Source organism: Scyliorhinus torazame, chromosome 2 (genome assembly GCF_047496885.1).
Source record: "Scyliorhinus torazame isolate Kashiwa2021f chromosome 2, sScyTor2.1, whole genome shotgun sequence".
Taxonomy (NCBI): domain Eukaryota; kingdom Metazoa; phylum Chordata; class Chondrichthyes; order Carcharhiniformes; family Scyliorhinidae; genus Scyliorhinus; species Scyliorhinus torazame.
This window is the reverse complement of record NC_092708.1, coordinates 218,115,349-218,236,450: the sequence shown is the minus strand read 5'-3', so window position 1 is coordinate 218,236,450 and position 121,102 is coordinate 218,115,349. Positions and strand designations below refer to the sequence as shown.

General features: G+C 49.0%; 1 protein-coding gene across 2 annotated transcripts; it reads left to right on the top strand.

Moving 5' to 3' along the window:
* The first annotated feature begins 4,190 nt into the window (after positions 1-4,190).
* LOC140395811 (caspase-8-like) lies at positions 4,191-99,328 on the top strand. Of its 2 annotated transcripts, none has more exons than XM_072483937.1 (11): positions 4,191-4,277; positions 15,923-16,225; positions 32,176-32,275; positions 33,523-33,664; positions 36,782-36,933; positions 48,074-48,137; positions 54,553-54,615; positions 56,040-56,137; positions 76,701-76,815; positions 91,575-92,061; positions 98,106-99,328. In XM_072483937.1, exons 2-11 carry the CDS (start codon positions 15,939-15,941, stop codon positions 98,251-98,253), a joined length of 1,656 nt encoding a protein of 551 aa, XP_072340038.1. In that variant the 5' UTR covers positions 4,191-4,277; positions 15,923-15,938; the 3' UTR covers positions 98,254-99,328. The 2 variants fall into 2 exon arrangements, with proteins under 2 accessions (XP_072340038.1, XP_072340037.1); XM_072483936.1 differs by having other exon boundaries at positions 56,037-56,137.
* Positions 99,329-121,102: the final 21,774 nt, after the last annotated feature.

Sequence of the window (121,102 nt, the reverse complement as noted above, 5' to 3'; positions counted from 1 at the left end):
TGCACACCTTATCAAATGCTTTTTTGAAATCCAAGTATATTACATCTATTAGCTCCCTTTATCTATCCTGCTTGTTACTACCTCAAAAAATTGTAATAAATTTGACAGGTGTGATTTCTTCTTCATGAAGTCAGTTTTCCAATCTTCTGGACTTTTACAGAATTTAAGGATTCTTGGAAGATTACGACCAGTGTATCCACTATTTCTGTAGCTACTTCCTTCAATTACAAAGATGCAACTCATCAGATCCAGGCGAATTAACGACTTTTAGCCCTATTAGTTTCCCAGAGTACTCTTTCCCTCGCAATAGTTATTGTATTTATTTCCTTCCCCCTTTTTGTCCCTTGATTATTTAGTATTTTTGGAATGTTATTAGTCTTTTCCACCATGAAGACTGACATAAAGTATTTATTTCATTCTTCTGTCATTTCCTGGTTCCCCATTATTATTTCCCAGTCTCGTTCTCTGAGTGGGGGTGGGGGTTGGGGTCTATGTTCACCTTGATCTCTGTCTTCTTTTTAATATATTTATAAAGATCTTACTGTCCATTTTCATATTACTTGTCAATTCATCCTTAGAGTTTATCTACTCCCTCTTCATTTTTTTTGGACAACTTTTGTTGGTTTTTAAAACTTTCTCGATCTTCTGGCTCACCACTAATCTTTGCCATGTTTGTATGTTTCAGTTTATACTATCCTTAACTTCCTTGGTTAATCTGTCCTCTTTGAATTCACTCTTTGAATTCTTCCTCATGGCTATCTCAGTCAATTTGTTTTTACCTATCCACATGAAGATTAAGGTTACCCATGATGCCCTTTTAACATGCCATCAATATCTCCTGTCTTATTCTCCGGCCTACAGTATGGTTACTGTTAGGCGGCCTATAGACTACTCCCACCAGTGTTTTCTTCCCTTTGTTATTTCTTACCTCAACCTACATTGGTTCTACATCTTCTGATTCAAGATGATTTCTTGCTACTATGCTTATTCCGTCTCCTAACAATACTACCTCACCACCCGTTCCTTCATGCCTGGCCTTACAAAAAGTCACATACCCATGAATATTTAGTTCCCAACTTTGATCTCCTTGTAACCATGTCCCTGTAATCGCAATACGATCATACCCATTAAATTGGGTGACATGGTGGCACAGTGATTAGCAGCGCTGTCTTACAGCACCAGGAGCCTGGGTTCGATTCCGGCCTTGGGTGACTGACTGTGTGGAGTTTGCACGTTTTCCCCATGTCTGCGTGGGTTTCCTCCCACAGTCCAAAGATGTACAGGTTAGGTGGATTGACCATGATCAATGTAAGGGGAACATGTTTATCGGTAGATATCTGGGAATTGGGGATGGAAGATAGTAAGAGCAGGAACTCTGGAGTATTTTGCCATTTATCTGAGTGTTTATCTGAAATTACTGATGTGCAACAATTGTTTTGTAGTCTGATCACGTGTTTTATCATATACCTCAGGTGACTCAGTATACAGTAAAAAAAGGTCTAATTTAGATGAGTCATTTGTGATCACGGTAGTTACATACTTGGTACAATTCTGAAGTTGATGCGCAAAATTTTACAGTTGCTTTCAGTCTGCAGATCATGAGTTTTTTTGTTTTTAAAATTTTTTTTAAATTTAAAACAGATTTGTAAAATTTACAGAGAAAAAAAAGGCCATATACAAAAGCCTTAACATATTGAAAACGAACAGTGTGAGAGAATAAACATATTAATAAAGCACTTCCCCAACCAGCTCTATTTACCCATGCCCCACGTGTTCAACTAACCTAATGTGGCTCTAACCCCCCCCCCCCCCCACTTCCCCTCCCCCCGGGTGCTGCTGCTGTCGGTTTCCTATGCTATTCCCTGCAAGCGACTATCTCCCCCGGGGATTTCTGATCCCCCCCCCCCCCCTTACCCTCTTAAATCTTCTCTGCTCTCCCTCCCGGCTGCCCCCCCCCCAACCCCCCCCCCCGAGGCCTGCCCTGCCACTTCCGCCCCGCGCTTGGCCCTAGCCCGCCCTTTCTCCTACTCTCCCTGGTGCCCCCCGACCTACGCTAACTACGTTGACCCCTGCCCTTAGTGCCTGGCTGTCTCCCGCCCGAATGCTCGGGCCCTCCCCCCACACCCCAAAGACCCATTAACTTGATTGTATCTCCCTGTGCCTTTTCAAGTCCCTTACCCAGCCCCTAGCCCATCCCCCTATCAGAGGCCCCGGTCTCCCGCCAAAAGGTACCAAGCGCGGGACCCCCTTTGCAGGCCCCCCCACCCCCGTTGCAAGCTCCCAAACTCGCCCTAAGCAGTGCGCCCTCCAGTCCCCCTTCTCTGTCCAGGCTGAATACAATCTTAAATAAAACATTACAGTGCAGGATAATTTAACGGACCGCCGCCACACAACAGCTCTGTGAGCCCAGAGTCCTTTCGTTCAAGTCCAGCTTCTTCTTTTAATAACAGTCCATTTCTAGTCAAAACAAGTTAGGTTAACAGACCGCCGCCACTGTAGAGCATTGAAAAACAAACCAAATGTCCGTTAGTTCAAGTCCAGCTTCCTCTCTTTAATAAAGGCCTAAACCTGTTCTGGTGTCTCAAAGTAGTAATGAAGTTCCTCAAACGTCACCCAAAGCTTCGCAGGACATAGCATTCCAAATCTCACCTGCTTTTTGAAGAGGGCTGCCTTTACCTTGATGAATCCTGCGCGCCTCTTGGCCAGCTCCGCTCCCAAGTCCTGGTAGATACGCACCTCACAATTCTCCCATCTGCTGCTCCTCTCCGCCTTGGCCCATCGCAGCACACGGTCCCTGTCAGCAAGCCGGTGAAAGCGGACCACCAAGGCCCTCGGTCGGTCGCCCGTCCTGGGCTTCCTTGCGGGGGCTCTATGCGCCCCATCCAACTCCAGGGGTCGAGGGAAGGCCTCTGGTCCCATCAGCGCCTCGAGCAAACCCATCACGTATGCGTCCGCATCCGATCCCTCACAGCCCTCGGGGAGGCCCACGATCCTCAGGTTCTGCCTCCTGGCTCTATTCCCCAGCTCTTCAAGCTGCTCCTGCATCCTCCCCTGGCGGGTATTCAGCTCCTCCACCTCGTGCTCCAGCTCCGTTACCGTGTCCGCCTGGGTGGAGAGCTTCACCTCGACCTCCCTGAGCGCCTTCTCTTGGACCGCCTGCGCCTCGACCATTCGATCCATCACCGCCCTCATCGGGTCCAACGTGTCCCTCTTCAAGTCAGCGAAGCAGCTCCGGAAAAACTCCATCTGCTGCTCCCTTGGCCAGTGAGCCTCCGCTCCCTGTTCCCTGCTGGCCGCCATGCTTCGCCGCCCGGTCAGAGATCCCCGCTACTCCTGCTTCGAACTTCGCCGCTCCACTCGACCACTTCTGGTCCGACTGTCCATACCCCGGGAGGAAAACCTCTTCTTTTCGTCTCCTCCGCCGATTCAGGCCGCCAGGTCCCGAAGAAATCCTGCAAAACAGGTCCGTTTGCCCATCGCGGGCGGGAGCAATCCGACCTGCGACCTGCTTCCTCGAGGGCGCCACCGCCGGCCCAGATCATGAGTTTTATCATACAACCTGTGACTCAGTCACCAAAAAAGGTCTACTTTGGATGAGTCATTTGTTGTCAAAGTGGTGACACGGTGACTCTGTGGAGTCTACACATTCTTCTTGTGTCTACGTGGGTTTCCACCAGGTGCTCCGGTTTCCTCCCACAGTCCAAAGATATGCGGGTTAGGTGGATTGGCCATGCTAAATAGCCTGTTACTGTCCAGGGTTGTGCAGGTTAGGTAAGGTGGGGTTACGGGGATAGGGCAGGAGCCTGGATATGGCTCTTTCATAGGGTCAGTGCAGCATTGATGGGCAGAAAGGCCTCCTTCTGCTCTGTAGGGATTCAATTCAATGGGAAGTGTTTTCATTATATTAAATAATGTTGATTTAAGGTTTTGAGATCCCATATGGGCTAGGGAGGGAACAATGTTGTGTCCTGGGCCAGTGGCTGTACTCTCTTTCACAAAGCTCAATGTTCACAGGCCATGCTCAGACCCTTCCTGACAGTGTGGGAGGGGATGGAGAATCAGTACCGTTCCACCCTCCCGGGCCAAACTTCACAGAGTTACCATGAACTGCTGTCCTCTCTGCGAGGTTGGCCCGGCAAGTCCAGCCCACAGTTTCAGAGCTGGGCGTGGCCACACTGTCAGTCTGGCGCTCAGTCGGGCTGTGTGAAGGAGGGAGTTCGCCTCGGGAGTCTCGGTCCAAAGAGGTCCAAATTGTTGCTGTTGAGTACTGTATATAAGTAAGTTTAATCGGAAATGAATTATTGTTGAATGTCAATGCTTCCAGTGTGCAATCAGTGATTTAAGGGAAGAGAAAGTGAAACTGTACAATTGTTAAGTCGGGAATTTTGAGGGAATTAAAAAGAGCTCCATCGAGCAAATGGAAAATACCCCTGAAAGAGAAATGTTGGGAAAGTTCCGCTGCTGAACCTCTTCCATCAAGGAAGACATCGACAGTAAGTCAAGTTTACTCATGTACGGCAGTAGTTTCCGATCTGTCCCTTGCTCCTGTTTTTTATTGGCGTTGGTAGTTGCCAGAAGACGGCGCTGAAAGTCAACAGGTCTGGTTTCAAAGTCTCCCGCCGTGGGTTAACTGGGAAGGTGTATGCCGGCTGACATTGCCAATGTGCCCCGGTCTGAATGGGGTAAATGAGACTCTTCAGCCTGTCCAGCAGCTCAGCTAGGCTGGCCGACACGGTGGCACAGTGGGCAGCACTGCTGCCTCACAACTCCTGGGTCCTGGGTTCAATTCTGGCCTCGGGTGATTATCTGTGTGGAGTTTGCATTTTCTCCCCGTGTCTGCGTGGGTTTCCTCCGGGTGCTCCGGTTTCTTCCCACAGTCCAAAGATGTGCAGGTTAGGTGGATTGGCCAGGCTAAATTGCCCCTTAGTGTCCAAAAGGTTAGGTAGGGTTACTGGGTTATGGGGATAGGGTGGAGGGAGGTGCAGATTCGATGGACTGAATGGCTTCCTTCTGCACTGTAAATTCAATGAGGAGCAACTCCAAAATCAAACCTGCGTCCTTTCCGCTGCCCTGCTCAATGTACATATTGCACCAAAGGAGTATTAGCTGCTTTGGACCAGGCTGTACACAAATGCCACCTACTTGAGTGCAGTGTTTGACTTAACCTTCACAAAACACGGTCTTCCAGCAATCAGACAAACTGAAAACATTATGGTTGCATGCCAGATCCAAATGCTGGACCATGTTATTGAATGACGGAGATCTCAAGAATGTGTGCATTACCTGGTCCCTTAGAGATGCTGAATACTGGTCTGACCATCGGTTTGTAGGGAGTATAGTGTCTTTGGAGATAAAATTTAAGTTGTTTCAGCACAGAGTCGTCACAAAGAAATTTGATGAACTGGAGCACAAACTAGGCAAGAATTGCTGATGCCGTGGAGGCAATATTGCATTGCCGTTGAACATTCGTGGAAAATGTAAGAGCATGGCATTTGAGGTTCTAGGATTCGTTAACCAGAAGCACCGAAACTGGTTAGACAGCAAAGACCAAGACAAAGGCCAGCTTCTGGACAAAATGCCCAATGCTCACAGGCCTTACATATCTGGCAAGAAATCACCAGCAAGGAATGCCAGATACCATCACGCAAAACACATTATGCTGGCCAAACTAAGATGAAGAATCGATCCTGGGGGAATGAGGCTGATAAGCTTCAAACAGCGGCTGTTAAAAACACCCTGAAGATTCTACATGGAGGTCCTGATATACCTTCAATTCACCAAGAGGCTTTGAGAGCGAGTTGTTGCTAATTGTGTTTCTCTTTATTTGGTTCTGAATATGGTGGCCAATATGGTCGCCTTCTTTAGTTCTAATTACGTTTTGCTCTAGAGTCGCCACAAGATTCAAACCGAATACTGATCAAAGACTCGATACACCAGTTAGTTAGTTCAAAGTCAAATGCTTATTTATTTACACACACAGTTAAATATAATCTGGCACGCAACTCTACAGACTAAACTATCACTACTGCTTAAGCCGATACTTAGCTTCGGGCACCCACTCAGTCAGAGGAACAATGGCCGTTGTTCGGTTCTGAGACTGCTGGGGTGGAACTGGTACGGGATAACAGCTAGGAGCGTCTGTCTGGTAGCGTGCGTTGACCTTGGACTTACTTGTTCTGGTGCAGCTTTTGGGCAGGTCTCTCCTCGGTGAAAGCCAGAGCCAAGAGAGCGACTCTCTCTTGGAGGATCCTTCTTATACCCAAAAGGGGCTTCGCTTTTGGGCGGACCTTGAACTTGGCCCCAATTAATTGGGCCATTTCTCAATCATTCCTATCGATTTCCTCCAATAAAGGGATGGGTGCCCTGATGGCTGGGCGTGTCCTAGGTGGCCGTTGGCCTGCTTTTTCTGGTCTCCTCTGGCGCCGGGGTGTCTGCCTTAGTATCGTTTACTTAAATGTTACTCTTTTGTTCCCGGAGATGGGCCATTAGTATGGTAATGGGTTTGCAGTTTTGGTCTTGTCTGGGAGCTGCGGCTCTAATCAACAGACAAACCCTGAACCTGCTTGTTTTCTCAGTATTGTCCATTTTCCCTGCAATCTTTGCAAAGTGTCCATTTTGTAATCGGGAAGTGGCTTCCCAGATGGCTACAGAGTGAACATGAGGTTTTATTAGTCGTGAACTTGCCTACCAGAGACGGTTGTGTAGATGAGTGCGACCCGCAGGTGGCCAGGTTATATATGGCCCCAGTGAGGGCGGAGCCAGAGGCAGAGCCCACCGGGGTTACAGTACAGTACCTGGAAGCAGCTCGTATCACCACTTCCAGGTCAAAGGTTACATTAGGTGGATACAATGGTTACAGTGTCATGCATTATGGTGAATACATTCACCACATTCACCCCCTGTTTAAAAAATCAAGTCCAGCGGGGGTGACGTGGGGTCATTACATCTTCAGTCTCTCTGGAGGCCGGATCGTTCTCTTCGACCTCCTCAGCTCTGACGGTGCGGCGGGCACGGTTGTTGCAGGAGGTGACTCCAGGGGCGTTGTGTCTGGAGCTGGAGCCTTAGTCCGGCGAGTCGGAGAGGGTTGGGGTGTGGGGGTATACAGGGGGGTGGTGGGCGGCGGCAGTGTTGGCGTGGGACAGTACAGGAGGCCCAGGGGGGCTTACGGGGCGCTGGGGGTGGGGGCGGGTAGCGGGGGGGGCGCGTTGGCAGGGGCACCAGCTGATGCCAGGTCACGAAGGGAGACCGTATCTTGCTGTCTGTCCTGGCGCGCGATGTAGGCATTCTGGGGGTTGGCGTGGAGCAGCTGGACCCTCTCGACCAGCAGGTCGGTCTTATGGCTCCTCATGTGCCTCCGGAGAAGGACAGATCCCAGAGTTGACAGCCAAGGTGGAAGCGAAACCCTGGAGATGGACTTCCTGGGAAAAATAAACAAACGATTGTGAGGGGTCTCGTTCGTGGCAGTGCAGAGGAGTGATCTGATAGAGTGGAGGGGGTCGGGGAGGACCTCCTGCCAGCGGGGGTTTGGGCGACTTCTAGACCTGAGGGTCAGAAGGACGGCCTTCCATACTGTTGCGTTCTCCCTCTCCACCTGCCCGTTTCCCTGCGGGTTATAGCTCGTAGTCCTGCTCGAGGCGATGCCTTTGCTGAGCTGATACTGGCGTAGCTCATCGCTCATGAACGATGTACTTTTCTACCTGGAAGGGGACGGACTCATCCACCGCGTGCATTGCGGCCTTGGTGATGTCGGCCTTGATGCAGCTGAAGCTTGATGCATCCGTCAGGGGGAAACTGGTGGTTTGAATAAGTGTGCGGGCTTTGTCCGCGTAGTTGGGGACCCACTGGGCGTAGTAGGAGAACAGCCCCAGGCATCGTTTTAGGGGCTTAAGGCTGTGGGGAGGGGGGAGTTCTGTGAGGGGGCGCATACGGTCGGGGTCGAGCCCTAGGACTCCGTTCTCCACGACGTAGCCGAGGATGGCCAGTCGGGTAGTACGGAAGACACACTTTTCTTTGTTGTATGTAAGATTGAAGGATTGGGCGGCCTGGAGGAAACTCTGAAGGTTGACGTCATGGTCCTGCTGATCATGGCCGCAGATGGTCACGTTGTCCAGGTACGGGTATGTCGACGGCAAACCGTACTGGTCCACCATTCGGTCCATCATTCTCTGAAAGACCGAGACCCCATTAGTGATGCCGAAGGGAACTCTGAGGAACTGGAAGAGTCGGCCAGCTGCTTCAAAGGCAGTGTAGTGGCACTCTTCCGAGCGGATTGGGAGCTGGTGGTAGGCCGACCTCAGATCGACCGTGGAGAACACACGGTACTGCGTGATCTGGTTGACCATCTCCGCTATACGGGGGAGGGGGTACGCATCCAGTTGCGTGAACCGGTTAATTGTCTGGCTGTAGTCCACCACCATCCGGTTATTTTCCCCGGTCCAGACGACAACCACTTGAGCTCTCCAGGGGCTGTTGCTGGCCTCTATGATCCCTTCACTCAACAGTCGTTGGCCCTCCGACTTGATAAATACCATGTCTAGCGATCTGTACCGCCTGCTCCTGGTGGCGATGGGCTTACAGTCAGGAGTGGGATTCGCAAAGAGTGAAGGGGGAGACCTTGAGGGTCGCGAGGCTGCATACTGTGAGGGGGGGGGGGCAAGGGTCCGCCGAACTGTAGGGTCAGGCTTCAGTGATTATACTGAAAATCCAATCCGAGCAGTATGGGGGCGCAGAGGTGGGGGAGGACGTAGAGCTTAAAGCGGGTATACTCCGTGCCCTGCATCGCGAGATTGGCGATACAGTACCCCCGGATCTGGACCGAATGAGACCCGGAGGCAAGGGAGATTGTTGGTGAGGCGGGGTAGGTGTGGAGGGAGCAGCGCCGTACCATGTCGGGGTGGACAAAGCTCTCCATGCTCCCGGAGTCGAAGAGGCAGGGGGTCTTGTGCCCGTTGACCCGGACGACCATCATGGAGTTCTTTAGCGATTTCGGTTGCGAGTGGTCGAGGGTCACCGCGCCCAGCTGCGGGTATCCTGCGTGGTTGGTGGAGTCACAAGATGGCGGCCCCCATGTGTCGCACGAGTCGGACGGGATCAAAGATGGTGACCAAGATGGCCGCCCCCATCGGTCGCACGTGTCGGCCGATGCCGGGGCCGGCGGCCAAGATGGCGGCCCCCACGATTCGCACGATGCCGATGACGCATCTGGAGGCGGCGTTCCGGGCAGGCACACAGCCATATTGCGGGGTCTGTGGGGCTGCGAGTCCATAGGTCGGGCCTGGTGCTTTTTTTCAATTTCTGGGCCTTTGGTCGGCCCAGACAGACTCTCGCGTAGTGCCCCTTTTTCCCGCAGTCGCTGCACGTTGCTGTGCGGGCTGGGCAACGCTGCCGGGGGTGTTGGCCCTGGCCGCAGAAGTAGCATTGCGGTTCTCTGGGCTGGGCTGGCAGACCCGCGTCGCAGGCCTGCGATGTAGGCGTTTCCGACGGGAGCCGCGACGATAGTGTCTACGAGGGGTTCGTTGGGCCCGCGGGGAACGCGCTAATGTTCTGGTAGGTCACCTCTAGCGAGATAGCTAGCTTTACGGTGTCCAGCAGGTCGGAGGTCCCGTTTTCCAGCAGACTATGCCTGATATAGTTCGAGCGGAACCCCCCGCCACGTGGATGTCCGGATCTGTGAGTTCATATGTTCCTCCGCCGTCACATCTCGATAGCTGCAGTTCCTCGAGAGTAGAGTCAGGGTTTCCAGATACTCGTCCAGCGATTCTCCGGCGCGTTGACGGCAAGTAGTGAGGAGGTGTCTAACGAACACCTCGTTTACGGGCTTCACGAAGTGTGCCTTGAGGGTTGCGACCGCCTCCTCGTACGTGGCCGCTTTCTCAATCATTACCGAGATTCGATGGCTCACCCGAGCGTGGAAGAGTCGCAGTTTTAGGGTCTCCGAGGGAGCCGTTGTGGAGGACTCGAGGTGGGTCTCGAAGCATCAAAGCCAATGTTCAAATATTTCCTTGGCTTTGGACGCGCGGGCGTCGAGTTCGAGCCTGTCTGGCTTTAGAGCGGCCTCCATGGTGCTGTCGACGACTAATAAATTGATATACCTTCAATTCACCAAGAGGCCGAGAGAGCGAGTGAACATTAGGCTTTATTAATCGTGAACTTGCCTAGCCAGAGTCGGTTGTGCAGATGAGTGCCATCCGCAGGTGGCCAGGTTATATATAGCCCCGGCACCGGGGTTACAGTACAGTACCTGAAAGCAGCTCGTATCACCACTTCCAGGTCAAAGGTTACATTAGGTGGATACAATGATTACAGTGTCATGCATTCTGGTGAATACATTCACCATAGGTCCACAATCAATCTGGCCCCAACACTGTGACACTCATCCTCTCCGCAAATAGCAATCAGCTCCAAACAAAAGATTCTCTTTTGTTGGGCAGAGCATTCCAATGTTCACCTCAACTAACAATCCACAGCGTGCAGTGATACCATCCAGTCACCACCATAGCACTGCATCCTAGTTAAACAAGTCATGTGACATCTTAGTGGGCTATGGATGATTTCATTAATGCTCTGTCAGCAGTTTTGAAGTTTGCCATAAGGTTTAAGTCTGACAAGGCAGAAGGATTTTACGTTGAACAACAGTTTTGCAAAATGCTGCTAGGTTGAGTAGAAGTGTACTGGATCTGCTCTTGAAAGGAACTCTCTTCAAAGGCCTACACAACTGAGCAAGTAATTTGTTTGTTAACTTCATTTATAAGTGGCATTTGAATTGTAGTGGGTTGTTTAATTGGAGTTGGGAGCAAGTATAGATAGTAAGTTTAAGTTTTTCTTGTGTTAAAGAACTATTTAACTGATACTTGCTGGTTTTTAAAACTTTCCCAATTCACGTTCTTACTACTAATCTTTTCCACTTTCTTTTTCTTTCGATTTAATACTATCCTTGACTGGCTTGGTTAACCATTATTAGTCATATCCCATCCCTAGAATCCTTCTTCTTCACTGGGATATATCTTTGTTGTGAGCCATGACTATTTTCATAAATGTCTGCCATTGGGCGGCTCAGTAGCACAGTGGTTAGCACTGCCGCTTCACAGCACGAGGGTCCTAGGTTCGATTCCCGGTTTGGGTCACTGTCTGTGCGGAGTTTGCAGGTTCTCCCTGTGTCTGCGTTGGTTTCCTCCGGGTGCCCCAGTTTCCTCCCACAAGTCCCAAAAGACTTGCTGTTCGGTAATTTGGATATTCTGAATTCTCCCTCCGTGTACACGAAAAGGCGCTGGAATGTGGCGACTCGGGGCTTTTCACAGTAACTTCATTACAGTGTTAATGTAAGCCTACTTGTGACAATGAAGATTATTATTACATTGCTGATCAGCAGTGTTTTCTGCAAAACTTCTTTCTGGGTTAATTCAAGCCAACTCTGCCCTCATTCCTTTGTAATTAAGTTTAGCATAGTTGTTTCTCGGGAGGACGGTACGGGAATGGAACCAGCGCTGCTGGCATCGTTCTGCATTACAAGCCAGCTGTTTAGCCCACTGTGCTAAACCAGCCCCTGTGCTGTTAATTTGTGCTGTTAATTCATTTATTTTGTGCCGTATACTACGTGCATTTAAGTAAAGAGCCATTAATTTTGCTTTTTTGCCTCCTTTGATCCTATTTGCTGCTCTTTTTTTGTTTGTACACTCTGTCCCTTCCTGTCACACTTTGGGTATCATTGCCTAAATTGCCTCCTTGCAATACTGCCACAAACCTACATATTCCCTCTCCAGAATCATCCCCCCCCCCCCTCTATTTAGTCTAAAGCCCCCTCTACTTCCCTAGTTATGTGGTTTGCAAGAACACTGGCCCCAGCAATGTTCAGATGTAGGCCGTCCTAATGGTACAGCCCTCACATTCCCCAGATGGCACTGCTCCACAAACTGAAACCCACAAAAGTCTTTGAGTCATGTATTCATCACTCTAATTTTTTTACCCTATACCAGAGATTAATTAATCCACAGATTTTAACCTTGGAGGTTCTGTTGTTTAATTTAGTGTCTAGCTCCTCAAACTCTCCATGCAGAACCTCTTTCCTCGTCCTACCTATGTCATTAGTACCTCCATGGACCACGACAACTGGATCCTCACCCTCCCACTGCAAGTTCCCCTCCAGCCTGGAGCCTGAACCTGGGATTGGGCAGGCAACACAGCCGTCTGGACTCTGGCTTTTTGCAGCAGAGAACTGTGTCAATTGCCCTGACTATACCCTCCCTACAACCACAACATAGAACATAGAACATAGAAAATACAGCACAGAACAGGCCCTTCGGCCCACGATGTTGTGCCGAACCTTTGTCCTAGATTATTCATAGATTATCATTGAATTTACAGTGCAGAAGGAGGCCATTCGGCCATTTGAGTCTGCACCAGCTCTTGGAAAGAGCACCCTACCCAAACTCAACACCTCCACCCAACACCAAGGGCAATTTGGACATTAAAGGCAATTTATCATTGGCCAATTCACCTAACCCACACATCTTTGGACTGTGGGAGGAAACCGGAGCACCCGGAGGAAACCCACGCAGACACGGGGAGGACGTGCAGACTCCGCACAGACAATGACCCAAGCCGGAATCGAACCTGGGACCATGGAGCTGTGAAGCAATTGCGCTATCCACAATGCTACCGTGCTGCCCTTAAGAACAAATAAATCTACACTATATCATTTTACCGTCATCCATGTACCTATCCAATAGCTGCTTGAAGGTCCCTAATGTTTCCGACTCAACTACTTCCACAGGCAGTGCATTCCATGCCCCCACTACTCTCTGGGTAAAGAACCTACCTCTGATATCCCTCCTATATCTTCCACCTTTCACCTTAAATTCATGTCCCCTTGTAATGGTGTGTTCCACCCGGGGAAAAAGTCTCTGACTGTCTACTCTATCTATTCCCCTGATCATCTTATAAACCTCTATCAAGTCGCCCCTCATCCTTCTCCGCTCTAATGGGAAAAGGCCTAGCACCCTCAACCTTTCCTCGTAAGACCTACTCTCCATTCCAGGCAACATCCTGGTAAATCTTCTTTGCACCTTTTCCAGAGCTTCCACATCCTTCCTAAAATGAGGCGACCAGAACTGTACACAATACTCCAAATGTGGCCTTACCAAAGTTTTGTACAGCTGCATCATCACCTCACGGCTCTTAAATTCAATCCCTCTGTTAATGAACAACATTCTTACAATCCTGGTTCCCGCAGCCCGGGCTAGGGGGTTTGCAGGTGTGCACCTCCAATTCCAGCTTCGTCCATTTGAATGTCTTCCTGGAGCACGGTGCCATGACCAGTTAGCTCATTCACCCTGCAGTCCCTACTCTCAGCCAAGCTAGCTGAGAGAACCTCAAACCTGTTGGACAATTTAGGAAGCTGACACTCCTGCGCTCTTGCCCTCCGGGTCCCTTTACCTGCCTCAGCTGCAGTCATACCCTCCGTCCCTGACCACTTTCCAAACTAGACGATCGTATCCTAAAGGGTGTGACTGCCTGGTGTGTCGCAGTGTCTGCAGCTCAGCCTCCAGATCAATGACTCTGCGCTAAAGTTCCTCAAGCTGCAGACATTTACTGAAGACGTGCTTTCCCTGAATCAAAATATTGTCCAGAAGTGCCTACATGTTGCAGCCTTGTTACACCTGGTCCTGCAATCCTTGATGTATTTTAAATAATTACTTAATTAAATTGATTACATATTTATGGTGTTTTATATATATGTTTTTAAAAGTTCCTATATTATTTGAAACCATCAGAATGGAATAAACTGTAAACACTTGCTAGATACATGCCAGATATGCACCAACCAGTCACTCTTGCAGCAGGCATATTCTGAAGAATGAAAAAGTTAGGAAGCGAAAGAGCACCTCTTTCCCCTCTGCACCAAATGTCCAATTTGATCAAAATCCCCCAATATACTCACTCAGACTTTGTCTCATTTCTCTTGAGCCCCATACTCTGACATATTCTTAAAGAATGTGGCTTTAAAACACCAAAGTCTTAATCCTTACAACGATTTATTAGATTGGGAAGCCGAAAGAGGTTGCAGCCCAGGTGAAGGAGGGCAAAATGGGGAGAATGAGGGATCGAGGAGAAGGGGCTGAGGGAGGGGGAATGGGGGTGGGGGGTTGGGAGTGTGAGGTAGTGAGGGCAAGGCCAGGGGGGATGGGGTCTGAGGGAGGCGGGATGGGAGTGAGGGAGGGGGAGTGAATTAGTGTGTTGGGGAAGAGGTGAGGGAGCAGGAGTGGGGTCAGGGAGGAAGGATTAGGTGGTGTGTTGAAGGGGAAGTGGAGTGAGGAAGGAGGAGAAACGGGAAGAGAATGTTAAACAGGTGCAATTCTGCTTCCCACTGCCCAGGATTGGGATGTTTGGGTGCGCGCCGCGAATTCTAGCCCCGCCCACGTAACAGCCATTGGGGCTTGCTCTTTTTCAAAGTCAAACTCTGGGATACTGTCCGCCAACTGCTTCTGTGCACATCAAAACTACAACTCGCATCAGGCACCGTGGGCAGCAACTGATTCCATCCTGCTGCTCCTCACCGCATAGGCGCGCCATGACACAAGCCACATGGATATTGTGGTTCCGACTGGTGATTGTGCCAGGAAAGAGGCTGCCCCTTCCTCTGTGATTGGCTCAGCAGAGCGATTGATTTGCAAATTCTGGAAGGGATTTCAAAGTAGTTCTGTCCCTGATTGGCTGAGAAACTTGCTCATCATTCTGGGCCCCCTATCGTTCGGGGTTGCTGTGCCTAGATATGGTGTGCTTCATTGTAAATCCACCCCTGTTTATGGGTGTGAGACTGAGATCGGTATCACATAAAGCAACTAGAAGCATTCCATCTGAGCTGTCTGAGATCACATGTAAAATCCCTAACACCAGGTCCTTAAGAAGTGCTGCATTCCTGATACTGAGAGCACGCTCGTCATAGCTCAGCTTCGCCGACACTTGAAGATACTGTAGCACAATCAATCACTCACGAGACGAGATGAGAAGGAGTCGAACGGCGGCTTTATTACGCAGACTTGTTCCCCAGCAGCACAGTTACAGAATGCGGCTGCTGGGAGAACCCGGGCTCTTATACTCCGCCTTAATGGGTGGAGCCAGCAGGCGGCTGATCCAATCGGGACCCAGCGTCTATCCACCAATAGCCTCTCGGCATCACAGGGTACCTTAATACCCCTAATACATACCACCACAGATACTCTATGCTCTTCTTCCGATAGTTCCATGGAATCTTTTACACCATCTAATGAGCATGCCTTGGCCTTGATTTAATGTTTAATCTGATGCACATTGCTTATTTTAGAGAAAGGATTATAACTCCTCGTATTCAGGTAAAGAAGGTGATATCTGTGTTCCCTCTGTTTGGCCATTTGGCCCATTGCGTCTGCACCGTCCCTCTGAAAAAGCACCGTACCTAGGCCCATTCCCCCACTCTATCCTTGTAACCCCACCTAACCTGCACATCCTTGGACACTGAAGGGCAATCTAGCATGGCTAATCCACCTAACCTGTACATCTTTGGACTGTAGGAGGAAACCGGAGCACCCGGAGGAAACCAACACAGACATGGGGAAAAAGTGCAAACTCCACACAGTCACCCGAGGCTGGAGTTGAACCCGGGTCCCTGGCGCTGTGAGACAGCAGTGCTAACCACCGTGCTGCCCCTCAGAGCAACACGGAATGTGCAGAAAATACAAAAACAGAAAATGCTGGACAATCTCAGCAGTCTGACAGCATCTGTGGTGAGAGAACAGAGTTAACGTTTCGAGTCTGGATGGCACTTTGTCAAACCTCGGGAGAACTCTGCAATAAATAGCTCTGTCGCCAGGAACAGCCACAGTAACAGAAAATTGTAACAATTTAAGCCAAAAATTATTTCTGAATCCAAAATTTGCTTTTCTTCTAGGAGACTGAAGGGGAAGATGGATACTCCTTTGGACATACAAATATTATATAAAATAAGTGAAGAATTGGATGAAGAGGAGGTGAGGGACTTGAGGTTCCTGTGCAGTGATTTCATTCCAGCCGGCAAAACCATAGCCACCATGCTGGACTTATTCACAGAACTGCAGCAGCAAGAATTGAATATTATTCCAGAACTCCTGTATCAAATTCAGCGTTTTAAATTGCTCTCCACTCTAGGAATACAGAAGGCCGACGTGGAACAGTTTTTGCAACAAGAAGGAAATTCCCAGATCTCAAATTACAGGTTTTTCAAAAATATATTATTAATTTAATTAGTGATTTTTTTTTTTTTTTCCAAGGATCTGACCGTGAAGGTGCTGTCTGCCCTCTCCCTGGGTAAGGGTCCATGCCTGGCGTTCACTCTGGAGTGCTGCTCAGCTGTTTGAGAATTGATACATTACAGTCTTCATCGTTTCCCAATTCCTCCTCCATGTTTGCCGCACTGCCACCATCGAAACGTCCTCCCTCCTGGCCAACTCAGTATATATATTAGAGATCTTACCCTCTCTAATATCATCATGTGAGAGGAGCTTGTCCTGTAGACCCAAGGGTGGCAAAATTGGGGACGAACCCACCTCTTTATTCAAAAAGGCCCTCATCTGGAGGTACCTAAACTCATTACCACTGGGCATTTGATGGGCCTCCATCAGCTCAGCTGTTTGAGAATTGATACATTACAGTCTTCATCGTTTCTTTACACACATTTTTCAGTATGTTTCATGAGAAAGACTGATAGACTTGCATTTATATAGCACCTATTACAACTTCAGGACACGACAAAGTGCTTCACAGCCAATAAGAGACTTCTGAAGGGAAATCACTGCTGAACCCGAGAGAGAGTGATAAAGAGCAGATAGCTTGTCTGATTATTCTCCTTTCTAGCTTAGGGATTCGGATGGAAATTTTAGTTCTGAGCTCTTGCATTGGCCTAGACAGTTAATTCAGCAGACACTGGGGATGAGACCTCAGACCTCCTGACAGTCAGGCTTTAAATTAAAGTGAAACTACATAAACTTATTTCCGTGTTACAGTATAAACAAACTCAACCTTGCACCTCACACTCAGCTTATTGTTATTTAGTAGGATGTGCAGCACAGGAGGCCATTCAGCTCATCTGGTCTGCAGTGTCTTTCTCTAAGATCATTCCAGCTATTCCCACTCCTTTATTCTTTCCCCATATTGCTACATTTTGTTTCTCCTCCAAGTATTCATCCAGTTATCTTTTGAAGGCTTCTATTGAATCTGTACTCAATAAGAGACATTGCATCCCAAATACTTTTAAAGAAAAAAATATTTATTAATTTTTCCAATTAAGGGGCAATTTAACATGGCCAATCCATCTACCCTGCACATCTCTGGGTTGTGGGAGTGAAACCCATGCAGACACGGGGAGAATGTGTAAACTCCACACGGACAGTGACCCGGAGCCAGGATCGAACCTGGGTCCTCGGTGTTGTGAGGCAGCAGTGCTAACCACTGCGTTACTGTGCCGCCCAGCACATCCCAAATCCTAACCATTCACTGCACAAAAGGTTTCTCCTCCTGTTGTCTCCTTTTGTCGATTGCCTTAAATCTGTATCCTCTTGGCGATCAGTGCTTCAGCCATTGCAAGCAGGTTTTATTAACACTACCGCAACCCTGCATGTTTTTTTTTCCTTTATTTTATTTTATAAACAAAAAATGTATTTAAACAAAAGAAAAGAAAACACGATTTAACTTTCAGACTTCACAGTTCTGACACTAACAGATTACGTACAGTTTAACTTGAATTCCCATTAAACAACACTTGGACTTATGAAGCTCTTGTTCCACTTGAACCTGGAGCTTCTGGCTCAGAGGCAGGGGCGTTACCCACTTTGCTACAAGAAGTCACAAATCATTAATCTGCAATGGTCCTCACACTAAACCTCCTTCCAGTTCACAAAAAAAGCTATTCACCATAACTTTGTTTTCCATCCCATGGCCAATTTTGTATGTATGCTGCATCTGAATTTATCCTGTAGGCTTCAATTCTGCCATCAAAGTTACTTTAATCAAACACCTTTTTGAAAGTCTCAACACTTGAGTATTAACTGTCCAGAACATTACGGCCACAGTATCTTCATCTAACGCCGCAGGCGGCATGGAGAAGTGCTGTTAGGTCATTTGGACATTCTAAATTCTCCATCAGTGAACCCGAACAGGTGCCGTAGTGTGGTGACTAGGGGCTTTTCACAGTAACTTCATTGCAGTGTTAATGTAAGCTTACTTGTGACAATAATAAAAAAAATTTAAAATGTTGAGTCACACACTTCCATAAGTGTCAATAAAATGTGACAACAAGAACCCTGGCTCCTTTCTGTTTAACACGGCGTGTTTATTCCTTCCCGGAAGCCTGGCGCTATATGATTTCCTGGCTTCCCAGCTGCCCAACGTGATATGCTAAGCAGTTGACCCAGGTAAATGCCTAGATGCTGAATCATTGACAGCAATTTAATCTGTTTGTTCAGAGGGTGGAGTAGATTTGTGAACCAGATCAGCAGTTTTCCATGATGATGATCAATAAACATCCCATGATTCTTTATCAACCGCTGTAATTACCTGTTACACCAATTCATATGGACATGTAATATCTTCCTAGCTTTTGGTACCTGGGCCAACAGCCCCTCTTCAATACAAATAGAGCATTCGCACAGAGAATGGATAACAAGAATTGGCAGTCAGAGAACAAGTCCATAGAGGCCAAAGCGCTTGATAACACATGGCACAGTTCATAGACTTGGTGACACCATGGGCAGGATTCTCCAAGCCCTGCGTGCCAAAATCACGCTCGCCACGGGGGCGGAGAATGGGGTCTCAGACCCGCGATCAGCGCCGACGCCGGGACGCGATTCTCCACGGACCGGAGAATTGTCACCAGCCGTGTGTGTGTGATCGACGCGGCGCCGGTCGGGGGCCGTCGAAAGAGGCCCCCGCGGCGATTCTCCGCAGTCGATCGTCCGGGTTCTGCCGGCGTGGTTCCAACCTGGTTCCACCCGGCAGGAGCTCGGACTCGCGGCCGCCCTGGTCGTCCTGGTGGGGGCGCGGGGGGATCAGACTCCGGGGGGGGCCTCCATGACGGCGAGGCCCACGATCAGGGGCTACCGATTGGCGGGTGCGTGCAATCCGGGAGGGGGGACACCTATCTTGTTCCGCGCTGGCCCGCTGTGTGGCTCCGGCATGTTGCGTGGGAGCAGCGCGAAAACGGCCGGCGCACACATGCGCGGACCCGTGGCCGGAAGTGCAGGGCTCCGTATCAGCAGCAGGAGCTCTTGAAATCGGAGAATCACTCCGGACTTTTTGATAAAAGTCTGGAGTAATTCGCAACCGTTTTCCGGCGGCCGTGGGGACATAGCCCCATTTTCGGAGAATCCCGGCCATGTTCTTTGCATTGTGATCACTCTTAATATGATGAGGAATGGAAGTGTGAATACTCCATGTTTGTCCAGTCGTCTTTGACAAAGTACCACATAAAAGACTGACTGACAACCGGGCTGGGGGCTCGCAATATTTGGGGTGGCAGAGGAGCCGGGAGTGCAGGAGGCGAAAGAGGCCGGAATTCTGGCCTTTGCGTCCCTGGTAGCCCGGCGAAGGATTCTCCTTCAGTGGAAAGATACGAGGCCCCCAAGCGTGGAATCCTGGATCAGCGATTATGGCAGGGTTCATTAAATTGGAGAGGGTGAAATTCGCCTCAAGAGGGTCGGTACAAGGGTTCTTTAGGCGGTGGCAACCGTTCTTAGACTTTCTGGCAGAACGATAGACATTGGTCAATGGCAGCAGCAGCTCGGGGGCGGGGGGGGTTTTCTTTATTTTTGTTAATGTTATTTACACTGGAAGGGTCTGAGGGGGTGTATACACCTGTTGTCTTAAGTCGGGGTGTTAATGTTAATTTATTATTTAGGTACGGGGGGAGGGGTTTGGGGGGTTGCTGTTTTAGATTGTGTTTTGTACTTAACCCTGTTCGGTTCTTTTTTCTTATTTTGTTATTGATATTTTTTGAAAACCTTCAATAATAATTATTTTTAAAAAAAAAGACTGACTGACAAAATTGAAGCTCATGGAATAGGAGAATCAGTGTCAGCTGGGATAGAATATTGGCTTCAGGACAGAAAAAAGCAGTAGGTGGATTCTCCAGTTCCCCAGCCGTGTGTTTCTCACTGTTCGCTGGTGGCGAGGTTCTGTCTCCCAGTCGCTTGTCAATGGGATTTCGCATTGATACCACCCCACACCGTGGGGAAACCCGCAGGTGGGGGGGGGGCACTGCCGACAGTAAAAGTGAATCGCAATGGTTGGAGAATTCCAGCCAGTGAGTCAAGGTGGATGATTCTTTTTCATGCTGGAAGTGTGACAGTGGAGTTTCCCAAAGGTGAATGCTTGGACCACTGCCTGAAAAAATGGCTTTGATATTGGAATACAGAGTCACATTTTAAAATTTGCCAATTACACCAAACTTGGAGATGAGATGTGGCAAGCAGTGAGGATGATGCCAATTAACAGCAACAGGACATAGACAGGCTAGTAAAATGGGTAGACAAGTGTCAGGTAGAATTTATAGAGAAGTGTGAGGTGATGCATTCTCGCAGAAGGGATTGGGAGAGGAAATATAAATTAATAGCACAGTTCTAAAGAGCGTGGAGGGATGTGGAGGTTCATGTGCCTAAAGCTTTAAGGTGGCAGGAGATATTGAGAGACTGTTTAGCAACACATATGGCATCTCCGAATAGAATGGTTACAGGGCATCAGGCAGGTACGAGTATGAAAGCACAAAAATGATGCTTTAACTTTCATAAAGCTCTGGGTCGGCCACAACTAGAATATTGCACCTGGTTCTGGTCATCACACTTTAGGAGGAGTGTGAAGTTCCTTGAGGAGATGCAGAGGCAATACCAGAATATTTCCAGGGAGGAAGGCATTAGCTACAAAGGTTATGTTGATGAAGCTGAGGTTGCCTTCCTTTCAGAAGCGATTTGATAAATATACAAGACTATGATAGATTTAGATAAGGTAAACAAAGAAAGGCTGTTTGCATCAGCTGATGCTACAAGGATTAGGAGACACAGCTTCAAGTTTCTGGGCATGAGCTACAAGGTTGGGGGTTAGTGGAGGCAGTGTGTAAGGAAGAACCTTTTTACACGGTGAGTGACAATGACTTGGAACTTGCCAAGTACAATGGCGGTGGAAGTGGATATGATCGGTGTTTCTGAAAGAAAATTGGACATGCACTTGGGGGAAATGAAATCAATGGGTTGGGGGTGGTGGGATTCACTGGATGACTCTACAGAAAGGGTGTGTACTTGATCGGCTGAATGGCCTCCTTCTGTGCCGTAATTATGCTATAACTTAACAACCACTCTCCTAACAGTGGCCAAGATTTAAAGGAACCCACAGGATTGGGCTGGGTGTAGGGCAGGCCCACGTTGTCATGGGTGAGGCCGTGCATCCCATTCCCACCGGTGGGAAAGCTGATCCCTATTCTGTCAGTGGGGGTGGGAATGGGCTGTTGCAGTGAATACACTTGCTGGTTAATTGGATTCATTATTGAGCCACTTAAAGTTAACCCAGTGGGATTTAGTAATAGCTCAGGGATTCTCCCAGACTCTCATGGAGAATGAGCTCCCCCGCTAACTACGGGGCTGATAACCATGTTGCATAAAAGGTCGGTCAGACAGGAACAGACTGACACAGAGAGGTGACCCGGTGAGGTACCCGGGCCTCCTTATAAATAGTTGTTCTTATAAATAAACATCTTCTTTTGTTTACTCGGCGCACTCCCCATGCCTTTATTAAAGCCGCCAGCTCTCAGAAGCGCTAAATCCCAGGAAGAGCCCAGCACTAGCCAGTTAAGAGCCTGACAGGTACTTAATTTGGTTGGTCCTCTCCCCAGCAAAGCGACGTGGGTTTTCCACTGGTGGGACCTGCATCGGGAACAGTAAAAGCAGCACACAACCTGTTCCTACACCTCGACATCTTGTTGAAGTTCGTCCCACAAAATCTTTCTCATAATCTTTGATTTTGCCTTTGCTTGGAAGTAAAGAAAATATTAAAACATAATTAAATATTGCTACTGTGTCACGGGCTAGAATCTCTGAAGAACTTATAGCAATGAATTCCTGTGATTGTTAGTGTGAAGGCTGTCTGTAACTAGCAAAGGAACAGCCAGCATCAGCATTAATGTTATGCTAGTTGACAAACGGTTCCCTCTCAGGTACTGTCCCCTATTCCTTTTCTAATCTTCTGTCGTCACGCCTCTCCTTAAAGAAAATACATACTTGACCCCTCCATCCTTGCAAACTAATGGCCCATCTCCACCCTCCCTTACTTCCCCAAAGTTCTTGAACTTGTTGGCACCTTTCAAGTCAATGCAAATCTTTCCTGCAACTGTGTGCTTGAACCCCTCCAATCAGGTTTCTGCCCCTGCCCCAGCACGGAAACACCTTTGTTAAAGTCACAAATGGCATTCTCTGTGACTGTGGCAGAAGAAAATTATCCTTCCCTCCCTCTTGACTTACCTATAGCATTTAACACTGTTGGCAAACCCATCTTCCTCCAACAGTACTCTTTTGTCGTTCAGCTTGGTGGAACTTCCCTCGCCTAGATCTATTCTTATCTGTTGAATTCTAGCCAGATAATCGTCTGAAACGTGTTCCCTTCATGCTTCCGCACCTTTATCTCCAGAGTTCTCCAAGGATCTATCCTCGTGACCCCCCCCCCACGCGCGTGCAACCCGTTTCACTCCTATATGCTGCTACTTGGCGACAAAGGACATGACGTCAAGTTCTACACTTTGTGTTGATGGCACTCAGCTCTACCTCACCATCACCACCAACTGACTCAACCTCTACTACCTCTGATTTTTTCTCATTGCTCATCTAACTTCCAGTACTGGATGGAGCAGAAATTCCTCTAAACATTGGGAAGACAGAATCCATTCATTTGCCCCCTTCCCCCATTTTCAGAAACTTCGGTCCAACCTATCTGAGATTGAACCACATTGTCCATTATCTCCTCTCAGGATCCTACTTGACTGGGCTTCAGATACTCGATCCGTTTCATCAGAAATAAACACATTTCCATTCCAAAACCTCAACCATCTGCTGAGACCTTCATCCACAGTTTTTAAAATTCCAGACTCGAGTATTCTCATGTTCTCCCAGCTGGCATCTTATTTTCCACTCTCCAGGAACATAAGTTCCTCCAACGTTCTGCTGCCTATATCCTCACCGGCTCCAAGCTCCTCTGTTCACTGATTTCCATTGGTTTCAGGTCCACTAATGCCTCAAATTTAAAATTTTCATCCTCATGTTCAAATTCCTCCAAGGCCTCACGACTTTGGAACTCTATAAATTTCCTCAGCTCTACAATCCTCTGGGATCTCAGTGTCACCTTAATTCTGGCCTTTTATGTAATTCCCATTCCCTCCATCTCATAATTAGCGGCTGTGCCTCAGTCATTTAGGTTTTTTGTTGTGACAATCCTACTCCAAATCCCTCGTTCCTCGTGTAAAACCCGCCTCAACTTTTCTTTCATCCCTCCTAACCATCTTTGGTGAGGATCAATTTCCATCTGATTATGCTGTTGTGAATCGCCTTAAGACTGTTATCTATGTTAATAGCACTTGTTATGGGCCAGTGTTTAAAAAACTCCAAAGTATATTATGAAGTTCACCTGACCTATAACGTTTTGTTGAATTTGGCTGGGATGAGCACAAGAGCCTTCACTTCAGGTGTGATTCATCAGTCTTCCTAGACACTTTAATCAAAATAAGCTTTATTCTAAGAACTCAGTTGACATATATATATCTATATATAACCAAACAGCAAGAATTTTTATCAACTACAAACATAAAGACCCCACACAGCTACAGTAATCTATGTATAACCCTTAATGAGTTCCCCCTTAACTGTTCCAATTCAAAAACAAAATCCCATAAACCAAACAAAACTTTTTCAGGGCATGGCCCTGCACACTGTATTCTCACTTGAATCAGACTGGCTTTTCCTGAGACTCTGACCCCCATCTCATCAGCAGTTGGAACAACTCTTTAAAATGAAAGGGATGGGCCAAAACACTCTTGTTCTCTGTCTGAGTCCACAGCAGCCAAATGTGAAAGCCAAACCAAAAACAGCTCACAGAGCCACAGCCCAGCTCCCCACACACAATGTCATCACTGAAGCCATGTGATAAGACAAAAACCTTTCTGAAAGGGAACCTCACGTGACACACTGTAATTGTTGTATAACCACTTAATGCAAGGTCTGATATATATTGGGTGCACAATAAGCACACTCTAGTCCCATTGCTGTTAATGGGATCTTTCTATGTGTCAAAAACTACTACGTTTGTATACATAAAACACTGGATTCCAAAGCAATTTGTTATTGGTGAATCTGCTAGAGATAGTGAGAAATATGAGAAGATATATAAATGAAAGTTCTTCCTTTGTGTTGACAGGTCATGTCCAGCACAGGTTAGATGAAAGAAAAGCTCTAATTACTACCCACTTAGAGACAGCACAGTGGTTAGCACTGCTGCCTTACAGTGCCAGGGACCCGGGTTCAATTCTGACTTCGGGTAACTGTGGAGTTTGCACATTCTCTTCTTTTTTTGAAAGATGATTTATTGAAGGTGTACCCAGAGATTACAAAAAGTATAAAAACAGGAACAGTCCATAACACAAAACAATATCGAACACTATAACATAATATCAATGCATATAACACTATAGCAATATAACATAGCAGGAACTCCTATATGTACAAGTACATCGACTACACCCACAAAGAAATGTTTTAAAACGCAGCAGTCCCACACCCATGACCTAGTACTTGGTGGATCCGAGGACCGCCAGTTAAGCAAAATTCTCCTTCAAGCTAACAGGGAGGCAAAAGCCACAGCACCGGCCTCCTTTCCCACCAAGACAACTGAATCCTCAGACATTCCAAAAATAGCTCCCCATGGAGAAGGCGTGACTGCCATTCCCACCACTTGAGACAGTACATCCGTAACACCCTCCCAGAGCCCCACCAATTTCGGACAAGACCAGAATACATGGTCATGGTTCGCAGGGGACCCGGCACATCGTGCATACTGATCAGCCACTTCTGGGAAGAACTAGCTCGGCCGTGCCAGCGTATTATGTGCTCTATGCACAACTTTAAGCTGAATAAGACTAGTTTCTAATACACAATGAGAATGCATTAACCTACGCAGTGCTTTCTCCCAAATCCAGTGCCGCACCGTGCCTCCCAATTCCTCCTCAATGTTTGCCGCACTGCCACCATCGAAACTTCCTCCCTCCTGGCCAACCCAGTATATATATTAGAGACCTTACCCTCTCTAATATCATTATGTGAGAGGAGCTTGTCCTGTAGACCCAAGGGTGGCAAAATTGGGGAGGAACCCACCTCTTTATTCAAAAAGGCCCTCATCTGGAGGTACCTAAACTCATTACCACTGGGCATTTGATGGGCCTCCATCAGCTCAGTTAGGTCCGCAAACCTCCCACCCAAAAACAGGTCCTCAAAGCATTTGATCCCCAGACGGTCCCATTCCTTAAATCAGGCATCCAGTTTCGCTGGGATGAATCTACGGTTACCACTAATCAGGGTCTTTCTGATGCCCTCCAGGCCAAAATGTAACCAGCACCGGTTCCAAACCCTCAGAGTGGAAACTACCACTGGGTTTGATGAGTACCTACTCTGCGAAATGGAAGGGGAGCTGAGGCCAATGCCCTTAAGGAACTCTCTCTACACGAGGCCTCCTCCACCCTGCATCATACCGACTCTTGATCCAACATTCATATTTGGACCATGACAATATTAGCAGCCCAATAGTAACTTTGAAAATTGGGGAGGGCCAGGCCACCCCCTTGTCTACTCCTCTTCAGACAAACACTTTTAACTTGGGGAACCCTCCCTACCCACACAAAGCTGAGGACAAGCCTATTAATCTTTCTGAAAAGAAGATTTGGGCAGAAAGATTGGGAAATTCTGGGATACAAAATGGAACCTCGGCAGGATCACCATCTTTATTGTCTGCACTCACCCGGACAAAGATAGCAGCAATCTGTCCCACCTTTTACCTCCACTTTCATCCCCTCCACTAAGCTTGTCAGATTGAGCTTGTGAAGCTGGGCCCAATCCCGCACCACCTGAATCCCTAAATAGCGAAAGCTCTTTCTAACCAGGCAAAATGGGAGCCCACACAAACACCCCTCCTGCCCTCCGGAGCCAATCAGAAACATTTTGCTCTTTGCCGTATTCAGTTTGTATCCGGAGAAGGAGCTTAACATGCTCAAAATCCCCAGAATCTTATTAAATGACTCCACGGGGTTGGAAACATACAGTAGGAGGTTATCTGCAGACAAAGAGAGCCGGTGCTCTGCTCCACTCCCCAGATGCCTAAAGAGCCATTGTGAATGGCTCAATCGCGAGGGCGAATAGCAGAAGAGAGAGTGGGCACCCCTGCCTTGTCCCACGCTGCAGAGTGAAATACTCAGAACTAACCCCATTAATGGAGATGCTTGCCTTTGGGGCTGTATACAACAGTTTAACCCAGTCCACAAATCCCTGTCCAAACTCAAATAGCTCCAAATGTCAAATAGGTACGCCCATTCCACTCATTAGATGCCTTCTCATTATCCATTGACAGCACAACCTCCACCTAATTTCCTCCAGCGGGCAACGACCCCTATATATTGGTCGCTAACAATCTGCCTTTTTACTCTCCTCTCCCACAAGCTCTTTTTCACCTGCCTGGCCCACCTCAGGATATTTTTCTTCCAGAAAACAATGCAGTCGCACCACAATCACCCTTGGCTGCTCACCTGCCTTTGGCTTTCTTCTGAACGTCCTAGGTGTGTGGTCAATCTCGGAGGGTGACAAGGTTCGGAAAGAGTTCCAAAAAGTTACCGAGGTACACCCTGCTGGAGCTTCTGTTGCTTCTGGATACAGAAGGGGAGGGCAGGATCGGAGACATATACAGGTGGCTGGGAGAACAGGGAGGTGAACGGGTGTTGAAGATTAAGGAGAAGCGGGAAGGGGAGCTGGGAGGGGAGATAAACTGGAAGTATGGAGTGAGACGCTACGAAAGGTAAATGCGACCTCCACGTGTGCAAGGATGAGACTGGTACAGTTCAAGGCCGTACACAGGGTACATACGACGCGGGCAAGAATGAGCGGTTTCCTTCAGAGGGTGGCAGACGAGTGAGAAGTACGGGTAGGGAACAGCGAACCACGCACATATGTTCTGGGGCTGTGAAAAGTTGGAGAGATTCTGGGTGGGAGAGTTCGCGGCGCCATCAAGGATAATGGGGGAGGAGGTTGAGCCAAGCACTTTGGTGGCGATATTTGGGATCTCGGAGAAGCCGGAGCTAATGGAGGGGAGGAAGACCGATGTCGTGGCCTCCGTCTCTCTGATTGCCCGGTGACTAATTTTATTGGAGTGCGGTCAGCAACGCCACTGGGGGCAGCAGCCTGGCTGGGTGACTTTCTTCGGCTGGAAAAGATCAAATATGAGTTCAGGTTTTCAGCGGAGGGTTTCGAGGCAAGGTGGGGGTGACCATGTTTGAGGAGTTGTTCGTTGCAAAGGGGTGGGGGAGGGGGAGGGGCGGGGTGGGGGTGGGGGGGCAAAAAAGGAGATAAATTTGTACAAACTGTATAGTTGCGTGTTGGGAAGTTTGTTTCCCGAATTGTTTGTATGTTGTAACTTTTCATATATATTTGGAATAAAATACATTTTTAAAAAGATCTCGGGGGGTGGGGGGGTGGGGGGTGTGTGACTATAAACCTTCTCGCCCACCAGCTTCTGCAGCATCTGTGCCACATACTCCGAAGGTTGCAAGCTCTCCAACCCCTCAGGGAGACCCACTGTCCGGACATTCTGCTGCCGCTCTCGATTCTCCAGCTCGTCTAATCTATCCCGTGCCTTTTTGAAGCAGCCGTCAATCAAGGAAAGCTCTGCTTCCATCGCGGCCAGCCGGTCCTTGTGGTCAGCGACAGACTCCTGCAGTTTTTGGAGCGAGGTGCCCTGGGCCTCGACGGTGCTCAACCCTCTCCACTGCCGCCTTAATCGGGTCAATGGCCCTTATAAGATCTTCAGAGGTTTCCATCCTCTGCTTCTGGAACTGAGCAGTTACAAAGACTACTAACTGAGCAGGAGACCATTGGACCACCATCGCACCTTCAACCGCGCTCTCCAGTGCCTTGCGGTCTGTCTGCAGCCGCTTTTTTCTTTTTACCCCCGTTGCTCTTCGTCGGAATTCTGGACCCTGCTCCGCCATCCATCACTATCATTGCTGATCATCCAACTCAATAGCCCAATCCTGCTTTCGCCCCATAGCCTTTGATCCTATTCTCCTCAAGTGCTATATCCAGCCACCTCTTGAATATATTCAAAGTTTTAGCATCAGCTACTTCCTGTAGTAATGAATTCCACAGGCTCACCACTCTTTGGGTGAAGAAATGTCTCCTTACCTCTGTCCAAAATGGTTTACCCTGAATCCTCAGGCTGTGACCCCTGGTTCTGGACACACCCATCATTGGTACCATCTTCCCTGCACCTTCCCTGTCTAGTCCTGTTAGAATTTTAGAAGTCTCTATGAGATTCCCCCCTCATTCTTCTGAACTTCAGCGAGAACAATCCCAACCTAGTCAATCTCTCCTCATATGACAGTCCCGCCATCCCTGGAATCAGTCTGGTAAACCTTCGCTGCACTCCCTCGAGAGCAAGAACATCTTTCCTCAGAGAAGGAGACCAAAACTGCACACAATACTCCAAGTGTGGCCTCACCAAGGCCCTGTACAATTGCAGCAACACATCCCTGCTTCTATACTCAACCTCTTGCAATGAAGGCCAACATACCATTAGCCTTCTTTACTGCCTGCTGCACCTGCATGCTTACCTTCAGCGAATAGTGCAAAAGGACACCCAGGTCCCGCTGCACACTCCCCTCTCCCAATTTACAACCATTCAGGTAGTAATCTGCTTCCTGTTTTTTCTTCCAAAGTGAATAACCTCACACTTATCCAAATTATACTGCATCTGCCATTGATTTGCCCACTCGCCCAACCTATCCAGATCTTGCTGTAGGATCCCTGCATTCTCGTCACAGTTCACCCTCCCACCCAACTTGGTATCATCTGTAAACTTTGAGCTGTTACATTTTGTTCCCTCGTCCAAATAATTAATATATATATATATATATATATATTGTGAATAGCTGGGGTCCCAGCACCAATCCCTGTGGTACCCCACTGGTTACTGCCTGCCAATTTGAAAAGGAGCCATTAATCCCTATTCTTTGTTTCCTCTCTGCCAACCAGTTTTCTATCCACCTCAATACATTTCCCCCAATCCCATGCACTTTAATTTTGCATGGACTGGCTCCCCCTTGTTAACTGTACTGGTTACCTCTTCAAAGAATTCGAACAGATTTGTCAAGCATGATTTTCCCTTCATAAATCCATGCTGACTCGGACTGATCCTGCCTCCGCTTTCTAAATCTTCCGCTATAAAGTCCTTGGTAATGGATTCAAGCATTTTCCCCACTACCGATGTGAGGCTTACTAGTCTATAATTCCCTGCTTTCTCTCTACCTCCCTTTTTGAATATCGGAGTGACGTGAGCTACCCTCCAATCTGCAGGGACAGTTGCAGAGTCTATAGAATCCCGGAAGATGACCACCAATACATCCACTATTTCCAGAGCCACCTCCTTAAGCATTCTGGGATGGAGATTCTCAGGCCCTGGGGATTTATCCATCTTTAATCCCATCAATTTTCACAGCACTATTTCTCTACTAATATTGATCTCCCTCAGTTCTTCCTTCTCACTAAACCTTTCATTTCTGAGATCTGATTTGTGCCCTCATTTGTGAATCTCCTCATCACATCAGGAACTGTGCCTTAAAAGTTGTAAGTCCGTAGGTACAACATTTCTAGTTTGGTGGGGAGGGTGAAAGCTGATCTGGCAAGGTGGGATGGTCTCCCTCTGTCACTGGTGGGTCGGGTACAGGCGGTTAAAATGAACGTGTTGCTGCTATTTCTGTTTACTTTCCAATGCCTGCCAATTTTCCTGTTAAAATCATTTTTTAGGGAGATTGAAGGAATGATTACCTCTTTCTTATGGGGAGGGAAGGTGGCCAGAATTAGAAAGGTGCTGCTACAGAGAGGAAGGCAGGCAGGGGGTTTGGGTCTTCCGAAATGTGGAGAAGGTACGGAACTGGGTCAGAAGGGTTGATTCCCAGTGGATTAGAATGGAAGAGAGTTTGTGTAGAGGGTCGGGATTGAAGGCACTAGCAACAGCACCACTCCTGATGGCCCCGGGGAAATACTCAGGGAGTCCGGTCGTAATAGCTTCATTGAGAATTTGGAGGCAGTTTCGCCAGCACTTCGGGTTAGGGGCAGAGTCAAGGGAAATGCCGATTCAGGAAACCATAGATTGAAGCCAGGGCAGTAGGATGGAAATTTTAGGAGATGGGAGGAGAAAGGAATTAGAACACTAAAAGATTTGTTTCTTGGGGGTCGGTTTGCAGGATTGAAGGAGCTAGGAGCGAAGTATGGGCTGGAGTAGGGGGAAATGTTTAGATACATGCAGGTTTGAGACTTTGCCAGAAGGGGGATACAGAGCTTCCCAATAGAACCGGCTTCCATATTGCTGGAGGAGATGCTGACGACAGGGGGACTGGAGAAGGGGGTGGTTTACGGGGCTATTTTGGAAGAGGAGAAGGCACCACTGGAAGGGATCACGGCAAAGTGGGAGGAACAGTTGGGAGAGGATACGGAGGCGAGGTTCTGCTGTGAGGTGCTCCTGAGAGTGAACGCCTCCATCTCGTGCGCGAGATGGGGCTGATAAACTGAAGGTGGTAGAGAGAGCACACCTCACAAGGGTGAGGATGAGCCGGCTCTTTTAGTGTGTAGAAGATGTGTGTGAACGTTTCGGGGGGGGCAAACCTACGTTCATATGTTTTGGTCCTGTCCAAAATTGGAGGATTATTGAAAGGAGGTTTTTAGGGTAATCGCTAAAGTGGTGCACGTGAAACAGGACCCCCTCCGGAGGCCATATTCGGGGTGTCGGACCAGTCGGGGTTGGAAACGGGTGCGGAGGCAGATGTTGTAGCCTTCGCCTCGTTGATCGCCCGAAGGCGGATCCTGTTGGGATAGAGATCCACCTCTCCACCCTGTGCCCTGACGTGGCGGGGGGACCTGCTGGAATTCTTAACTCTTGAGAAGGTCAAGTTTGAACTGAGGGGAAGGATGGAGGGGTTCTACAATTCATGGGCGTTATTCATTATGCACTTTCGAGAATTGGATTACATCGAACATTAGGGGGGAGGATATGGGGGGGGGAGGGAGGAGCGAGGATTGGAAGGGTGGGGGGAGGGGGACTGTATGTGTTAATGGTGACTATGGGTGTTTCCTGATTCCTTTTCGTTATTTGTTTATGTTAACATGCGGGCAATTGTTTGGAGGGTTTGGTGGGAGGATGGGATTGTTGTTGTTGATTTGAGGATTGACATTGTATTCGTTACTGATTATTGTTGGTGGGTGCAAATTTGGGAGAAAATGTGAAAAGGAGGAGAATAAAAATATTTTTTTAAATATAAATTAAAAGATGTGAACAATGCACTCGGCATAAGATGGCGATTTCCCGTTCTCAGAACATTGCTTTAGAATTTCTTGCGGAAACCAGACTGATTCTTGGGATGGCAGGATTGGTGTATGAGGGGAGATTGGGTCAACTGGGCTTGTGTTCATTGGAATTGAGAAGAATGCGAGGGACGATATCATTTAAATGTATAAAATTCAGGCAGGGCTGGACAGACTGGATGCAGGAATATTGTTTCCTGTTGCTGAGGGGTCTAGGAAAAAGGGGTCACTGTCTTGGGATACAGGTAGGCCATTTAGGACTGAGATGAGGAGAAACCTCTTCACTCAGCGGGTGGTGGATCAGTGGAATTCTCCACCACAGAAGGCTGTGGAGGCCAAGTCACTGAATATATTGAAGGAAATAGTGAGATTTCTAGATTCAAAAGGCATCAAAGGATATGGGGACAGTGTGGGAGTATGATGTTGAGGATCAGCCACGATAATACTGAATGGGGGAGGCTCAAAGGGTTGAATAGCCAACTCCTGCTCCTATTTTCTTGTTTATAAAACATTGTTCATTTCTGTCTAGAGTGCTGCTCTATACACTTTCCAAAGAGATTGATGATGGAGAGCTCAATAGCATTAAATTTATACTACAAGAAGGCAAGAGGAAATGTCGGGACATTCAGGTAAGCTGGAGTGTATATCAGCCTGCTCCATTCGCCTGTGTATTTTTAAGTTTGATTCATTGGGGGCGATTCTCCAATATGGAGCCCAAGTGTTCGCGCCATCGCGAACGCTGTCACGGCGGCGCAAACCGTGCCCGGGTACTACCGATTCTGGCCCCCACAGGGGGCCAGCACGACGCTGGAGCGGTTCACGCCGCTCCAGCCTCCTTTCGCGGCACCAAATGGGCACCGTGCCAACCCGCGCATGCGCAGTTGGGCCGTGCCATCCTGCGCATGCGCAGTTGGGTCGTACCATCCTGCGCATGCGCGGGGGACTTCTTTAGCGCGCTGGCCCCGACTCAAGATGGCGTCAGTGTTCAGGGGCCGGTCGCGCCAGAAACTAGGCCCGGGGGGGGAGAGGCCGGCCCGCCGATCGATGGGCCCCGATCGCGGGCCAGACCCCATCGGAGGCCCCCCTAGTGAAGGAGCCCCCACCCCCCACAGGCCGCCCCCGACCGTTCACGTAGAGTTCCCGTCGGGAACGACCAGGGGTGAACGCCGCCGGCGGGACTCTGTCGTATTGGCGCGGCGGCTCAGCCTGTCCGGGCCGGAGAATCGGCGGCCCCGCCGATTCCAGTGGCCCGCAGCTGGTCCCGCGCCAAACGCGCCGGCGCAAATGCCGCCGATTCTCCGCACCTCAGAGAATCGCGCGCCGGCATTGGGGCATCGTGGCACGGTTGCGCCGATTCTCCGGCCCAGCGCGGGGCTCGGAGAATCGCCCCCATTAAATTTACTAATCCCCGTACTCATTACCATGGAAGTTGGTTTTGTGCTAAAATGTTGAGCTTAGACATGACTTCCTGGTAGGTGCCTTGGTAAAGGTAATGTGTAACTGACTCATACCCAGCAATAAGACTCAAAGTACAATGTCCAGTCTCCACAAATGTATCTGGCAGGCGTGATGCAATTGGTATCATTGGTCTTGCGCTGGCAAAGATTTTGTAAGTGCCTCCACTCCTGATTGGAGAGCAATTGTGTGAATTTTGCACAGGACAGGAATAGACTCAGTTGTGATGTCTTCACTTGGTAACATAGCCAGGCGAGACGCACAGTCTGCAATGACATATAAGAATAGGCTTTTTGAAGTCCTTGTGAGCTGTGGACCCATGACCTATGAAAGATCAGGATAGAATGGGAGTAATGTTTCAAAGAAACCTCACTTAACTAATGGGTAATGAAAGCTGCGTTTGTGATTTACCTTCCTTTAGAATTTTATGGATCTCTGCATTGATCTGGAAAAAAAGGAACAACTAGAACCAAATAATCTACAGATTCTGCTGAAGGCCATGAAGGAAATCAAAAGAGTTGATCTAAAGAGCAAACTGGAAACCTACCAGAAGACTCCTAGTGGTACGCAAGGTCTCATTCTGCAGTTTGTAGAACTAGGAGCTACGTTTGATGAGTGAACATTTGTTATGTTGACAAGGGCTTTTTTTGGAAGGTCATTGGCTAATGTGGTTGAAAATGGGAGCTTATTGATGTGAAGGCATGCTGTGAAAAATCAATCAACTGTTTAATCCAAAGCCAACATTTTCCCCATTAACTACAAAAAATCAAAGTTCTAAACGCCACCAAAAAGAGTTAACCGTACAACCCTTCAGTTGTCAAAGAACAAAGAAAAGTACAGCACAGGAACAGGCCCTTCGGCCCTCCAAACCTGTGCCGAACATGCTGCCCGTCTAAACTAAAACCTTTCCCACTTCCGGGGTCCGTATCCCTCTATTCCCATCCTATTCATGTATTTGTCAAGATGCTCCTTAAACGTCACTATCGTCCCTGCTTCCACCACCTCCTCCGGCAGCGAGTCCCAGGCACCCACCACCCTCTGTGTAAAAAAACATACCTCACACAGCTCCTCTAAATTTTGCCCCTCGCACCTTAAACCTATGTCCCCGAGTAATTGACCCTTTCACTCTGAGAAAAAGCTTCTGACTATCCACTATGTCCATGCCTCTCATAATCTTGTAGACTTCTATCAGGTCGCCCCAGTGAGAACAAACTGAGTTTATCCAACCTCTCTTCATAGCTGATGCCCTCCAGACCAGGAAACAACCTGGTAAACCTCCTCTGCACCCTCTCCATAGCCTCCACATTCTTCTGGTAGTGAGGCGACCAGAATTGAACACTATATTCCAAGTGTAGCCTAACTAAGGTTCTATACAGCAGCAGCATGATTTTCCAATGTTTATACTGAATGCCCTCATTGATGAAGGCAAGCATGCTGTATGCCTTCTTGACTACCTTCTCCACGTGCGTTCCCACTTTCAGTGACCAGTGGACCTGTACACCTGTCAATACTCTGAAGGGTTCTACCATTCACTATATATTTTCCACCTGTATTAGACCTTCCAAAATGCATTACCTCACATTTGGCCGGATTAAACTCTATCTGCCACCTCTCTGCCCAAGTCTCCAACCAATCTATATCCTGCTGTACCTTCTGACAGTCCTCATCACTATCCGCAGTTCCACCAACCTTTGTGTCATCTGCAAAATACTATCAGACCAGTTACATTTTCCTCCAAATCATTTATATATACTACAAACAGCAAAGGTCCCAGCACTGATCCCTGCGGAATTCCGCTAGTTACAGCCCTCCATTCAGAAAAGCACCCTTCCACTGCTACTCTCTGTCTTCAATGACCGAGCCAGTTCTGTATCCATCTTGCCAGCTCATCTCTGATCCCATGTGACTTCACCTTTTGTACCACTGTGCCATGAGGGACATTGTCAAAGGCCTTACTGAAGTCCAGGTAGACAACATCCACTGCCTTACCTTCATCAATCATCTTTGTCACTTCCTCGAAAAACTCGATCAGGTTAATGAGACACAACTTCTCCTTCACAAAACTATGCTGCCTCTTGCTAATACATCCACTCGCTTCCAAATAGGAGTAACTCCTGTCAGTCACTCTTTGTCAAACTTGGCGTCTTGTACCTTCAGTCAATCCTCCTTCTCTGATCCAATAGTACAGTAACTAGCCTTCCTGAGAGAACATCTGACCCTATTCGTCAGCTCTTACCCTGATGAAACCCATCGATCAAGATCACTGCCATTGATCCACTTTGTTCAATCCACTTTGTTCAATTGTTAAGGACAAGATCAGATTTTGTATCTGTCATGTGTGTTAGATTCTGTCATCTTTGGATGTCACCAAGAGTTCACACCTTTATCCCTTCATGAGGCACAACAGCGAAATCATTACATCTTTACCTCTACAATGCCTGTTGATCGGCCAAAGACAAGTTTATTGCTTCCTTCGTATTACAAATAATAGGCTGGAATTCTTCGGCCATTCACAGTAGCATGATTTTCTGATCCCGCCGGCAGTGCACGCCCTCCTGCGGGTTTCCGAGTGGCTTCAATGGGAATTCCTATTGACAGCTGCGAGCGCAAACAATCCCGCCTCTGAGAAACCTGCCACGGGGAGGCTGGAGGATTCCGACCCTAGTCTCTTCATATCTCTAAAGTATAAGCAATGGCTTCGATCCTTTATCTCTTTTGATTCCAGTCTTAATCCTTCTCCGCCCTTTTGAACTTTATTGGTTTCACCGTTTCCTATGACTTCAAAAACTTGAGGATGTTTTCTAAAAAGTTAATTTTCTTTGTTTCTGCTAAAACATATTTTCCTGTCAACAACTATCAACTTATCCATGAAGCATGTGTCCATCAGAGGCTTGAATACAGCTCCCAGATCCAGAGAAAGTCTTTGCACATCTTGTAATCATTGCTTTCTGGTGGTCAATACCTCTCAAGCTTTGCCTTATTTACAAAGTAAAACGAGGGCCGTGGTTCCACGTCATCGTTTAGTAAAGATTCATCATTTTGCTCTACTCTAACCATTTCGTTTCCTGAGACCCAAGACTGGCTTGCCTTCTGAATTTTCCCCATTCTCTTACAACTGAAAGGCTTTGAAAATTCTAAACTTGGCATCAACTTGTCGCCATTTATTGATTTGCCTTCTCTTCTGTTGTACTTTTTTCTTCAACTTCATGCTGTTCTGTTTTATAGGTCTTGGTCCACCACTGTGGTTACTTCATAGGGTTGCCAACTCTGGATAGTGCCATTCTTGTTTTATTCTGTGACATCTGACCACATGGCACATAAGCAAGCCATGTCTGACCACAAGATATGAAGGTGTGACATTTGATCAAGCAAGATCTGTTCGCATGATTGATATAAATGTTATTGCATTTACCTTCGAAAGTTTGGAACCATGAGTTGAGTATTTTTGCTTGAGGTTTTGCACCTGCAACAAGAAGCACAACAGCCCCAAGAACCAAAAGGGGAAGAGGGCAGGAAAGAGGGAAAACATGAGAGCAGGAAAGAGGGGAAATCTAAGGAATCCCCTGAAATGCTCCCGACCACGTGGTTACAGTAATTTACTGGGATGTGCACCATCTTTTTCTTCATTTAAAAGAAAACTGAGACCAAACCACTAATGAAACTCTTTTTTTTGCTTCAAGTTACAATTCCACAACAAGAAAGCAGAAGGGAATCAAAAGAGCCTAACCAACGGATGCTCTCTGCAGTCTCGTGCACTGCTCAGGCCGATGCCAAATTAATTGCTTCAACAGGAACCGAGAGTCACCAAGAACCTCAGCAAGTGCCATCCACTGTAGGATTATAAAGACTTATTGTATCTGTACCAGTGTGCTGGCGGGATTCTCCGTTGCACCGGCAGCGCACCCACACCCCGGGATTTCCTGACGGCGTGGGGCTACCCACAATGGGAAACCATTGTGGGTAGCCCCATTGAACGGCTGGCCGGCGGGGGCGCGCCACACCAGAAAACTGGTGCAGTGGGACGGAGAATCCCACCCAGAAAGTCTTTCTATGGCAATGTCTTTTTACTTACTCTAAGTCCGCGACCTTGATTCCCCTGATGCACTGGGCTGCAGATTCCCGACCGCTATTGGTGATGGGCTGAAGGGTCACTCATGATTCTCAGAGCACAGTTATGACTTGCAGGGATCGACACAGTTGCACCAATCTATTGTGGCTATAGAGATAGGTGACCACTTGTGTAGTTGAGTTAAAACAATTTAGTTTTGGAAATTACCGTACAATATTCTTTTCAAATACTGGATTTAAGACCATAAGACATAGGAGCAGAATTAGGCCCATCGAGTCTGCTCCGCCATTCAATCATGGCTTATATTTTCTCACCCCCATTCTCCAGCCTCCTCCCCATAACCCCTGATCCCATTATTAATCAAGAACCTATCTATCTCAGTCTTAAAGACACTCGGTGATTTGACCTTGTGCGGCAAAGAGTTCCACAGATTCACCACCCTCTGGCTGAAGAAATTCCTCTTCATCTCTGTTTTAAAGGATCGTCCCTTTAGTCTGAGGTTGTGTCCTCTGATTCTAGTTTTCCTACAAGTGGAAACATCCTCTTCACGTCCACTCTATCCAGGCCTTGCAGTATCCTGTAAGTTTCAATAGGATCCCCCCTCATCCTTCTAAACTCCAACGAGTACTGACCCAGAGTCCTCAATCGTTACTCATACGACAAGTTGTTCATTCCAGGGATCATTCTTGTGAACCTCCTCTGGACCCTTTCCAAGGCCAGCACAGCCTTCCTTAGATACGGGGCCCAAAACTGCTCACAATACTCCAAATGGGTCTGACCAGAGCTTGTACAGCCTCAGAAGTACATCCCTGGTCTTGTGTTCTAGCCCTCTTGACATGAATGCTAACATTGCATTTGCTTCTTAACTGCCGACTGAACCTGCACGTTAACCTTAAGAGAATCGTGAACAAGGACTCCCAAGTCCCTTTGTGCTTCTGATTTCCTGAGCAATTCCCCATTTAGAAAATAGTCTATGCCTAAATTCCTCCTTCCAAAGTGCATAACCTCACACTTTTCCACATTGTATTTAATTTGCCACTTCATTGTCCACTCTCCTAGCTTGTCCAAATCCTTCTGCAGCCCTCTTCCTCAATTCTGTCACTCTACAGATCTTTCTATATCTGCAAACGTAGCAACAATGCCTTCAGTTCCTTCTTCCAGATCATTAATGTATATTGTGAAAAGTTGTGGTCCCAGCACAGACCCCTGAGGCACATCACTCGTCACCGGCTGCCATCCTGAAAAGGCCCCTTTATCCCCACTCTCTGCCTTCTGCCAGTCAGCCAATTCTCTATCCATGCCAGGATCTTACCCTTAACACCATGGGCTCTTAACTTATTTAACAGTCTCCTATGCGGCATCTTGTCAAAGGCCTTCTGGAAATTGAAATAAATCACATCCACTGGTTCTCCTTTGTCTAACTTCCTTGTTACCTCCTCAAAAAACTCTAACAGATTTGTCAGACATGACCTCCCTTTGACAAAGCCGTGCTGACTCAGCCCTATTTTACCATGCACTTACAAGTATTCGCAATCTCATCTTAAAACAGACTCTAAAATCTTACCAATGACCGAGTCAGGCAAACCGGCTTATAATTCTGCCTCCCTCCCTTCTTCAACAGCGGTGTTACACGAGCCACTTTCCAGTCCTCTGGGACCCTTCCTGCCTCCAGTGATTCCTTAAAGATCATCACCAATGCCTCCACAATTTCCTCAGCTATCTCTTTTAGGACCCTGGGGTGTAGACCATCTGGTTCAGGTGACTTATCCACCTTCAGACCTTTCAGTTTCCCCAGAACCTTCTCCTTAATGATGGCCACTGCACTCACCTCTACCCCCTAATTCTCCTGGAGCTCTGGCATCCCACTGGTGTCTTCCACCGTGAAGATTGATGCAAAGTAACGATTCAGTTTGTCTGCCATTTCTTTGTTTCCTATTATTACTTCTCCAACCATGTTTTCCAATGGTCCAATGTCTATTTTTGTCTCCCCCTTACCTTTTTCATTTAAAAAAAATATTTTTATTCTCCACCTTTTTCACATTTTCTCCCAAATTTACACCCACCAACAATAAACAATAATCAGTAACAAATATGTCAATCCCCATATCAATAACAACGATCCCATCCTCCCACCAAACCCCAAACATTAGCCTGCATGTTCACATAAACAAATGACAAAAAGGAATCAGGAATCACCCATAGTCACCATTAACACACACAATCCCCCCCCGCCCAAACTAATGTTCGATGTTATCCAGTTCTTGAAAGCATAATGAATAATGCCCATGAATTGTAGAACCCCTCCATCCTTCCCCTCAGTTCAAACTTAATCTTCTCAAGAGTCAAGAATTCCAACAGGGGATAGGGTGGAGGTTGCTCGCCAACCCATCAGGATCCGCCTTCAAGCGTTCAAAGAGGCGAAGGCTACAACATCTGCCTCCGCACCCGGTTCCAACCCCGGCTGGCCCGACCCCCCCGAATATGGCCTCCCGGGGGCCTGGGTCCAGTTTCACGTGCACCACTTTAGAGATTATCCGAAAAGCCTCCTTCCAATAATCCTCCAGTTTTGGACAGGACCAAAATATATGAACGTGATTAGCGGGGGCCCCCCCGTAACGTTCACACACATCTTCTACTCCTTCAAAGAATCGGTTCATCCTTGCCCTCGTGAGGTGTGCTTGATATACCACCTTCAGCTGTATCAGCCCCAACATCGCGCACGAGGTGGAGGCGTTCACTCTCCGGAGCACCTCACAGCAGAACCCCTCCTCCATATCCTCTCCCAACTCTTCCTCCCACTTTGCTTTGATCCCTTCCAGTGGTGCCTTCTCCTCTTCCAAAATAGCTCAGTAAACCGCCGACACAACCCCTTCTCCAGTCCCCTTGTCGTCAGCACCTCCCCCAGCAATGTGGATGCTGGCTCCACCGGGAAGCTCTGTATCTCCTTTCTGGCAAAATCTCGAACCTGCATGTAGCTAAACATTTCCCCCTGCTCCAGCCCATACTTCCCTTCCAGCTCCTTCAATCCTGCAAACCGACCCCAAAGAAACAAATCTTTTAGTGTCTTGATCCCCTTCTCCTCCCATTTCCAAAAATTTCCATTCCACTTCCCTGGCTCAAATCTGTGGTATCCCCGAATTGGCATTTCCCTTGACCCTGCCCCCAATCTGAAGTGTTAGTGAAACTGCCTCCAAATTCTCAATGATGCTATTATTACCGGACTCCCTGAATGTTTCCCTGGGGCCATCGGGCTCCCTTACCTTTTATATATTGAAAGAAACTCTTCCTATCTTCTTTTATATTATTAGCTAGTTTGCACTCATATTTCATCTTCTCTCCCCTTATTGCTTTTTTAGTTGTCCTTTGCTCGCTTTTAAATGATTCCCAATCCCCTGGCTTTCCACTAGTACTTGCCACTTTGTGTGCTTTTTCTTTAGCTTTTATGCTGTCCTTGACTTCCCTTGTCAGCCATGGATGCCTTGTCCTGCCCTGAGCATGTTTCCTCCTCCTTGGGATGAATTTCTGCTGTACCTCCTGAATAACCCCCCAAACTCCGGCCATTGCTGTTCCACTGTCTTCCTGCTAGGCTCCTTTTCCAATCAACTCTGGTAGTTACCCTTATTTAATTGTAATACCATTACATCTGACTCCAGCTTCTCCCTCTCAAACTGCAGGGTAAATTCTATCATATTGTTGTCACTGCTCCCTAAGTGTTCCTTCACCTTAAGATCCCTAATCAAGTCTGCCTCATTACACATCACCAAATCCTGAATTGCCTGTTCCCTAGTGGGCTCTACCACAAGCTGCTCCCAAAAAGCATCTCTTAAACATTCCACAAATTCCTTTTCTTGGGATCCACTACCAATCTGATTTTCCCAGTCCACTTGCATATTGAAGTCGCCCATGATGATTGTGATATTGTCTTTTTTACATGCTTTCTCTATCTCCTGATTTATTTTCTGCCCTACATCCTGACTACAGCTAGGGGGCCTGCACATAACACCCATCAGGGTCTTTTTACCTTTGTGATTACTCAACTCTACCCACAGAGATTCTATGCCTTCTTTTTTTAAAATAAATATTTTATTGAAAATTTTTGGTCAACCAACACAGTACATTGTGCATCCTTTACACAATATTATAACAACACAAATAACAATGACCTATTTTATAAACAAAAAATGAATAAATAATAAATAACAAAAATGAAAACTAACCCTAATTGGCAACTGCCTTATCACAAGTAACACTCTCCAAAAATATAATTTAACAGTCCAATATATAATTATCTGTCGCAACGACCTATACATATTATACAGTATATATTAACAACCCTGAGAGTCCTTCTGGTTCCTCCTCCCCCCCCCCCCCCCCCCCCGATCCTGGGCTGCTGCTGCTGCCTTCTTTTTTCCATTCCATCTATCTTTCTGCGAGGTATTCGACGAACGGTTGCCACCGCCTGGTGAACCCTTGAGCCGACCCCCTTAGAACGAACTTAATCCGCTCTAGCTTTATAAACCCTGCCATGTCATTTATCCAGGTCTCCACCCCCGGGGGCTTGGCTTCTTTCCACATTAACAATATCCTGCGCCGGGCTACTAGGGACGCAAAGGCCAAAACATCGGCCTCTCTCGCCTCCTGCACTCCCGGCTCTTGTGCAACCCCAAATATAGCCAACCCCCAGCTTGGTTCGACCCGGACCCCCACTACTTTTGAAAGCACCTTTGTCACCCCCATCCAAAACCCCTGTAGTGCCGGGCATGACCAAAACATATGGGTATGATTCGCTGGGCTTCTCGAGCACCTCGCACACCTATCCTCCACCCCAAAAAATTTACTGAGCCGTGCTCCAGTCATATGCGCCCTGTGTAATACCTTAAACTGAATCAGGCTTAGCCTGGCACACGAGGACGATGAGTTTACCCTGCTTATGGCATCTGCCCACAGCCCTTCCTCGATCTCCTCCCCCAGCTCTTCTTCCCATTTCCCTTTTAGTTCATCTACCATAGTCTCCCCTTCGTCCCTCATTTCCCTATATATATCTGACACCTTACCATCCCCCACCCATGTCTTTGAGATCACTCTGTCCTGCACCTCTTGTGTCGGGAGCTGCGGGAATTCCCTCACCTGTTGCCTCGCAAAAGCCCTCAGTTGCATATACCTGAATGCATTCCCTTGGGGCAACCCGTATTTCTCGGTCAGCGCTCCGGGACTCGCAAACTTCCCATCCACAAACAGATCTTTCAGTTGCGTTATTCCTGCTCTTTGCCACATTCCATATCCCCCATCCATTCCCCCCGGGGCAAACCTATGGTTGTTTCTTATCGGGGACCCCCCCAAGGCTCCAGTCTTTCCCCTATGCTGTCTCCACTGTCCCCAAATCTTCAGTGTAGCCACCACCACCGGTCCTGTGGTGTAGTTCCTCGGTGAGAACGGCAATGGGGCTGTCACCATAGCCTGTAGGCTAGTCCCCCTACAGGACGCCCTCTCTAATCTCTTCCACGCCGCTCCCTCCTCCTCTCCCATCCACTTACTCACCATTGAAATATTAGCGGCCCAATAATACTCACTTAGGCTCGGTAGTGCCAGCACCCCCCCTATCCCTGCTACGCTGTAAGAATCCCTTCCTCACTCTCGGGGTCTTCCCGGCCCACACAAAACCCATGATGCTCTTTTCGATCCTTTTTAAAAAAGCCTTCGTGATCACCACCGGGAGGCACTGAAACACAAAGAGGAATCTCGGGAGGACCACCATCTTAACCGCCTGCACCCTCCCTGCCAGTGACAGGGATACCATATCCCATCTCTTGAAATCCTCCTCCATTTGTTCCACCAACCGCGTTAAATTTAACCTATGCAATGTGCCCCAATTCTTGGCTATCTGGATCCCCAGGTAACGAAAGTCCCTTATTACCTTCCTCAACGGTAGGTCCTCTATTTCTCTACTCTGCTCCCCTGGATGCACCACAAACAACTCACTTTTCCCCATGTTCAATTTATACCCTGAAAAATCCCCAAACTCCCCAAGTATCCGCATTATTTCTGGCATCCCCTCCGCCGGGTCTGCCACGTATAGTAGCAAATCGTCCGCATACAAAGATACCCGGTGTTCTTCTCCTCCTCTAAGTACTCCCCTCCACTTCTTGGAACCCCTCAACGCTATCGCCAGGGGCTCAATCGCCAGTGCAAACAATAATGGGGACAGAGGGCATCCCTGCCTTGTCCCTCTATGGAGCCGAAAATAAGCAGATCCCCGTCCATTCGTGACCACGCTCGCCATCGGGGCCCTATACAACAGCTGCACCCATCTAACATACCCCTCTCCAAAACCAAATCTCCTCAACACCTCCCACAAATAATCCCACTCCACTCTATCAAATGCTTTCTCAGCATCCATCGCCACTACTATCTCCGTTTCCCCCTCTGGTGGGGCCATCATCATTACCCCTAACAACCTCCGTATATTCGTGTTCAGCTGTCTCCCCTTCACAAACCCAGTTTGGTCCTCGTGGACCACCCCCGGGACACATTCCTCTATTCTCATTGCCATTACCTTGGCCAGGATCTTGGCATCTACATTTAGGAGGGAAATAGGTCTATAGGACCCGCATTGTAGCGGGTCCTTTTCCTTCTTTAAGAGAAGCGATATCGTTGCTTCAGACATTGTCGGGGGCAGTTGTCCCCTTTCCTTTGCCTCATTAAAGGTCCTCGTCAATACCGGGGTGAGCAAGTCCACATATTTTCTATAGAAATCGACTGGGAATCCATCCGGTCCCGGGGCCTTTCCCGCCTGCATGCTCCTAATTCCTTTCACCACTTCTTCTACCTCGATCTGTGCTCCCAGTCCCACCCTTTCCTGCTCTTCCACCTTGGGAAATTCCAGCCGATCCAAGAAGCCCATCATTCTCTCCCTCCCATCCGGGGGTTGAGCTTCATATAATTTTTTATAAAATGTCTTGAACACTCCATTCACTCTCTCCGCTCCCCGCTCCATCTCTCCTTCCTCATCCCTCACTCCCCCTATTTCCCTCGCTGCTCCCCTTTTCCTCAATTGGTGTGCCAGCAACCTGCTCGCCTTCTCCCCATATTCGTACTGTACACCCTGTGCCTTCCTCCATTGTGCCTCTGCAGTGCCCGTAGTCAGCAAGTCAAATTCTACATGTAGCCTTTGCCTTTCCCTGTACAGTCCCTCCTCCGGTGCTTCCGCATATTGTCTGTCCACCCTCAAAAGTTCTTGCAACAACCGCTCCCGTTCCTTACTCTCCTGCTTCCCTTTATGTGCCCTTATTGATATCAGCTCCCCTCTAACCACCGCCTTCAGCGCCTCCCAGACCACTCCCACCTGGACCTCCCCATTATCATTGAGTTCCAAGTACTTTTCAATGCACCCCCTCACCCTTAGACACACCCCCTCATCTGCCATTAGTCCCATGTCCATTCTCCAGGGTGGGCGCCCTCCTGTTTCCTCCCCTATCTCCAAGTCTACCCAGTGTGGAGCGTGATCCGAAATGGCTATAGCCGTATACTCCGTTCCCCTCACCTTCGGGATCAACGTCCTTCCCAGCACAAAAAAGTCTATTCGCGAGTAGACTTTATGGACATAGGAGAAAAACGAGAACTCCTTACTCCTAGGTCTGCTAAATCTCCATGGGTCTACACCTCCCATCTGCTCCATAAAATTTTTAAGTACCTTGGCTGCTGCCGGCCTCCTTCCAGTCCTGGACTTCGACCTATCCAAAACTGGTTCCAACACCGTATTAAAATCTCCCCCCATTATCAGCTTTCCCATCTCTAGGTCCGGAATGCGTCCTAGCATCCGCCTCATAAAATTGGCATCATCCCAGTTCGGGGCATATACGTTTACCAAAACCACCGTCTCCCCCTGTAGTTTGCCACTCACCATCACGTATCTGCCCCCGTTATCCGCCACTATAGTCTTTGCCTCGAACATTACCCGCTTCCCCACTAATATAGCCACCCCCCTGTTTTTCGCATCTAGCCCCGAATGGAACACCTGCCCCACCCATCCTTTGCGTAGCCTAACCTGGTCTATCAGTTTCAGGTGCGTTTCCTGTAACACAATCACATCTGCCTTAAGTTTCTTAAGGTGTGCGAGTACCCGTGCCCTCTTTATCGGCCCGTTCAGCCCTCTCACGTTCCACGTGATCAGCCGGGTTGGGGGGCTTCCTACCCCCCCCCCCCCCCTTGTCGATTAGCCATCCCCTTTTTCCAGCTCCTCACCCGGTTCCCACGCAGCTGTATCTCCCCCAGGCGGTGCCCCCCCGCCCATCCCCTCCCATACCAGCTCCCCCCTCTCCCCAGCAGCAGCAACCCAGTAATTCCCCCCTCCTACCCCCCCGCTAGCGTAATTACTCCCCCCATGTTGCTCCCAGAAGTCAGCAAACTCTGGCCGACCTCGGCTTCCCCCCGTGACCTCGGCTCATACCGTGCGACGCCCCCTCCTTCCTGCTTCTCTATTCCCGCCATGATTATCATAGCGCGGGAACCAAGCCCGCGCTTCTCCCTTGGCCCCGCCCCCAATGGCCAACGCCCCATCTCCTCCACCTCCCCTCCCCCCCCCATCACCACCTGTGGAAGAGAGAAAAGTTACCACATCGCAGGATTAGTACATAAAACTCCTCTTTCCCACCTTTTTAACCCCCCTCTTCGCCCCCCACATTCGCCCCACCACTTTGTTCAAACGTTCTTTTTAATAACCCGCTCATTCCAGTTTTTCTTCCACAATAAAGGTCCACGCTTCATCCGCCGTCTCAAAGTAGTGGTGCCTCCCTCGATATGTGACCCACAGTCTTGCCGGTTGCAGCATTCCAAATTTTATCTTCTTTTTATGAAGCACCGCCTTGGCCCGATTAAAGCTCGCCCTCCTTCTCGCCACCTCCGCACTCCAGTCTTGATAAACGCGGATCACCGCGTTCTCCCATTTACTGCTCCGAGTTTTCTTTGCCCATCTAAGGACCATTTCTCTATCCTTAAAACGGAGGAATCTCACCACTATGGCTCTGGGAATTTCTCCTGCTCTCGGTCCTCGCGCCATCACTCGGTATGCTCCCTCCACCTCCAACGGACCCGCCGGGGCCTCCGCTCCCATTAACGAGTGCAGCATCGTGCTCACATATGCCCCGACGTCCGCTCCCTCCGCACCTTCAGGAAGACCAAGAATCCTCAGGTTGTTCCTCCTTGCGTTGTTCTCCAGTGCCTCCAACCTTTCCACACATCGTTTCTGATGTGCCTCATGCGTCTCCGTCTTCACCACCAGGCCCTGTATGTCGTCCTCATTCTCGGCTGCCTTTGCCTTCACGACCCGAAGCTCCCGCTCCTGGGTCTTTTGTTAGATTCTATGCCTTCTGATCCGATATCGCTCCTTGCTTTCGATCCCCTTGCAGCCACGTCTCTGTGATGCCCACAACATCGTACCGACCAATTTCAATGTGTGCAACAAGCTCATTTACCTTGTTCCGTATACTGCGCACATTCCAATAATTTATATTTATTTTTTCATAAATTACTAATTTATTTTAAAAATAAAAAGCACAACTGAAGTACAAAAGTGTAATCATTCGTACATATTATCTGAATTCAGTCAACTCGTAGTTTATCTGTACGTAGTCAAGTCATATGACAGTATAACCCCACCACAATCATAGGTTCAGATTGAGTGCAAGGTCCAAGAGATAGTACCTTGAATTTGAGGTCTGTCCACCACAAAATGACTCAGTTGGGTGCCTTTCAAAAGCCTGGTTATTTGTACAATTATGTGAGGATATGATTGCAGCCCAAGAGGAGCACAAACTACTGTAACCATGACTTCCCTAGGGCAGCACAGTGGTGCAGTGGTTAGCACTGCTGCCTCACGGTGCCAAGGTCCCAGGTTCGATCCTGGCTCTGGGTCACTGTCCGTGTGGAGTTTGCACATTCTCCTCGTGTTTGCATGGGTTTCGCCCCAACAACCCAACAGATGTGCAGGGTAGATGGATTGGCCACGCTAAATTGCCCCTTAATTGGAAAAAAAATGAATTGGGTACTCTAAATTTAAAAAAAAAAATTAAATCATGACTCCCAGGTCTTCCTGCATGAATCTCACTTCCATCATCCGGAAATGAGTGGCTCACTAACCTGTGCTCTCAGTCTGCTGATGATAAATGTTACTGAGCAGCTTATTTGTTTCTGTGTGTCCCTCACTCTCATGACTGGGGCTAATTCTACGCTTGAGCTCCAAATCATTGCATGTACTAACCTTCTAGCTGTTCTGCATTGCCACTGTCTTGAAATGAAGACTCACACAAATGTTGCTTCCTCCTCCAACTGTTTCTTTCACTTCATTCTCATTTAGTTATTTGATTGCATTACTTTTTCCTTTTTAATTTGTTCGTGATATTCTGCACTGTAATTCCTGGTCCATCATGCTGGATTCCTAATGAGAAAAAGAGCAATTGTCTGCTGCTGCTGCTGCTGCTGTTGCTCCTGAGAGAAGTGAATGTTGGGGAAGTAGATGAACAATAAACCAAAATTACAATAGTTGACCACTCGTCTAAATCCAAGATGGGGTGGACATTTTGTGAGTTAATTAACTCCAACTCCAAGTGAAAAACAAAACTTATCAAATGAAAGCATAATGTTGCCACTGGTGTTGACAATGCTTTCCAGTTCCTTGGATAAGTACAGATCACAGAAGGCCTCAACTGTACTGGAGGACATAGCTGTGAAAGAGGGAAAGCAGGCAGTCACTATCCAGTGGCCTCATTTTACACAGTCAAAATTCATTTGTTTAACAGAGTTAAAATCTACAGATTGAGTGCCATGTCATCAAGAGAGTGCGAAGGAATGGTCAAAAACGGATGAACAGATATATCCAATTGAAATGTTTCTTTATTGTATCTCTCAGGCGGATGACCCAGCCGTAGAAAGGCCACATCTCCAGCAAGCAGGTCGTTCAACTATAGAGCACAGTAAGTGGAAATGGGTTTATTTTCCGCAGCAGTTTTCTTTCCCTTTCTCTGCCATTGACACTGACTGTTTCACGGGTACGGGTCCATCAGTACCAGTTACACAGTGCTACTTGGCCCCAAGGACCATTCTTCTGCGCGCCTAGAAAATGAGCACCAACAGACGTTTTGTTTATTGTGTGTCTGTGAATTTCTTCTCAGAATCCCCCCAGATGATTGTCATGTGGAAGTTTCCGAACTCCACTTCCAAGACCACTCTTTAAAATCTTTGCTCATATGTATGCTTTCCCTTAGAGGTTTGCATTCCAAAACCCAGACCAGATTTTCCAAATTACACTTTTAAGAAAAGCTTCTGCTCCACTTTTAACAGCGAATCCAGTACATGATTTCACACCAACCCCTTTAGAATTTCTTTGTCTTAACAGCTGTGCAAACTGCCCACAATTGTTTTAACTCTCGATTCTCAGACTGAACTAAAATCGCTTCAGACATCTTTGAAGGCTGCTGTTCAGCTTTAAATCTGGTCACTGAAATTGTTTCTTCAACTCAGAACATTTGTTTACTCTTCCTTGAATTCTTTTGAACAATACCTTGATCTCTGTTCACTTAACTTCAGACTTCTTGAATATTACTCTTCATTTCTCTGTTTTCCTTAACTAGCTGGACTTTAGATTTCCGGCATTTGTATTCTTACCCATTATCAATAGAAGGGCTTTTCTTCAAGCAAAGCTGAGAGCGATTTTCCTCTCTAGCCTTCTACACCAACTGCTTCTAGCAGAGCTTGAGAGCTGCCTTCACTGCTGATCTTTAACTGCAATCAAATTAGCTAAACTAAAACTTAAAGACATCTCTAACTACAAGGCCCCAGTTGTCAAGCAACCACTGCCTGTTTATTTATTCTTCACACTGTAGCCCTCTTTAAACACAATAGAAATGTGTGGCACGGTAGCACGGTGATTCGCACTGTTGCTTCACAGCGCCAGGGTCCCAGATTCGATTCCTGGCTTGGATTACTGTTTGTGTGGAGTCTGCACGTTCTCCCCGTGTCTGTGTGGGTTTCCTCCGGGTGCTCCGGTTTCCTCCCATAAGTCCTGAAAGACATGCTTGTTAAGTGAATTGGACATTCTGAATTCTCCCTCAGTGTACCCGAACAGATGCCGGAATGTGGCGACTAGGGGATTTTCACAATATTCATTGCAGTGTTAATGTAAGCCTACTTGTGACACTAATAAAGATTATTATTAACAGCGCAATTGGAACTTAACCTCCCACTCATACAAACACCTTGGTCCAGCATGAATCTAACTAGGTTTTACCCCTTCCAGGCACAGAAACATTTAATTAACCCCTCTTGAAACTATACCTTATTTCTAATGTTTACCAATACAAATGTAAATTCCTTAAAACTACCGTTATTTTCCTAACAGAAAACAATTCTGCCATTGTAGTGCACCAAATGTGGCGACTAGGGGTTTTTCACAGTAACTTCATTGCAGCATTAATGTAAGCCTACTTGTGACAATAAAGATTATTATTAAAAAATGCAGTTGAGCTTCGTCAACATAAATCTTACATTGAACAGGAACTCTCTGAGCTTCATGCAGCAGTGCCAGAATGATTGATGTAGTTATCAGTCACGAGATGCTCATGTGAAGGTCTTGACTCTGAACTAGCACTGCCTATACCTCTTGCAATCTTTCTTTGTTCAATACTCAGGGCACTTCTGTGTCACTATTTCTGTTTGAATATGATTCATTGAAGGCAGACTGTTGCTGGGTACAGTTCTAAGATGCCAGGTTCCCACAAATACGTCACACAACTGGCCAGGCTTCATTCGTCTTTTTTTGCCCAGTGACACGGAGGTCATTGGATCAGCCCTTACTGAAATGGATTAACACTACACAGAATCACAGAGCTGTTACGGAGCAGAAGGAAACCATCTGGTCCATCGTGTCCGCACCGGGCCTCTAAACAAGCATCATGACTTAGTGCCATTCTCCTGCCTTTTCTCCGTACCCCTGCACATTGTTTCTGTTCAAATAATCATCTAATATTCTCTTGAATGTCTCAAATGAACCTACCTTAATTACACTTCCAGGCAGTGCATTCCAGGCCTGAACCATTCACACAGTGGAAACCCCCTTCAGAGCAAACGTCACCTTTTCCATGGTCAGAAACTCCAGCAGATCCCCCCTCCACGCCAAGGCACAGGGCGGAGAAGCTGGGGCGGAATTCTCCGTCGGCGGGATTCTCCATTTTGCCAGCGCCCGGGGGTTTCCCCGATGGCGTGGGGCTGCCCCTCAATGGGAAACCCCACTGACCGGCCGGCATAACAGAGAATCCAGCCGGCGGGCCGGGGCAGAAATGTGGCACGGCGGGGCGGAGAATCCGGCCCCTGACCTCCACCCCAACAAGACCCGCCTACGAACAATCAGCGAGGCGAAGGCTAGAATATCTGCCCCTACACCCGCCTGTATCTCCGGTCGTTCCAACACCCGAATATGGCTTCTCTGGGACCGGGCTCCATGTCCACAGGTAAAATCCCCGAAATAGTGCTGAACACCGTCCTCCAAAACCTTTCCAGCTTCGGGCAGGACCAAAACATATGAAAATGATTCGCAGGGCCCCTCCCATATCACTCCCAGACATCCTGCGCCGTCTCAAACAGCCGGCTCATCCTAGACTTTATGAGGTGCACCCTGTACACTACCTTCAGCTGTATAAGCCCTAGATACGCACACAAAGCTGGGGCGTTGACCCTCTGCAGCACCTCACACCACAAACCCTCCTCCCACCTCGCCTTAACCCCCTCCAGGGGGGCTGCACGGTGGCGCAATGGGTTAGCCCTGCTGCCTCACGGCGCCGAGATCCCAGGTTCGATCCCGGCTCTAGGTCACTGTCCGTGTGGAGTTTGCACATTCTCCCCATGTTTACGTGGGTTTCGCCCCCACACCCCAAAGATGTGCAGGTTAGGTGGATTGGCCTCGATAAATTGCCCCTCAATTGGAAAAAATGAATTGGATACTCTAAATTTATTTTAAAATAAACATCCCTCCAGGGACACCCCGTCCTCTTCCAAGTTCCTCCCATAAATTGCTAAGACCACCCCCCCTCTCCAAACCCCCATTGACAGCACTACTTCCAACAATGAGGTGGCAGGTGTCATCGGGAAGGTTGGAAAGACCTTCCTCACAAAGTCTCCCACCTGCATATACCTAAAGCTTTCGCCCTGCGCCAACCCAAACTTCTCGCCCAACTCTTCCAAACTCGCAAATCGCCTTCCGAGAAACAAGTCTTTCATTTCCTTAATCCCCCTCTCTTCCCATCCCCGGAACCTTATCCATCCTCCCCACTCGAACCCATGATTCTCCCTGATCAGTATCCCCCCCGACCCAGCTCCCAACCCAAAATGCTGCCTATACTGTCTCCAAATCTTCAACGTGGCCACTACCACTGGAGTCACCGAATACTTCCCTGGCACCATTGGGAACGGCGTCGTTGCCAGCGCCTACAATCCCGAACCCCTGCAGGAGCCCATCTCCATCCTCACCCACAAAGCCCCACCCCTGCTCCAGCCCCACACCTTCTCTGCATTTGCCGCTCAATAATAATACAACAAATTTGGGAGGCCGAACCCCCCACCTGCTGTCCCCTCTGCAGTATTACTTTGCTCATCCTAGCCACCTCCCCCACCTAAACAAATGAGCAGACCAGCCTGTCCACCCACCCTAAAAAACGCCTTGGGCAAAAAGACCGATATTCATTGAAACAAAAACAGGAATCATTTATCTTTACTGCCTGCACACGGCCCGCCAACGACAGAGGGAGATTGTCCCACCTCAGCAAATCCGCCTTCACCCTCCCCACCAAGCAAGTGAAGTTAAATTCTGAAGTCCTACCCTAACCCTGCATCATCCCAATTTGGGGCCATATATGCTTGCCAGCACCACTAACCTCCCCTCCCAACACACTTGTCACTATCACGTACCTGCTCCCCTGGTCAGCCACCATGCTCTCCATCTGAAACCACACCCTCTTGCCCACCAATATCGCTACACCCCGGAGCCCTACTATCAAACCCCAAATGAAACACCTGACTCACCCAACCCTTCCTAAGCCTCACCTGATCCTCTCCCTCATATGGGTCTCCTGCAGCATCACCACATCAGATTTTAAACACTTCAACTGCACGAAAACTCTCGACCTCTTCTCTGGTTCCCCCTAACCCCCTCACGTTCCACTATCCTGACAAGGGGTCTCTCATCTCCCCACCCCTCCTATCCACCATTCCCATTACCCCAGGTCCTGTCCACCCAGCCAGGATCCCCCCCACCAGAATCCTCCCATCCACTTCCTCTTACAAACATCTCACCCAGTATCGATCCCCTCCCCTACCATTCAGGTCCATCGAAACCTGCTCCATCATGTTCCAACGACCACGGCCCCTCCCTCCATCACACTCCCGTTCACTAGCCAACCTTCGTTTGCTAGTGCGATGACCCCTGCAAGAGCCCCCCCCCCCCTCCTCCCCTCCCCCTCCTTAGTAACTGGCCACATACCCCCCAAAGAAACCACCTCCCATATATCAAGAAACAATATAAAACCACACCCATAGAAAAAAAAGAAAAACCAAATACCCCAAACACATGGAAACAACCCCCCCCCCCCCCCATTCAAGAAACAGGGTAACAAAACCACAATCAAACAGAAAACACTCCATAAGAAAAACACCATCCCTGTCCTCACCTACCAAGTCCAAATCCCAACCCTCATCTCAGTCCTAGTCCTTCAGCCTTAGCAAACGCCTCCACCACCTCTCAAAACAAAAATCCCTCAAGTTGTACGTTGCTCTCAACTTTGCAGGGTAGACCCCTCCAAATCTCACTCTGCTGCCATACAATGCCGCCTTCACCCGTCCAAAGGCTGCTCGCCAGCTCTGCCGTCAGGTCTTGGTATATTCGTATACCAATGCCTTTCCACTTCACCTCTTGTCTCTGCTTCGCCCAGCTTAAGGCCTTCTCCTTCACTATAGCCGCCCTTGGGGCTCATTCACTTTAGGCTTCGGCCTGAGCGACGGATGTGCCCTGCCCAACTCATAGTGGGAGGAATCATCCCCCTCCCATCAACTCCGCAAACATCCTTGCGAAGTACTTGGCCAGCCTCGGGCCCTCCACCTCCTCAGGCAGGCCCACGATTCTCAGATTTTGCCTCCTTGACCTCCCTCTTGGATCTGACCCTTTGTTGGCCTCCGCCACCCTCCGCAGCTCCTCGCCCATCGAGGAGAACCAGTTGCTATGTTGCGACAGTGCCTTCTCCATTCCCTTCAACTTCTCTCCTTGCTCCCGCACCTCGACCAACATCTTCATCACTGCCGGCTCTACCGGGAGACTTGCCTCCTGCACCCACTCTTTCATTGCAAGCATCATCTTCATCTGCAGCCCCTCCATATGCTTGGCATACAGCCTCTCAAACTCCCCCGACATCACCTCGGTCAGACTTTCCACCATGAGGGGAGCGGCCCCACCCAATGCTCCAACCCCTGCCATCTTTCTTCCTACAGGACCCACAGCCTTGCTCGATGAAGACTTTCGCTCTCCCCTTCTTTCCAGCATGCCTCTTCTGGGCCTTCGACATTTCACATCTTCCTGAAAACTTCCCACACCAACTCCTTCACAAACTACCCCTGAAACCGTGCATAAAAGTCCAAAAACCAGAGACTCTAGCAGGAGCCACCTAACGTGCAACCTCCACCTACATGTCTCCACCAGAATTCCCTCTTTGTCCCTATTAATAAAGCCCAGAATACTATATGCTTAATTAACTGCTTTCTCCACCTGTGCTGCCACCTTCAATGATTGATGCACATCTACACCCAGGACCCTCTGCTCCTGAACCCCTGTAAGAATTTGACCCCGTATTTTATATTGCCCCTCCATGTTCATCCTACCTTAATGCATCACCTCATTGAACTTCTTCTGCCACCTATCTGCTCACTCCACCAACTTGTCTATGTCCCTTTGAAGTTCTACACGGTCCTCTTCACAGTTTACAATACTTCAAAGTTTTGTGTTATCTGCACACTTTGAAATTGTCCCCTGCACACCAAGATCTAGATGTATGTATATCAGGAAAAGCAAGGGTCCCAATACCGACCCCTGGAGAACACAGACCATCAATCAAACTCATTACCTGGCTGGTCACCTTTAGTATCCATGATCTTGATCGCTGGTGCACCATGGCAGGAGTGTGTGCCATCTACCAGGTACACTGCAGCAGCCCTCCAAACCTGTGATCTCTCCTTCCTAAAAGGATACGGGCTGCAAGTGCATGGGGACTTATCAATAAATGCTGGTGAAGTCCACAACTTGTGAACAAAAAAAAATACTGATTTATCTTTCATTGTTAATCTGTTTTTCAGTTGCAAATGGCATGGCCAATCTGCACAGAGGTATGAAAGCAATGAGTATGGAATCTACATCAGGTAATATTCTATTACTGAGTACTCACTTTCTGAGATTTGGGTTCAGGGTTTTTTTTTCAGAGAAAGTTAAACCTTTGCTCTTGCTTATATTATTTTTATATATATATGACCTGGACTGTGGTGCTCAGGGCATGATTCCAAAATTTGCAGACGATATGTAGGCTGGAAACGTGATGAGGATAGTCTTGAAAATCAAAAGGACATAGACGTGTTGGTGGACTGGGCAGACAAGTGGCAGATGAAGTTCAATGCAAAGAAGTGCGAGGTGATTTATTTTGGCAGGGAGAATATGGAAAGACACTATAAAATAAAGGGAGAAACTCTAAAGGAGGTGTAGGAACAGGGGGACCTTGGTGTAGATGTACATAAGTTATTGAAGGTGGCAGGGCAGATTGAGAGAGCAGTTAATAAAGCACATGGTATCCTAGGTTTTATTAATGGGGGCATTGAGTATAAGAGTAAGGAGGTCATGTTGAACCTGTATAAGACATGGGTTAGGTTTCATCTGGAGTATGGCATCGAGTTCTGGGCACCATACCTGAGGAGGGATGTGAAGGCATTGGAGAGAGTACAGAGGACATTCACAGGAATAATTCCAGGGATAAAGAACTGTAACTAGGAGGATAGATTGGAGAAGTTGGGACTGTTTACCTTGGAGAAAGAAAGGCTGACAGGAAACTTGATAGAGGCATTCAAGACCCTGAGGCGTATGTACAGGGTGAATAGTGAGAAACTGTTCTCACTCAAGAGAGCATCAAGAATTAGAGGGCACAGGTTCAAAAAGTGGGCAAAAGGAGACCAAGTGATGTGACGAAAGAAATTTTCACCCAGAAGGCGATTGGAGGCTGGAACGAACTTCCTGAGAGGGTGGAAGCAGGTTCGATTGAGGTATTCAAAGAATGTGCAAGGTTATGGGGATAAGACAGGAGAGTGGCACAAGGTAGAAAGCTCTTTCAGAGAGCCAGACTTGATGGGCCGAGTGGCCTCCTAAGCACTGTAAAGATTCTGTGATTCTGTTGACGACTGCCTAGTTCACATGGTGTTATGACATAATCTCAACTACCCTACCGATCAAATAACTATTTGAGAGGGAGGTTCTCATTGTGTGCTCTCCAAGATGGACAGAGAAGGCAGAAGCAATAGTTTAACATTTAATCATAATTTATTCACTGTTTAAATAAATTTGCTCTGTGCCTGACCAAAATTCTTACATTAATTTGAAGCATGATAAACAGACTTGCAAATTAACTTCATCTTTCTTGCAATGTGCACAAATGGAGGATTGTACAAACCCTGAGCAAATGTTTCCAAAGCACCTCTCCCTACTTCCCAAACCATTTGAAAATGGCATTCAGGTTGGGTATGTGTGAAATGTCCCGCAGCATCATAATATTATTTTGTTCTTTCTCTAACTGGCTCAGCAGAGACCTCAACAACTTCTTCTTCGGATGCAGCACCTGCCCTTCCTCCATGCCACTCAGCACAGGCAAGTTCAAACTTGGAGGCAAATCAGCACAAGCAGGTTGGTGAGACACAGTGAACAGTGTGAACGTTAACTTTCTGAGCTCTCTCAAAGTCATTGCTGTATATTCTAAGAAAGTAAAGCTCCTCACCACCATCGGTGGTGGAGGTAGTGATTATTTGTGGTCATGAGTTCGATCAATGGTCTCTGCTGAGTTGGTTTATTTCAGTCGTCAGCAGTGATACAATTGACCCTCAGTGAGGGAGGGAGAATGAGAAATGACCAATTGGGTGAAGTATTGTAGGAAGGTTAGAAGGCCTGGAACTGTACCCTGACAACAGTTTTGTGCTTTCAGGAGAGAATGTTAAAACAAAACTGGTGTCGCAGAATGGTGCCATGAGCACTGTAAAATGATTTTATTGTTGTACAGCTCACATGAGTAAGATCTCTTTGGGACTGAACTGGCATCCAAATGAAAACCCTGCAATGAAAGATTGGAGCCAAGACAATGGACTGCATGATGGACTTGGTATTCCAGCACTGCACTGGGATCAGATAGACCTGCAGTGGGCCAGGACATAATTGATGATCAGTCTTTTTCCCTTGGCGGGGGATGGGGGGGAACGGCTCTTCGGACCAGCTGCAGAAACCTTACCTGTGTTTCATGTTAGATAGATTTAGGCAGCTGAACTCCAGAAGCACGACCGTGCTCATCTGAGAGATCCTGTAGCTTGGCTATTCCTGGCCTGTCCCTAAATCGTTTGGGCTGAGGAAAATCACTCATATCCCTATGGGCAGAGTGTGAACTGCATATTTTGCAGAGAGAAACAACACTTGTGTGGGTTGACGTGGAAAGTGGTTAGGGTAGATTTTCCAGGTCTTCACCTCCTACTACTGTTCATTGAACACTCTGTGTATGCTGTCTGATAATTTCCACCCGTTATAGCTTGCCGAGCAACAGCTATACAGGTGTGTGCCCCCCTCTGGTGCCTTGATTCTCATACATGAACTTCCGCAATAAGGCAATCTAATAATGATAACAATAATAATCTTTATTAGTGTCACAAGTAGGCTCACATTAACACTGCAATGAAGTTACTGTGAAAAGCCCCGAGTCGCGACACTCCAGCGTCTGTTCGGGTACACAGGGAGAATTCAGAATGTCCAGTTCACCTAACAAGCATGTCTTTCGGAACTTGTGAGAGGAAACCGGAGCGTCCGGAGGAAACCCACGCAGACGCGGGGAGAACGTGCAGACTCCGCACAGACAGTGACCCAAGCGGGGAATCAAACCTGGGACCCTGGAGCTGTGAAGCCACATGGCGAACCACTGTGCCACCATGTCGCCATATGGCCATTGATGCATTGAGAGCCTGAATTTCCCCTCACTCGGCATCTGCACATATTTTCCAGCTGTGATCATTGAACAGGATATCAAGGAGAAGCCTAGGATAATTTTTACTATCCTCAGCACAAGGGTGCAGAAGCCAGTTGTTCTGCCCTTAGCTATGACTCAAAGGTAGCACTCTTTCCCCTGAGTCAAATCCCATTCCAGGAAGCTGTGCACATAATCTAAGTTGTCACCTCGGTACACAAAGAGAGTGTTGAGCTGGCATCTGTATTCTAAGTAATTACATCTCAGTTAGGTTGTTTTAATCATAGACCTTACAGTGCAGAAGGAGGCCATTCAGCCCATCGAGTCTGCACCGGCTCTTGGAAAGAGCACCCTACCCAAGGTCAACACCTCCACCCTATCCCCATAACCCAGTAACCCCACCCAACACTAAGGGCAATTTATCAGGGCCAATCCACCTAACTTGCACATCTTTGGACTGTGGGAGGAAACCGGAGCACCCGGAGGAAACCCACGCACACACGGGAAGAACGTGCAGACTCCACACAGACAGTGACCCAAGCCGGGAATCGAACCTGAGACCATGGAGCTGTGAAACAATTGTGCTAATCACCATGCTACCGTGCTGCCCCTTAATATTAGTTTTTACGGGATTGGGCTTTACTGGCATTTGTTACCATCCCTAATTGCCCTTCAGAAGGTGGTGCTGAGCTTCCTTCTTGAACCGCTACAGTCCATGTGGTGTAGGTACACCCACTGTGCTGTTAGGGAGGGAGTTCCAGGATTTTGACCCAGCAACAGTAAAGGAACGGCGATATATTTCCAAGTAAGAATAGTGAGTGACTTGGAGGGGAACCGACAGGTGGTGGTGTTCCCAGGTATCTGTTGCTCCTGACCTTCCAGATGGTAGTGGTTGTGGGTTTGGAAGGTGCTGTCTGGATAGCCTTGATGAGTTTGTGCAGTGCATCTTGCAGATGGTACACACTGCTACTCTGCATTGGTGGTGGAGGGAGTGATTATTTGTGGAAAAGATGCCAATCAAGCAGGTTGCTTGGTCCTGGATGGTGTCGAGCTTTTTGAGTGTTGTTGGAGTTGCATTCATCCACAAGAGTATCCATTACACTCCTGACTTGTGCTTTGTAGATGGTGGACAGGTTTTGGGAGTCAGCAGCTGACCTGCTCTTGTGGCCACAATATCAATATGGCTAGTCCAGTTCAGTTTCTGATTAATGGTAACCCCCAGGATGTTGATCGTGGGGGATTCAGTGATGGTAATGCCATTGAATGCCACGGGGCGATTGCCTGGCACTTGTGTGGCACAAATATAACTTGCCACTTGTCAGCCCAAGCCTGGACATTGTCCAGGTCTTGCTGCATTTGCACGTGGATTGCTTTGGTTTCTGAGGAGTCGCAAATGGTGCTGAACATTCTGGGTTCAAACATGAACGTGCAGTCATCCGCAAACATTCTGACCTTATGTTGGAAGGAAGGTCATTGATGAAGCAGCTGAAGATGGTTGGGCCTAGGACACTACCCTGAGGAACTCCTGCAGTGATGTCCTGGAGCTGAGATAATTGACCTCCAAACCACCACAACCATCTTCCTTTGTGTCAGATATGACTCCAACCAGCGGAGAGTTTTCCCCCTAATTCCCATTGACTCCAGTTTGTCCATGTTTGAACCAAAGCTGCAATGAGATGAATAGAAAACTATTGAAGAGGATCAGGCGGGTTCTCCCAGTGTCCTGGGTCGATATTTGTCCTGTAATCAACATCGTCACAAAAGATTATCTGGTCATTTATCTCACTGCTGTTGGTATGATCTTGCTGGATGTAAATTGTTCACCTGCATTTCCTACATTTTAACAGTAATTACATTTAAAAGGTAAATCATTGGCTGTGAAAGAGTAATTGCAAATTCCTCCTTTTTTAAAAAAAATATATTTTATTCAAACTTTTTGGCCAACCATGACAGTACATTGTGTATCCTTTACACAATAATATAACAATATAAATAACAATGGCCAGTTTTAAACAAGAAATAAATAATATATAAACAACATCAAAATTAAAAAACAAAACTAAATGGCAACTGCCTTGTCCCAAATAAATACACTCCAAAAATACAATTCAGCAGTCCAATATACAATTACCTATAACAACAACCTATACATATTATAATTATACACTAACATCCCTGAGAGTCCTTCTGGTCCCCCCCCCCCCCCCCCCCCCCACCCCCGCAGGCTGCTGCTGCTGTCTTCTTCTTTTCCATTCCCTCTATCTTTCTGTGAGGTATTCGACGAACGGTTGCCACCGCCTGGTGAACCCTTGAGCCGATCCCCTTAGGACGAACTTAATCCGTTCCAGCTTTATAAACCCTGCCATGTCATTTATCCAGGTCTCCACACCCGGGGGCTTGGCTTCCTTCCACATCAACAGTATCCTGCGCCGGGCTACTAGGGACGCAAAGGCCAAAACATCAGCCTCTTTGGCCTCCTGCACTCCCGGCTCTTCTGCAACCCCGAATATAGCCAACCCTCAGCTTGGTTCGACCTGGACCCCCACCACCTTCGAAAGCACCTTTGTCACCCCCACCCAAAACCCCTGTAGTGCCGGACATGACCAGAACATATGGGTGTGATTCGCTGGGCTTCTCGAGCATCTCGCACACCTATCCTCTACTCCAAAAAATTTACTGAGCCGTGCTCCAGTCATATGCGCCCTGTGTAACACCTTAAATTGTATCAGGCTTAGCCTGGCACACGAGGACGATGAGTTTACCCTACTTAGGGCATCAGCCCACAGCCCCTCCTCAATCTCCTCCCCCAGCTCCTCTTCCCATTTCCCTTTCAGCTCATCTACCATAATCTCCCCCTCGTCCCTCATTTCCCTATATATGTCTGATACCTTACCGTCCCCCACCCATGTCTTTGAGATCACTCTGTCCTGCACCTCATGCGTCGGGAGCTGCGGGAATTCCCTCACCTGTTGCCTCGCAAAAGCCCTCAGTTGCATATACCGGAATGCATTCCCTTGGGGCAACCCATATTTTTCGGTCAGCGCTCCCAGACTTGCAAACGTCCCATCTACAAACAGATCTCTCAATTGTGTTACTCCTGCTCTTTGCCATGTTCCAAATCCCTCATCCATTCTCCCCGGAGCAAACCTATGGTCATTTCTTATCGGGGACCACACCGAGGCTCCCGTCTTTCCCCTATGCCGTCTCCACTGCCCCAAAATTTTCAGAGTAGCCACCACCACCGGGCTTGTGGTGTATTTCTTCGGTGAGAACGGCAATGGCACCGTCACCATAGCTTGTAGGCTAGTCCCCCTGCAGGACGCCCTCTCCAATCTCTTCCACGCCGCTCCCTCCTCTTCTCCCATCCACTTACATACCATTGAGATATTGGCGGCCCAGTAGTACTCACTTAGGCTCGGTAGTGCCAGCCCCCCCCTATCCCTACTACGCTGCAAAAATCCCTTCCTCACTCTCGGGGTCTTCCCGGCCCACACAAAATTCATGATACTCTTCTCAATCCTTTTGAAAAAAGCCTTCGTGATCACCACCGGGAGGCACTGAAACACAAAGAGGAATCTCGGGAGGACCACCATTTTAACCGCCTGCACCCTCCCTGCCAGTGACAGGGATACCATGTCCCACCTCGTGAAGTCCTCCTCCATCTGTTCCACCAACCGCGTTAAATTTAACCTATGCAATGTACCCCAATTCTTGGCTATCTGGATCCCCAAGTAGCGAAAGTCCCTTGTTACCTTCCTCAGCGGTAAGTCCTCTATTTCTCTGCTCTGCTCCCCTGGATGCACCACAAACAACTCACTTTTCCCCATGTTCAGTTTATATCCTGAAAATTCTCCAAACTCCCCAAGTATCCGCATTATCTCTGGCATCCCCTCCGCCGGGTCCGCCACATACAACAACAAATCGTCCGCATACAGAGATACCCGGTGTTCTTCTCCTCCCCTGAGTACTCCCCTCCACTTCCTGGAACCCCTCAATGCTATTGCCAGGGGCTCAATCGCCAGTGCAAACAATAATGGGGACAGAGGACATCCCTGCCTCGTCCCTCTATGGAGCCGAAAATACGCAGACCCCCGTCCATTCGTGACCACGCTCGCCATCGGGGCCCTATACAGCAGCTGTACCCATCTAATATACTCATCTCCAAAGCCAAATCTCCTCAACACCTCCCACAAATAATCCCACTCCACTCTATCAAATGCTTTCTCGGCATCCATCGTCACCACTATCTCCGCTTCCCCCGCTGGTGGGGGCATCATCATTGCCCCTAGCAGCCTCCGTATATTCGTATTCAGCTGTCTCCCCTTCACAAACCCAGTTTGGTCCTCATGGACCACCCCCGGGACACAATCCTCTATCCTCATTGCCATTACCTTGGCCAGAATCTTAGCGTCTACGTTCAGGAGGGAAATAGGCCTATAGGACCCGCATTGCAGCGGGTCTTTTCCCTTCTTTAAGAGAAGCGATATCGTTGCCTCTGACATAGTCGGGGGCAGCTGTCCCCTTTCCCTCGCCTCATTAAAGGTTCTCATCAGTAGCGGGGCGAGCAAGTCCACATATTTCCTGTAAAATTCAACTGGGAATCCATCCGGACCCGGGGCCTTCCCCGCCTGAATGCTCCTAATTCCTTTCACTACTTCCTCCATTTCGATCTGTGCTCCCAGTCCCACCCTCTCCTGCTCCTCCACCTTCGGAAATTCCAGCTGGTCCAGAAAATACATCATTCTCTCCTTCCCATCCGGGGGCTGAGCTTCATATAATCTTTCATAGAATGCCTTGAACACTCCATTCACTCTCTCCGCTCCCCGCTCCATCTCTCCCTCCTCATCCCTCACTCCCCCTATTTCCCTCGCTGCTCCCCTTTTCCTCAATTGGTGGGCCAGCAACCTGCTCGCCTTCTCCCCATATTCGTACTGTACACCCTGTGCCTTCCTCCACTGTGCCTCTGCAGTACCCGTTGTCAGCAAATCAAATTCTACGTGTAGCCTTTGCCTTTCCCTGTACAGTCCCTCCTCCGGTGCCTCCGCATATTGCCTGTCCACCCTCAGAAGTTCTTGCAGCAACCGCTCCCGTTCCCTACTCTCCTGCTTTCCTTTATGTGCCCTGATTGATATCAGCTCCCCTCTAACCACTGCCTTCAGCGCCTCCCAGACCACTCCCACCTGGACCTCCCCATTATCATTGAGTTCCAAGTACTTTTCAATACACCCACTCACCCTTAGACACACCCCCTCGTCCGCCATTAGTCCCATGTCCATTCTCCAGGGTGGACGCCGTTCTTTTTCCTCCCCTATCTCCAAGTCCACCCAATGTGGAGCGTGATCCGAAATAGCTATAGCCGTATACTCCGTCCCCCTCACCTTCGGGATCAACGCCCTTCCCAAAACAAAAAAGTCTATTCGCGAATAAACTTTGTGGACATAGGAGAAAAACGAAAACTCCTTACTCCTAGGTCTACTAAATCTCCATGGGTCTACTCCTCCCATCTGCTCCATAAAGTCTTTAAGCACCTTGGCTGCTGCCGGCCTCCTTCCAGTCCTGGACCTCGATCTTCCAGTCCTGGACCTCGATCTGTCCAGCCCTGGTTCCAGCACCGTGTTAAAATCTCCACCCATTACCAACTTCCCCACCTCTAGGTCCGGGATACGTCCTAACATGCGCCTCATAAAGTTGGCATCATCCCAGTTCGGGGCATATACATTCACTAAGACCACTGCCTCCCCCTGTAATTTGCCACTCACCATCACGTATCTGCCCCCACTATCCGCCACTATGGTCTTTGCCTCAAACATTACCCGCTTCCCCACTAGTATAGCCACCCCCCTGTTTTTCGCATCTAGCCCCGAATGAAACACCTGCCCCACCCATCCTTTGCGTAGTCTAACCTGGTCTATCAGTTTCAAATGTGTCTCCTGTAACATAACCACATCTGCCTTAAGTTTCTTAAGGTGTGCGAGTACCCGTGCCCTCTTTATCGGCCCGTTTAGCCCTCTCACATTCCACGTGATCAGCCGGGTTGGGGGGCTCTTTACCCCCCCCCCTTGTCGATTAGCCATCCCCTTTTATCCAGCTCCTCACCCGGTTCCCACGCAGCTGTGTCCCCGCCAGGCGGTGCCCCCCCCGCCCACCCCACCCCATACCAGCTCCCCCTTCTCCCCAGCAGCAGCAACCCAGTAAATCCCCCCTCCCACCCCCCCCCCCGCTAGATCCCCCACTAGCGTCGTTACACCCCCCATGTTGCTCCCAGAAGTCAGCAAACTCTGGCCGACCTCTGCTTCCCCCGTGACCTCGGCTCGCACCGTGCGACGCCCCCTCCTTCCTGCTTCCCTATTCCCGCCATAATTATCATAGCGCGGGAACAAAGCCTCACTTTTGGCCCCACCCCCAATGGCCAACGCCCCCAGCTCCTCCACCTCCCTTCCTCCCTCCCCCACAACCTGTGGAAGAGAGAAAAGTTACCGGGTCGCAGGATTAACAACATAATAATCATCTTTTCCCCCTTTTTCCCCCCTCTTCGCCCCACCACTTTGTCTCAAACGTTCTTTTTTAATAACCCACTTATTCCAATTTCTCTTCAACAATAAATGTCCACGCCTCATCCGCCGTTTCAAAGTAGTGGTGCTTCCCTTGATATGTGACCCACAGTCTTGCCGGCTGCAGCATTCCAAATTTAATCTTTTTATGAAGCACCGCCTTGGCCCGATTAAAGCTCGCCCTCCTTCTCGCCACCTCCGCACTCCAGTCTTGATAAACGCGGATCACCGCGTTCTCCCATTTACTGCTCCGAGTTTTCTTTGCCCATCTAAGGACCATTTCTCTATCCTTAAAACGGAGGAATCTCACCACTATGGCTCTGGGAATTTCTCCTGCTCTCGGTCCTCGCGCCATCACTCGGTATGCTCCCTCCACCTCCAACGAACCCGTCGGGGCCTCCGCTCCCATTAACGAGTGCAGCATCGTGCTCAAATATGCCCCGACGTCCGCCCCTTCTGCACCTTCAGGAAGACCAAGAATCCTTAAATTCTTCCTCCTCGCATTATTCTCCAGCACCTCCAGCCTTTCCACACATCGTTTATGGTGTGCCTCGTGCATCTCCGTCTTCACCACCAGGCCCTGTATATCGTCCTCGTTCTAGGCAGCCTTTGCCTTCACGACCCGAAGCTCCCACTCCTGGGTCTTTTGCTCATCTTTTAGCCCTTCAATCGCCTGTAATATCGGGGCCAACAGCTCCTTCTTCATCTCCTTTTTGAGCTCTTCCACGCAGTGTTTCAAAAACTCGTGTTGTTCAGGGCCCCATATTAAACTGCCACCTTCCGACGCCATCTTGGTTTTTGCTTGCCTTCCTTGCCGCTGCTCTAAAGGATCCACCGCAATCCGGCCACTTTCCTCTCCTTTTTCCATCCGTATCCAGGGGGGATTCCCTTCTGGTTTACCGCACAGTGCTTTTAGCCGTTAAAATTGCCGTTGGGGCTCTTATTAAGAGCCCAAAAGTCCGTTCCACCGGGAGCTGCCGAAACGTGCGACTTAGCTGGTCATCGCCGCACCCGGAAGTTCCAAATTCCTCCTTCTGAAGTATATATCCAATTCTCTTTGGAAAGTTACGACTGAATCTCCTCACATCACCCTTTCAGGTTGCAATCCACCGCTAAAAGCTGCTAATCAAAATATTCTCATCCCCCTTTAGTTATCTTCACAGTTCTCTTCAATTAAAGTCCCACATCCCTGGTACAGTTCGAGTAAATCTCCTCCAAACCTTTTCCAAGATTTCAAATCCTTCTAAAATGCAGCGATGAGAAATTAATATAACACTAGCTGAGGCCTAATCGGTCATTTATAAAGGTTTAGCATAACTTTTGTGCTCAGGTCCTCAAGCTTAAGATCCCATTTATTTTTAAACAGCCTTCTGAACATGTCTTGTTACCTAGTCTTGTTACAACATGTGAAAGATGCTCAGTAAATGCAAGGCTATTTTAGAGCTTAGGAAATGTATTTTTCTGTATGACTCAGTGTTCCCTCTGGGAGTGCCATCTAGAAATGCTTTTCTGAGAATATTATTAACCAGATTTAGCAGTGCTTTTATATGAGGAACTTACTGATCAGGATTCTTGTTAAAAGCAATTACCAATGACCTTTCTTCTATTTTTTGAAGGGAAGATAGAAATCTCAGAGCATGAGTCAAACAATATATTTTAAAATTATTTTATGGGTTGTGGGCATGGCTGGCAAGGCCAGCAATTATTGCCCAATCCTTATTGCCCTTGAACAGAGTGGCTTGCTAGGGCATTTCAGAGGGAAGTTGAGGGACAGCCACATTGTTCTAGGCCTGGAGTCACATGTGGGCCAGGCCAGGAAGGCATATTTCCTTCCCTAAGGGGCATTTAATAAAAAAAAAAGATTTTTACGGGATGTGGGTGTCGCTGGTTAGGCCAGTATTTATTGCCCATCCCTAATTGCCCTTCAGAAGGTGGTGGTGAGCTTCCTTCTTGAACTGCTGCAGTAGTTGAGGTGTAGGTACACTGTGCTGTTAGGGAGGGGGGCATTACACCAACCCATATATAAAGGACACCACACCAGTAGTGTCGAACTCAAGTTATAAAAGTGTACATAGTGTAAATAAATGTGTTGAAGTTATCCACACGTCTGGACCTTCCATTGACAAATGCAACACAAGGAAGCCGCTTATGTTACAAAGGAAACATAACAAAACACAGCAGAAATGGAAATGTATTTTTTAAAGCAAAACAATGTTTATTCTATGAACTCCACTTAACCTTTTTAAAACATACAGTGAACATCTTAGCAACCATTAATTCAAAGATAACCCCCAAAGACTACAACACTAAGTAATCCTTTAAGCTTTCCTTTCAACATCCAGATGACTTAAAACACCTTTTACCAGAAGCATATCAGGTTAAAGTCACTCCTGTTATTCGTTTAAATCACCAGGATCGATTTACAGTCTTTAGATTACAGAGATAGATTCATACACCTTCTAGCTGTGACTGCAGCTATCCAGCTCTGAAAACGAAACTAAAACACACCCTGCAGCAAACAGCCTAAAATAAAAGTAAAAAGCTGACAGACAGCCCAGCTCCACCCACTCTCTGACATCACTGCAGTAATAAACACCCATTTCTTAAAGGTACTCTCATTACAGATACTTATATACACCCATTTATAAACACCCATTTCTTAAAGGTACTCTCACATGACAGCACCCCCCACGAAAAAAAAATAAACCATCAACTTCAAGATTTTTTCATTTTTCACCTTTTCACAATTCTTTAAGAAATGCACACAGTAAATATACTTTTTCGTTTCAAAACACGCCACCAGGTATAATAATATAGTCCATTTTTTTCGTTCTTCCTCCAAATGAAATCCTTCTTGATTGACAGTCTCTTTGAACAAGAAGGTCTCTGCACGAACCATCCATTCCTCCAGGCCTCGGCATTTCTCTTTAAAATCAGATACTTTAGTTCAATCTGATCACAGAGTCCCTTGCAATTGTCCAACACGGGCATTGGGTATCACAGCTGTCAGGCAGTCAGATGCCTGTTGAATGTCCGCTGTCCAATGAAATTTTTGACGTTTCTTCAGCAAGTCCATCAGTGGAGCAATCACGCCACAAAACATTTGCACAAATGTTCGATCAAATCCACTCATGCCAAGAAATCGCATTATTTCCCTTTGTCTCGGGGGTATTGGAAACTCCTCAATAACTGTTGGTTTCACATCCCGTGTGACCATTCGACCCTGTCCGATTGTATGGCCAAGGAAAGTGTCTGGGCTTTTCCAAATTCACTTTTGGCTAGGTTTATCACCAAACCCGCCTCCTGAAGTCGATCAAATAACTCCATCAGATGTTTTAAATGTTCTTTCCATGTCTGGCTGAAAATTACCAGATCGTCGATGTATACCGCACAGTTGGGTAATCCTGAAACAACGTTGTTAGTTAACCGGTGAAATGTGGCTGGGGCGTTTTTCATGCCAAATGGCATAACTTTGAATTGGTATATACCATCTGGAGTCACAAAAGCTGAAATCTCCTTCGCCTTTTTGGATAAAGGTACCTGCCAGTAAACTTTAAGTAAATGCAATTTAGAAATAAAAGCTGATTGTCCCACTTTCTCAATGCAATCCTCCAAATGTGGGATAGGAGAAGAGTCCGTTCTTGTAACTGCATTAACCTTTCTATAGTCCACACACACAACCATTGGGTACCGTCTAGTTTTGATACCATCACTATGGGCGAGCTCCAATGGCTGCAACCCACTTCAATTATGCCATTTTTAAGCATACTCTCAATCTCTTTGTTAACCTGTGCCAATTTTAAAGGGTTAAGTCTGTATGGATGTTGTTTGATTGGAACAGCATTTCCCACATCTACATCATGTATAGCCATTTTAGTACTTCCCAATTTATCTCTACAAACTTGCCCATGTGATATCTATAACTCTTTCAGGTCAGTTCATTTTTCCTCTGGAAGGTAACTCAACAATTTATCCCAATTTTTAAGAACATCCTCGTTTTGCTAATTTAATTTGAGGTATGTCAAATTCACAGTCATCTGGATTTGGTTCGTCACTTTGAGTTAGAATCATTAAAACTACCTCCTTTTTCTCTCCTTCCCTTTCAAAGTACCTTTTAAGCATATTCACATGACACACTCGGTGAGTCTTCCTTCTATCTGGTGTTTTTACCACATAATTCACCTAATTTAATTTCCTTTCAATCTGATAAGGTCCACAAAACCTAGCTTTTAAAGGCTCACCTACCCCTGGTAACAATACTAAAACTTTATCTCCACTGGCAAAGCTACGAACTTTGGATTTCTTGTCCGCTACCCGTTTCAGCACATTTTGTGCAACTTTTAAATGTTGTCTAGCCAATTCACCTGCTCTATTTACTCATTCCCTAAAATCTGACACATATTCCAATAATGGAATTTCCGATTTCTCAATCACCAATCTTTCCTTAATTAATTTAAGTGGTCCTCTTACCTCATGACCAAAAATTAGTTCAAAAGGACTACATTTGGTTGATTCATTAGGTGCATCCCTAATTGCAAACAGTACGAATGGAATTCCTTTATCGCAATCCTCTGGATAATCATGACAAAAAGCCCTCAACATTGTCTTTAATGTCTGATGCCGCCTTTCTAATGCTCCCTGTGATTCTGGATGGTATGCAGTTGATTTAAATTGTTCTATTCCTAAGCTAGCCATAACTTCTTTGAATAACTTTGAGGTAAAATTCGATCCTTGATCCGATTGTATTTCTGTGGGTAGTCCATATCTAGTAAAGAATTTAAGTAACTCCTCCACAATCTTTTTAGCTGTAATATTGCGTACTGGAATGGCCTCTGGAAACCTAGTAGACACATCCATTATAGTCAAAAGATATTGATTACCACTTGTCATTTTTGGAAGCGGTCCTACGCAATCAATTAGGACCCTTGTAAAAGATTCCTCAAATGCTGGAATGGGTATTAAGGGCGCTGGTTTTATCACTGCTTGAGGTTTCCCTATCACTTGTCATGTGTGACATGATTGACAAAATCTAACTACATCTTTATGTAGTCCAGGCCAATAAAAATGTTTCTGGATTTTTGCTTGAGTTTTCCTTATTCCCAAATGACCTCCCACTGGTACCTCATGTGCAACTCGCAACACCTCATTTCTATACCCTACCGGCAATACTACTTGATGAACTTCTGCCCACTTTTCATCCGCCTGCATATGTAAAGGTTTCCATTTTCTCATCAAGACATCACTTTTACAGTAATAACGCTCTGGTATACACTCAAATTCCTCCTCTGTGTATGCTTTCTGATACATCCGTTTTATTTCTACATCTTTTTGTTGTAACTCTGCCAATTTTCCTGAACTAAAAATATCTGCCTCATCCTCCGCCTGTTCTTGTTCTTTTTCAACCATCTGATCAAAAATCATTTCTGATAATTGCACTTCAACTTCATTTTCACTCTTTGATTTCTCCTCTTGTCTTAACCTGTGACTTTGCGACTTTGTTACTACACAATCTGGAAAAATCCCAGGATATTTGTGCTTCAACACTTCAGTTGTCTGAGTTTGCACTGGCTTATCAACCACAGTAGGCATCACTCCCACCTGCGATCCAACTATATCATTACCCAAGATAAACTGTATTCCTGGACAAGATAGTTTCTCTATTACTCCTACTACCACTTCACCACTCTTCACTGGACTTTCCAACCTTACCTTATATAATGGAACACTACTCCTTTCACCCTGAATTCCACATATTAGCACCTTTTCTGGCAACATTCTTCCCAAACTGCATAACTCCTCAGCTCTTACCATTAAAGATTGACTAGCTCCAGTATCTCTTAAAATTGTGACTTCTTTACCTGCTCCTCCTGATACACATGAGTAAACTTTACCCACACAAGTAAATTCTTTAAAGAGATCTGGCACCTTCTTATCAATCACCTCTTGATCAGGCTGTACAATCCTTTTGCATGTCCTTCGCTTCACTTGGGCTTTCCTTTACCACTTTCACAAACCCCACTTTTCACACTGTGACTTTACATGGCCTAGTTTATTACAGTGAAAACATTTGAAACTTTTCATGTCTCTTCCACCCTCCTGGATTTCTTTTTTAATCTGAGGTACACTCTCATTATCTCCGATCAGATCACCTTTACCTTTACCACTTGAGTATTTCTCATGTCCCCAGTTTCTATCCCTCACAGGCTGAAATTGATGTCGGAAACCAATCTTTGATTTATGAACTAATTCATAATCATCTGCCATTTCTGCTGCTAATCTCGCAGTTTTAACCCTCTGCTCTGCCACATGAGTTCTCACTACATCAGGAATTGAACTTTAAACTCCTCTACAAGTATAACTTCTCTGAGAGCTTCATACGTTTGGTCTATTTTCAAAGCCCTTATCCACCTATCAAAATTACCCTGTTTGATCCTTTCAAACTCCTCAAAATCCTTTCCTTAAATTTCTAAACCTTTGTCTGTAGGCTTCAGGCACTATTTCATATGCACCTAAGATGGATTTTTTCACCTCCTAATACTTCCAGATACCTCCTCCGGTAGTGATGTAAACACTTCACTAGCCCTACCTACCAGCTTTGTTTGAATCAGTAATACCCACATGTACTGTGGCCATTTCATTTGTTTAGCCACCTTCTCAAATGAAATGAAAAAGGCTTCCACCTCCTTCTCGTCAAACCTTGACAATGCTTGGACATATTTAAATAGATTCCCACCAAGCCTTCGACTTTGACGCTCTTTCTCACTATCCTCATCACTATCCACCAACTGTACGTTTCCCTTTACGTCTGCCAATTTTAACTGACTGGCATGTTTCATGGACATTTTCTGAAGTTCAAACTCTCTCTTTTTATCTTTTTCCCTGATCTATATCTTCCTTTCTCTTTCTTTTTGGTCTGCTAGGCCTATTCTTTCCGTTTTCCTTTCTTCTCTCTCTTTTTCCTCTCTTTCTCTTTCTTTTTCCTCTCTCTCTCTTTCGTATTCAAGCTGCTTTAATTCTTTCTCATGTTCCTTTTGCAACTGAATTTTTACCATTTCCAATGAGTCAAACTGTATCTCAGGCAACTTTAAATGCTTAGCCACCACCATAATTACCTCACCTTTTCGCATTTTGTCAGATAATGTTAACTGCAATGTTTTTGCCAAATCTAACAGTCTGCTTTTAGTCTCTGACCGTAAGGTACTGCGTGTGACCGTCTCCACCCCCAAAAACTTCTGAGCCTCTGAAAGAGCCATTGTCCACAACACACTCCCTACTTAAACTAAAATACCACACCTGAAAAGCACCCACAATATGCTCACCCCTCACTGTCTTTAAGTTCACTAAGCCAATCCAATAGATAGACTTTTATCCTGGACGAGCCCCAGTTTGTTATGGGCCAGGGTTTAGAGAACCCCAAAGTGTAACATGGAGTTCACCTGACCCACAACTTTTAATAGATTGTGGTATGGGGAGCACAAGGCCCACTCCTCTACAGGTGTGGTACAGCAGAAATGGAGAAGTATTTTTTAAAGCAAAACAATGTTTATTCTATGAACTCAAGTTAACCTTTTTAAAACATACAGTGAACATCTTAGCAACCATTAATTCAAATACAACCCCAAAGACTACAACACTAAGTAATCCTTTAAGCTTTCCTTTTAACATCCATATGACTTAAAACACCTGTTATCAGAAGCACATCAGGTTAAAGTCACTACTGTTATTAGTTTTAAATCACCAGGATCGATTTACAGTCTTCAGATTACAGAGAGAGATTCATACACCTTCTAGCTGTGACTGCAGCTATCCATCTCTGAAAACGAAACTAAAACACACCCTGCAGCAAACAGCCTAAAACGAAAGTAAAAAGCTGACAGACAGCCCAGCTCCACCCACTCTCTGACATCACTGCAGTAATAAACACCCATTTCTTAAAGGTACTCTCACTACAGATACTTATATACACACCCATTTATAAACACCCATTTCTTAAAGGTACTCTCACATGACACCCAGCGACAATGAAGGAACGGTGATATATTTCCAAGTCAGGATGGTGCGTGACTTAATAATAATAATAATCTTCATTATTGTCGCAAGCAGGCTTACATTAACATTGCAATGAAATTACTGTGAAAATTCTCCAGTCGCCACATTCCGGTGCCTGTTCGGGTATGCAGAGGGAGAATTCAGAATGTCCAATTCATCTCACAAGCACGTCTTTCGGGGGGAAACCGGAGCACCCGGAGGAAACCCACACAGACACAGGGAGAAGGTGCAGACTCTGTATGGACATGACCCAAGTGGGAATCGAACATGGGACCCTGTGAAGCGATAGTGCTAACCACTGTGCTACCGGGCCATCCAGTTTGGAGAGGAACCTTCAGGTGGTGGGGTTCCCAGGTATCTGCTGTTCTTGTCCTTCTAGATGGTAGTGGTCATGGGTTTTGTAGCTGTTGTCTAAGGAACTTTGGTGAATTACTGCAGTACATTTTGTAGATGGTACACATGGTTACCACTGTTCGGCAGTGGTGGAGAGTTTGAATGTTTGTGGAGGGGGAGAAATCAAGCGGGCTGCTTTGTCCTGAATGGTAATAATAATAATAATCACTGATTGTCACAAGTAGGCTCCAATGAAGTTACTGTGAAAAGCCCTTCGTCGCCACATTCTGGCACCTGTTCGGGGAGGCTGGTACGGGAATTGAACCCGCGCTGCTGGCATTGTTCTGCATCACAAGCCAACTATTTAGCCCACTGTACTAAACCAGCCCTTGGTTTCGAATGGTGTCGAGCTTCTTGAGTTATGTTGGAGCTGCATTCATCCAGGCAAGTGGAGAATATTCCATTACACTCCTGGCTTGTGCCTTGTTGATGGTGGACAGGCTTTGGGGGGTCACTCACCATAGGATTCCTCGTCTTTGACTTGCCCAGGTAGCCACAGTATTAATGTGGTTAGTCCAGTTCAGTTTCTGATCAATGGTAACCCCAGGATGTTGATTGTGGGAGATTCAGCGATGTTAATGCCGTTCAATGTCATGGGGCGATGGTTTGATTCTCCCTTATTGGAGATGGTCATTGCCTGGCACTTGTGTGGCACGAATATAACTTGCCACTTGTCAGCCCAAGCCTGGATATTGTCCAGTTCTTGCTGCATTTGGACATAGACTGCTTCATTATCTGAGGAGTCATGAATGGTGCTGAAAATTGTGCAGTCATCCACAAACTTCTGACCTTATGATGGAAGGCAGGTTATTGATGAAGCGGCTGAAGATGGTTGGGCCTAGGACACTACCCTGAGGAACTCTTGCAGTGATATCCTGGAATTGAGATGATTGCCCTCCAACCACCACAACATATTCCTTTGTGCCAGGTACGTCTCCAACCAGCAGAGAGTTTCCCCCCTGATTCCCATCAACTCCAGTTTAGCTAGGGCTCCTTGATGCCGTGCTCGGTCAAATAGTGTCTTGGTGTCAAGGGCAGTCACTCTCACTTCACCTCTGGCATTCAGCTCTTTTGTCCATATTTGAACCAATGCTGTAATGAGGTCAGGAACTGAGTGACCCTGGTGAAACCTAAACTGAGCATCTCTGAGCAGCTTATTGCTGAGTAAGTGCCCCTTGATAGCACTGCTGATGACTCCTTCCATCACTTTGCTAATGATGGAGAGTAGACTTATAGGGCAGTCATGGCTGTGTTGGATTTGTTCCGTTTCGTGTGCATAGGACACGTCTGGGCAACTTTCCACATTGCCGGGTAGATGCCAGTGTTGTAGTTGTACTGGAACAGCTTGGCTAGGGGTGCAAGTCTACAGTACTATTGTTGGAATATTGTCAGGGCCCATAGCCTTTGCAGCATCCAGTGCTTTCAGCCATTTCTTGATCTCACGTGGAGTGAATCGAATTGGCTGTAGACTGACATCTGTGATGCTGGGGACCTCCGGAGGAGTCCGCGATGGATCATCCACTCGGCACTTCTGGCTGAAGATTGTTGCGAATGCCTCAGCCTTGTCTTTTACACATATGTGCTAGGCTCATCCATCATTGAGGATGGAGATATTTGTGGAGCCTCCTCCTCCAGTGAATTGTTTACTTGTCCGTCACCATTCACGACTGGATGTGGCCGGACTGCAGAGCTTTCTGATGCGTTCATTGTGGAATCTCTTAGATCTGTCTATTACTTGCTGCTTATACTGTTTGGCACACAAGTAATCCTGTGTTGTAGCTTCACCAGGTTGACATCTCATGTTTCGGTATGCCTGATCTGGCATACTCTCCTGCACTCTTTATTGAACCAGGGATGATCCCCTGGCTTGGTGGTAATGGTAGAGTGGGGGATATGTCGGGCCATGAGGTTGCAGTTTGTGTTTGAATACAATTCTGCTGCTGCTGCTGTTGGCCCACAGCGCCTCATGGATGCTCAAACTTGAGTTGCTAGATCTGTTCGATGTCTATCCCATTTATCACGGTGGGAGTGCCACACAACACAATGGAGGGTATCCTCAATGTGAAGACGGGACTTTGTCTCCACAAGGACTTCTACCGATACTGTCATGGACAGATGTATCTGCAGCAGGCAGATTGATAAGGTTAAGTTCAAGTATGTTTTTCCCTCTTGTTGGTTCCCTCGCCACCTGCTGCAGTCCCAGTCTAGCAGCTATATCCTTTAGGATGAGGCCAGCTAGGTCTGTGGTGGTACTACCGAGCTACTCTTGACGATGGACTTTGAAGTAGTGTTCAACATGGAGGAGTACTGATTCATCAGCTGATGGTGGCCGGTATGTGGTAATCAGCAGGAGGTTTCCTTGCCCATGTTTAAACTGAAGCCATGAGACTTCATGGGGTCCAGTGTTGATGTTGAGGACTCCCAGGGCAACTCCCTCCCAACTGTATACCACTGTGCCGCCACCTCTGCTGGGTCTGTCCTGCCAGTGAGACAGGACAGGACAGGAATGGTGATAGTGGTGTCTGGGACATTGTCTTATGTCAGGCTGTTGTTTAGCTAGTCTGTGAGACAGCTCTCCCAACAAGCCCCAGATGTTAGTAAGGAGAACTTTGCAGGGTCAACAGAACTGGGTTTGCCATTGTCATGATGCAGGGTTAGCTGTCCGGTACTTTTGTAGCGGTTGAATACAACGGAGTGGCTTGTTAGGCCATTTAAGAGTTAACCTGTGGGTACACGTGGCTGCCATGGTTGCCACACATACAGGTAAGGATGGCAGATTTCCTTATTATTGTGACATTAGTGAACCAGATGGGTTTTTACAACAATCAACAATGGTTTCATGGTCATCATTAAATTTTTAATACCACATATTTTATTGAGTTTAAATTCCATCATGATGGAAATTCTTGCCATGGTGGGATTCAAACCCAGGTCCCCAGATCATTATCCAGGATCTCTGGATTACTAGTCCAGTGACAATACCACTATGCCACCACCTCCAGATGGATTTTAAGACAATCAATGATAGTTTCATAGTTGTCATCACTGAGATTAGCTTTCAATTCCAGATTTGAGGCTGTATTCTTCCACCACATCCGTTGCAGGAACGCCACGGGCGAGACGGTGACAACGGAAAAATCCATTGACCTCCGGTGCGATTCTCCGGTCGACGGGCGAACGCGGCCGGAGAATCCCACCCTTGGTTAATTGAATTTAATGGCAGGATTTGAACTGGCATCCCCAGAGCATTAACCTGGATCTTTGGATTACTGGTCCAGTAACATTATCACAACACCACCACCGTTTGGATAAGAAAACATAAAGAGGAAGCTTTACTCTATACCTAACCTATGCTGTACCTGCCTTGGGAAGATTTGTTGGTTCAGCTGGTCATTATCTCATTGCCGTGTGAAGATTTACTGCTATGGTTCCCTATGTTGTGTACAAACTGGTAATATCATTAATAGGGCAGGGCGGTTGCAGCATGGTGGCGCAGTGGTTAGCACTGCTGCCACACGGCGCCGAGGACCCAGGTTCGATCCCGGCCCCGGGTCACTGTCTGTGGGGAGTTTGCGTGGGTTTCGCCCCCACAACCCAAAGATGTGCAGGTTAGGTGATTGGCCACGCTAAATTGCCCCTTAATTGGGAAAAATGAATTGGGTACTCTAAATTTATATTTTTTTAAAATTTAAAAATAGGGCAGCACGTGACGCAATGGTTAGCACTGCTGCCTACGGTGCTGAGGACCCAGGTTCGATCCCGGCCCCAGATCACTGTCCATGTGGAGTTTGCGCATTCTCCCCATGTCTGCGTGGATCTCACCCCCCCACAACACAAAGATGTGCAGGTTGGTGGATTGGCCACGCTATATTTCCCCTTAATTGGAAAAAAAAAATAATTGGGTACTCTAAATTTATTTTTAAAAAGGTAATATCATTAATGTGCTCAAACCCTACTTCAGGAAACACATGGACAAGATTGCAGTATTTTCATTGGCCATACAAGCTGTCCTCACAGTATTGCCCATTGAGGTTTACAGTTAGTGCTGCTCAAGTCAATTTTGTGCTATTCAAATTCATTTGAAGTAGCAGAGGGGATAGGCATTCCAGCAATTGGATCTGGATGTGAGCCCAGGTTCAAGAAGAAAAAGGTCACGTTTCAACATGCTGACTCACTCACTTCTGTAATATGTTGTTCATCAAATTTGCCACCTTGTCTGGATGTGCATTTCATGTTGCATTAACTGTTTCAACAGCATATTGAACAGTACAAAATGAACAGTAAGCCGCTTGGAATCTGCGTAATATTAAACAATAAATTGTTTCCGGGAACGAAACTCAAGGAAAGAAATGGGACAGATTTTGATGCAGGTAAAGTCAAAAAAGTTCTAAATGATGAGCTTGTAGAAGCTATTGAAGCAACGTGACTCAGAAAGATCACTGGTAATTACAAAGAACAAAGAAAAGTACTGCACAGGAACAGGCCCTACGGCCCTCCAAGCCTGCACCGACCATGCTGCCCGTCTAAACTAAAATCTTCTACTCTTCCGGGGTCCGTATCTCTATTCCCATCCTATTCATGTAATGAGCGAGAATCACTACAGGCGTGGCCCTGACGCGTTGGACCTCGTGATGGGCCAGTGGGGTAACAGTTACCCCCAAAGTCCATCTGAGATTCACCCTCCACCCCTCACAATGCAGGACCTGGCCATCCCACCCCTCCCAACACTCCCCCATGCCGCCCCCCCCCCCCTCCACCAGAGACCCCCTAAGTAAAGAGACTCCAACAGAGACCCCCTAAATAAGGAGATTCCCCTCCCCCACAGAAACCCACCCCAAGAGAGACCCTTGTCAGGAAGCCCCATGCAGACACAGGGAGAACGTGCAGACTCCGCACATTCAGTGACCCAAGCCTGGATTCGAACCTGGGACCCTGGCGCTGTGAAACAACAGTGCTAACTAGGCTGATGGACAGCTTCCACAACCCCTAGCTGTCAACATTGTTCCATTCACCTCCCTTCATGCTTGAGTAACTTTGAAGTGGTCAGCTGTGAAACTAACTGCAAAGCTTATAAAACATCGAGCTTTGACTAACAGCTCCTGGATGACTTCAAACAGAGTTAAGGGCTTTCTATTCATCAACCTTCATAGTTGAGTGACTTTGAGGTGGTCAGCTGTGAAAATAACAACATTTAACTCTATTTGAAGGGGGAATTACCTTTAGTTAGGGGATCTTTGGTGGGGGGGGGGGGGGGGTCTGGTGGGGGTGAGATGGGAAGGTCTTGTATAGTGGGGGGAAGGTGGCCCTCTGATGTACTCTGGGGACAATTCCCTTAAAGAGTTACCCCCCTTGGCCAACCGCAAGGCCCACTGAGTCAAATACATGCTTGTCACGACCAGGCAACAATTGTCGCCCACGTGATTTGCGGCCCAGAGGATCAGAGAACCATGAGTGCCTGGAGAATGGGGTGCCATGCCCATTAATAGGATGCAAATGGTTCATTAAGAACCATTTGGCACAGTGCGCAACCCTCGATCCCAACGCCAACAGGGCTGGAGAATCAGGGCTGATCCCGTTTTCTCCCCGATGCTTGATTCTCCGCCACATTGGAATCCAGCTCTTCATCTGTTATTTTACTAGTTTCTCCTTGGGTGAAATTTTCCCGGATATCAGCCAAGGCCAATAGCAGGCAGGAAAAGCGACATTGAAGCCTACGGCAGCAATGGTGGTTTTCTCCGCTGTATGGTTCGGGCTTAGTCAGAAAAACCACAAGGGGCAGGTCCTACAACGTTAAGCTGGTGGGGTGGGCTCCAATTTGACACCTTAGTTTGTCGAAGATCGGAGCACCATTTTTAAAGGCCGCTGCAGCACACAACAGATAATCAGGAACACCCCCACCCCCGCCACACACACCAGTGAATAGCAGGAGAGGTCAAAAACAAGATCCGCGCCAGGCGCCAAACAGTTTGCGATGCAACCGGCGCGCTCCCGTCGGCGAAATCAGATTTTGCCGCAGTGTGTGGCAAGAAACCAATTATCACCACTTAAGCCTTATTTCCATATAATTGACAAGAGCAACCCCATATCGAACGGCCTCCTGTCATTCAGCGGCCTCCCCAGCGAGTGGTCAAGCTGGCGCCGATTAATACTCCTTTTTAAAAATGTAAACTGGCAGAAAGGCTTCTGTGTGGAGCCGAGGAGGTGAGTAGCCATCTTTGAACACAGACAAAGAGCCTGGGGGTGCTGGGCTTGCCAACCCAGTGCTTGGCAGGTGGAAAACCCTCAGCTCGGGGTGGAGACCCTCCACACGGGTGGACTGCCATGGGGGGGAGATGCATTGGGGGGGGGGGGGGGGCAACCACGATGCCAACCCCTGGATCATATGTACTCTTTCCAGGGACAACCCGTGTCCCTGCCCGTCGGCCCAAAGACCACCCACCAACTGCCGAGGCCTCTGGCTGTGTGGCTGCAGGCTATTGCTAATAGGGAATTGGCAATCGTGGTGAAGTGAGCACATCACAAATGCCAAGTGGGTTCCTGTGGGTGGGCGCCCATGTAGTATGTGGGAGTCATTGCCTAGCATCCCAATCAAACCTTGATGCCTGGACTCTGTGCCTGAACACTGTGGGAGGCAAGACCACACGCGTAACATCCGAACACCCAGGGGATGGGACACAGCTCCGGGGACATGTCCATGGCTGGAGGGCAGGTGAGCGCCACCGTGGGGGGGTGGGGAGGGGGGGGGGGGGGGGCTCCTGGAACGATGGGCAATGTGGTGACACCACATTGCAGAAGGAAGTGACAGAGGCATCATAATGGTTGTCCGGTGCCCTCCGTGATCCTCAACGTGCTTGGCCCTCCTAGCTCTACCACTATGTCCTGGCGTTTCCCCAGGATGCACAGCTGAGGTGGGGGGCTGCTGACCTCATCCCATGGCCTCTGGGAGATCTGAGGCCAGAGGGCCCCGGCTCACATGCATAGCCGTGCCGCCCGGTCCCGTGTGCTGACCTCGAGTAGCGGACTCTTCAGAGGGGTGCAATCCGGGGAGCTGGTGGCCACCGTCGCCATTCCATGGGACGGGTCCAGGTTGGCACTCAGCGCCCCCTCCACCTGGTCGGTGCCTATAGAGCCCTGGGGTTCACCTTGGGATGGAGGGGCATCTGGTTCGAGCCCTGGCTGCCCTGCACCATTCGGTTCTGCCAGCCCTGGCGGCTCCCCATGGTCCGCACCATGGTGTCGATGCCCTCAGCGATGCTCCTCAGTGACTGGGACAAGCTCCACAGCGCCTCGGCCATGTCCATCTGAGAGCGGGTCATGTCCCGCAGAACCTCATCAAGTTCAGCCTGGTACTGGGTGACATCCCCCAGCGAGTCGAGCATTCTGCCGAGACCCTCGGCATTGGCTGTCTCTGACTCTACAACACTTTAGACACCTTCACAAAAGGTGCCGACATCGTGCACTAGGCTCTCCACTGCGGTCGCCACCCTAGCAGTGTTTGGCCTCGGTGCCACGCATTGCCACCGACATCTCCAGCGCCTCTAGCCTCTGGGACTCCTCCAAGGAGCTATGGATCTGCTGGAGTATCGCTGACATCTCCCTATCGTCTCAATCAGCTCCGGGTAACTGTACCACAGGCTCAGCATCAGGCTGAGACCCAGCTGGGTCTTGGGATCCAGCAGCTCTCCGACTACTGTCTTGCCAGGGGGTTCCTACCTCCACCTGATGTGTATCAGCAGCAGTGTGGTGCTCACCAGATTGTGCCCCAGAAGCCTGACCACTAACGTTTCCCACCGAGGTGTGTGTCTCTGCGCTGGTGGAGGGTGGGGATGGGAGCTGTGCCGCGGCTATCACAGTTGCATCCTCGGAGTTCTCCTCCAAGGTGTCCTCCTCGGAGTCAGGAGGGTGCCGCCTGGGATGGGTTGGCGCTGTCGGCTGGAGGACCGGTGGGAGAATGGACATGTGGTCATGGAGAATGGAGGGATGGGTCAGTCAGTAAGGCAATCACTATTCACGTTTGACAGGTCCTCTGGGTGGAGCCAGGTGGTTCCTCACCTCTGCGGCATCCGCCAGTCCCCGCGTGGGTGCACGATCTGTCCTTGGCCACGCCAGTCACCTCCAGGGCCTGCTCCTCGAAGGAGGTGAGGATTCTTATGTCCGGCAACCCTCCGCACTTCTGGGCCCTCTCCCGATGTTTATGGGAGAGCCTTTCCTGAGGAGAGCCAGAGAGGGCATTGTTAGCCACACGCGTGGTTTACAGTGGTGGGAGAGGTGATGTAAAGCAGGGGTTGGGGGTGGAGGGGTGGTTGAAGGGGGACGGGAAGGTGAAAGAAGAGCTGGGAGTCGCATGGGGAATTGGGGGGGGGGGGGGGGGGTGGATGCTCCTTCAGGGGGGGTTGGTGTCTACTCACTCATGCTGCCTGGTGTAGGTCGTTAATCTTTTTCATGCACTGAAGACCAGTCGTCCTGCTCATACTCTCCTAGCTGACTGCTGCCTCCACCTCAAGCCAGGCAGCACTGACTGCCTTGTGGCTGACTCTCCTGGACCCTCGGGGGAACAGGACCTGCCTCCTGGCCTCTCTGACGTCTGGCAGTCTCCTCAGGTCAAAATCCCCAAATCTTGGGGCTGTCTCTTCGGCACCATGATCGCGAGCTGGCTGGGGTTCGCTGAGCAAGTGCAGCTTAAGTGTTGCTCGACCTTAGGCGGCACGTGACACAGTGGTTAGCACTGCTGCTTCACAGCACCGAGGACCCGGGTTCGATCCCGGCTCTTGGTCTATCCATGTGGAGTTTGCACATTCTCCCCGTGTCTGCATGTGTCTCACCCCCACAACCCAAAGATGTGCAGGGTAAGTGGATTGGTCACGCTAAATTGCACCTCAATTGGAAAAAAAAAAGAATTGGGTACTCTAAATTTATTTTTAAAAAGTGCTGCCTGACCTTGTTAGCAGGGGTGGCGAGCGCAGAGACGGCGAATCAGCTGGCGAGCCTTCATTTGCGGCATGAAACCCGTGAGGCCTCGTTAAGTGGACCAATTAACATTGAATTGCGTTGCCAGCCTCGCTGGGCCAAGCACCGGAAAGCTTGCGGCAATTCCCGCTCGCTACCACACTGAGAAATCTTTCCGGAGAATCGCGTCCTTAAGCTAACCCTGCTGCTCAGCAACCATACGGGCAATAATGTGAATAGTGTCACAACTTAATGTTCCAAAATGTCTTGTTCTTTTTGTAGATTATAAAAACTTGCTCCTTCTTCCTTGGTTAAAACTTTTTGTGGCCTATGCAGCATCAGCTATTTTGTCCTGATTCTGCCTTTAATGGACTTTCTCCCTCTTTTGTTTTTCTTCTTGTGTTAAAATAGCTAAAGCAAACTTTTGAATTATTTTCCCTCATCATATTCAAACTTGCTTACCTCACTGTGACAGGACTTCTCAACTGTGTGAAGATGTCCTCTTAAAATATAGCCTGAGCAATGCTCTCATCAAACATCCACAAAAAAAAAACTGGATCCATTTGTGGCTTTCCTAATCACTCTTGGCAGTGCCAAGGTGTCCGGCCGGCAGCAGGAGTGTCAGGGTACGACCCTGACCAGTGCCCGCCCACCCGGGGCCTCCGATGGCCTAGGCGACCCCCCAGTGTCTGTTACGGCTGGTCATCGTTTTGTGTGGACCAATTGCTAATCGGCTCCATGGCGAGGTCTCCCAGGCTCAGGCATCTGTTCCGTGTCTCGGGAGAATCAGGCGCAGGGCCTTATTTAGATAAGCCTAATGGCTAACTTTAATATGTAAATGTGGATCTCGCCCAGCGAGGCTTCTCACGAGATTGAACAGCCTCGTCACGTCACTGAGTCGGAAACGACGGGGCCGTCCAATCACACCCAGAGTAGCAGCATTGTCGCACAGGAGAATGGAATTCAGCCTGTTGTGTCAGTGCTGTTTCTCTGAATGAGCAATTCACTTAGTGCCATTTCCTCACCTTCTCCTTGTAACACTGCACATTCTTCATTTCAGGTAACTATCCAATTCCCTCCAGAATGCCTTGATTGAACCTGCCTATACCATTCCAGGTCCTAACCACACGCTAAGTGGAAACCTGTCTTATTAACTTTGGCTAACAAAACCTATCAAATCCTGATTTAAAAGTAACAATGGAGTTAGCAGCAGCACGGTGGCGCAGTGGTTAGCACTGCTGCCTCACGGTGCCGAGGTTCCAGGTTCGATCCCGGGCTGGGTCACTGTCCGTGGGGAGTTTGCACATTCTCCCCGTGCCTGTGTGGGTCTCACTCCCAAAACCCAAAGATGTGCAGGTTAGGTGGATTGGCCACGCTAAATTGCCCCTTAATTGGAAAGAATGAATTGGATACTCTAAATTAAAATAAAAACAATGGAGTTAGCTTCAATTGCTGTTTGTGGGAGAGAGGTCCAAACTTTTACCATCCTTTGTGTGTAAAGGTATTGACCAAATTCACAATGGCAACAATAAATTATATAGCATCGTTAACATGATTAAATGTCCCAAGGTGCTTCACAGGAGCATTATAAATCAAAAGATGACACCAGGCCATATAAGGAAATATCAAGGGCTCGATTTAATGGCCTCGTCACTCCAGGCGAGAATCCGTGCAAACTGGTTCGATCGTGGGAGCAGCGTAAATCGCGAAACTAGCCAGGTGCCAAGAAGTTGCAATCGAACTGGCTCACTCCCGTTGGCGGATTCCAGAACTCGTCCAGGCGCAGTGAGAACCGCTTAAAGGCCAATCTCCTTGGTCTTCCTGAAGGTGTGGAGGGGGCGGACGTCGGGGCATATGTGAGCACGATGCTGCACTCGTTAATGGGAGCGGAGGCCCCGGCGGGTCCGTTGGAGGTGGAGGGAGCATACCGAGTTATGGCGCGAGGACCGAGAGCAGGAGAAACTCCCAGAGCCATAGTGGTGAGATTCCTCCGTTTTAAGGATAGAGAAATGGTCCTTAGATGGGCGAAGAAAACTCGGAGCAGTAAATGGGAGAACGCGGTGATCCGCGTTTATCAAGACTGGAGTGCGGAGGTGGCGAGAAGGAGGGCGAGCTTTAATCGGGCCAAGGCGGTGCTTCATAAAAAGAAGATAAAATTTGGAATGCTGCAACCGGCAAGACTGTGGGTCACATATCGAGGGAGGCACCACTACTTTGAGACGGCGGATGAAGCGTGGACCTTTATTGTGGAAGAAAAACTGGAATGAGCGGGTTATTAAAAAGAACGTTTGAACAAAGTGGTGGGGCGAATGTGGGGGGCGAAGAGGAGGGTTAAATAGGGGGGAAAGAGGAGTTTTATGTACTAATCCTGCGATGTGGTAACTTTTCTCTCTTCCACAGGTGGTGATGGGGGGAGGTGGGGAGGGAGAGGAGATGGGGCGTTGGCCATGGGGGGCGGGGCCAAGGGCGAAGCGCGGGCTTGGCTCCCGCGCTATGATAATTATGGCGGGAATAGAGAAGCAGGAAGGAGGGGGCGTCGCACGGTGCGAGCCGTGGTCACGGGGGGAAGCCGAGGTCAGCCAGAGTTTGCTGACTTCTGGGAGCAACATGGGGGGAGTAATTACGCTAGCGGGGGGGGTGGGAGGGGGGAATTACTGGGTTGCTGCTGCTGGGGAAAGGGGGGAGCGGGTATGGGAGAGGATGGGCGGGGGGGCACCGCCTGGGGGAGATACAGCTGCGTGGGAACTGGGTGAGAAGCTGGAAAAAGATGATGGCTAATCGGCAAGGGGGGGGGGGGGGGGTGGGGGGGTGGGAAGCCCCCCAACTCGGCTGATCACGTGGAACGTGAGAGGGCTCAACGGGCCGATAAAGAGGGCACGGGTACTCGCACACCTTAAGAAACTTAAAGCAGATGTGGTTATGTTACAGGAAACGCACCTGAAACTGATAGACCAGGTTAGGCTGCGCAAAGGATGGGTGGGGCAGGTGTTCCATTCGGGGCTAGATGCGAAAAACAGGGGGGTGGCTATATTAGTGGGGAAGCGGGTAATGTTCGAGGCAAAGACTATAGTGGCAGATAACGGGGGCAGATACGTGATGGTGAGTGGCAAACTACAGGGAGAGACGGTGGTTTTGGTAAACGTGTATGCCCCGAACTGGGATGATGCCAATTTTATGAGGCGGATGCTAGGACGCATTCCGGACCTAGAGACGGGAAAGCTGATAATGGGGGGAGACTTTAACACGGTGTTGGAACCAGGGCTGGATAGGTCGAAGTCCAGGACTGGAAGGAGGCCGGCAGCAGCCAAGGTGCTTAAAGATTTTATGGAGCAGATGGGAGGTGTGGACCCTTGGAGATTCAGTAGACCTAGGAGTAAGGAGTTCTCGTTTTTCTCCTATGTCCATAAAGTCTATTCGCGCATAGACTTTTTTGTGCTGGGTAGGGCATTGATCCCGAAGGTGAGGGGAACGGAGTATACGGCTATAGCCATTTCGGATCACGCCCCACACTGGGTGGACTTGGAGATAGGGGAGGAAACAGGAGGGCGCCCACCCTGGAGAATGGACATGGGACTAATGGCGGATGAGGGGGTGTGTCTAAGGGTGAGGGGATGTATTGAAAAGTACTTGGAACTCAATGACAATGGGGAGGTCCAGGTGGGAGTGGTCTGGGAGGCGTTGAAGGCGGTGGTTAGGGGGAGCTGATATCAATAAGGGCACATAAAGGGAAGCAGGAGAGTAAGGAACGGGAGCGGTTGCTGCAAGAACTTTTGAGGGTGGACAGACAATATGCGGAAGCACCGGAGGAGGGATTGTACAGGGAAAGGCAAAGGCTGCATGTGGAATTTGACTTGCTGACTACAGGCACTGCAGAGGCACAATGGAGGAAGGCGCAGGGTGTACAGTATGAATATGGGGAGAAGGCGAGCAGATTGCTGGCACACCAATTGAGGAAAAGGGGAGCAGCGAGGGAAATAGGGGGAGTGAAGGACGAGGAAGGAGAGATGGAGCGGGGAGCGGAGAGAGTGAATGAAGTGTTCAAGACATTTTATAAAAAATTATATGAAGCTCAACCCCCGGATGGGAGGGAGAGAATGATGGACTTTTTGGATCGGCTGGAAATTCCCAAGGTGAAAGAGCAGGAAAGGGGGGGACTGGGAGCACAGATCGAGGTAGAAGAAGTGGTGAAAGGAATTAGGAGCATGCAGACGGGAAAGGCCCCGGGACCGGACGGATTCCCAGTCGAATTTTATAGAAAATATTTGGACTTGCTCGCCCCGGTACTGACGAGGACCTTTAATGAGGCAAAGGAAAGGGGACAACTGCCCCCGACTATGTCTGAAGCAACGATATCGCTTCTCTTAAAGAAGGAAAAGGACCCGCTACAATGCGGGTCCGACAGACCAATTTCCCTCCTAAATGTGGATGCCAAGGTCCTGGCCAAGGTAATGGCAATGAGAATAGAGGAATGTGTCCCGGGGGTGGTTCACGAGGACCAAACTGGGTTTGTGAAGGGGAGACAGCTGAACACGAATATACGGAGGCTGTTAGGGGTAATGATGATGGCCCCACCAGAGGGTGAAACGGAGATAGTAGTGGCGATGGATGCCGAGAAAGCATTTGATAGAGTGGAATGGGATTATTTGTGGGAGGTGTTGAGGAGATTTGGTTTTGGAGAGGGGTATGTTAGATGGGTGCAGCTATTGTATAGGGCCCCAGTGGCGAGTGTGGTCACGAATGGACGGGGATCGGCATATTTTCGGCTCCATAGAGGGACAAGGCAGGGATGCCCTCTGTCCCCATTACTGTTTGCACTGGCGATTGAGCCCCTGGCGATAGCGCTGAGGGGTTCCAAGAAGTGGAGGGGAGTACTTAGGGGAGGAGAAGAACACCGGGTATCTTTGTATGCGGACGATTTGCTACTGTATGTGGCGGATCCGGCGGAGGGGATGCCAGAAATAATGCGGATACTTGGGGAGTTTGGGGATTTTTCAGGGTATAAACTGAACATGGGGAAGAGTGAGCTGTTTGTGGTGCATCCAGGGGAGCAGAGTAGAGAAATAGAGGACCTACCGTTGAGGAAGGTAACAAGAGACTTCCGTTACCTGGGGATCCAGATAGCTAAGAATTGGGGCACATTGCACAGGTTAAATTTAACGCGGTTGGTGGAACAGATGGAGGAAGATTTCAAGAGATGGGATATGGTAGCCCTGTCAATGGCAGGGAGGGTGCAGGCGGTTAAGATGGTGGTCCTCCCGAGATTCCTCTTTGTGTTTCAGTGCCTCCCGGTGGTGATCACGAAGGCTTTTTTAAAAAGGATTGAAAAGAGCATTATGGGTTTTGTTTGGTCCGGGAAGACTCCGAGAGTGAGGAAGGGATTTTTACAGCGTAGTAGGGATAGGGGGGGGCTGGCACTACCGAGCCTAAGTGAGTACTATTGGGCCGCTAATATTTCAATGGTGAGTAAGTGGATGGGAGAGGAGGAGGGAGCGGCGTGGAAGAGATTAGAGAGGGCGTCCTGTAGGGGGACTAGCCTGCAGGCTATGGTGACAGCCCCATTGCCGTTCTCACCGAGGAACTACACCACAAGCCCGATGGTGGTAGCTACACTGAAGATTTGGGGACAGTGGAGACGGCATAGGGGAAAGACTGGAGCCTTGGGGGGGTCCCCGATAAGAAACAACCATAGGTTTGCCCCGGGGGGAATGGATGGGGGATATGGAATGTGGCAAAGAGCAGGAATAACGCAACTGAAAGATCTATTTGTGGATGGGAAGTTCGCGAGTCTGGGAGCGCTGACCGAGAAATATGGGTTGCCCCAAGGGAATGCATTCAGGTATATGCAACTGAGGGCTTTTGCGAGGCAACAGGTGAGGGAATTTCCGCAGCTCCCGACACAAGAGGTGCAGGATAGAGTGATCTCAAAGACATGGGTGGGGGATGGTAAGGTGTCAGATATATATAGGGAAATGAGGGACGAAGGGGAGACTATGGTAGATGAACTAAAAGGGAAATGGGAAGAAGAGCTGGGGGAGGAGATCGAGGAGGGGCTGTGGGCGGATGCCCTAAGTAGGGTAAACTCGTCGTCCTCGTGTGCCAGGCTAAGCCTGATCCAGTTTAAGGTATTACACAGGGCGCATATGACTGGAGCGCGGCTCAGTAAATTTTTTGGGGTGGAGGATAGCTGTGCGAGGTGCTCGAGAAGCCCAGCGAATCATACCCATATGTTTTGGGCATGCCAGGCACTACGGGGGTTTTGGACGGGGGTGACAAAGGTGCTTTCAAAAGTAGTGGGGGTCCGGGTCGAACCAAGCTGGGGGTTGCCTATATTTGGGGTGGCACAAGAGCCGGGAGTGCAGGAGGCGAGAGAGGCCGATGTTTTGGCCTTTGCGTCCCTAGTAGCCCGGCGCAGGATATTGCTAATGTGGAAAGAAGCCAAGCCCCCGGGGGTGGAGACCTGGATAAATGACATGGCGGGGTTTATAAAGCTAGAGCGGATTAAGTTCGTCCTAAGGGGGTCGGCTCAAGGGTTCACCAGGCGGTGGCAACCGTTCGTCGAATACCTTGCGGAAAGATAGATGGGGGCAAAAAGAAGGCAGCAGCAGCAGCCCAGGATTTGGGGGGGGGGGGGGGGGTAGGCGGGGGGGGGGGTAACTTGTGACAAGGCAGTTGACAATTAGGGCTAGTTTTCATTTTTGTTATTTAATATTTATTCATTTTTTGTTTTTTGTTTATATAAAATAGGTCATTGTTATTTGTGCTGTTATAATATTGTGTAAAGGATGCACAATGTACTGTGTTGGTTGACCAAAAATTTTCAATAAAATATTTATTAAAAAAAAAAAAGGCCAATCTCCATCTCATTAATGGGATGGTCACCGTATCCAAAGGCCTCCAGGTCATCGAACCAACTCGCCAGTGAGATGTCCCGCAAGTGATGATTAGTGCTGGTCCACATAAATGAGGACCAGGCGGAACAGTACTTGGAGGGTCTCCCAGGCCCTTGGGTGGTCAGGGATAAGCTTGGTGGCACTCTGGCTCTCCCCTTGACACCCGGATATCTTGGCATTGCCAGGATGGCAGGGACACTGCCAGGGTGTCAGGGCAGCAGTGCACAAGTGCCAGGGTGGCACTGCCATGGGTCAGGGCCTGAGGGGAGCGATGCCTGTGAAACGTGGGATGGGAGGAGGTTTCGCGGGTGAAGGGTGGGTATGAGGGGCTTCCGGAAGGGTTGGGGGCTGAAGGGTGGGGGCCCCAGAAAGTGGGGGGGCCTGAAAGAGGGTGTGGGACAACCTGAAATGAGTGGGCCTCAGTGGCCGCATAGTGGGGTATCTGCACTTTGGGGGGTGAGGGGGGGGGGGGTCTGGGGTAGTACCCGTGTGTTGGGAGTGACATTGCCCCTGTGTGAGGGTGTGAGAAACCCACAAGTTCACCTCGAAATCGGGCACCCTTTCAAAATGGCGACACGATATCTGAAGAGCCGGTCTGGCCAGCGATCTCAGCTCCCCAGTAATGAAAATAATGGGCTCGCCCGTGAGGAATTCGCAAGGGCCCGGAAAAATGACTAAGTGCCGTTCGATAGCATTCAGGAGCTCGCGGGAAACCTTGCTCGCTACGGTATTTAGAACTTGTCCCGTTCAGCGCGCACCCTGGTCAGAAGACCAAAAGACAAGTCAAATAGTAGATTTTAAGGAGTGTCTTAAAGGAGAAAAGTGAGGTGGAGATGCGGAGAGGTGTAGGGAGGGTATGGGCAGGGGCAGAATCTAGGCAGCTAAAGGTGCAGCCACCAGTGGTGCAGCAATTCAAATTGGGAATGTTGAAGAGGCCAATATTAGAGGAGTGCAGATATCTTGGAGGGTTGTGGTGTTGGAAGAAATTATACAGGTAGCAAGGGGCAAAGCCATGACGGGTTTGAAAACAAGATAACATTTTAAGATGAAGACATTGTTTGACTGGGAGCCAATGTAGGTCAGTGAACAAGGGATTCAGGGAATGGGACTTGATGTGAGTTAAGATATGGGCAGCAGAGTTTTACATGACTTCAAGTTTACAGAGGTCAGAACATGAGAGACCAGCCAGGAGCGCATTGAAATGGTCAGGTCCAGCGGGAGTGAAGTCCTGAATGAGGGTTTCAACTGCAGACAGGCAGTACTACAGATGTGGAAACAGGCAGTCTCAGAGATGACATGGATATGTGGTTGGAAACTCATCTTGAGGTCAAGGTTAAGAACAGACGAGGCTTCATCCTAGACTGTTGGCAAATTCACTGACGAAAGGCCTCTAATATTTGGACTCTGCTGCTGGGGCTGGATTCTCCGAGCCTCTGCGCCAAAATCGTGATCAGCGCGGGGTGGCGGAGAATTGGCATCAACGACGAAATCCGGTCTGACGCCGCTCCCGCGATTCTCCGATCCTTGGAGAATTGCCACGAATTGCGCGTGCGCGGTCTACGCTGTGCGGGTAGGTGGCCATTGACAGAGGCCCCCCCCGTGATTCACCAAGGGTAACTGGATGCGTTCCCGACGGCGTGGTCCGGCTGCGGACTCAGTGGTGGGGGGCCGGAAATCCTTCACCGGGGGGACGGACCTCATGGACAGCCAGGGGGGGCGATCGGGCGGCACCGATCCACAGGCACGCGTGATCTCGGGGGGGCCTATATTTTTCGTGCTGCCCTGCAGTGCGAATCCGGCACGTCCCACGGGGCGGCCGCCCCAGTGCGTAAGCGCGGACTCCTGACTGGAAGTGCAGGGCCCCGTATCCACAGCCAGAACTGCAAGAAGCACTCCGGGGCCCTGCTAGCCCCCTGCAGGTTGGAGAATCATTCTGGACTTTCTTAAGGACAGTCCAGAGTGTCATGTGAGAGTATTTTTAAGAAATGAGTGTTTAAGAAATGTACCTTTAAGAAATGGGTGTTTATCAGTGATGTCAGAGTGTGGGTGGAGCTGAGCTGTCTGTCAGCTTTTTACTTCCGTTTTAGGCTGTTTGCTGCAGGGTGTGTTTTAGTTTCGTTTTCAGAGCTGGATAGCTGCAGCCACAGCCAGAAGGTGTATTAGAGTCTCTCTCTGTAATCTAAAGACTGTAAAACGATCCTTTGGTGATTTAAAACTAATAACTGCTCTCAGTAGTGAATGTAAACCTGATGTGCTTCTGTTAAAAGGTGTTTCTTTTGTCTTCTGGATGTTGTTTGGGAAGTCATTAAGGATTACTTAGTCTTGTATTCTTTGAGGGTTGTATTTGAATTAATGGTTGCTAAGATGTTCACTATGTTTTAAAAATGTTAATTTGAGTTTCATAAAATAAACATTGTTTTGCTTTAAAAAATACTTTTCCATTTCTGCTGTACCATTCCTGTAGAGTGGGCCGTGTGCTCCCCATACCACAATCTATTAAAAGTTGTGGGTCAGGTAAACTCCATGTTACACTTTGGGGCTCTCTAAACCCTGGCCCACAACAAGAGTGAAATGCCCACATTTTGACGCTGGTGTGGGGACAGAGCCCCATTATTGGAGAATCCCGCCCCTGGATCTAGTGTCTCCAAACTGAAATTGTTTCTATCTACTCCCCTTAATATCCTGATAACTTCAATCAACCCACCCTTAATCTAAATTCTGGGGAATACAGCCTCAGATTAAGTAATCTCGCCTCATGATTGGAGTATCATTCTGATAAATGAACTCCCTCCAAAGCCAATATGACCTCCTGAAGGTGTGGTACCCAGAATTGAACACCGTACTTTAGCTGTCGTCTAACTAGGGATTTTCATAGCTGCTGCATAATGTCTACCTCCCTTACATTCTAGTCCTCTTGATGTAAAGATCAGAATTTTTGATTATTTTTTGCATTTTTTCATGACATTTTGATGATCGATACATGTCCGCCCTAAAGTCTTTTTGCACCTTTACTGTTCCAACTTCCACCATTTGGAAAGTATTCTGTTCTAAACTTCATAGGGCCATGGTTGACCATACATCCATTTGCCACATTTTTGCCCATTGACTTAAACTTTGACATCTCTTTGTAATTCTACAATTCCATTGATTCTACATCTGATATTACCTATCTTTGGGTCATCAGCAAATAGGTATTGTTTATTTCTATCCCAATATCTATGTTATTATAATTCATAGAAGAAACATAATTGACTTGCAATACTCAAAAAAATATTTTTTTTATTTCTTTGCAGAAAGGTTGACTCAAGTGTTCACGACTTTGGGATTTGAGGTAGACAAACAAGATAATTTAACTGTTCCGCATATGAAGAAAATACTGCGGAGGTATCAGAAGTTTGATCATACGACCAATGATTGTTTTGTGTGCTGTATCCTCTCCCATGGTGAGAAAGATGCTGTTGTGGGAACTGATGGAGATCTTCTTCATATTCATGAGATAAGATTCATGTTTTCAGGGACCCAGTGTCACTCACTGCTGGAAAAGCCCAAAGTCTTCTTTATTCAAGCTTGTCAAGGTCAAAAGTCACAAACAGCTTGCCCAGTGCCGGACAGTCTCACAAGCAGCAGCTCTGACCTTGACTTTGATGCAGTATCATATTCCATTCCTGAGGACAGGGATTTCCTGATTGCAATGTCTACCATTTCTGACTATGTTTCCTATAGGACGTGCAACGGCTCCTGGTTCATTCAAACACTGTGTGACTGCTTGGAGGAATTTAAGTAAGCAATCTGGTTTTATTTTCTTTCCTTTCCTGAAGCTGTTGACTCATTGTTGGCCTACAGCTCCATGGGCACTAGCAGTTCCCAATACTCTGACCAATTTGCCACTCTGATCCATTGAGATGCTGAGCATGGGAGAATCACAGCACAGTTTGACCTGGTCTTAAATTCGGGGCCCATAATTCAGCATTCTTTTATAATAATAATCTTTATTATTGTCACAAGTAGGCTTACATTAACACTGCAATGAAATTACTGTGAAAATCCCCGAGTCGCCATACTCCGGCGCCTGTTCGGGTACCCAGAGGGAGAATTCAAAATGTCCAATTCACCTAACAGCACATCTTTCAGGACTTGTGGGAGGAAAACGGAGCACCCGGAGGAAACCCACGCAGACACAGGGAGAACATGCAGACTCGGCACAGACAGTGACCCAAGCGGGAATCAAACCTGGGACCCTGGCGCTGTGAAACAACAGTGCTGACCACTGTGCTACCATGCTGTACATTCACAAGCTGACAGATCAGCTATGTATTTCCAGCACAGTTTGTTCAAAATTGTATGTTGTGCTACTGAAGGAACTTTCCAGTATCATGTTAAACTTGTTTCATGATTCTCTTCAAAAAATGCCAAATGCACTTTGAATTTCTCGTCGATTTGATCTTAGTAAGTGCTTTATTCATTTTTGAGATGCTAGGCGGGATTTTCCCATTAGCCCGCCGCATGTTTTTTGGTGGCGGAGGCACACCTCATTGCCAGGAAACCCATGCACCAGCGTGGGACCGGAATTTCCCACTGTGTGAACAGCCGGTAAATCCCGCCCGTAGACTATGTTGGCGAGATGATCCCTTTTGCCTATCCCAGTTGCTCTAGACTTTCTTAAAAATTAATTTACGGGATGTGAACGTCGCTAGTTAGGCCAGGATTTATTGCCCGTTCCTAGTTGCCCTTAAGAAGGTGGTGGTGAGCTGCCTTCTTGAAATGCTGCAGTTTCTGTGGTGTAGGTACACCCACAGTGCTGTTATGGAGGGAGTTCCAGGATTTTGACCCAGTGACAATGAAAGAACGCCGATACATTTCCGAGTCAGGGTGGTGAGTGACTTGCAGGGGAACCTCCAGGTGGTGGGGTTCCCAGGTATCTGCTGCTCTTGTCCTTCTGGATGGTAGTGGTTGTGGATTTGGAAGGTGCTGCCTAAGGAACCTTGGTGAGTTACTGCAGTGCATCTTGTAGATGGTACACATGGCTGCCACTGTTCATCAGTGGTGGAGGGTTTGAATGTTTGTGGAAGGGGGAGCAATTAAGCGGCTGCTTTGTCCTGGATGGTGTCGAGCTTCTTGAGTGTTGTTGGAGCTGCACTCATCCAGGCAAGTGGAGAGTATTCCATTATACTCCTGACTTGTGCCTTGTAGGCTTTGGGGGGTCAGGAGGTGAGTTACTCACCGTGGGATTCCGAACCTTTGACCTGCCCTGGTAGCCACAGTATTTTAAAAAATAAATTTAGAGTACCCAATTCATTTTTTTTCCAATTAAGGGGCAATTTAGCATGGCCAATCCACCTACCTTGCACATCTTTGGGTTGTGAGGGCGAAACCCTCGTAAACACGGGGAGAATGTGCAAATTCCACACAGACAGTGACCCAGAGCCGGGATCGAACCTGGGACCTCGGCGCCGAGAGGCAACAGGGCTAACACTTTGCACCACCGTTGTACCCATGGTCACCACAGTATTAATGTGGCTAGTCCAGTTCAGTTTCTGATCAATGGTAACCCCAGGATTTTGATTGTCGGGGATTCAGCATTGGTAATGCCATTAAATGTCATGGGGTGATGGTTAGATTCTTTCTTGTAGGAGATGGTCATTGCCTGGCACTTGTGTTGCGTGAATGTAACTTGCCACTTGTCAGCCCAAGCCTGGATATTGTCCAGGTCTTGCTGCATTTGGACACGGGCTGCTTCATTAATTGAGTGGTAGGTTATTGCTCTGAACTGATGCAAATCGTGTAATGAAGGTGTTCCCACAATAATGTTTGGGAGGGAATTCCATGATATTAGGCTAACTACAATGAAAACACTGACACCTGTCCAAAGCAGCATGGTGTTTGATTTGATGGGCAACTTGTAGATGATGGATGCCAATGATATTGTTGCTGTTGTCTATGTTGGCAGCCCCAGGAGATGTGCTGGCCGACATTAAACTATGTTTAAGGAGTTTCTGGACTTTAGCTGCAGAGGACCAATGAGGGGTGCAAGTATTTGCTCTATTCCTTAGCTAGTGGTTATATAGCTTATCCACGTAAGCCTCTGGTGTCCCTTGTTAAGCTCCAATGGTAACTCTATAATAGGAACTAGAGAGCAGGCCTTGACTTCTTCGACTCCAAGTTTATTGTGTTCAGGGAGGTGGTGGTGTAGTAGCATTGTCACTGGACTAGTAATCCAGACACCCGGGTAACGCTCTGTGGACCCGGGTTTGAATCCAGTATGGTGATGGTGAAATTTGAATTCAATCAAAAATCTGTAATTAAAAGTCCATTGATGACCATTGTTGATTGTCAGAAAAACCCATCTGGTTCACTAATGTCCTTTCGGGAAGGAATTCTGCTGTCCTTACCTGGTCTGGTCCACATATGACTAGAGATCCACAGCAATGTGGGTGACTCTTAAAAAAGACACTCAGTTCTAGGGCAATAAGGAACAGGCAACAAATGCTGGCCTTGCCTGCGATGTCCCATGAAAGAATAAAGAAAATCACTTCTCCAACAACACCACAGTGCGACCTGTATCCCCTTTATATTTGGTGCAGTCTATTAAACAACTTTAGCTCTTTCCCAACAACCATTAGGACGATAATAGTGAGGGCACACCTGTGCTGACTGGGAGACGGGGCATCATCAAAGGGGTGGAACTTGGGGGAGCTGATGGTCACCGCCGCCACTCCATGGGACAGGTCCGGGTTGGCGCCCAGCGTCCCCTCCTCCCGCTCGGTGCCCATAGGGCCCTGGAGTTCTCCTTGGGATGAGGGGCAGCTGGTTCGAGCCTCGGCTGCTCCAGAATCATCTGGTTATGCCAGCCTTGGCGGCTCCCCATGGTCCGCACCATCGTGTCGTCATCCTCAGCGATGCTCCTCCGTGACTGGGATATACTCGGTAGTGGCACGGCAATGCCCATCTCGACTGGAACAAGCTCCGCAGCACATCGGCCATTACCATGTCCCGCAGAACCTCATCAAGGTCAACCTGGTACTGGGTGACATCCCCTAGTGAGGCAGACATTCTGTCGGGACCCTCAGCCACGGCCGACACCGACTGCGTGACGCCTTGGACACCTTCACTAATGGTGCCGACATCGTGCACCAGGCTCTCCACTTTGGTCGCCACCCTAGCAGTGTTGGCCTCGGTGCCACGCATTGCTAGCGACATCACCTGCGTCTTAGCCTCTGGGACTCCTCCAAGTGGCTATGGATCTACTGGAGTGTCGCTGACATCTCCCACTGAATGTCCCGGCCGCACCTTATCATCTCCCACCAGCTGCAGGATTACCACTTCCATAGGCTCAGCATCAGGCTGGAACCCAGTTGGGTCCTGGAATCCAGCAGACCTCCGACTGCTGTCTCGCCTGGGGATTCCTGCTTCCACCTGGTGTACATCAGCAGCAGTGTGGTGCTCACCAGATTGTGCCCCTGAAGCCTGACCGCTAACATGTCTCACCGAGGTTTGTGTATCTGCGCTGGTGGAGGGTGGGATTGACACCTATGACGTGACTATTATAGTGGCATCCACGGAGCTCTCCTCCGATCTGATCTCCAGGGAGGCAGGAGAGGGGGCCGCCCAGGATGGGCCGGCACCGTCGGCTGGAGGACTTGCTGGATAATGGACATGTGGTCAGTGGGAGGGATGGGTCAGTCAGTAAGGCGATAACAACTCATGTTTGACAGGTGCTACGGGTAGGGTCTGGTGGTTCCTCACCCCTGCGGCGTCCGCCAGCCTCTGCGTTGGTGACCGCTCTAACCTTGGCCACACCAGTCACATTCAGGGCACACTCCTCGAAGGTGGTGAGATTGCTGGGGTGGGATTCTCCGTGCCGAAATCGCACAGCGCGGGGGCGGAGAATGGGGTCTCAGACCCGCAGGGCCAGGACGCGATTCTCCGCAGAGCAAAGAATCACCGCCAGCCTCACGCGGTCGACACAGCGCCAGTCGGGGGCTGTTGAAATAGACCCATGCAACGATTCTCCGTGATCGACCGGCCGAGTTCCGCCGGCATGGTTCCAACCTGGTTCCACCCGGCAGGAGCTTGGACCCGTGGCCGCGCTGGCCATCCTGGTGGGAGGGCGGGGGGATCAGACTCCATGATGGAGAGGCCCGCGATCGGGGGCTACCGACCAGCGGGCTCGTGCGATCCGGGGGGGGGGCTATCTTCTTCCGTGCTGACCCGTTGTGTGGCTCCACCATGTTGTGCGGGAGCCGGCGCGCAAACGGCCGCCATGCGCATGTGGGGACCCACGGCCGGAAGGGCCCTCTATCGGCAACAGGAACTGCGCGGCGCACGCCGGTGCCCTGCTATCCCTCTTAAAACCGGAGAATCACTCCGGGCTTTTTGGAAAAAGTCTGGAGTGATTTACGCCCATTTTCCGGCGGGCGTGGGGACATAGACCAATTTTTGGAGAATCCTGGCCCTGATGTCTGGCACACCACCGCCAGTGTGGCCGTCTCCCAATATAGCTTTTCCTATGGAGACACAGAGAGGGCATCGTTAGCCACACTCGTGGTTCACAGTGGTGGGGGGGGGTCTGTGAAGGAGGGGTTGGGGGTTGAAGGGGGGATGGGGTGGAGCTCGTCCCAGGCAGCATTGGCTGTCCTATGGCTGACCTTCCTGGACCCTCGGGGGAACAGGACATCCCTCCTAGACTGCACAGTGCTCGCAGCCTCCCTAGGTCAGCGTCCTTGAATCTTGGGGCTGGTCTCCTTGGCGGCATTATTCATTATTGCAAGCTGGCCGGGGTTGGCTGCTTAAGTGCTGCTCGACCTTGTTAGTGGGGGGGGGGGGGGCGGCTGGCGCGCGTAGTCCCCGCCAAATCAGCTCGCGAGCCTTCATTTGCAGCGAGAGGTCCATAAAGCCTCGTCAAGTGGGCCAATTAACATTGAATAACATTGCTGGCCTCGCTGGGCCAAGCGCCAGGAAGCTCACAGTAATTCCCACTCGCTACCACACTTAGAAATCTTTCCAGAGAATCTCGGCCAATGTTTGAAAGTTTTTTTTCATTAGATTGTGTGTTAAGGGATATGGAACCCCAAGCTAGATTAACAGATTTAAGATACAGATCAGCCGTGATCTAATTGAATGCAGGAACAGGCTGAAGGAGCAGGGTAGCCTAGTCCAGGTCTTATGTCCCGTTCCTTTAAAGTTTGCCTTTTCTAAATCACATATAATTTTCATGTGGTTCTTTCTGCACTGTAAATTTAACATCACTATGATAAATGGTTCTTTCAGATTCTACTATTTATATATATTTTTTTCTTTTTACAAATTCAGTGTACCCAATTCATTTTTTTTCCAATTAAGGTGCAATTTAGCGTGGCCAATTCACCTATACTGCACATCTTTGGGTTGTGGGGGCGAAACCCACGCAGACACGGGAGAATGTGCAAACTCCACACGGACAGTGACCCAGAGCCGGGATCGAACCTGGGACCTCGGCACCGTGAGGCAGCAGGGCTAACCCACTGCGCCACCGTGCTGCCCACCTACTACTTAAAATATAGGACGCTATCTTAAAAATGTATCTGCCTGGTCAAAAAAAAAGCAACACATTCAAGGCTTTCGGGTCAATAGACTCGGTTCCATTGGAGAATTCTCCGTTTATCTTGGGGTTGACTGAAGTTACCCATTACTGCATTGTTGACTCGCCACATCCTTCTTAATTCATTATGTTGTCCTCATCTTCCCCATTCAATCCAGGGTCTGTTGCAGACCCCCTAATAATGATCTGCAGAGCCTTCCTGTTGCTTGCTTACTGACACTTCTGCTTTTTTTTTTTGCCTCCCCAGAGGGGACGACCTGCTTACAATTCTAACTGAAGTGAATCGGAGAGTAAGTGAAAAACACTCAATTCTGAAGCAAATTCCAGAGCCAAGATTCACCCTATCCAAGAGGTTGATACTTTCGCCCCCTTCTGCACAGAGTTCAAACAGCTGATCCAACTTTGGGCACAAAGGAATGAAATCTTTTTATTTGTTACCTCAGAAGAAAATTCAGCAAGATAGCTTGACTTAAAAAATATTTAGTCTACCATTGTATCCCAGTTGTACCTGTGGTTATTTGAACCCTAACACACTTACTGAACGCATGAAGTGGTTCTGGGGGTATTGATTTCTGTGTGTCGGGAGGTGCTGTGCTGGTATACTGTTGCTGCCTGGAGCTTGGGATATCCCTTCTGTTAGGGTGCTTGGTAGGGATGTACTTAGAGGCTAGGTATTGCTTCTTTATCCATGCCGCCCATTCTTTAACACTAAGCTAGTCCCAATTGCCCACATTTGGCCCACATCTCTCATTGTCGAAATGCTTTTTAAAAGACAAAATTGTACCCGCCTCTACTACTGCCTCTGGCAGCTCATTCCAGACACTCAACACCCTCTGTGTGAAATAATTGGCCCTCTGCACCCTTTTGTATCTCTCCCCCTAACCTAAACCTATGCCCTCTCGTTTTAGATTCCCCTACCTTTGGGAAAAGATGTTGACTATCTACCTTATCCATGCCCCTCATTATTTTATAGACCTCTCTAAGATCACCCGAAGCCTTCTACACTCCAGGGAAAAAAGTCCCAGTTTATCCAGCCTCTCCTTATAACTCAAACCATCACGTTGCGGCGGCATCCTCGTAAGTCTTTCCTGCACTCTTCCTAGTTTAATAATATCCTTTCTAGAATAGGGTGACCAGAACTGTGCACAGTATTCCAAGTGTGGCCGTACTAATTGTAGTGATCTCTGTATGTGCATGTACACAAGGGGTTAATGTGTAATCAGCAGCACCACATGATCACTCGAGGGGCGGACTAACATGGGTATAAAAAGCAATCACATTGGGTCTCCCTCAGTCTCTCTCTCTCTCGGGTGCACTGTGACCAGGACAATATCAGAATAGTTCAGCTGGCTAGTGGAGTTACGTATAGTTATTGTAGTTAGATCTTGTTAACCTAATCACTAGTATCAAAGTTAAACTAAAGAACTCATGCACTTGTTGTTATAGTTACTCAATAAACCTTTGTTGTTACTGGACGAGTTTGGGTCTTCTTCATCGAGATTCAGACGACCTCACCACCTCACCATCAACCAAGGATTGAGTAGCACGAGTTACCTACCACACAGATAACAAAACATGGTACCAGGCGTGTTGGCTTCAAAAGAACTAGTTAGGTAAGGTTAGACAACAAGAGAAGAAAATTCAGGCCGGACATTTGACTGTGGAAGACTTCGCAGCAAAATGAGTCCTGATTCGATGGAAATCGTTGGAGTTCCATGGCAGCTGGAAATAACCGGTAATTTAAGTTTTAACTGGAAAATGTTGAAACAGATGTTCCAAATATGTATCGCAGCTAATGAGTTAACCACGGTCTCTGACGAAACAAAAATAGCACTACTACTCACAGCAGGAGGGCACGACGCCAGAAATATCTATAATTGCTTTAATTACTTAGAAGGTGAAGACAGCACCAAATTAGAAGTAATACTCAAAAAATTTGATGAACACTGTAAAGGTTAGTCTGGTGAGATGCTGAACAAATTTAACTCGTCATAAATGCCACAGAAACAGAGGGCCCATCACTGATTGTGTTACAAATCTCAAGTCAATACCACAACGCTGTGATTATGCTGATTTCAGAGATGTTAGGATATTGGATCAATTAATTTCTGGAATCATTTCCGGTTGCGGCTATGCAGAGCTAAGTCGCACGTTCGGCAGCTCTCGCTACAAACGGACTTTTGGGCTCTTTTTAGAGCCCGTAACGGCGCTTGCTCGATGTTTCCCGGTGTGGGAAGGAGATAGCAACATTCCCCAAACAGTGTATGGCTTGGACCAGGAGTGGGGCGATCAAAAAAGTGGCAGTGAAGCAAAAGAAGGTATGAGGGAGGAGGACTAAGATGGCGACGGGTGGAGACCAGGCAGCATGGATGCAGTGGGCGCAGGAGCAGCAGGAGTCGAGGGAGTGGCCGGGGTCATGTAGACACCTAAAATGGCTGATTCCCGATTAGAATGGTCAAACCCCAATCTAAAATGGCGAACGGAAGAGGCTGCTGGGAAAATCAGCCAACTGGACTCAAACGGACAGCTGCAGGTAAAACAGTGTATTCGCCTCTGGGGAAGTCAGCCCAGGCCGATACCTGCAGCCATCAACATCACAACAACCCAGCCATCTGCATAGTAATCAGCCATCCCTGGGAACAATTGCTACAAATTAGCAATTGAAAGCCGACCCAGACCTTTCGGCGCCAGCAGGGGCTGACACAAAGGAAGGTAAACGACCACCCCCCGAACAAGTAATCGCCCCATTATTGGAGCATATTGAACCAAGTGATTGGGACCAAGTCCAATCACTTGGAACCAGGTATGAGGTCTGCCCCGAGAGGCGGGAAGCCCCTGGGGACTATAAGATAGGGGCCAAGTTCAACTCGACCCTTCTTCTCCTGCTCGCAACCTTCGAGACCCTTCGACAAAGAAAACTGTAAGTGTTACTCCAGCGATCGCTACCAGATAGGCACTCCTGACTATCGACTTGTACCAGCTTTTGAATCCCGCAGGCTCAGAACCAATTCGAAAGACCATTCGTTTCCCTGACCTGGTGGGCCATTTCCAAAGTTAAGTATTGGCCTTTAGTTGTAGGTAGTAGTCTAGAAGTAGGATTATTGTATAAGTATTAATTGCTGTATATAATAAATGAGCGTTGATTTAACTCTTACTAAGCGGAGTGTTGCATTATTAAGCATTACTTGGACTTGAACCACGTGGCGGTATCAGGAAGATACCTGGCGACTCATGAGCAAAGGTGACAGAATAAGAATAAAGTAAACTAAGGCTAAAACGAGCAACAGTCAGCAGGAGTCGGCTTATGGGAGTGCAATGGGGGGGAGCAATGCAGCTAGGGGGGGACCTAGCTGGGAGGGGGGGTGGGAGAACCGGGTTGCTGCTGGAATGGCCAAGGGGGAGCTGGAGTCGGTAAAGGAGGTCGGGGCGGGGGTCTGCGGCTGTGGGGAACGGGTTGTGCGGGGGGCGCGGGCACATGGCTGGCCTAGGAGGGGATACGGCTAGTCGGCGGGGGAGGTGGGCGGGTAGCCCCCTGATCCGGCTGATAACCTGGAACGTAAGGGGACTGAACAGGCCGGTCAAACGGGCCCGGGTGTTCGCGCACCTGAAGGGGCTGAAGACGGATGTGGCCATGCTTCAGGAGACGCACCTGAGGGTGGCGGATCAGGTAAGGTTGAGAAAGGGGTGGGTAGGCCAGGTGTTTCATTCGGGGTTAGATGCAAAAAACAGGGGTGTGGCGATCTTCGTGGGGAAGAGAGTGTCGTTCGAGGTGTCGAGCATCGTGGCAGACAATGGCGGTAGGTATGTGATGGTAAGTGGCAAGCTGCAGGGGGAGCGGGTGGTGTTGTTCAATGTATATGCCCCGAATTGGGATGATGCGGGCATCATGCGGCGTATGTTGGGCCGGATTTCGGACCTGGAGACGGGGCCTGATAATGGGGGGGGGATTTCAACACGGTGCTGGACCCGGCACTAGATCGCTCCAGGTCTAGGACGGGTAGGAGGCCGGCAGCGGCCAAGGTGCTGAGGGGGTTCATGGACCAGATGGGAGGGGTGGACCCAGGAGGTCTGCGAGGCCGGGGGCCAGGGAATTCCCATTCTTCTCCCATGTCCACAAGGCCTATTCCCGGATTGACTTCTTTGTTATGAGTAGGGTGCTGATTCCGAGGGTGGAGGATACTGAGTACTCGGCGATAGCCATTTCTGATCATGCTCCGCATTGGGTAGACCTCGAGCTGGAGGAGGAGAGGGACCAACGCCCGCTGTGGCGCTTAGAGGTATGGCTGCTGGCAGACGAGGAGGTGAGCGTAACAACAACAACAAAAACAAGAAGCATAACAAAGACAACAACAAGCACGACAAGACCAACGACGAAAACAAAAACAAAAACAACAAGCACAACAAAAACAATGGCACGAACGACAACAAAAACAACAAAGACAGAAACGACAATGACACAACGACCTGTACAACATGGTACAACTCTGCACATGAAGGACAATGCAAGAATACACTCCAAAACTATGACAAGAGTACAAACATGCCATGGCATGGCAACAAATCTCACAAATTCACATTTGCTCCGCAACAAACAAGTGAACCAGCTTTCAAGAAAGATAACATACAGAATCAATACCACAAGCAGAGGAAAACATCCCGGTCAGACAACGAAATGATTCAATCATTCAAACACCTCATTGAAGACTTCTTGGCTACTTAAACACAGGAACACTGAAGACGTTCACAAAGAAATAACAACATCACCACTTCAACAACAGAAGAAAGCAACTCAACCGAACAAATTCATATAAAGTTTGGACTCACAAATATTTTTATTAAGATTGGACTCATAAATATTAATTGGCTTTGTATATTCATCAATATCATCACAAATTGTACACAGCGTTATTTGTCTCCCTGTCTCAAGCAAACTGCATCCATTATGTTTGTTCAATTTTCTTTACAACATACAGAAAATATGTAACACAAGAAAAAGGGGGGATGTAGTGTATGTGTACGTGCATGTACACAAAGGGTTAATGTGTAATCAGCAGCACTACATGATCACTCGAGGGCCAGACCAACAGGGGTATAAAAAGCAACCACATTGTGTCTCCCTCAGTCTTTCTCTCTCTCTCTCGGGTGCACTGTGATCAGGACAATATCAGAATAGTTCAGATGGCTAGTGGAGTTACGTATAGTTATTGTAGTTGGATCTTGTTAACCTTATCACTAGTATCAAAGTTAAAGTAAAGAATTCATGCACTTGTTGTTATAATTACTCAATAAACCTTTGTGGTTGCTGGATGAGTTTGAGTCTTCTTCATCGAGATTCAGAAGACCTCACCATCAACCAAGGATTGAGTAGCACGAGTTACCTACCACACAGGTAACAAAGCACTAATGTCTTGTACAACTTCAGCAAGACGTCCCAACTCCTGTATTCAATGTTCTGACCAATGAAACCAAGCACACCGAATGCCTTCTTAACCACCCTGCCCACCTGCGACTCCACTTTCAAGGAGCTATGAACCTGTACTCCTAGATCTCTTTGTTCTATAACTCTCCCCAACTCCCTACCATTAACTGAGAAGGTCCTGCCCTGATTCGACCTACCTAAATGCATCACCTCACATTTATCTAAATTAAACTCCATCTGCCATTCATCAGCCCACTGGGCCAATTGATCAAGATCCTGTTGCAATCCTGGCTAACCTTCTTCACTGTCCGCTATTCCACCAATCTTGATATCATCTTCAAACTTACTAACCATGCCCTAAATACTCATCCAAATCATTAATATATAACAAATAATAGTGGACCCAGCACTGATCCCTGAGGCACACCGCTGGTCACAGGCCTCCAGTTAAAAAAAACAATCTTCTACAACCACTCTTTGCCTTCTGTCATCAAGCCAATTTTGTATCCAATTGGCTACCTCACCCTGGATCCTGTGAGATTTAACCTTATGCAATAACCTATCATGTGGTACCTTGTCAAAGACCTTGCTAAAGTCCATGTAGACAACGTCGACTACACTGACGTCATTTACCTTCTTGCTTACCCCTTCAAAAAACTCAATGAAGTTTGTGAGACATGATTTTCCACTCACAAAGCCATGCTGACTGTCCCTAATCACTCCTTGCCTCTCTAAATGCCTGTAGATCCTGTCTCTCAGAATACCTTCCAACAACTTACCAGCCACAGATGTTAGGCTCACCGGTCTGCAGTTCCCAGGCTTTTCCCTGCGGCCCTTCTTAAACAAAAGCACAACATTTGCTACCGTCCAGTCTTCAGACATCTCACCTGTGGCTGTCGACGATTCAAATATCTCTGCTAGGGGAAGAGCAATTTCCCCCCTAGCCTCCCACAACGTCCTGGGATGCATTTCATCAGGACACGGGGATTTATCTACCTTGATGCGCTTTAAGACTTCTAGAACCTCCTTCTCTGTAATATTTACACTCCTCAAGACATCACTATATTTTTCCACAAGTTCTTTAACATCCATGCCTTTCTCAACAGTAAATACCGATGAAAAATGTTAATTTAGGATCTCACCCATCTCTTGTGGATCCGCACATGGATGACCTTGTCGATCCTTAAGAGGCCCTACATTCCCCCTCGATGCTCTAGTTCTTTTTCCTCTGTTTTTCTTGGGAGACCTTGAATGTAAGATCAAGAGCCCATGGGGCAAGGTGCTGGCATGGCAGAGGATTGGCTGACTGGCAGAAGGCAGAGAATGGGGACATAGGGGTTCTTTTCAGGATAGCAGCTGGTGACTAGTGCTGTTCCGCAGGGATTAGTGTTGGGACCACAGCTATTCACAATATACATGAATGATCTGGAAGAAGAAACTGAGGGCATTGATGCTAAGTTTGCAGATGATACAAATATACATAGAGGGACGGGTTGTGTTGAGGAAGCAGGGAGGCTGCAGAAGGACCTGGACAGGCTAGGAGAGTGGGCAAAGAAGTGGCAGTTGGAATACTATGGAAAGGTGTGAGGTTATGTACTTTGGTAGGAAGACTAGAGGCATAGACTATTTTATAAATGAGAAAAGGCATTGGAAATCAGAAACACAAAAGGACTTAATAGTCCTAGTTCAGGATTCTCTTAAGGTTAACATGCAGGTTCAGTTATAAGATCAGTTATAAGACCATCAGACATAGCAGAATTAGGCCAGTCGGCCCATCGAGTCTGCTCCGCCATTTAATCATGGCTGATATTTTCTCATCCCCATTCTCCTGTCTTCTCCGCATAACCCCTGATCCTCTTATTAATCAAGAACCTATCTATCTCTGTCTTAAAGACACTCAGTGTTTTGGCCTCCACAGTCTTCTATGGCAAAGAGTTCCACAGATTCGCCCAAACACGGTGAGGAAAGCTTTTCCTGAACTCACCTGATAATTCCGAGCAGAAGCGTCCTCTGGGTGTGTGTGCACGTGTGCACCATTTCACATGTTTTCATAGCTTATCCTGTTCTCCCTTGATCTGTGGTGGGGCTTATAGAGGAATCAAGTTATCTCTAATGATTGTCTTGAGCCGGTTGTTCTCCTGAGCCCCTCTATATTTGTGTATGATGAATTGGTTTTTTTTCTTGGCTCACAGCAATGTATTTATTTTATAATTTTGTTGCATGGTTTACAAAAAAAGTGATATCCCTTTCGTGCATGCGCAGCTAGTTCATCTACCATGTTGTAAAATCTTAAGCTCAGCACATGGATGTAAGGGACTTTTATCCAAATATTTGAGGAAAACTTTGCTGTTTTGTAGATTTTTTCGCGGTATTGGTTTTAGAGGAAGGATAATGAAGGAAATGCAACCAGCAGAGCCCAAGGGTTCATGCGGAGTTTTCAAGACTTAGAGTCAGATCAAGGCCGGCACTGTGAGAGCAAGCTAGAAAACTAAAGCCAAAGCTTTGGGGGGTTGGGGGGGGGGGACCCTCCCAAAGTGCGTTGGGGCTTGAGAGTGGGGTTGGGGCCATGTTGGGGGCCTCAGAAATTTGGGACACCATTTTTAAATGCCGTCCTGATCTCTCGCTATACTGAGGCGTTCCAGCAATTGGAGCTGCTCAGTGCACAAAATGGGGCTATGTGCAGCCTTGGCTGTGCGTTTCCCACTGAAGCCCCTTATCGAATGCGAGTGATGTTTTTGTTTATTCTGTATTTTACTCCAAACATATTCAAAAGAATGAAAGCATAAATAGATCGAAGAACATTGTCCCCAACTCACACTTCAGTTTGTGCAAGTTTTTCCCCATTTCATCCCCTCCCTTCTCTTCATCCCCCTCCTATGACGAACAATTCTTCAAACATTGTCGTGAACAATTCCCACCATATCTCAAAGCCCCCCCGCCGATCCCCTCAATTCGCACATGATCTTTTCCAGCCAGAGAAAGTCATACAGGTCCCCCAGCTAGGCTACCACCACTGGGGGCTTTGTCAACTGACATTCCAACAGAATCCTTCGCCGGGCAACAAAAGAGGCGAAGGCCACGTCAGTCTTCCTCACCTCCATCAGCTTCAGCGTTTTCAATACCCCAAAAGTTGCCAACATAAGGTCCGGCCCAGCCCAGCCCCTACCCCCACAATGCCCCAAATACACCCCCCCCAAATCCCCAGTATCACTCAAACTTCTCACAGCCCCAGAACATATGTGCGTGATTCGTTGGTCCTCGCCCACACTTCTTGCACTCGTCTGTCACCCCGCGGAAGAACCCACTTATCCTTGCCCGGGTCATATTCAACCTGTGTACCACCTTGAACTGAATCAAACTCATCCTCGCTCACATGGAGATCAAGGTTACCCTACGCATTGCCTGACTCCACACTCCCCATCCTATCTCCCCCTGTCCCTTCTCCAGCTCTTCCTCCTATTTCTCCTTAATCCTCACCACCTGGGCTCCCCCTACTCCCCCAGCCACCCATATATGTCACCAATGTAACCCTCCGCTTCCACATCCGGGTGCACCAGACGCTCCAGCAGGATTTACTCCAGCAGCTTGGAAAACCCTCTCCATTCCTTCTGTTCAAATCCCTCACTTGCATACACCTGAACTCACTTGCATTCGGCAGCTCCGCCCACTCCCGCAGCTCTTCCAGACCTACAAACCTCTCCTGCAGATATAGATCCCTTGCCTTCATCCGCCCCACTTCTCTCCACCTCCTATACATGCCATCATCTCCCCCGGCTTAAATCTGTGGTTTCCTCAGATCGGTGTCAGCACCAACATCCCCTCCATGCTGAAGTGTCTCCTCAACTGGTTCCACACACTAATTGTGGACTGTGCCACCGGGCTCACCGTTTACCTCCTCAGTGCCAGCGGTAGTGCCGCCGTCACCATGGCCCTCAGGCTGGACCCTCTAGAGGACTCCTCCGTTTTAAAAATAAATTAGAGTGTCCAATTCTTTTTTTCTCCAATTAAGGGGCAATTTAGAGTGGTCAATCCACCTACCCTGCACATCTTTTTGGGTTGTGGGGGTGAGACTCACACACACACAGGGAGAATGTGCAAACTCCACATGGACAGTGACCCGGCTGATGATCACGCTGGGGGTGCCCTGTGCGGGTGTTAGGAGGACCCTCCCAAAGTGCGTTGGGGCTTTGGGGGGGGGGGGGCGCTGGTTGGGGGTCGCGTCGGGGGCCTCAGAGATTGGGACGCCATTTAATATACTGAGGAGTTCCAGCAGTGGATCTCCTCAGTGCACGGGGTTATGTGCAGCCGTGGCCGCGTGTTCCCCGCTGAGGCCCCTTATCGAACGCGAGTGGTGTTTTTGTTATTATGTATTTTATACCAAACATACTCAAAAGTACGAAAGCATAAATAAATCGAAGAACATTGTCCACATCTCACAGTTGAGTTTGTGCAAGTTTTTCCCCATTTCATCCCCTCCCTCCTCTTCCGCACCCTGGGGTCCTCAGCGCTGTGAAGCAGCAGTGCTACCTACTGTGCCACCGTGCCGCCCTTCCTCCTCCACCCTAACCCATTCTAACCCCTCTCCTTCTCATCACCGCCACACGTTCTCTGCATTCGCCGTCTAATAATAGTACAGCAGATTCGGTAACGCCAACCCCCCCTTTCGTCCTCAGTAACAAGGCCCTCTTCATCCTTCCCCACCCAGATAAAATCCGAAATCGCTGCATCCAGTTTCCGGAAAAAGACCTTCGGAATAAAGGTCGGGAGGGTCTGGAATACACACAAGAACCTTAGCAGCACGTTCATTTTTACCCTCCCACCAGTGTCAGGTGTAACGTATCCCATCTCCTAAAGTCCTCCCTGACCTCTTCCACCAACTTTGATAAAAGCAAATGACTGCGGATGCTGGAATCTGAACATTGAACATAGAACATACAGGGCAGAAGGAGGCCATTCGGCCTATCGAGTCAGCACCGACCCACTTAAGCCCTCACTTCCAACCTATCCCCATAACCCAATAACCCCCTCCTAACCATTTTGGTCACGAAGGGAAATTTATCATGGCCAATCCACCTAACTTGCACGTCTTTGGACTGTGGGAGGAAACCGGAGCACCCTGAGGAAACGCACGCAGACACGGGGAGAACGTGCAGACTCCGCATAGACAGAAACCAAAGAGAAAATGCTGAAAAATCTCAGCAAATCTGGCAGCACCTGTAGGGAGAGAAAAGAGCTAATGTTTCAAGTCCAGATGACCAGAGCTTTGACAAAGGGTCATCTGGACTTGAAACGTTAGCTCTTTTCTCTCCCTACAGGTGCTGCCAGACCTGCTGAGATTTTTCAGCATTTTCTCCTTTGGTCTTCACCAACTTTGTCAGATTCCATTTGTGCATCGTCGCCCATTCCCCCGTCACCTGAACCCCTAAATACCTAAACCTTTCTCTGGCAACCCTAAATGACATCAGTTCCAAATTGGCTCCCGACTCCTCCATTCACCAGAAACACCTCACTCTTTCTGACATTCAGCCTAAAGCCCGTGAAGGCCTCGAACCTCTCTAGTAAGTCCATAATTCTCCCCATGCTCTCCAAAGCCTAATACCAACAGCAGCAGGTCATCTGTGTACAGCGACACCCGGTGTTCCCCACTCCCCCTCACAATCCCCTGCCACTCCACTGACCCCCTATGGGCCATGTCCAAGGGCTCTCTTGCCAACACAAACAGCAGCGGTGATAGCGGACACCCCTGCCTCGTTCCCCTCGTCAGCCCGTAGTTCCGTGAACGCATCTCATTTGTCCGTACACTTGTCACCAGGGCCATCTACAGCAGACGCACCCACACCACAAACCTCTGGCCAAACCCAAACATTCCCAGAACCTCGAACAGGTACCGCCACTCCACCCGGTCCATAGAGACCGCTACCTCCGGAACCTGTCCATTCGACGGTGTCGTGATCACATTTTCTTTTTTAATAAAGATTTTATTGAGGTATTTTTGGTATTGTAACAACAACAAAATAAACAATGTGCATGAAACTATGAACATAGTGCAAAAGCCATCTCCCTTCCTTACAGGTCCCACCTTTATTAACCCCCTACTCTAGGCTAAACTAACCCCCCCCCCCCCGTTATACTGACGATTAATTTTCTGCAAAGAAGTCGACGAACGGTTGCCACCTCCGGACGAACCCTAACAGTGCCCCTCTCAAGGCGAACTTGATTTTCTCCAAACAGAGAAAGCTAGCCATGTCCGATAGCCAGGTCTCCGACTTCGGGGGCTTTGGTTCCCTCCAAGTTAATAGTATCCGTCTCCAGGCTACCCGGGAAGCAAAGGCTAGAACGTCTGCCTCTTTCTCCTCCTGGATTCCCGGATCTTCTGACACCCCAAAAATCGGCACCTCTGGACTCAGCGCCACCCTTGTTTTTAACACCGTGTACATTGTCGTCCGCAAACCCCTGCCAAAATCCCCTAAGCTTTGGACATGTCCAAAACATGTGGACATGGTTCGCTGATCCTCCCACACATTTTGCACACCTGTCTTCCACCACAAAGAATCTGCTCATCCGGGCCACTGTCATGTGAGCCCGTTGAACGATCTTGAATTGTATCAGGCTTAGCCTGGCACATGTTGCGGACGCGTTGACTCTACTCAACGCGTCCGCCCATAGACCATCCTCTATCTCAACTCCCAGCTCCTCCTCCCACTTGCGCTCCAGCTCCTCGGTCTGCGTCTCCTCTGACCCCATAAGCTCCTTATAAATGTCCGAGATGCTCCCTTCTTCTACGCACCCTCTGGAAACTTCCCTGTCCTGAATCCCCCTTAGCGGTAGGAGCGGGAAGCTTGACACCTGTTTACATAGGAGGTCCCGCACCTGCAGATACCTGAATTTGTTTCCCCTCGCCAACCCAAAGTTCTCCTCCAGCACCCTCATACTCTGAAAGCTCCCCTCTATAAACATGTCCCCCAGCCTCTCAATCCCTGCTCTCCGCCATATCCGGAACCCCCCCATCCATACTTCCCAGGGCAAACCGGTGATTATTACAGATTGGGGCCCAGACCGATGCTCCCACTGCTCCCCATGTCTCCTCCATTGACCCAGACTCTCAGGGCCGCCACCACCACGGGGCTGGTGGAGAACCGTGCCGGCGGGAACGGCAGAGGCGCAGTTACCAATGCCCCCCGACTGGTGCCCTTGCATGAAGCCGCCTCCATACGCTCCCATGCCGACCCCTCCCCCACCATCCACTTCCTGATCATGGCTATATTTGCCACCCAGTAATAGTTACTAAAATTTGACAGCACCAGCCCGCCCTCTCCCCGACTCCGCTCAAGCATTACCTTCCTTACTCGCGGGGTCTTGCCCGCCCAAACAAAGCCAGTGCTAACTTTGTTGACCCGTTTAAAAAAGGACCGCGGAATAAAGATGGGGAGACACTGAAATACAAACAGGAATCTCGGGAGGACCGTCATCTTCACCGTCTGCACCCTTCCAGCCAGTGACAACGGAAGCGTGTCCCATCTCCGAAAATCGTCCTTCATTTGGTCCACTCGTCGGGCCAGATTTAATTCATGCAGCCGGTCCCATTCCCGCGCCACTTGAATGCCGAGGTACCTAAAGCTTGCCCCTACTAATCTAAACGGCAGCTCCTCCAATCGCCTCTCCTGTCCCCTCGCCTGGACCACAAACATATCACTTTTATGATCACATTTAATAACTGCATAATGTTACTGGAAAGTTGCCTGCCCTTCACGAAACCCGTTTGGTCCTCTGCAACCACCCCTGGAAAGTATCCTTCCATCCTCCCGCCACTAACTTGACCGGTACTTTCACATCCGTATTTAATAATGATATTGGCCGATATGACCCACATTCTAGCAGGTCCTTACCCTTCTTCAGGATTAGCATGATCAATGCCTGGGTCAGTGTCTCCGGCAGCTCCCCCTTCTCCAGCTCCTCGCTAAACATCCCCAATAGGTGCAAGGTAGCCACCCGGCCCTGGGGCCTTCCGCGGCTTCATCCCTTTTATGCTATCCATCACCTCTCTCAGCCCTAGTGGTTTCTCCAGTGCCTGCCTCCACTCCTCATCCAGCCATGGGAATTCCAGCTTATCCAAAAACTGCCCATGTCCCCTTCCTCACCACCCAGATCGGCCCTATACAATTTCTCGTAATACTGGCTGAACGCCTCATATATCTTCCCCGGCTCCGACACTACCTCCCGCTTCCCTGGCCGTTCTCTCAGAATTTCCCTGGAGGCACCCTGCCTCTGTAGCTGATGGGCTAGCATGCGGCTCGCCTTATCACCATATTTATATTGCACCCCCTCGCCCTCCGTAGCTGCCCCACTGCCTTCCCCATCGTCAACCTATCAAATTGCCCCTGTAACTTCTTTCTCACCGCCAACCCCTCCTTGGTGGGAGCTCTCAAATATTTCTTGTCCACCTCGACTATCTCGTCCAACAACCTTCCATACTCCTCCCTCCCCCTGTCTCTGTGTGCCTTGAACTGGATAATCTACCCCCAAACCACCGCCTTCAACATCTCCCAAAATGTGGCCGCCGTTACCTCCTCATTCTGAATCAATTCCACATAGTATCTGAATACCGACCGCACCTTCTCACAGAACCCCTTGTCCGCTCGAAGACCCGAGTCTAACCTCCACCCCGGCCTCTGCTCCTGCCTCGAGCCATGTCTGACCTCCAGCAGTGCTCCGCCCCCACCAACACCGCTCAACTCATCACAAAAAATATCAATTCTGGAGTACACTTTGTACACATGCGAGAAGGAGTACTCCCTCTCCTCCCAGGTTCCTAAATCTCCATGGATCCACCATTCCCATCCTTTCCATAAACCCTCAGCTCCTTCGCCATCCTCAATCTTCCCATTGACTTGGGGATTGACCTATCCATCCTCGGTTCCAGCAAGCAATTAAAATCACCCCCCATAATCAACTGATCCGTGTGCAGGTCTGGATCGCTCCCAGCAACCACTTCACAAACCACACATCATCCCAATTCAGCGAGTTAACTTTCACTAACACCACCAGCGTTCCCTCCAACACCCTGCCCACTATCACGTCTCTCCCCCCTGGATCCAACACCAGGATGCGGACTTCAGGGCACAACTCAATGCCATCATCGACCAGCACCACAACGTTTTCGAAGGCATAGGCACGCTTCCATACACTTACAAAATCCTGCTCAAACAAGACGCCACGCCTGTGGTTCATGCACCTCGTAGAGTCCCAGCACCCCTCAAGGACCGCCTCAAGCAGCAGCTGCAGGACCTCCAGGACCAAGGAGTGCTCTCCAGAGTGACGGAACCAACCGACTGGGTCAGTTCCATGGTGTGCGTAAAGAAGCCTTCCGGCGAGCTCCGGATCTGCATTGACCTAAAGGATCTGAATCGCAACATAATGAGGGAGCATTACCCTATCCCCAAGCGCGTGGGAGATCACGTGCGAGATGGCTCGGGCCAACATCTTCACCAGACTTGACGCCTCGAAAGGATTCTGGCAAATTCAACGAGACAGGTCCAGCAGAAAGCTGTGTACGTTTAATACCGTGTTTGGCAGATACTGCTACAACAGGATGCCGTTTGGGATTATATCGGCATCAGATGTATTCCACCGGATCATGGAGCAAATGATGGAAGGCATTGAGGGTGTGCGCGTCTATGTTGACGACATCATCATTTGGTCCACCACCCCGCAGGAGCATATCAGTCACCTCCAGCGCGTTTTCAAACGAATACGGGACCAAGGCCTTCGCCTCAACAGAGCCAAATGTTCCTTCGGCCAGACAGAACTCAAGTTCCTAGGGGACTACATCTCCCGGTTGGGTGTGCGGCCGGATGCGGACAAGGTGGCAGCCATCACGGCCATGCAGAAGCCAGCGGATAAGAAGGCGGTCCTCCGATTTTTTGGCATGGTCAACTTCCTGGGGAAGTTCATCCCCAACCTCGCCTCCCATACCACAGCTCTCCGGAACCTGGTCAGGAAGACGACAGACTTCCAATGGCTTCCCGCCCACGAACGCGAATGGGAAGAGCTTAAGACCAAGCTTACCACGCCCCCGGTATTGGCATTTTTTGATCCCACATGGAAACAAAAATTTCTTTTTTTTAAAAATAATATATTTATTAAGAATTTTAACACAGTTTTTCACCCTTACAAACAACCCCCCCCCCCCCCCCCCCCCCCCGGTAACAAAAAGAAATAAAAAGCACACATAGCAAGACATGAACATGGTAAATCGATATGATACAGAGCTTTGTACATTGGATTCCTCCCGTACATGTCAGTTTTCCAGATCCTTCATGTATTTTCTTGCTCAAATACCCCCCAATTAAACCCCCCTTGCCCCTCCTCCCCCCACCCACCCACCCCCCGCGCAAGACATCCCCCTCTCCCCCCCCCCCCCCGGGTTGCTGCTGCTGACCGACCTTCATCTAACGCTCCAAGAGATAGTCTAGGAACGGTTGCCACCGCCTGTAGAACCCCTGCGCAGACCCTCTCAAGGCAAACTTTATCCTCTCCAACTTGATAAACCCTGCCATATCATTTATCCAGGCCTCCACGCTGGGGGGCTTCGCCTCCTTCCACATCAGCAAGATCCTTCGCCGGGCTACTAGGGACGCAAAGGCCAGAATGCCGGCCTCTTTCGCCTCCTGCATTCCCGGCTCGTCCACTACTCCAAATAGTGCTAGCCCCCAGCTTGGCTTGACCCAGACTTTCACCACCTTAGATACTGTTCCCACCACTCCCCTCCAGTGACGGGCATGACCAAAACATATGTACATGGTTCGCCGGACTACCTGAGCACCTCCCACATCTGTCCTCCACCCCAAAGTACCTACTCAGCCTCGCCCCCGTCATATGCGCTCTGTGCACTACCTTAAACTGTATCAGGCTAAGCCTGGCACACAAGGAAGAGGAATTAACCCTACTTAGGGCATCAGCCCACAGCCCCTCCTCAATCTCCTCCCCCAGCTCCTCTTCCCATTTACCTTTCAGCTCCCTACCAAAGCCTCCCCCTCTTCTTTCATCTTCTGGTATATCGCCGACACCTTGCCCTCCCCGACCCATACACCCGAGATCACCCTGTCTTGAATCTCCTGTGCCGGGAGCAACAGGAATTCCCTCACCTGTCGCCTCACAAACGCCCTCACCAACATGTTTCTGAAAGCATTTCCCGGGGGTAGCCCAAATTTCTCCTCCAGTGCCCCTAGGCTCGCAAACGTCCCATCAATGAACAGGTCCCCCATTCTTCTAATCCCTGCTCGATGCCAGCTCTGAAACCCCCCGTCCATCCTCCCTGGGACAAACCGATGGTTACCCCTGATCGGGGACCACACCGAGGCTCCCATTGCACCCCTGTGCTGTCTCCACTGGCCCCAGATCTTTAGCGATGCCGCCACCACCGGACTCGTGGTGTACCTTGTCAGCGAGAGCGGCAGCGGTGCCGTCACCAGCGCCCCCAGGCTCATTTCTTTGCAGGACGCCATCTCCAACCTCTTTCATGCCGCCCCCTCTCCCTCCATCACCCACTTATGGATCATCGCCACATTGGCTGCCCAGTAGTAGCCACCCAAATTCAGCAACGCCAACCCTCCTCTGTCCCTACTGCGCTCCAGAAACCCCCTCCTTACCCTTGGGGTCTTATTCGCCCACACAAAACCCATAATACTCCTGCCTACCCTCTTAAAAAAGGCCTTGGTGATTACAATTGGAATGCACTGGAACACAAAAAGAAACCTCGGGAGGACCACCATTTTGACCGACTGCACTCTACCCGCTAGCGAGAGCGGCAACATGTCCCATCGTTTGAAGTCCTCCTCCATCTGCTCCACCAGCCTCGTCAGATTAAGTTTATGTAGGGCCCCCCAACTCCTAGCTTTTGGATCCCCAAGTACCGAAAGCTCCTTTCCGCACTCCTCAACGGTAGATCGTCTATTCCCCCTTCCCTGGTCTCCTGACTGTACTACAAAAATCTCACTCTTCCCGACATTAAGCTTATAACCCGAAAAATCCCCAAACTCCCTTAGAGTCTGCATGACCTCCACCATCCCCTCCACTGGATCCGCCACATACAGCAACAGGTCGTCTGCGTAAAGCGGCACTCGATGCTCCTCTCCTCCTCGGACCACCCCCCTCCATTTCCTAGACTCCCTTAGTGACATGGCCAAGGGTTCAATTGCTAATGCAAACAACAGGGGGGACAGGGGGCACCCCTGCCTCGACCCACGATACAGCCGAAAATACTCCGACCTCCGCCGATTCATAACCACACTCGCCACCGGGGCTCTGTATAGGAGCTTAACCCAACTAATAAACCCTCCCCCGAACCCAAACCTCCACAGCACTTCCCAGAGGTACTCCCACTCTACTGGGTCAAAGGCCTTCTCCACGTCCATAGCCGCCACTATCTCCGCCTCTCCCTTCACCGATGGCATCATTATCACGTTTAGGAGCCGCCGCACATTGGTGTTTAGCTGCCTGCCCTTTACAAATCCCGTCTGGTCCTCATGAATCACCCCCGGGACACAGTCCTCGATCCTCGTAGCCAGCACTTTTGCCAGCAACTTAGCATCCACGTTGAGGAGCGAGATCGGCCTGTATGACCCACATTGCAGTGGGTCCTTGTCCCGCTTCAGGATCAAAGAGATTGTCGCCTCAGACATTGTCGGGGGCAGGGTCCTTCCCTCCCTTGCCTCATTAAAAGTCCTCACTAGCAATGGGGCTAACAGGTCTACGTACTTCCTATAGAACTCAACCGGGAACCCATCCGGTCCCGGGGCCTTCCCTGCCTGCATACTCCCCAGACCTTTGATCAGCTCCTCCAACCCAATTGGTGCCCCCAAACCAGCCACCTCCTGCTCCTCCACCCTCGGGAACCTCAGTTGGTCCAAGAATCGTCGCATCCCCTCTTCCCCCACTGGGGGCTGGGATCTGTACAGCTCCTCATGGAAGGCCTTGAATGCCTCATTTGGAAACAAAAATTTCAACGGATGCCAGCCAATCCGGCATTGGGGCGGTGCTCCTGCAATGCGATGAGGCCTCATCATGGGTCCCCATTGCATATGCGTCACGTGCCATGACCCCCACGGAACAGCGCTACGCGCAGATCGAAAAGGAGTGCCTGGGCCTGTTGACTGGGGTCGACAAATTTCATGATTACGTGTACGCCTCCCCAATTCACTGTCGAGGCCGACCATCGCCCGCTGGTCAACATTATACAAAAAGACCTGAATGATATGACCCCTCGTCTCCAGCGCATTCTGCTTAAACTCCGGCGGTACGATTTCCAGCTCCGATACACCCCGGGCAAGGACCTGATCATAGCCGACGCTCTGTCCAGGGCAGTCAACACCCCGTGTGACCCAGAGGGGTTCGTCTGCCAGGTTGACGCCCATGTGGCCTTCACGGCCTCCAATCTGCCGGCCACGGATGAACGCCTTATCCACATTCGCTGCGAGAATGCGGCAGACCCCCTACTACAGCGTGTCATGCGCCACATGACGGACGGGTGGCTCAAGAGCCAATGCCCGCGGTTCTACAATATCAGAGACGATCTGGTGTCCTCCTGAAGCTGGACCACATCGTGATCCCGCACAGCATGCGCCAGCTCATTTTGGAACAGCTACACGAGAGCCATCTTGGCGTGGAGAAGTGCCGACGGAGGGCCCGAGAGGCTGTGTACTGGCCCTGCATCAATGAGGACATCGCCAAAACAGTGCTCAACTGCCTCACCTGTCAGCGGTTCCAGCTGGCCCAACCACGTGAGACCCTACAGCCCCATGAGTTGGTCACGTCCCCTTGGTCTAAGGTAGGCGTTGACCTGTTCCATGCGCTCGGCAGGGACTATGTTCTGATTGTAGACTATTTTTCAAACTACCCGAAGGTCGTACGCCTGCACGACATCACATCATCGGCGGTCATCCGTGCCTGCAAGGAGACCTTTGCTCGTCACGGCATCCCACTCACTGTGATGTCGGACGATGGCCCCTGCTTCGCGAGCCAGGAATGGTCCAACTTTGCCAGCAGGTACAACTTTATGCATGTGACATCCAGTCCCCTGCACCCCCAATCCAATGGCAAAGCGGAAAAGGGCGTCCACATCGTCAAACGGCTCCTCTGCAAGGCTGCCGATGCAGGATCTGACTTCTACCTCGCCTTGCTGGCCTATCGTTCGGCCCCACTCTCCACGGGCCTGTCGCCAGCCCAGCTGCTCATGGGTCGCACCCTCAGGACCACAGTGCCGTCCATTCACATCCCAGACCACAATCACGTTCCGGTCCTTCAGCGGATGCAACAGTCTCGTGCACAACACAAGGCGGCGCATGACGCTCGGGCGACTGATCTCCCTGCTCTGGCGCCGGATGGCAACGTCCGCATCCATCTTCCGGAGGGTGGCTGGTCTGCAACTGCTGTGGTTCTTCGGCAGGTGACTCCCCGCTTGTTCCTGGTTCGTCTGCCAGATGGTTCCATTCGCCGCCGCAATCGGCGTGCCCTTCGTCTTGTTCCACGCTCGCTACGTGATCCTCCACCGGTGCCACGCCCTCCTGTTGTCCCCAACCTGGACTATGTGGAGATTCCGAATACTCTGCATCCTCCTCACTCTGCCGTGGCCCAGCCCGTTCCTCAGCCGGTGGCTCCTGACCCACCCTTGAGGCGGTCAACCAGAATTCGTCGCCCACCTCAGAGATTTGGCTTATGAGTTTTACAATGTTGGACTCTTTGATCTGTTCTGTTATCCTGTTTCATCGTTCCAGTAGTTTGTATATAATGTTCATTTCGTTGTTGGTGTGACACCCTATGTCTCTGCACCAGGCACCTTCCCGTGTAAATAGATTAGCCTCATGTACATAGTCATGGAAATAACACGCACACACATAGTCAGGTACATTCACTACACAATATTTATTGTCACGCAGGCACATGTTCTTTATATAAAAGGGGGATGTCATAATATACACCAGTACATCCTGGTGCAGACACACACACACACACTGATGGACATGCAGTGGGACCAATCAGCACACACAACACCGCAGCCAATCACCAGTAAGAGCACACGCACTATAAAGACAGGGGACAGGAGAGTTCCCGTTCATTCTAGTAGCAGCCAGCTCGGAGCACAGAGCTCACAGCCTGCAACACAGACATTCACCATGTGCGGAGTGCATCACCTGGTTAGGACTAGGCAAGGGTCAACAGTTAAAGCTGGTATTGCATTTACCCACAGTTCAAGTCTGTTAATATAGTTAACCTTATAATAAAATAGAGTTGCACCACTTCCAGTGTTGGTGACCTGTTTGTGATCCAGAACACCCAACACAACAGCCCCTATGGGGGCATCGGGTGGGGCCACAGAGCGTACCGATGGCAAGGACAGTGCCAGCCAACGGTACCCCTGGCATCAGGGATGGGCACCAGTGCCAGAGGCCCTCACAGTGCTGGGCACCGATGGGGCAGTGGTGCGGAGATGGGGGGGGCATGCAGGGGCAAAGCCCGCAATGCCAACCGGGGCCACCATGTAGCCCGTTGGACCTGGTTGGGCATGGGGGTAAACACCATGCGAACATGTCGGCCTGTCACCCCCTGCAGACAATGGATATTGGAATTCAATCAGCAATGGTGGCCTTCCTGCTAGTTGCTGCAGCCCTGGGGGATGTCCTGTGGCTGAACGAGCTGCCGTTGCTGGAGGAGGAGGAGGAAGCTGCAGCAGCAGAGCCTGCCCCAGAGGAACAGGAGGCAGCCGCCCAGGGTGGAGAGCCAGCCGCCTAACATGCCGAGGAGGAGGAGGTGCAATGGAGGCACCAAATGAGGCCTTGTGTGTATCAGCACTGCCTGTCAAGACTCCGGCTGAACAGGGGAAGAGTGCAACATATCTGCCAGATCATGGAGCACGCAGCACCGCAGGGGAATGGCGGCTCCCGGGAGCTGTCAAGGTGACAGTCTCCCTGAGCTTTTACGCCACAGGGTCCTTCCAGGCTGCTAGTGGCGACACGTCCGGGATCTCACAGCCCTCAGTGCACAGGTGCATCCACGGAGCCGTCATGGAGGCCCTCTTCAATGTGGACTGAGCCCACCAGGAAGCCCAGGTAGCGGGATTTGCCGCCATCGATGGGATGCCCCGGGTCCAGATGGTGATCGACGGGATGCATGTCCCCCTGCAGGGCTGCTCCACATAAATCAAAAGGGGTTCCACTCAATGAACGTGCAGCTGATAAGTGACCATCAGATGCACATCTTGCACGTCTGCACCCGATACCCGGGCAGTGTGGCCGACGCCTTCATCCTGGCACACTTGATTATTCCTGACATGTTTGAGACTGCCCCTCCCCGGCTGGGGGCTAGGCCCTGGGTGAAAGGGGTTATCCACTGCAGTTGTGGCTGATGATGTCTATCTGGAAGCCACAGACCGACGCAGAGACCCGCTACAACGACGCACATGCAGCAACCAGGGGTGTGATCGAGTGGTGATTCGGCCTCCTGAAGATGCGGTTCAGGTGCCTGGATTGCTCTGGAGGGGCCCTCCAGTATGGTGCTAAGAGTGTCACCCGCAATGTGGCGGCCTTCTACCTTCATGGGATGGAGGTTGATGGCAACCTGCTCTGCTCCGCATCGTTTGACAACGTCTGACTCATGCCCATGGCAGCACTTTCCACCGTCCACCTGGGTGATCTCTGCATGCGACCTGGCCATTGCATCACATGGTTCCATCAGATCCTTGGGGTGACGATGGTGGGGATGTTCAGAGAAGGGGAGGTGGGAAGTCCACAAGATCTGCCCATTCCCTGCTGCCCTCCACACCCCCAGCTCTGGCCAGCTCAGATCAGCCTACCCCTCACACCCATCTGACATAGCACCGAGGCAGGTTGTAACAGTGTGAACAGGTGTTTAATGGACAGAACTATTTACAGATATGTGCCCTAGCCCCTCTAACTAAACTGTGACCTGCACCCGTGCCAACTTAATTGGTGTCAACTTTCTGTCCTTACCGGCCCTAGCGCTATATCAAGGTGGATTCCAGATGGTATATTGGGGGTAGAGGCAGCCTGCTATGATTCCTGCCCTGCGACCTGGGTCCCCATCGACGACCGTCTTCTGGGGCGACCGGCCTGGATGGGCCCGGCAGTTGCTTGGGTGTCCCAGGTGGCGTGGTGCCACCCTGTTCTCCGCACTTCCTACCAGATACACCGGGGAGGTGGGGGGTGGAGTCCGAGGTACTGCAGTGTTCCAGCATCTCCCCTGCGGGAGTCATCAGCACAGGCCTCATCACCTCCTCCCCCTTCGGGGTACCCCGGGTTACTCCATGGGACGGGAGTGCGAGCGGAGCTATCCCCTGAGGCTTCCTCGCCACCTGCCGCTGCCATTCCGGGGGCCCTCTCTGGTCTCGACCAGGGTCTGCATGCTGGCGACCATGGAGCACAGGGAGTAGACCATCGACATCGGGAACTGTGCCACATCACCCATTGACTGCCCCATCTCCCTCTGGGACTGAGCACCTCCCTCTGTGTCTGTGCCACGTTGGCCAGCACTTGGGCAATGCCATCAATGTTCTCAACCTGCTGTGACTGGGCCATGCTCAGAAGCGCCCCTGCGATTTCCAGGTGGCTCTCGCACAGGTGAAGCGGTAATCCTGTCCTGGGCCCCGGCCAGCGCCTGCACAGATTGCCCCAGGCCTTGGACACGGCGATCCATAGCTGCAACCCTTGCCCCCAATGCCTCCACCGTGGACACCACCCGTGCGGTGTTGGCCTGGGTGGCACACATGGTCGGCACCACCTCCTGCTCCTGCACACACTTGGACTCCTCCACCT

Coding starts and splice junctions, on each gene's coding strand:
- LOC140395811 (XM_072483936.1), top strand. CDS start 15,939: ATGGATACTCCTTTGGACATACAAATATTATATAAAATAAGTGAAGAA. Junction 16,226..32,175: donor TCCCAGATCTCAAATTACAG/GTTTTTCAAAAA, acceptor ATTTCTGTCTAG/AGTGCTGCTCTATACACTTT. Junction 32,276..33,522: donor GGAAATGTCGGGACATTCAG/GTAAGCTGGAGT, acceptor ACCTTCCTTTAG/AATTTTATGGATCTCTGCAT.